Source organism: Amphiura filiformis, chromosome 8 (assembly GCF_039555335.1).
Source record: "Amphiura filiformis chromosome 8, Afil_fr2py, whole genome shotgun sequence".
NCBI classification, from domain to species: domain Eukaryota; kingdom Metazoa; phylum Echinodermata; class Ophiuroidea; order Amphilepidida; family Amphiuridae; genus Amphiura; species Amphiura filiformis.
In genome coordinates this window covers 57,935,941-58,046,829 of record NC_092635.1, presented here as the reverse complement: position 1 = coordinate 58,046,829, position 110,889 = coordinate 57,935,941, and the positions used below count along the sequence as shown (strand labels likewise).

At 35.8% G+C, this 110,889-nt stretch overlaps 6 protein-coding genes, 2 long non-coding RNA genes and 1 other non-coding gene across 12 annotated transcripts in view; 7 read left to right on the top strand and 2 right to left on the bottom strand.

The window, feature by feature from the left end:
• Positions 1 to 9,907, top strand: part of LOC140158402 (uncharacterized) — a 27,540-nt gene extending 17,633 nt beyond the window's left edge. The window contains exons 15-23 of the mRNA XM_072181493.1: positions 887 to 991; positions 2,875 to 3,156; positions 3,748 to 3,841; positions 4,184 to 4,392; positions 5,117 to 5,221; positions 6,268 to 6,507; positions 8,238 to 8,471; positions 9,127 to 9,231; positions 9,888 to 9,907. Coding sequence (XP_072037594.1) covers positions 887 to 991; positions 2,875 to 3,156; positions 3,748 to 3,841; positions 4,184 to 4,392; positions 5,117 to 5,221; positions 6,268 to 6,507; positions 8,238 to 8,471; positions 9,127 to 9,231; positions 9,888 to 9,907 — 1,394 coding nt within the window. The remainder of the gene's footprint in view (positions 1 to 886; positions 992 to 2,874; positions 3,157 to 3,747; positions 3,842 to 4,183; positions 4,393 to 5,116; positions 5,222 to 6,267; positions 6,508 to 8,237; positions 8,472 to 9,126; positions 9,232 to 9,887) is intronic.
• Positions 1 to 12,853, top strand: part of LOC140159280 (uncharacterized) — a 70,085-nt gene extending 57,232 nt beyond the window's left edge. Inside the window, exons 24-26 of one of the 2 annotated variants that reach the window (XM_072182697.1) lie at positions 10,014 to 10,265; positions 10,587 to 10,796; positions 12,597 to 12,853. In XM_072182697.1, coding sequence (XP_072038798.1) covers positions 10,014 to 10,265; positions 10,587 to 10,796; positions 12,597 to 12,613 — 479 coding nt within the window. In that variant the 3' untranslated portion in view covers positions 12,614 to 12,853. The remainder of the gene's footprint in view (positions 1 to 10,013; positions 10,266 to 10,586; positions 10,797 to 12,596) is intronic. The other variant, XM_072182696.1, reaches the window with a different exon arrangement.
• A 2,134-nt stretch (positions 12,854 to 14,987) lies between these two features.
• Positions 14,988 to 37,608, bottom strand: LOC140159283 (hematopoietic prostaglandin D synthase-like). 3 transcript variants are annotated; one of them, XM_072182702.1, is made up of 6 exons: positions 37,520 to 37,608; positions 25,347 to 25,524; positions 19,145 to 19,237; positions 18,805 to 18,920; positions 17,749 to 17,847; positions 14,988 to 17,076 (listed from the first exon to the last, which is right to left on the bottom strand). In XM_072182702.1, the coding sequence occupies exons 2-6, from the start codon at positions 25,483 to 25,485 to the stop codon at positions 16,912 to 16,914; spliced, it is 612 nt and encodes a 203-aa protein (XP_072038803.1). In that variant the 5' UTR covers positions 25,486 to 25,524; positions 37,520 to 37,608; the 3' UTR covers positions 14,988 to 16,911. The 3 variants fall into 3 exon arrangements, with proteins under 3 accessions (XP_072038803.1, XP_072038801.1, XP_072038800.1); XM_072182700.1 differs by lacking the exon at positions 37,520 to 37,608 and adding an exon at positions 26,087 to 26,137; XM_072182699.1 differs by lacking the exon at positions 37,520 to 37,608 and having other exon boundaries at positions 25,347 to 25,660.
• LOC140159286 (uncharacterized) lies at positions 26,899 to 29,903 on the top strand. The gene is made up of 3 exons (XR_011859867.1): positions 26,899 to 26,925; positions 28,255 to 28,357; positions 29,759 to 29,903. It is a non-coding gene; the product is annotated as an uncharacterized lncRNA (long non-coding RNA).
• A 4,454-nt stretch (positions 37,609 to 42,062) lies between the features above and the next one.
• On the top strand, positions 42,063 to 45,356 carry LOC140159285 (uncharacterized). The gene is made up of 3 exons (XR_011859866.1): positions 42,063 to 42,173; positions 42,446 to 42,575; positions 45,219 to 45,356. It is a non-coding gene; the product is annotated as an uncharacterized lncRNA (long non-coding RNA).
• A 792-nt stretch (positions 45,357 to 46,148) lies between these two features.
• LOC140159624 (lysosomal alpha-mannosidase-like) lies at positions 46,149 to 53,812 on the top strand. The gene is made up of 9 exons (XM_072183119.1): positions 46,149 to 46,325; positions 47,349 to 47,467; positions 48,546 to 48,647; positions 49,058 to 49,145; positions 50,514 to 50,597; positions 51,125 to 51,352; positions 52,203 to 52,355; positions 53,305 to 53,422; positions 53,601 to 53,812. Exons 1-9 carry the CDS (start codon positions 46,149 to 46,151, stop codon positions 53,702 to 53,704), a joined length of 1,173 nt encoding a protein of 390 aa, XP_072039220.1. The 3' UTR covers positions 53,705 to 53,812.
• A 1,647-nt stretch (positions 53,813 to 55,459) lies between these two features.
• Positions 55,460 to 85,986, top strand: LOC140159284 (lysosomal alpha-mannosidase-like). Its single transcript, XM_072182703.1, has 24 exons — positions 55,460 to 55,615; positions 56,408 to 56,510; positions 57,209 to 57,382; positions 58,081 to 58,274; positions 61,057 to 61,260; positions 61,390 to 61,461; positions 62,299 to 62,415; positions 64,701 to 64,901; positions 66,135 to 66,213; positions 66,406 to 66,445; positions 66,934 to 67,003; positions 71,872 to 71,994; positions 72,821 to 72,937; positions 73,478 to 73,616; positions 74,605 to 74,687; positions 74,817 to 75,038; positions 75,394 to 75,512; positions 76,239 to 76,340; positions 80,511 to 80,598; positions 81,649 to 81,732; positions 82,328 to 82,558; positions 84,371 to 84,523; positions 85,297 to 85,414; positions 85,877 to 85,986. The coding sequence occupies exons 1-24, from the start codon at positions 55,532 to 55,534 to the stop codon at positions 85,978 to 85,980; spliced, it is 3,021 nt and encodes a 1,006-aa protein (XP_072038804.1). The 5' UTR covers positions 55,460 to 55,531; the 3' UTR covers positions 85,981 to 85,986.
• Trnal-gag (transfer RNA leucine (anticodon GAG)) lies at positions 75,745 to 75,817 on the top strand. Its single transcript has one exon. It is a non-coding gene; the product is annotated as a tRNA-Leu (tRNA).
• Positions 85,987 to 93,942: 7,956 nt separating the features above from the next.
• On the bottom strand, positions 93,943 to 97,214 carry LOC140158319 (uncharacterized). Its single transcript, XM_072181415.1, has one exon. The coding sequence runs from the start codon at positions 96,949 to 96,951 to the stop codon at positions 94,285 to 94,287; it is 2,667 nt and encodes an 888-aa protein (XP_072037516.1). The 5' UTR covers positions 96,952 to 97,214; the 3' UTR covers positions 93,943 to 94,284.
• Positions 97,215 to 110,889: the final 13,675 nt, after the last annotated feature.

Here is a 110,889-nt window from a genome sequence, read left to right as displayed (position 1 = left end):
ACATTCGGTATTAAAAAAGGACTTCCGCGCTAGTGAGCATAGTCTCATGTTATCGGCGCTTTAAAGGGCATATATATTGCCGAATGAAGTTGAACTCTATTGAAAGAAAATAATTATTACATTACAAACTGACACCTGTTGCATTTTTTATTCGTTTTTTTCCTGACAAAAGACCAATTGTGTTGGTAAAATTCTGGCTCGTAAGGTCCTTTTTAGCGTTCGAAGCAAAACATTGATTTCCAATGCAACAGACCGATGACGTCATTATATGAACAGGAGTGGTTATATCGCGGCCCGTTAAAGAAAGTTGCTATGTATATATACACTCACACTGTCACAAAAACGGGGCTAAAGATGTAGGCCTAACTCCACAGTCCAATGAGTGAATGTTCTTAGTCCAGTAGTTTCAAACAGAGTTTTGGAATTAAATCTAATACTGGAACTTATTTTTTTTTCAACTATTGCGACGTTGCGTCTGGAACCACCATACTTCATCAGGCAACTGACCCGTTGGACCGTGCCATCGGGTCGATACCTAGCCGTCTATCACGTGACCAGTCCAACGGGTCAGTTGCCTGATGAAGTCTGGTGGTTCCAGACGCAACGTCGCAATAGTTGCAAAAAATAAGTTCCAGTATTAGATTTAATTCCAAAACTCTGTCCACAGTTCAATCACTAAAAAGACCTTGACAAGTCGACAAGCATCAAGCTCCAATAAATGAATAAATGTTTATGTGTACAGCTCAATAAATTTTGAAAGGCACGTAACAATCGGGGTAATTGAACAAGAAATGATATGATGCTGTCCGAGCAATATAATTATATGCCCTTTAATTTTGTTCTGAATATATTTGTCATGTAACTAAAATGTAATTTTGTCTACTAGGTGCATTTAACTTCGATAGACTGGTTTTTGATGCGAACGAGCAAGATGGAGTTGCAACTTTAATAGTCACACGAGATGGGAACCTGAATACGATTGCGACTGTTCGTAAGTATCCATATCAGACTTGTTCAGTTTAGTTCAGTTTAGTTCGGTTTTATTTCATCATAACACACATTGGTACAAGTAGAGAATAATGTGATTTAATACAGTGTAAATATTTTTGTACAAAATGCGTTATTATTAATTTACATATTATTATATTAAAAAATAGTACTGTGATAGTGTGGTGTGTGAGATGTTGATGCCACAGAAACGTAGAGCGTGTCGGAATTGTGGCACCCATTTAATAGTTACTGAAGTCTATAGCAGTAATAAAATATGCAAAAGTTATAAAGGTTACATGCTATATGATTATGAAAGTGTATTTGATAAAAAAGACATAAATATAAATGTTTCATGATAGGCCCATGCATAATTATAATAACCTTAGAATATCACACCATACATCCATCATTGAATCGCTAGTTATATGAAACACGCACACTAGCACGGATGTTATTGATATCCACAAATGATTGGGAAAAATGGCCTTAACGATTGTCCAAAATTTTGGATTCTTTAGGTCAAAATTTTTGAATGTTCACAATGTTGTCAACTTACTGCAAGACACGTGATCGATTCAAAGAAATGGTTTCCTAACAAGCAATGTCAAATATATATATATATATATATATATATCCTGGGCTTAAAAATGTTCACTAATTCACGTGATCGGCGGCACACAATTTCCAGAACACGTTAATTTAAGATACATTCTTAGTCAGTGGGAGTGGTCTAGTTCGTAGACACATTTTTGATTGGACAATCGCAAGATTTCGGGTGCCGTTTATCAGGCCGTAGACGACCCCACGTCATCATGCGTCTTGATAATGCCTTACACGCTTGTAGAGGTGCGCGTATGTATTGCGCTGTAATGCGTAGACTAGTGCGGAATACGCGACGCGCTAGTAGTACTCGCAACAGAATACGTGAAGTTGTAAACAAGTTTCGTTCATTTTATAATGAGGGAGTTTTTATGACGGTAACTTAGTTTTTGCTTTAAAAAATTGTTTACAGTTATTAAAATAATATTTAACTGACTAAGAATGAGAATAAACGATAGGAATTTTTATTTTGCCTATCCTCTACCTATGATAGACGACAGGCAGGTCCAATATTTTTATCGTAGTGGATACCGGCTGCGCCGGCATCCACTACTCAAAATATTGGACCTGCCTGTCGTCTATCATAGGTAGAGGATAGGCAAAATAAAAATTCCTATCGTTTATTCTCTAAGTATTATTATACAGAAATGAAAATGTTCACATAGTATTGTGGTGCTTTTCTGTACATACTTTTATAACAATAATTCATGTTGCCAGGCTATCACCAATTAAGTCTAATCAGCGTAGATTGATAATTTTTATCACACGAGGACACAAATACGAGCAACCAGACAAATATGGTGCCATGAAGGTCAGGTGATGTGTCAAAGGTTTTTATGACCTAATACTAGTATTTCATATGTCATACCTGTCACGTTTTTCCTTTCTATTATAGCCAGCAAGTCCTAATTACTATTGCAAAGAGTCATTCCCTTATTAAATTAGAAGACTTTTTTTTGAAAAACAAATCACTGTTGTTTGATGGGATTATAGTAGTGTGACCTATTTCCGGAAGGCGTGACCTTGATAGAGGGCGTTTTTACTCTCTTTAACAGGTACGATTTGCTAAACATACGCTGATACCTCCCATAATACAAAGGGCTGATGTGAGGGTTTGGTGTGAGTTTTTCATAAACCATGTAAACCAATCGATACCTTGCCTCACTTTGCACATCGCAAACCAACGGAGTTGCATAGATCTGCGTTGCTATATAAAAAATGTTTCACCCCCTAATTGAAGCTTCATAATATAATAACATGAATGATGCTTTATTTCACTTGTAGTTTTGAAACTTAGCAGGGAATGGAATTACGGCGGCGGCAAACGAAAGCGTCGCCAGGCGCTGGCCTCACCGGGCGTCGATTTTGACCGTACAACGATTCCCGTGACGTTTCAGATTGGAGAGTCAAGTCGTACTGTTGAAATCACTATCATCGACGATGATGAACCAGAACGTGACGAAGAAGTATACGTGCATCTTGCCATATCACTTGATGATGTTAACAACGAGATTGGGCAATACGGTCGGGCTACAATCATCATTCATGACGACGAACTGCCGTCAGGTATGTACAATATTGATCGATATTTTGTGCACAGCTGGCCCCAACCTGAGTTACATTACCGCAACTGCCTAGCGCTGAAAAATGGGTGACAATGTGATGCTCTATGAGCTATAACATGTATTAAACTTATTACGTATCTACTTTCATATATTTACTAATTACCTTTTAGATACAACATGTTTATAGTATGGCTTACCTTTTAAACATATCATATCACTCATTGATTATAACCTTTAGTTGACCCGCAGGATTCCGAGATTTCGCATGGTTATTGCCAGGACTGGTGCAGAGCGTTGTTATAATTATGTCAATGCCCGTGTGTCAATGGTTCCAAAATGTAATCCTTCGATGTAACTCCATATTTGCGCGTCCTGTGTAGCATGTACGGTACTACTGTTCGTCACGTATATAAACGTGATCCGGTGACAAAGAACCACAAACCACAAACCTTACCAGTGTTCAGTGTATGTAATTAAGTTACGTAGAATAGCGTTATTGCAAAATGTATCCGGGACTATTGTTGCTGCTACCACTTTTGTTGAATACTTCTTTTTACAACATTGACATAACTCCTACTTTTCTCAACATCAGATACCATCTCATTTTCGGATGATGTCATTACGGCATTTGAAGCTGAGCAGCAAGTTGTTATTCCAATCACCAGGTCCGGATCAAACGAAGAACCGTAATGTTCGTAAGTTATATGAAACTATCATGTAAAAATAAATGAAAAGGAAATAATCAAATCAAACGTGTCATGGAAAACATGCAATATCAATATGTAAATGGCGGCTTCAAAACCTCGACCACCGGTTGAAACCTCGACCGCCGGGTGATGGCAGCTGAACCGCGTTCCATTGCGTAGTAGAAACCGGCTGCAATCGGAGGTTGAGTTTTGAAGTCGTCCCTAACTATTATTTGGTTGTGTATTATTCAAACATCCTAATGCTAATCATTTACATTATTTTAAACCTCAAAAAGTTCTTTCAACTCGAGATGTTACCAACGGAGCAATTGCCACTCCAAGCAACGACTATGGTACTGCATTTAACGAACTTGTCGAGTTTCCATCAGGAGTAACCAATATTAACTGGGTTACACAAATTGTCGATGACAATGATGCGGAAGGCGTCGAGTCTTTTGAGGTATTCTTGAGTGATGCTTTTGGTTGTGACATTCAAGGAACAGGGACTACCAGAGTGGATATTTATGACAATGAGGCTACCGATGGGGACGGTTAGTGTGGAATGATGTGATTTTTGTGCTCAATAAAGTAAAAAATGTTAATAAGATGAGGGGCGTAGCAAAAGCCTCGGGCAAAAAAAACCCAAATTATGTAAATGTCCACTTTGTGAGGCAATTTGCGCAGCATTTGTCGATTTTGCCTCCTACCTGAAATTCACTTTGCCCCCATGCCCCCCAGAAAAAAAGTCCTGGTGCCGCCACTGTGCGAGGCCCTTTTAACATCTCCTTTGACAGCTCTTAAATCCCATTTTCGATTTTGCTCTTGGCCCCTGAACACTAGAGGCCCATTAGTCTTTTAAAAGAATGACAGACACAATAGGAGGGCGCTGTTAAGTTTGGGTAAAGCCTTTTGAATTACCCGGTAAATTCTAAGGCGTTACCTAAGCTGAACAGCGCCCTCTTATTGTGGCTACCATTTTTCAAAAAGGCTAATGGACTACGCCCCTGGATGCTATGAATTATATAATAACAATGGCCGACAGTCGTTTATCATGATTGATATCAACTATTGTACTGCTATTTTTATGACCATGTTGTGTTCCTTCCTACCCATCCTCCCTTAACATGTTGCCACTTCATAATCACTAAACTTTCCCGGTTGTCACTTCTAATAAACTAGTTGAGAAGGCCTGTCAGACTCACATGGACTGCTATTTTATGACCATGTTAATTCAACAGTGTATCATCAAGTAATGATTTGCTTTCATTGTTATAGCTGTATTCCGTCTGAGCCGCAGTCAGTACGAGGTAAACGAGGATAAAGGCAGCGTAAACGTGGACGTCATACGATATGGTGATGTGGATGACACTGGTTTAGTTTGTAAGTTTTTATTTAAATTATTGTTGTCACATATAGTATGATTAGTCTCTGCTACAGACCGTGTCCCATATATTATCCATAGGCAGAAAACTCAGAGAAACTAATGGGTACTGCACACTCTCGGAAACCAGAAAGGGTAAACGCATGGATTTAATGTGTAAAATTAAGATTCATAAATGCCATGAATACACTACATAGACTAAACAATCTAAGTTCTACTCATTTGGTGTTTAAAAACTGATTTCAAACAAGAGCTGGAATTAATTTGATAACACTTATGCAATACCTAATGTCCTTTTCACATACTGTTTATTTTCATTGTCTTAATATTTTGGGTAATTTGCCACCAAAGTAAAATGTATACATTTAATGTCGATGTTAAATTTACGAAAGATACATTCATTCCTCTCCCATCCTCGCATATATTACTTTAATGTCTCGGATTGTCTTACGCCTCGCCAGGGTGAAGCATAAGTCTCTTTTCTTCATTATATGTGATGCGATCAAGCAAAATCAGTCGGAACTCAGCAATATTGATTTTGAGATATAGCCAAACAAAGGAACTATTTCCTTTTGTTTCCTCTTGTTTTGGAAACTCTTTAATTACTTATATCTTTGGAACTGGTTGTTCAATTTCAATGGGATTTTCTGCAAAATTAAGTTTTGTAATTTTTTTCCTGTCCTATAAGAAACTGAAAATTAAATATTTTCGAGTCCCGACTGATTTTGCTTGATCGCGTCACATATAATATATAGTTGGCCGCTAAGACACAGTAAGAGTACATAAGTATACAATCACGACTAGGTGAGATTTCCCGTGTATCTATCTCTCAACCTGTAATCATGAGGTCTTGGGTTCACACCCCGCTCAGTCCTGATTTTTTTTCTGCTCTCTCAATTTAGTTTATGTAAATATCCCCGAGCTTCACAAAGTCATTTAAAAATGTATTCGAGTAGGCTTAGCAAAATATATCATATGATGTTTGTTTGATATGTTCACTTTTATAATTTTGTAATCATGAGATTGAAATTTATTTTATACCTAGATATACAAACTCGAAACATTGGCCAAGCTACACCAATCGCTGATTATACTCAGGTTTCACCAACGCGTATATACTTTGATCCTGGTCAACAAAAGCGTAGCATACCGTTCACTATATTTGACGATGGCATCCCTGAAGGTTCAGAATCCTTCCGAGTTGAACTGCTCAATCCTCAAGGTGGAAGACTTGATCAGAATTCAGCAGCAATAGTCTTTATCAATGATGACGACCTTGACGGCGGTAAGATAAAACAAACCTTGGTGATTTATAGTGCGGAATACGAAACCCACAATAATTGTATATAGATGAACAATGTGCCTGGGCCAATCATTCCACCAACCATTTTTAAACAACAAATTGCCGTTACGAAGAACACACCCTATATATACAAAAATAGACTAATTATACAGTCATGAAAAACCGAGTTTCGCAAGGGTTATAGGACAACAAAGCAAGTAATACGCGGATTTAGGGTTTCTCTACCGGAAGTCAATTTGTGCCGAAATTCCTTCGCACGGGTTATAACAGGACAATAAAGCAAGTAATTAAGATAATTTTAAGTAAACTAACGACAACAACCGGGGCTCGAATTTGTGTTCTCACGCACTTATCATTACTGAGTATATTACGCATTTACCAAATGTTAGCTTTTTTGGCTCACTTTGCCTCATGAATAATATAGAGTCAATAAATACAAACTTGCCGGTCTAACCTGTCTTTAATACTGTAAAAATTCGTTATTAAGTATATGTGCCTATTATCGAGTTGCTCGGATTTTTACGGTAGTTTGTTAAACTTTTTCATTTTTTTCTTTTAAAGGAAGGTGACCTCATATATTTGAAAAATCAAATTCTTTAAAACGTATAACATAAAATGTCATCCCTTTCAAGCACTCATGCAAAAAGAAATTGTAAATGTTTTTTGTAAATGTGACTAATGCCTAATGGAATTACCGACATTTATACAGTGTGATATTGGTAGTCTACAGTATTTTTATTAATGGTAATCATCATGATCATGTAATATATTGATTTCAAGTGAAAGGCTATTTTTCTCATAAACGTATTGAAATTAGAAGTTCCAACTCAGTGTATTTCCCAAGATATCATCAAAAAACTGCCGAACTAGTATACCATAGTTTTGACTAATTCGGCAGTTTGATGATTTCTTCGGAAATACACCGATTTGGAACGCCAAATTTCAATATGTTTATGAGAAAAATATGAGCTTTTTTCTGATACCAAAATCAGCATTTTGATGAGGTAAAGTGGGGGATGAGATTTTCAATCAGGTTACCCACCTTTAATATCTAAATGAAAAAACTATCCTAAAAATTCGTTCTTGTCAGAGCAACTCGGTAATATGCTTATTAACGAATTTTTACGGTATGCTAATTCAGTTGCACGAACACTCGAACAGAACGCTTACAATTTTCATTGATTGGTTTTCAGCGTTACCAATGTCAGTCTTTAACTTCAAGGATGCGAGTGTTGAAGTTCTAGAATCTGGTAGAGTGGTCAGAATTGAAATTGTAAGGGGAAACTACCTTTTACATACTTCCGCCATCAGTAAGTATATTATGATTATTATTATTATCATCATCATCATCATCATCATCATCATCATCATCGTCATCATCATCATCATCATCATCATCATCATCATCATCATCATCATCATCATCATCATCGTCATCGTCATCGTCATCATCATCATCACAGCAAGTAAAGAGTAAAATTATTAACAAATTAAATATAATAGGTCTGTTCCATTATCCAAGCCCAATCGCAATGTTTAGGAAACTCCGCAGAATCGAACTAAACCATGAAACATATTTTAATAGATACATGGCTTCAAATAAGTCTTTTTTATGTGTTCTTGGATTTGGGAGCACAACTTTGACCGTTATAAGAAGATTTGGAGCTTTTCATACAAAGAATGCTTAACTACTGTTCCGCATTTTCCCAAAGCTGTTTCATCAGAACCATCTACATATAACAGAGCTACCGATTCTGACTACGAGGAAGTGTCTTCCAGACGTATCGAATTCCCTCCCGGGATGAGAAGCTATACTTTGGAGATCCCAATTACAGATGATTCTATATATGAACCACGGGAAGCTTTCCGTTTGAAACTGTCTGAACCAGATCGAGGAGTCTTGGGCAATGTACCTCAGACTGAAGTATATATCATTGATGATGATTGTAAGTATGGAAAAATTCATTACATATTTTTGAGTCGACTAACCTGATAGTCGTGCGGAAGACTCATTTCATGCGCATTTATCTGTAAAATAGGGAAGTAACAAAAAGCAAGCCTCCGAATCTCAGTGTGAAAGCTATGGAGCATAATTTCAACTGTCTCATTTACATATCACGTCCTCTGTATCAGATTAGTCGACAGCTAGTTTGTCATGTAAATTCTGGTTACAATCATAAGGGTGCACACTATGTCATCGTATGTTCTTATCACGTCTTGTGATCTGTATATTATCAGTGTATGTTCTTATCCTGTATTGTGATCTGTATATCATCAGTGTATGTTCTTAACTTGTCTTGTAATCTGTATATTATCAGTGTATGTTCTTATCCCGTTTTGTGATCTGTGTATTATCAGTGTTATAACTTACATAACCGATAAATAATCTTCACGCGAGTGTCGACTGCAAACGAGCCGTTTCATTCTTTTAATTAAAAAGTATAAGAATTTTCATGATCATATTGCAGAATCACTACGAAAAATGTAGTAAAATGAGTACAAACAAACCTTATATTTGGTTCAGTGGTTCTTAAGAAAGCACTTGATATTATACACGTAGCATTAAGTTGTATTTATTTTAATTTTGGCATTATTTTACAGCCCTGTTTGCACTTGGGAATGTTGAATACGAGATTTATGAAGACGCTCTAACTAGCCCCATTTCGGTAGTTAGAACTGGGTATACTCATCGTCCAGCTTCAGTTCGTAAGTTGAAATTGACAATTGAATATATGAATACAAAACCCACCCAAGTCCATACTTTGGCGAAATTGAGTTAAGCATGGGAAATTGTTGCTATACATAGGCATGTCATATGTATGAAAGAACAACTCAAATTCATCCTCTGTGTCTATTGAGCATGTGAAAAAATAGCATGTATGAAAGAACCACCCAAGTCCATGATTTGAGTCTTGTAACAATTGATTGAACTCCAGTATGTATAAAAGTTCACTTGTAACACATTCATTGCTGGAGAGTGACTTTTGAAAAATAAAATGGGTTTAATCAAGGAAAGTGTGCGGCTTATATTACATGGCAGAATGCTTATCAACATTATACATAACTTTGAGCTTTATTTTGTATTATCTTACTAGTGGTAATCTCATTCTAACATTGTTGTCTTTGTATATGATTAAAAAACACACCCAAGTCCAGCATTTAAAATGAACCCCCACGAAGTCCCTGAAATACTAATCGTCAACCTAATACAGGTTAACCCACTCATTTGCACGTAAAACTTACCATATTGACCAGCTAAATATAACTGAAGGAATTAAAATGATACACATGTTTTTTTTCTCAAAATCACTTCCCATGGACTTAGGTGGGTTTTGTATTCATGTTTTCAATTTCTTTGAAAGAGTTCATATTTTTATACTGATGAAAATGAGTTACGTCAAAAGACACACTGATAATACGATAGTGATGGATTTAATTTCATTCACTAATATTGATATCATAATTTGTCTAATTTGCAACAATATTAGGTATTCAGAGTGCCTTCCTCGCCAATGGAGCAGAAGTAGACGATTTTGATGAAATCTACCAGACGTTAAATTTTCCTGCGGGACTTGCATATCTTTATGTTGATGTTCGCATTCGCAATGATGCAGATAGAGAAGCAGATGAAGCGTTTGAACTGTCTTTGCTACTTCCTGTCAATGGATCTCTTGGTGATCCCAGCATTGCGCAGGTGATCATCATTGACGACGATATACGTGGACCAAAGCCTGCAAAAGGTGTGTTATTTTAGAGTAAATAGTCTATTTTGTTCATCAACTACTTCATATGTTGACATTTTGTTCATTTGGAGATTTATCCTTCTACTCTAAATTGATAATAATGTCTTTTCACTGTGAGAGTACCTTGTATAAGAAAATAATAATAATAGTAATAATAATAATAATAATAATCATAATAATAATAATACACAGGTGTTTATAAAGCGCCATTAAAACAATAAACATTAAAAAACAACAACAATTACCAATTTTTCATTTGAAAACTGTGTTATAGAATAGTGGTATTGAACCATAAACCCCTACATTTTGCTGATACAGATTCTGGTTATACTACTGCAACCATTATTGGCATCGTGGGTGGTCTTGCAGGGGTCATTGTACTTATTGGTATCGTTGTGCTGGTAGTCTGCTGCTTCTGGTTTGTAGCAAGAAATGCCCGAAGACCAATCATAAAGCATCCCCCTGGCGTTGGACATGATGACTACGGACATCGTCATCGACATCCACCAATAAAATACAGCAACAGAGGTATATAATTATGTACAGCAGGCATAGGCTTAGGAACCGGGGGGGCTTGAGGGGCTCAGCCCCTCAATATTTTGGTGCGGGGCTGGAATACCTTTCAGCCCCCCCATAATCCTAGGTGAACTAAAAAAATTGTGATAAAATAGAGGGAAAAGGGGTCTTTGTGACCTATTCAGTTTCAGCCCCCCCCCCCATGTTAAAAATCTTCCTAAGTCTATGCCAGGCACAAAAAGAAACTCGTAAGTTCCCAGATAACATGCATATATTGGCCCAACGTTGGTTTTCGAATGCCAATCTTGGCATCGGCATTCTTTTGCTGCCCATATTGGGCCAATCTTGGTTACCATCGGTAATCTTCATATTGGCATCACAGTGGCGGCCTCAATTGGTCCAATATAGGCCCAATATTTGGCCCAAGCCAAATCTTGGACCAATCTTGGGCCCATGAGCAAATGATATTGGGCCATTATTGAACATAAATTGGGCCACCATCGGACCAATATCGCCATGTTATCTGGGTTATAGTCATCCTTGCTATTCAACAACCTGACAATTTTGGATTATTCTGAAACATACATTTTGTTAATTGGACTTTGTTTTCTCATTTGACACCCTGTTCGTGAAAATCGAGCAAGAATTAACCAAGATATTCGCCTCCAAACCTTCAAACCATAAGTTGCAATTTTAACGATTCAATTGTGCCTGTTACTATTGTGCGCTCCCATTGAAAATCTGTGATTTGTAATTTTTACACAGCCGTGACGTTAGTCACGGCTGTGTCTTTTTTCTTACAGGTTCTTCTTTCTTTCTTCTTCTTTCTGTCAACCATTACATTTGCTCTAGCACTCACATGCTTACATCGATTTTGACCCAACTTGGTCACAATGATCATTGACCGTGCCCCTACATGTCACATGAAACTCGTGGGGTCAAAGGTCATTAAGGGGTCATAGGGGTCAAAAACGTGATTTCAACTCAAAATGCATCTTCTCCTACAAATTACGTAGGACAGTGACGCCACTCGCACACATGCATTGTAATTACCCAGTGTCTATAGGGTGTACACAGATTTGGGGTCAAAGGTCATTAAGGGGTCACTTCCGGTATAAAACGGAATACCTTCAAATTTTTTTATTAGGTAAGGAAAACATAGGACAGTAACGGTATGTTCACATATGAGTTGCAGTTACTCAATGTATATGTGGTATTTTTTATTTGGGGTCAAAGGTCATTAAGAGGTCATTTCCGGTATAAAACGAAATACCCTTTAAAATGCATATTCTCCCACAAATTACGTAGGACAGTGACAGTTACATACATGCATTGTTATTACCCAGTGTCTATGGGGTGTACACAGATTTGGGGTCAAAGGTCATTAAGGGGTCACTTCCGGTTTAAGACAAAAAACCTTCAAAATGCCCCTTCTGCCACAAATAACATGGCAAAGTGATGCCACGTACACACATACATTGACATTAGCCAATGTCTATGAGGTTTCATATATTTTGGGTCAAAGGTCATTAAGGGATAACAACACGGCTGTGTTCGTGGTCTTAGACCACAGCTAAGTCTAGTTATTATTCGCATCTGACGATCAAAGAAACTACAGCAATGTGAAAAATCTCTGTGACTCCATTTTATTTATACATTTTGACTTTAATTTTATCCATTCATTAATTTCATTTAACTGTAATTTCTTTATTTTATTTCATTTCATTTCATTTCATTTCATTTCATTTCATTTCATTTCATTTCATTTCATTTCATTTCATTTTATGGTTGTTTTTTTTCATTTTCTTTCAGCATACGAAGGATACTAAAGGACACATACCTGAAACATTGATAGTCACCTTTGCAAGTTTGTCCCCGTTCTATTTCGGTCTAGTAACTTACAGGAGGATTTCGTGATCCTAGCATCCTCTTTTTATGACATTTATTTCAGTAGATATCCACGAAAAAAGCTTACTCCCAAAATTTCAGTTGATTCCGATTTTGCGTTTGCCAGTTATGCATGATTATGTGTATTACACTGCTCCATAGGCCACTGTTGTCATTTCGTTCTGGTATACCAGAACGAAATTCAAATTTGACGATATTTTTACCAAACGATTTAATCTGCAAGAAATTTTAGGTACATAAATTTTATGTAGCCATAGGTTTCCAGTGGTATAAAAATCTCAACCTTTTTTTTATTATAGAAAAGTGGGATATGAGGCTGTGGATCACGAAATGCCCTTTTAAAAGGGCATTTCGTGATCCACAGCATCATCCCCCCACTTAATAAAAAAAAAGTTAAGATTTTTATATCACTGGAAACCTCTGGCTACATAATGTCTATGTACAAACAATTTCTTGCAGATTAATTCGTTTAGCAAAGATATCGTGAAATTTGAATTTCGTTCTGGTATACCAGAACGAAATTACAACACATTGTCTATGGAGCAGTGTAATACATAATCATGCATAACTCGCAAACGCAAAATCGGAATCAACTGAAAATTTGGTAATAAGCTTTTTTTTGTGGATATCTACTGAAAAATGTCATAAAAAGAGATGATAGGATCACGAAATACTCCTTTAAGTAACTGGTATTGCAGTTTTACAAAATGTAAGGACAATTTATGAGCGTCTTCCGAACCAAGACATCCAGAGGAATCATAAACATTATAATTATCATGATTATTGGTATCTTTACAAATATTTTGTCACACAGAAATTTTACTTAATCCACAATTTTTGATGGCAATCAAGTGGGGTTGGTTGGTGTGTGTATAGGGTGTGTGCCGGACTGGGGTGTGTGTCTGTATGTAAACGAGATCATTCATCAAAAAATCATGCATTAAATGCAGAGGATGATTTAAGCACTTCCCAGCAAGTCTTGCGGTTAGCACAGCTGTGTGAGTGAACATGACACCACTGCCCGCCCACTGCATACACACGTGCATGGTTAAATTTGAATTTGGACAGATATATTTACAATAAAAACACCTTCTAAAAGTTGGTCGATTTCACATTTTATGTTATTTACAGAAGGTGTGAGTTATCCTTCATGCATACATCACTTTAGATCTGAAATCGACCAAGTAATAATGACACACGGGCAATTCTAAAACAACATCTTTTGCACAGAGTTCAATGGGATTTGAAAAGTAAAGTGGCAGTTGAAACTCTAGTGATTACACTTTTACAGTGCATGATGGGGCTTCCTTAAATCATCCTCTGCATTAAATGTGATGCGATCAAGCAAAATCAGTCGGAACTCGGAAATATTAAATTTTCAGTTTCATATAGGATAGAAAAAAGCATTTAAGCTAGATTTTGCAGAAAACACCATTGAAATTGAACAACCAGTTCCAATGATATGAGCAATTAAAGAGTTTCCAAAACAACAGGAAACAAAAGGAAATATGGCCTTTCTTTGGCTATATCTCAAAATCAATATTTCCGAGGTCCGACTGATTTTGCTTGATCGCATCACAAATAGAAAAGATGTTGGTCGTAATTCTTTAAGGAATGTTATTTGTACATATATCTTGATTACGGTTAATGGTCTATAATATTATGAGTGTTGATTTTATCACACGAGGTTAAGCTGTGGCAATTCATATTTATAATTATTCAGTACTATGTAATATGCAATTTATTTAATAGTTCTATTTTTGTAATAAATTTTTACCAGATTAACCAACAAACTCTGTTGCGAATTGGCTATTCCTGCCTAGCAAACAGAAAAACCTCTCAAACGTTTTAATAACATTTAAATGTCAGGTTATAACATTTTTTAAATGTTGTCAAAATGTCATTGTAAAATATTTTGGCAAATAGTTAAACAAATTGTTTTAGAGTTTTCAAAAATGTTTTTGGAATATTATTAAAACGCATTATAAACCAAAAGTAACCAGAAATTTAAAACGTTTGATGTTTGCTGGGGTATTCCTGAAGTGACACATTTATTTTGTTACTTTATTTTGCAATGATATTTTTTTTCTGCATAAAATGAATACATATTTACTCATAATAATATTTTTTTGCCTTTTTTTTAGTAGCAGCAATGGAAGTAGAAATAGTAGCAAAAATTGTAGTTTTGAACAAAATTTTGAATAAATAAAGTGAGAGGTATAATTTCCAAGCTTGATTTATTATTATACATGTCACAGTTTCTGCCTAATAGTTCTGACAGTAGAGATAACAATATTGCTTTTGCTCATGTCAAAGTATGATAAGCAGTTTAATCAAAAGTACATCGCCGTATTATTATGACATAAATGTTTATATCCATACTAAATGTCTTACATGCAAGAATGCAAGTATGCATCATGAAATTATATTATAAAGATGTCTTTCTTTTATCTTATGTGTGACTTAAATGTGTGACTTACATAAAGAATAGATTCCTATTTAAATGTTAGTTTTCACTGATCACATTGTCCCCTTTTAATTTACACGTTCGACTGATATTTCCATATTACTAATAAAACGACGGTATCCTGCGGTTTATTCAAAATCTCAGATTTCGACCAAACTACAGCACCTAAAGTCTTGATTTTTGCATGGTATGTTAGTTTACTAAAGTACACTACAATCAAGTAAAAACGGAATTTTGAAAAAAATAGGCAAATGTTGCAATATGGCTTTAAAGCACTTCAGGCTGGTATAGTAGAAATTCGAGAAAAATTGAGGGCGTTGCTGTTGAGGAAATCACACATTATGGCATATTTCTAAAATAAAATACATTCAAGAATCAGGTGTGATAAAATATCAGATATAAAAGTGTTTATTTCATATGGAATGTGTTAAAAACATTTAACACATCGTAGGGTTAAGTAACTTGTCATGACTCGTAACTTTACGATGTTTTTTTCTGTTATAAATCCTATTGCATTGTTAGTCATAAGTATTGCAACAGAAAAACTGTACGATGTTTTCTGTTATAAATCCTATTGTGGCGTGTGTCAATCTTTTAATCTCAGTAGTGAAATGGGAGTTACAATATACCGTATTGCTACTTACGATCGATTTTACAATACCGGTATATCGTATACTTACGATCGATTTTGAGAATTTTAAGAGACTTTTCATTTTAAGTGTTAAATGTTAGTGAAGGATACCCTGAAATATTACTGGTAAATTTGTTCCAAGAGAGTCACAATGTGGTCACTTTTAATTTCTTAAACCAGCTAACAGAGGCTGCAGAAGACAAGCCTGTATAGTTAATATGAAGATATTTGTGTTCAGCACCATTATATTCAATCTAGTCGATTTTACTAGATATCTACTCGATTTGACTAGCTATCTAGTCGATTTGACTAGATATATCTAGTTTATTTGACTCGATATTTAGTAGATTTGACTAGATATCTAGTCGATTTGACTAGATTTCTGGTGAAATAAGATCTCACTAAATATTCTGAGTCAAATGTGACCCAAAATGATGTCAAGAATCGGACCAAATTTGACTCGGAAAATCCTAGTGAAAAATTTGTGTCACTATAGAAACGTAGACAAATCGACTGTTAGTAGTGTAGATTTCGCCCCATTATTTCTTGGTGTGTTTTTTCTTCGACAAACTGCAGGAGTGCTTTTCTCAATTTTGCGTCCATACCAAAATGCAATCTTCTCGTGGGGATCATGATAAACCCCACACCTAGCTTAGGCCAAAAAAAAAAGTATTGTTGTCTTGCCCTCAACCGTCCTACCCTAAATCCTGAAAAATCAGGGTCGCATTTTTTTTTGAATGATGATTTTTACAGATTTGTTCAAAAACTCAATGTTTTTCACTTAAAATTAATATTTTATTGTAAGACTAGTCTTTAATTGTTGTCTAACAGGTATCCAGAAGTCAAAATTGACAAATGTCCCCTAATTGAACAAGCATTATTTAATATTTGAGGGCATTTTTAAAAATTGAAGGTTTAAAAAAAAAAAAAAAAAAAAGAAAAGAATCCTACCGTCCTACCCAAATTTCCCATTTTTCCACTTGAGGGCAACACAACAATATTTTTTTTTGGCCTTATGAAAATCTGTCCAATAAGCACTAGAGATCACTAGCAAACCTCATTCACTAAACATAATAAAAAACACTAAGAAAAACGCATTTGAAATGTTCAGCAGTAAGACGCTACCATGGTGTTTCTGGTCGTCGAGAAATCCAATCAGCAATTCGTTCACTATTGCCAACACACGTCCAAAGTGTTTTCAGACGAGGATGACTGTCAAGAGGATTCGTCAAAAGCGCTGTTGCCTTTTCTATTGTACGATAGAAAACTATGTCTGCGATTGTTATCTATAGACAAGAAAAAGATAAACGAAAAGGTAAGATACTATAAACCTACACACAAAAAACCAACCCCCACACACAAAACAACAACAATAACAGCAACAATAACAGTAGTCCTACAAGACATTAAAGGGAAAGAATAACAAAATAGGCCTAGGGACCTATACCAAGCAACAGAACATCAAGCAGCTCTAAACCAGAAAGGTTCCAATGAAATAACCTCCAGCAAGCTACTGATCAAGGGCTTTCCGTTTACAATTTCCAGAAACACATGTCTAGCAAGCTGCTATAACTCAGTGGAACTCGACCATGTTGCATAACAACATTTAGGTGTTTCTTACGAGGGCGGTCAGTATGTAATGAGAGTTGACTTGTAACCCCATAGATTATTTCCATGGCATTTCTCTATGATCACATAAAAACTGTACCTTTGTCTTTCAAACAACACATGTAAAAATTATATCGCACACTTGATTACGTAACAGCATTGTCATAAAATCGATGGTCTACAGTCACTGCTTAAAAATTAGTCGATTTTGTTAAAGTGAAAGATAAAAATTTCACAGGGTAATTGTGAAAAATATATGAGCTTTCCATTCTTCGGATGAAGGAAGAAGTGAGAAAAAGGCTGTTGATCCCACTATAATAAGATAACTGTTGTGGTTTAAGTCTACTTACCGAGCTCCCAACAAACGTTTTGGCGTCATTTTTCAACAGGTTATCCAATCTTTTCAGTACTGCTTCCGAGGTATTCACAAGCTTCTGCATTTGAAGTTTCTAAAATTAAAAACAGCGGATTTAAAAAAAGCGGCAAATTTCCGTATTTTTCTACTGCCGACGCAGCTAAAACAGCTTTTAAAACACACGAGTGCAGACTACAGGAACACTTATTTCTTATTTAAATTAGTTAGGCAATTCACATATTTTCTACTTCGCCGTAGAAGTGATGATGTAACAGGATTAACTAATAATACTAATAATAATATGCACAAACCATCCACCAGTCGTGCACCGTAAAACAAAATATTGCAAGGCAGTGCCGCACGGCAAGTGGGTGGTTATGGCAAAACGCACGAGAAAACAAAAGATAAGCCATCCATCCATCCACCCGCCGTGCGCCACTCAAAACAAAACATGCAAGTCAAGGGAACGGTGGACCGACGGTCCCTCCAATCCAAACTAGGAGAGAATAATTCCATCAGTCAACCGTTGCCCTTAAATATAATAAAAACAAGAATGGCAATACGGATCAATTAACAACAAAAGCAGCATAAACATGATACTACAATAGCAATAAGTTACAATAATTTTTTAATATATCGCCCTGCACTACAAACAAATTGCACTCATCACCTGTGCGTTTGCAATCATATATTGAATATAACACCGCTCTTTTCAAAGATACTAATCTTATAGGTGCGAGTGATCAGCAAGATATGAATATTCTATAGAATTACGACCCAGGTCTTCATCCCTGTTCTTTGACATCTATGGTTCAATGCAGAGGTACAGCATGAACGTACTAGTGCAGTGCGATATATTCAAAAAAACTTATTGCTATGGTAGTTAATCCTGTTACATCATTACTTCTACTGCGAATACTCACACTGCCAACAGCAATCAGGCAATCATATTACTATATAAACTCGTACGGGGACCAACATTGTTCATACCGGTACTACCGCATGACGAGTTCGTGCATGTTATAATAAGTTATTATATCAAAGTAATGACCTTTTGTTGCACATCTTCCTCGTGCCACATGGGGGTGAGACAAATTTCAATATCCTGTAAGACATCAATCACCACATCACATCGCAAGGATTCCTGGTTATCTTTGCCATACAAATCTACAGACAAATAAGGGCAAAATATTCGGAATTAAAAGTCAGAATGTAAAATAAGATGTGGAAATGAGAGTACAAACTGGCCAGTGCAGTAGATACCAGTTTACATGGCTCATGCATACAGTAGTAGCATTTGGATGCCTAGTAGAGTGACATGCAAGACTATCCATGCAGGATAAAAAAAAACACCCTAAAAGCAGCAATTTAAAACTATCTATTAAACTTACTAAACTCCCTGGCAAGGTAGCGTACCATTGCCAAGCTTTGAGGAATGACTTCACCATTGATCTCCAGAATGGGAAGCTGACCAGTTGGTGTACCTAATAAAACAAACAGCATATACAGTAAGTTTGGAGCATTTGTGGTGACATGAATAATAGGCTCTTAAGTCCTTCAGGGCAAATGGGAATCTCTCACATTCGAAAGATATGTTAAGTGACTTTTTAAAAGTCTTATACAGGGTGCCCCCGAAAAAAAAAAAAAAAAGAAGCCCCTCATTGCGCCCTCTTTTTCTCCTATTTCAAACAAGTTGATCAAGTATATGTTGGTGTGTAAAGAAGCCTTTACCCGTTAGCTTTAATAAACCGAAACAATTATTTCAATCGGCTCATAACTTTTGAAGATATGCCCTTTTAAAGAAATGTACCCGTTTTTCACTCTGTCCACAGATAAGGTTTGGCTACATCAAAGAATAAATGAAGAAAAAAAAATGTTAATGACATGGAAAGATAAGGCCTCGGAACACATTCACTGGTGTGATAAACGTAATTTAATTGGTATATTTAACATAATTACATTTTCACGAGTGGGTCGATCAGATTAATTGAGAATTGAAATTTAAAAATAAGAGATGTTGCAACGCAATTGATGCAATGAAGACTAGGGCTGAAACCTGTATTCGTCAAGGAGGCAACCAGGTAGAGGGCAGAGCAACACAGTAAACTCACTTCAAAAGAACCAAAGAAAAACTAAACAGCCCTTTTCAGGGCTACCTTTTATTCCAAAAAAAAGAAATGACTTATGTTGTCAATAAAAAGAAAGCAAGAAACAATAAAGTAAGAAAGTAAGAAACATAATAAAACAAAAAGGCATAAAATAACCGAGAAAAACATAAGTAATAATGCAAGTATAGCAAAAGAAGTTCCATCCCACATCAATTTCGCCCAAATGAATTCTTAACAAAATCCATAACCCATAAGCCCATTCCCTAAAATAAAGTTGTTATTTTGTAAAGTTATCATCGAGGAATGTTTTATATTCATGCATGATATATGCACTTTTCAATCTTTGAAGTAGCCAAACCTCCTCCGTGGACAGAGTGAAAAACGGATACATTTCTTTAAAAGGGCATATCTTCAAAAGTTATGAGCCGATTGAAATAATTGTTTCGGTTTATTAAAGCTAACGGGTAAAGGATTCTTTACATACCAAAATATAACTTTTCTGAAATAGGAGAAAAAAGAGGCCGCAATGAGGGGCCTCCTTTTGGGGGTGGGGGGTGGAGGGGGGGGGGGAGTACATGGCGTTCTGTAGTGATATTTGAGTTAGCATTTTGTCTTGCTACATTAGTGGAACCAATGTTTTTGGCATCCTGACACCTCAAATGATGAAACTGGAATTGGTTTCGGTTTGTTTTTTCAATGCCCCCTATCTATCAGTGTGTACTTTACCTCAAATTTTCCCTCGCATTGCTAGGAATAAAAATGTCAACTGTCATCTTGCGTAGTTCAGGAGTTATAGAGTAGACTTCGTCAAATATCTCATACACAGATGCCAAATTTTCAAATGCACCGATTCAATATTTCAAATTGCTCCTCTCGGCAAAAGAAATAGGACATTTTTTTGAGAAATGCATAACCTCTGAATCAGATGAAATCATGGGTCAAAGGTTATGTATCTACTTATCTTGCCTGCATTAACTCTTAAGCGGGACATGACAATACAAATTGCACCAAAATTGTGAATTAAGTATGTTTGAGAAATTGAGATTTCGTATGTTAAGGGGGTACTACACCCATTGCATTTTTGTTTTGCATTTTTTTGCATTTTGTGAAGAAATGAGAAAAAGAAATTGGACAAAGTGGTATGCAAAATGAAGGGCAAATCTTCTCGTTCAATTGGTGACATCAGTATCAATAACGCGTACATGCTTCTAATGGTATAAGCCAAAAAGTGGTACATCACTGATGTTTTAAATTCACTTCATTTTGGAAAGCTTACTATCAACAGATTTCGTTAAAATTTTGGATATGTGTTGCTAACACATCAGGGAAATAATGTTGATATGTAAAATGGGAATAAGTGGTCCCTGATTTCTTTTATGACTTCATGAACTTGGTGCTCCACAACTATCAAAAACGAACCGGTTAAAATGCTTCTATTTTCAATGTCGAGCTATATTTTGTATTTTGAACTTGCGACACTATGTCACTGAAACTTAATTAAGCCATAGGTAACAGGTTACCACAACCACACTACAGCAATGTTGAAAAAGATTGTATTTTTTGTCACCTATACCACCATATTAGGTAGTTTTCCGTAAGCTTCATTTTCTGATTTTGGTAACTATTTTATATTTATTTGCCCAATCCATCTCAACTAGGCAATCTAAAGTGTACTCACCATTTACATCCCAAGGTATTTTAGTATATCCACCTCACACATTTCCATTATATATCCAGTAACAGACAAAATATAAAATTGATGCCTCATTATGACATGTATGATATCACAGACTATCACATGTATTCAAAATTGATGCCTGAATTTGACCTGAACCAATTGACCTATAACGTGACCTTTGATGACCTTATAGCCTTTTTAATCTCTTTTCCTAACAACACATTATAGAAGATACATATTCATTCATATTCATATTCATTTATTTCCATAAAAAACTGACATTCACAAAAACAATCAAATTAAAAATTTGCAGAAAACAACACATTATGGAGGAAGAGGCTAGAAGGCCAATAAGGCCAGATATATCGCCTCCCCCTAGAAATTATAAAGTTACAAATAACATTTATACAAAAAAATCAATCAAACATCACATAAAAAAGGAATCACTAACCAAAAGACAAGACAAGGACGGTGCTCAAAGATAATATGTGCCTGGACACCTCGAATAAGCCGTAAAGTCCCCCTCTGGTCATTTTTACTTTTTTAACATATTTGCAAAGAGCATGTTTCAGGGATTAAAATGACACCTCAATGAACTTCATATAACAATCAGAAGCGAAGTTATGGCTTGTTATAGGTTGTCATGAATCAAAACGCGAAACCGAGAAAAACGCGTTCAAAGTTAGGGAAGCATAATGACCATTCATCAGATGGGCCTCAGAAAAGGTAGATTATTTCATATTTCCACTTATTTCTTTAAAATAAAACTTTGTATGTGTTTAGAAGAAAGCTTAAACATTTCAAATCTTCAAAAATCTCAACTTCGCCAAAATACGAGATTTGCATATATTTTCACATGTAGCTCGAAATGAAGTTTGCCGAGTTTACGGCTCATTCGCCGCGTCCAGCCACATATATTAAGTATATTTTGAGATTAACATTTCTTTTAATTGATAACGGAAATGTTTAATAGATCTGGAGTTTTTCACAAAAATGCCTAGTGAATTCCAAAGGATGGGGCCTTTAGTACGGATTGCGTGATCAGAAAAAACTTTTTTGTTTTTAGTCAAATTTAAGTCGTTTACATGTCTTGTCTTGTAGTTATGTACATCGGAGCGTTTCATGGTGTAGTATTAAATTGTCTATGTGGAAGAGATTAGGCCTATTTAATTTATTCAGTGTTATAATCAGTGAGTACATTTCTATAGATAGTATAACAAAGGATTTAATGTATTCTATTCATGTATTCTACTTGGACGTGTTCAATAGAATAAATTATGGTTTGTTATGAAACACACATCTCAGTTACCAGGATACAGTAAACAAAAAAATATATAGGGCTAAAATGATTTTCTAAAATGGTTTAAAACCACTTTGTATGTAGAGATATTTTATAAGTTCAGGACATGAGATGATGAACATATTTATATACTTCATAAATTTGCACAAAAAAAAAAAAGATGGGTACTGATGAAAATCAGGGTATTATATCGCCTTAAGGGGAGTAATTTGAGACCAGTTTCGATGAAATCGAACCATTTTTAAAATTTGACCTCTGTGTATGAAATTTTAGACACATCAAGCTCTGAACTAAGCACCGTACATGTAGAAAGTATGACAATTTCTTTATATTCCCAGCGATGACCCAGCTGTAATTTGAGATCTATTACAACATGATATGAACATTTTTGATTTTTTGGCCCCATTGTGACCTTCGAACCCTCGTGGAAATCATAGGGGGCATATAGAAAAATGGAACCAATTCTAGTTTTATTATTTGAGGTGCAAAGATGTCAAAACACTGGTTCCACTAATGTAGTGATATAATATCCCAAACACACATTGCCATGTACAAATATTGCCAAGGACCTGAAACTGGCACAATAGGAAATTGTTTATTTCCGATTAAGGGCTGGGGTATGAACGTTTGGACAGTATTTATTTTGGGACATTAGAGCACATCAGACATATCGAATTGCATTCTGAATATGAAGAATGTCATTCTGATATCAAATAATTTTGATTTTTGAAATTCGCAATTTAATACACATTTTATGGCAAATCATTAAAATTGATATTTTGATATTTAACAGTACTTGAAGTAAACTTTATAAATCTGATGATTTATACTTAAAGTGTATGTAGGTGGGATGAAAAGCCGACGATCAATTGAAAATTTTGACCTTTCATATTGAAGATATGGATTTTTTCCCCAAAACACCAAAAAAAATTAGGTCTTTTTGGGAAAAAAATCCATATCTTCAATATGAAAGGTCAAAATTTTCAATTGACCGTTGGCTTTTCCTCCCTGCTACATACACTTTAAGAATATAATCATTATATTTATATAATTTACTTCGAGGACTGTTATATATCAAAATTTGAAAAATATCAAATTTTTATAATTTGTCATAAAATTTGTATTATATTGTGATTTAAAAAAATTAAAATTATTTGATATCAGAAAGACATGCTTCGTATTCAGAATGCAATTCGATAGGTCTGAGGTGCTCTCATGTCCCACAAAAAATACTGTCGAAACGCCATAAACGCTCATTTTGGATCCCTTAAGCTTGCGAATAATACAAGTTTGCATGGTTTGTAAAAAGAATCTCAAATAAAAGCTGACTTTTTGTATTATTTGTGTAATTTTATAATACTCGTGTACTTAATTTGTTAATAATTATTTAAGCTTTAAATGTTTTTATGTACCCTGCAAAAATCATGTTCTCCTGTGCAGGTAACCATGGTTGAAACGCTTGTAAGTGAAGCAATAAGCACATGTAGGGTTAGTTTACCGGATGTCGATTTGTACCTAAATTCCTTCCCACAAGGTATTAGGCATATTGCATAACAATAGATCAATATATATGGATTAACCTCTGAAATGTATCTATTATTATGCAATATGCCTATTATCTTGTGGGAAGGAGTTTAGGTGCAAATCGACATCCGGTATAGGAACCCTAAAGGTACGTATTGAGCCCGGTATTGAGCTTTAAAAACAATAGTTTAGCGTATTTCCGCAATACATGTAATTTAATCGGCGGTAAATACTATTGAATAACACTGCGAAATAGAAAATAAATTTAATGATATGCAATACGCTCGTATTGTCGCAACAATGTTGACAGAACATTTGAATATATGAATACAAAAGCCACCTAAGTCCATACTTTGGCCAAATTGAGTTAAGCATGGGAAATTGTTGCTATACATAGGCCTGTCATATGCATGAAAGAACAACTCAAATTCATTCTCTGTGTCTATTGGGCATGTGAAAAATAGCATGTATGAAAGAATCACCCAACTCCATGATTTGAGTCTTGTAACACATTGATTGAAATCCAGTATGTATAAAAGTCCACTTGTAACACATTCATTGCTAGAGAATGACTTTTGAACAAAAAATGGGTTTAATAAAGGAAAGTGTGTGGTTTATATTACATGGCAGAATGCTTATCAACATTATACACACCTGTGTGCTTTATTTTGTATTATCTTACTAGTGGTAATCTCATTCTAACATTGTTGTCTTTGTATATGATTCAAAAACCACCTAAGTCCAAAATTTAAAATGAACCCCACGAAGTCCCTGAAATGCTAATCGTCATACCTAATACAGGTTAATCCACTCATTTGCACGTAAAACTTACCATATTGACCAGGTAAATCTAACTGAAGGAATTAAAATGATACACGGGGTTTTCTCTCAAAATAACTTCGCATGGACTTAGGTGGCTTTTGTATTCATGTATTCATTTGTATCAAGAGTTAACAGAATATAAAGCTATATAATATGCTTACTTGGTTTAAAACTGGGCCAATCATCATGTTCGTCAATCCTGTAATCTTCATATTTGACACCAGCCTGTGCAAATGTATACCTGACCACCTCAGCACACCCTCGCCCATTGAAGTATGTAAGCTTAAATTTCGTTGTCATCTTTTAAGATGATCTTGTAAATCCTTGTTTTAGTAAGTCCTAAAATACCGAAAAACACACACAGTGTCGAAAGCTTAGCCTCTTCAGTTGTTCCAGTATACTTGTTTATTAGTTATAACAAGTTGTCAATAGGCAATAGACCGTTCATTAATGACCGTATTGGAAAGTGGGAATGTTAAGGGACGGGAATCGGATTTTGTTTTTAATCTTGAAGGGGAAAGATCTGATTTTTTTTACTTGAACCATGAGTGGGGAATGTCAGGTTTTAAATGGAGGAAAAAGGGAAAACAAGGGGAATTCAAAAACTTTTGAGCGGACACTTGTCAAAACGCCCATCCCCTGGCGACGCGCGTAAATATTGAACGGTCCCTTAGTTGCCTATAAAATTATTTTGACATAGCGTAATAAACTTTGAACAGTTTAACCTGTCCGGATGAGTGGGTTTGACGGAAAGCTATCAAAACGCTTGGCAGTGACAGTAATAAAGACACACAAAAAATTCCTGAATTTCCCCATAGTTTCAGTAGCTTTGTATGCAATTACTAAAGCATATAGGTACAGTTTAGTATGCATTCGGTTAACTTAGTTTACAGGGACTGACCTTCGTTCCGCATTTGTAGTACGAGTATATTCGGGTCCGATGTTATGGCCCTTTTTAAATTTAGATTTTCCAGTAAATTGTGCTTTCTGAAAATTGGTCAAAACTATTGGTTAATTTGTTTCTAAAAGGGATAACGTCTAATCCACTTGTGTCCGAAAATAAAGAAATACATAGAAAATACTGTGAAACAAAGGAATGAAACCAAACCGGTTTTTAAGCTTCAACATATGGCATCTCAGTTTATATTTGCTGTAAATGAATTTATTTAAGGCATCGGATAGCAACGTTTGCAAAGTATTTTTTGTGGGACATGAGAGCACATCAGACACATCAAATTGCATTCTGAATAATGAGGAATGTCCCTCTGATATAATATTGAAATTCGCGATATAATACAAATTTTATCGCAAATTATTTAAAATTGATATTTTTGACATTATCAGTCCTCAAAGTAAACTTTATGAATCTAATGTACTTAAATTAAGTGTGTACCTGGGAGGAAAAGCCGTCCATCATTTACAAACAAAAAAACTGAAAAAAAAAGTTTCTTGAGTTGGTAACATTAAAGAGGGTAATGAGCATACGCAGATCGTAAAAATGAGTCATTTTGGCTGATAATTTCGTGACTTGGGAAGAAACGTATCTTTTTTTAAATCGTAACAGGTGGTGTGCTTAGCCTGAGTCGATCGGCATATCTTGAACAAAATCGCCATGCGTGGCTGCTGAAGAACTAGTGGATTCGCCCTAATATCATGGCAATTTCTGACACCAAGATAATATGAATGATGACGTTATGCTACGGCTATCATGGCATCATGGCTATTGTACCTTATAGACAGGTAGAAAGTAAACACCACGTAAAATTAATAACATAACAAAATACGGACCCTTTTCCAATAATGTAATAATTATAATAAATAACGTTCGCGAACTTCTTACCATGTAGACTGCATACTTTAGTCCACTAATTTACAGCAGTTTTAATCAACAAGATTCTTGTACCTTTAAAAACAAGTCAATTTATTTCTGTCATATTATCCTAACACAACACGTGTATTTACATTGTAAATAAAAACCTTGAGCAAAGGCCATGTGATTAATTAATTATAGTCGTACTAATTGTGTTTACCAACATGGCAGAATTTGGAATATATGGCTTGCTCCTTTTTCTTACCAGTTATTTTCACTTGTGTTCCGGTAGTTGTGGATATCAGGTAAAAGAAATATTAATTACCATAAAGATAAATTAGTACCATTGCAACTATTAAGGTAATACTACACCGCTTGATAAATTTGTTAATATTTTTGCATTTTCTCAAAAAATAATAACACACTGGTAATAAAAGTTATGTATATTATAGGGGCAAGGAATCCAGTTACTACACTGGAATTTCAGTGACTCCAGACAAGCAGTACGTTATTTATGATAAGAAAAGAGGTACCGCTAGAATGTACCTCATTTCTTAACATATATAATGACCCACTTGTCTTGAATCACTGAAGTAATTGAATTCCTTGCCCCTATAATATACATAACTTTTTTTACTAGTGTCTAGTTATTTTTGGAGAAAAATGCAAAATTAGTCACAAAATTTATCGGGGGGGGGGGTGTAGTACCACCTTAAATGTCTGATTGTGTTTGTATGATGATCACAGATCGTAAACATGTTTAAAAGAAAATTAAGCATTGATTTCCCTTTCTCTCACGAAAGAGCTATTTTCATCCACCTGTTTGGATTATACTAACAGGGGGGGCAAGGGAGGGCACGTGCCCCGGGCGTCGTCTTGAGGAAAGGAGCGCATACCATTTCAGTCCTCATAGATCGATTCTGCGCTCCCGAGAAGCGGTGAAAGTCACAATTTTCGCGCGCATTTGAGAGGATGTTTTAAGATAGAAATTCAACGTGATTATATTTACCAAACTAGTGGTGTTATTGTTGTTGTTAGTATCTCCTTGCTTCCATCCCGTCCTTACTTAACCCATGAAAACAAATCAGTCAATAGTAGTGTACTGGTTTGTAAATAGAAATGAAGGGGGTCAGCATGCACATACTTCTGAAGTCTCTGGCCCAGATCCAGAATTATGTGACATACTTATTCGTTTTAGTATAATTATTACTACATGTATTATTATTAGTATTGGTATTAATATCTTATGTTACATTTAGGCATGCCCAGAAACAAATCCTGACTTACTCAACGTTCACATAGTACCTCATACACACGATGACGTTGGATGGAAGAAAACAGTTGACCAGTACTACTTTGGAGGTACAGCCATATCAAAAGGATGCACTTTTGGCTGCTACGTGCGTCTCTTTTTAAATAATAACTAGGAATAAATACCAGACTCATCTCAAGTGGAGGTCACTTCAAATTATGCCCAAGTCATATGGTTTAGGAATACATAGAACATTCCTTACCCATGTGACTTTGGGCTGATTTGAAGTGACCTCCACAAATGTGGGTTTTATTCTAAACTATTATGTGAAATGAGACACATATAGCAGCCGACACGATCATCCTTTTCATGTGGATGGACACATTGTAAAGTCTTATTTACTAATTTGCCAAGCCAAAATACCAAAAATGCAGTCTTATTAATATCGGAACTAATTTTGGTATGAACGGCCTAAATAATGTGTTTAGAATTGAACTTAATTAATGAATGAAGTTTTGAAATTGCATTAAAATTAAAATTGTAAAGCAACATTTTCATGTAATCTCCATTCTCTGTTTTCTCGTCCGAACTTGAGCCAGGGATGTATTGCAAATTACATTTCAATGAAAAAGTGAAACATGAAAATCATGTTCTAACAATTTCGTCTTTCTAAAGATTCCGTTTTTTCTGTTGTTTATTTTCTTGGAATTCTTTTCTCTTTTCACAATAGTCGTAATTGTTTCAGTTTGCCCTAAACCACAATCCAAGATCCAACAAATATACTGCGCCAAAAAATATCCTTACACTTGAAAAATCCTAATTTTAAAAGTAAACCATATTTTGGGTAATTTATTTTTAGTAGCACATCCTGCACAATATGACACTCCATTGAATCCAATGTGACCTGAAGAAGTAAAGTTAAAAGCATTTGATCAGAAAAGGTCTACTTTTAAAAGTGACAAACTGGCCTATCGCCTGATCGGAAGCATGCGACGACGATGCACATTGCACAGCCTAGCCGTTATGTTCAATAACAGTGGCCACACAAGATATTGATTCAAAAGAACATAAACAAAAGGAACTAAACAAAACTGAATGAAACAAAAGAACTGAAAAATAAAATAAAAGTTGTGAAAAGAACAGAGAAGAAAAAAATGAAATAAAAACTTACTGTTTCAAATGTGTTGTCTCTTTGTTGCGTTTGTTGGAATCTTTTCGCCTTGTATAGGCCAGTTTGTCACTTTTGAAACTGGACCTTTGTCCAATCAAATGCTTGTAACTTTACTTCTTGAGGTCACATTGGATTCAATGGGGTGTCATTCAATGGGGTGCAAGATTAGATAGTGCATCTGTTAAAAAATTACCCAAATATGTTTAGTTTTAAAATTGGGATTTGTTTCCAAGTGTAGAGGTATGTTTTGGCGCAGTATATTATAAAGAATAAGGGGTAACAATATGTATCACAAAATGTTTGATATTTATGAGTTTTCTTTAAATTGCATTGATTTTAGGACGACAGAGTGATGCCCACCACACTGTTGTTAACATATTAGACTCCGTTATCCCCGAGCTTGTGAAGAACCCAGATAGACGCTTTATTTACGTGGAGATAGCTTTCTTCTGGAGATGGTGGAATGAACAAACTGACAAAATGAAAGCGACTGTTAAACAGTTAGTCAGTGAAGGTAAAATGCTGTGATGTTTGATCAGTTTCCAAACTAGGAAAAGGCGCTAAATATCATTAGTCAAAAATCAATTACTAGTCACTGAGCGACAGAGCTTTCTGAGTGTATTATTATGATGCTAATTTGGGAATTAGCCAAAGGAAAAAGAAGAGCAACCCAGCAAACACAAAACGTTTTCGACATCATTCGCAAAAGGTTATAAAAGGTTGTCAGAAAACGTTTAAATGTCGGGTTATATAAAGGGTATATTAAGAGTATAAACCGTTTGTATAACCTTAAAAAACATTTTTGATAATCTACTGCTCAGCAAACAAAAATGTTTTACAGATAACGTTTAAATGTCGGGTTATATAAAGGGTATAAAAATGTTTTAATAACATTCCAAAAACATTCTTGAAAACTTGATACAAAACATTCTAAGCAGAATGTTATTTTGGGGTTGAAAAAATATTTTGCGAAAAATGTTTGCCCAAAACATTTTCAAAAACGTTTTAAAAACGTTTTCATGACCTTTATATAACCCAACATTTAAATGTTATTAAAAGGTTTTGAAAAAACATTTTAAGAACATTTCTGTGTTTGCTGGGTTCAAATATTTTAACATAATGTTATTTAAGTATTGACACAATATTTGGCAAAAATGTTTGCAAAAATAGTTTACAATAACATTTTTGAAAACATTAAAAATATTGTTGTAGTGTGTTTTCATACAAAACGTTTTAAAACGTTATCATGACCTTTATATAACCCGACATTTTAATGTTATTAAAACGTATTTACCTAAACCAAAAACCAAAATATAACTTATTTAAAACGTTTTTAAAACGTTCTTGTGTTTGCTGGGAAGGTACCGGAATTGGGAGTCCCAAAGGATGAAGGATAATGAACGGGAAAGGGAATGACTAACACGAAATGAACCAGATGAAATAGAATTATGGTTAAGGGTCTTACCAGAGTCGCATTACAGCATAATATAGTATTATTGAATATAATTCACGTCCAAGACATTATAACAATACATTCGCCATCATGTAGACCAATCTAAACTAAACATCAGGAGACAGGCCTGGTAGCGTCTGTACCGATTGGTGATTCAACATGGAGTGAAGTTATGATCAAAGCACAAGCAAGACATCGCTCCACGGCGTTCAATTGACGCACGGATAATACGCCGTTCACTTGATGAACGGGTATCATGGCTTAAGGCACAATGATCCCTATTCAATTATGCAAATTAATTATCGTCATAACAGTATTCAGCTTTACTCAAGAATCGGTTCAAATTTTGATAGGTGAATACCCGAACCGCTGCTACTGAATCACTGCAAATTGTAACCATATAATTAATTTGGATCATAATTATTTCGATTGCATGTTTGTCTCTTCCAGGTCGACTTGAATTCATAAATGGTGGATGGTGCATGAATGATGAAGCCACCACACATTATAACTCGATTATTGATCAAATGACCGTTGGCCACAAATTTCTACTGGAGACGTTTGGAGACTGTGGACGGCCGCGAGCTGCATGGCACATTGATCCGTTTGGTCACTCGAGAGAACAAGCTTCACTCTTTGCACAGGTGCCGGGCTAAAAAGCCTGAATTTAACGATTTTTCACATAACAAAATACCAAGCCTTTTTATCATGCTTAATAGAAAATAATTAATGTCTTCTGTCCAAACGAATTATAAGTTATATTTTACGATCTTCTGAATCACTTTCACAAAACTTGTTTTGTTATAACATGAAATGGACTTATTATTCAAAATCGCGCACTGTGATTTGTTAAAACACATCACGTAAGAGCCCTTTATTCGTAACAATGGGTCGAGCGCCGTAACACATTCTACGCCTAGCATTAAATTTCGCGATACGCACTGTCACTTACGCGTGCGCACTCCACCTTGAAGTAAACGGCTTAAAATATTTGGGCACAAAAGAGGTATACTCTTTAAATCGCTGGAAATAGAGGTGTAATAAAATCATTATACGTTCTTACTGCCTCAGACATATTATTTGGGTGTAAAGAATACTGCATTACCCCTTATTTTTTTAAAAATAATTTGCTATCCACAGCGTTGACTGATCGCACGCGTATGCTATACCATTTTTCACTCTGATGCACACCGACATCGCCTGGCTAATAATTACTTGGTACAGCAGAGATACTAAAATAAATACCCGGGATCGATACACGTGAATGTGCTATGCACGATTTGATATTCAGACGATAAATCTTTGGATACCGGGGTAGAAAATGATGAATATCTCCCGTAATTGATTTAGTCTAAAGAATCCAGATTTGGTTCCTTGCACTTGAATATATATGTTCAACGGATATGATAGTCGTTAGCTAGCGTCTTGAGAGAGAAGCGTGCGTCTTGAACTCAAAACCTTTCAGAAGAAAATATTCTGATTTTATATGTGCCAACCTATAGCGCAGCGCGTAGGCTAGCTGCACTCACTCCCGTGGAGGCAGTATAAAAGTCGATGACCATTGACCTCAATGGCGTATACATGTTCACTCACACACAGAGAGGTCAATTACCTCAGTAGCCTTAGTCATGTCCCTCGGCTCATTATGCGTCTTAAAGGTCGGAACAAAATGGCCATGCGTGGCTGTGGATTCAACCTACCATGGCGATTTCTGCCATGAAGATATCGGGGCGATGACACTGTGTGATGTGGCAATGATGACGTCAACGCGTCCATGCAGCTGTTTAGCACGCGCGTCTATTATGTCTATGTGGAGTGCATGTGTACTCCAACGCTGTGAGCGAACGCTGGAGAATTGAAGCTGCGCCCAATGTTACAAAAATACAAAAATATTAACTGATGAATTTGTGTGCTCTGATCAAGAAAATCACTGATAATTGCTGTTTATTTTCAGATGTATTTTGACGCATTTTTCATCAACCGTATTGATACCGTTGATCGTATCGTACGTTGGGCTGGTAAAGATATGGATGGCGTTTGGCATGCTGATCCGAATCTAGGAAAATCAGCAGACATATTCTTTGACACTTTCTTTATAGATTACAGCCCTCCTTATGGATTTTGTAGCGACCAATCTTGCAATGGACCACCTGTACAGGTAATGAGTTCAAACTAGAAAATTTTCAAAAAAACTAGGAATCACTTATCTTTGAAAATCATCGATACACAATTTATTTCTTTATCTTACCGTATACAATTTAAAGTATACTAACATACATTACAATCATTTATATAGCGCATCTACATCAAGAACGATGCTCTTGGAAACACATGAAACAGCAGGAACATTGGAATTAATACATAAATAACCGAGTCTTGAGAAACTTCTTAAAAGTGGATATGGAATCAGAGTTTCTGACAGACTTTGGTAGAGCATTCCATGTTTTGGAGCAGTATATGAGAAGGTGCGATTTGAAGCAGTATGAAGATGGCGTCTGGTATTTGGTACACTTAGTCGAGTGGTATCTGATTGAAGTATTATTTTTCTGTCTTATATCCTCGATAACAGGATGATGCAGATCTATTTGATGAAAACATCAAAAATAGAGTGTGGAACTTCGTCTTTTGGGCAAAATTACAGGTAGGCATATGTGCATTTAAAATACTATCCTATCGTTATGAGTTTGGCAAAATGCCGAAAATCAATTCGACCTTACGCATGAATTCAAATAATAGGACAGCGATCAGACGGCGAATCGTTATTCGGCATTTGCCGAACTTATAACGATTGTCTCTCAGCTTCTTGGCGTATTATTTTAAGTTCAAGCAATAATTTATCCGCTATGAGCTGTGATAGGAGCTAAATGTGGTGAAACATGCTAGAAGAATACTAGTGAGGATCAACTTCGGGAACAATCAAGGGAACCGAGTAAATATGCAAAATATAACATATTTAACGGCTATTGTTCAGTCACTATACCATAACTGAACCAAATCGAACTAATTATTCATAATATATAGCTCAATAAGACGAGTTTAAAATGGAAAATAATAAAGACACTTTGTTTGTCGCAAGAACCATTTTAAATGTTTTTAAAATATTGAATATAATTGCATTTAATACATACGCCTAATTGTCGATTTGATTCTTCTTTTATTGCAGTCTAAAATGTACCTACCTAATCACATCTTGTTCACTTTCGGTGGCGATTTTGCATGGGAAGACGCTCACCAGTGGTATAAAAATCTGGATAAGGTCATTAACTATGTTAATGAACAGGTAATTCAGATACGTTTTAGCGTTACGTATGTGCGAAATCACTATGTACTGACAAATGTTGAAAATTGGCTACGTTCATATAGATCCATATGAACGTAGAAAATTGGCCACGTTCAAATGGATCTTCCGGGTCGTGCATTGCGTTTCTATGGGGGAGCTGTCGTTCTCGGCTACGATTTACAGCCCAAATGATAAGCTTTGTTCAGGGGTGTCGCTCGAGGGGTGGGAGGTGCTTTGATCGCCTTCACGATGTTGTCTGCAGTGGGAGAGGCTATGGCAAATGTCGGTCGCACTGGAAGACGCAGCGAAAAAATAAGCAATTACGGATGAGCAATTCATGTGGCCTTGAGCATCTTTAGTGACCATTATTATTATTCATTACATTTCATTGATATTCATATTTCAAATCCAGGAAAATAACACTGGTATCCACGCTCTCTACTCTACACCTTCATGCTACTTAAAGTCGTTGAATTCAGCCGATCAGATTTGGGGAAGTAAAACCGAAGATTTCTTCCCATATAGAGACCGGCCTCACGCGGTCTGGACAGGGTATTTTACAAGTAGACCGGCCCTAAAGAGATATGAACGTGTTTCAAATAACTTTCTACAGGTAGGTACACATTCATTCAACTATATACCGTACACTATTTTAATAGTTAAAACGTATACAGAATGCCTTCTGTTATATACATCTTTTGGATGTTTTAGCATAAGTAAGCTATAAAAGTATACTTCAACAATATCATGAATATGAGCGGGCATTTACCACCATGCACGCCCCAGTCCTATTGGTTAAATACTACTAATTCTCTCATAACACAGTTTCAATGGGAAAAATAGGCCATTTCAAACACGATTATTAAGGTTGAATCCCCAAATGACCAATATTTCAACATTATGATGACCTGAGACTTTTCTTATTTTAAACCACTCTATAAAGACCTCAATTGTACAGTGCGCCCTCATTTTTTGGGACCTGATAAGAACACATTGGTTGGTGGGGAAATCGATATCCAGCGGATGAATTTGAGGGAACGTTTCAACAAAACTGTTAAATAATTGTCAAAAACATGTCATTTCTGCATGTTCCTCTCACATGTGCACATAACCTCCTTTCATTGACTTTTAAGCACCTTTCAGTTCATTCTTTTTTTCTAGTACTGTTCAGCTCTAATTAGCGGTATGCAACCTATTGTTATTTTACAGATTTGTAAGCAAATGGAGGTTGTGAAATCAGTATCTTTAAAGCATGCAGATAATGACACATCATCTGACGTTCTTAGTAAGTAGAACGTTATATACCGTGGTAACGTTTATATTTCACCAAAAAAAATCAATCAAACGTTTATTTATTTTATTATTGATGTAAATGCTTTAAAAATCGCATAAAACATAGTAGGTTGGTGCAATTGTTATTAATACGGTATTATCTTCACTATTTAGGTTTCCAATACTTGTTTGTGAAACGCTATGAACTCGGTAAATTGCCGAATCCGTATTCCTCTTTCGGTAAATTCATGTTACGCGTGAATTATTTTTGAATTAACGACCAAGGGACCAACGTTTTAGTTGTAGAGGGCAGCATATCAATTTTTTAACAGTTACCATCGTCGACCGTACTGCGCTGCACCGTTAGCTAACCATGTATGCCGCCATGCCGCTTACCGTTCACGCTGATCATCGTTAAAAAATAATATACTGCCTATTATCTAAAGCTTAGGGGCCTCGCTCGCTAATGCAAAAATAATTCATGCGTAACATGAATTTACCAAGAGACGAATACAGATTCAGCTGCATATGGACAGGTTTCTATACAAAAACGATTCTCTTATAGACGAATCCAAATACACGCATTCCTACACCTGGCTAGCAGCCTTTATTTGGGTCCCCGTCGGCTACAATGCATCCAAAATGTGAAATGATTCGGCCTTGGAGGAAATTTTAAACTGCATTCCATCACCCGTTTTACACCTTCCGCGAAAAAACAGGTAGACAAAAGCCGCCTTACACCTAGAGAAGGTCGAGGAAGGCTAATAGAATAATACAATAGAGATAATTAATTCCGCAGGTAATCCCGTCGCATCTATTCATAGATGTACAAATGGATGAACAAAAGGATAGATGCGACAGGATTACCTCTATTGTATATATTATTCTATTAACCCTCCTCGTCTTTGCATCTTCTCTAGGTGTTAGGCGGCTTTTATTTGCACAATCGGGCGCTCAAAACCCCAGGTTGGTGCTAGCGGGAAACCAAAGATGGCCGACCAAATCCTGACCATGACTTGGCTCGTTGGATTCGTCTATAAACCATCATGCGCACAGTTTCCACCTCGATACACTTGAGCACACATTTTCGTCCCAAGAGCTTCCAAGCAGAGAACAACAATGTCTCCACCACATTCTTTGATTACACTACACGGTTGAGTGCATAGTAATGTAGGAGCTGTGAAGCTTTTAGCTAAAAAATGGGCCTTTTTGATTGGTTTTTGTCGAAACCTCAAGTGTTCCCTTCATCCAATCAGATTTTTTTTTATATCAAACAAAAGCTAACACTTCCCCCTAAAAACACTTTTCGTCACTAAGTCAACAGATAACGCAATTCAATGTTATAGCAAGGCGAATGTGGAAAATCTGTTGAAAACTACCTAATAGTATCCAAGCCCATTTTTGACCAAAATGTAGGTTTTAAAAGTCAAATATATTGTCCATATTCTAGAGTCAATAGAATGAGAAATAGTCAATTCTCTTTAAATTGCAAATCTTGTGCAAAAGGTTACTATTTTCGCGTGTTTTGTCATACGGTTGTAAATTCAATAAACTATGACTTTTAAAAAAGAGCGCTTACAAATTGATATGTCTGCCGAATTCATAACGATGCATTTATATCCGCATACAGATTACCTTTGTCATTTCGTTGTTGTTGTTTTCAGAAAGAGCGATGGGAGTGTTGCAACATCATGACGCAATCACGCAAGTACTGTTTTGTGTTTAGTGTATTTTTGTTTATAAACTCGTGTCTTCTTATTCTGCACAATGTGATCTAGACCATTTTATGCAGATAATTTGTTTTCATAACAAAATTAAGTTTTCATTGATGATCATTTCCTTTGAGTAATCCGTGACCTTGGTGCAGATAGACATCGCAATATAACAATCTAAACGGTCGTGAATAGTGAGTTTATTTCTTCAAGATAAATGAAAATAAAATAAATCAACGTAAACCATGACTATAATGTTATCTTTAGAAACCTGTGTCATACACATACAGACATACTTATAAAATCAAATTTGTTGGGCCTGGGTTAGTTTATTGTTCATAGTCCATTGTTCAGTATAGGAACAACGAAAGTTATATGACTTACCAATGTGCCTCTTCCAGATCGCCTTTACAATACTTGATAAAATGTCAAAATTATGCAGCAAATGATAAAACAAATGATAAACCACATATCAGTTGTGGAATACGGGTTTAAACAATAAGCGCAATCATCGTGGTTTATAATACATGTTGAGGAAGTGACGTTTGATCCCAAATCGGATGCATTAGACTGTCACACAGTCTCTGTTTTATCTCTGGGCAATGGAGCAATAGGCCTACATACTACACAACCTAAAGTAATGTGACTCCCGGTCAGTGTTCTCCAAAATCCGCTTCTAAATACTCAGAGCTAAAACCTTCGTCACCCCGCAAATAACACCCTCACAACACTGCATTGTACACACCTATTTGTTTTATTTAGGGACTAAGGGTATTGTTTTACACCAAAAAAACCCCAAACAATCGATGTCCCCCGTGTTATATGAGACGATAGATGCACGGGGCGAAATAGATTGGGTGTCCCTGACCAAGGGTGTGCATAATCGTGTATATAGGACAGTGGCGTAGCTAGGGGTTGTGCCGCCCCGTCCAGGGCTAAGGATACATAATGGCACCCCTCCCCAATCCTTGAAACAAGTGCGCGCGGAGTGAAAATTTGCACAAATATGGCCAATCAAGCATTAATTTTGGTCATAATGAAGTTGAATATCGGTCTTAAATTGATCTTTCAAATGATTTTGTGCTGAAATGCTCGCGAAGCGCTTAAAAAATTTGACTTTCATCGCTGGAGGGGCGCAGAATCGACACTAAATTGGTTATTTCGGCGCCCCTAAAGGTGGCGCCCAGGGCACGTTCCCCCCTTCTGCCCCCCCCCCGTCGCTACGCCACTGGTGTAGGACCTATTTTCTAATAGTTAATAATCTTTCTTGAGCGATCAGAGTCTTGAGTATATAGTTGCCAACTAAGAACAAAAACAGGTCGGGCCCTACTCGTTGGACTATCATGTGTGCATGATACAGAGCAGAGCTAATCAATTTTGGTATTGAAAGCCATTATAGACCTACTGTATAACTTACAAATAGTCTCTCAGATCAAATTTATTTCATGTTTCAATGAGCTTCATGTTAATAAAAAAAAAGTTTTCATCTTCTCCAATGTCTTTACTTTTGAGGATTCGTCACTAGCTATAGTGACGTAGCTATGGGTTGTGGCGCCCAGAGGAAAGAATACACAATACCAGTGCATGGTGTGGGCGCGCAAAAATGTGCATACAAACTTATACCATCAAGTTGAGTTTTGGTCTTTCAAATCTGAATTTATATGCAATGCGCGCGAAGCGCGCGAAAATTTTGTGTTGAAGGGGGCACCCAAATGAAAGTATAATTCTATGCATGGTGGGTTAAGGTTTCCACTTCTTTCCTATAACAAAGTATTATCGTGTCGAAAGGGTATCCAGGTCTGATAGGTGCCCCCTTAGCCCGTGTGCCCGGGGGCGCGGCCCCCAGAGCCCATAGGAGTTACGCCACTGCATCTGGGGAGCCTCATCTACAAACACTTTCAAGAAACTCTTAAAAACACACTTGTTCTGATTGTTTATATAAGCATTTTTGCTCCTGTTATTTTTGCAAAAGCATGCACAGTAGGTGTGTACATGTATAAGGTGTGTAGCCGTGGTGTGGGGTGGGTGTGTGTGGGTGTATGTATGTATATGTAAATCACATGGTACCCTTCTTGATATCGCCTTCATTATTTTCTAATACGTGATATCGATGTTCACCCCATCAACGGCAGGAAAGTGACAACTATAGGAATGGTCTATACAATGACAAATATGTTTCATTACAGAGGCACCGAAAGACAACACGTTGCCGATGATTATGCATTGAGGATAAATATGGGAACACTTCAATGCCAGGTTAGTTTGGCATAATCATACAAACATACAAACTGAACCATATTGAGGTAAATTTGTTTTTGTAATAGATGCACTATCTAATCGTGTACATTATGACACCACATCGAATCCAACGTGACCTCAAGAAGTAAAGTTACAAGCAATTGAATAGACGAAGGTCCCGTTTTAAAAGTGACAAACTGGCCTATACAAGACGCAAAAAGATTCCAACAAGCGCAAGAAAGAGTCTCTTCAATGAAGCTTTATTTTAAAGACCCATTCAGTGATCTCAGTGAATGTGTAAGAAAATTAAAATTGTTTACAAATTGCTTGAAAGTGAAAGATAAGTCATTTAAATTGTCATTTGGCATTTTTGAAATGAAAAATTTGGCATAAAACAAGGAAAACAGCAGTATTGACGAAGTTGAAGCCCCATTCAAATACATGTAGCTAATTTATATACTAGTATATATTCGTATAAATTCCTTATCTTTGTTTTTAAAATACATGGCTTTCGGCTGAACCACCAGCAGGCTATGTTAACACATTAATGGCAATGACATAGGTACCAAAATCGGAATTATGATGATTTTTACGATTGTTCGGATGAGCAAATCACTGAATGGACCTTCAAATCAGTATTCATTTCCGTTTTTACTTCTCTGTACTTTTCATAACTTGCATTTTATTTGTCAGCTCGTTTGATTCAGTTTTCTTTTGTTCCTTTTGTTTTAAATCAAAGGCACACACAAATTAGCCATTTACCACTCTCAAACCAGATGTCTAGTCCGTGGAGTTTTGAATAGGCCATGCAGTTTGTCACTTTTAAAACTGGACCTTCGTCTAATCAAATGCTTGTAACTTTGCTTCTTGAAGTTACATTGGATTAAGTGGGGTGTCATAATGAGCCCTACTTAAAAATAATTTACCCCAATATAGTTCAGTTTTGAAATTGTGATTATTTTTCCAAGTGTAATGATACTGGCTTTTTGGAGCAGTATACTTCAGAACAACAACAACAAAACCAACAAAACAAAAAAAAAAACCAAAAAACCAACCAACAACACCAAAACAAACAACGAATCGCTTATTAAAATCCAACTTCAACAATTATCCGTTAATAAAAAAAATTTGATACAAATACTGGAGTCTTAAAGAATTCTTTTTTCATAATACGACAAATCGATACACTATGATTTCACATAGAGTATTGTTAGTGACGTCATACGTGGGCTCGCAGTGAAACACCCTGATCAACTTCTACCAACGCAGACGTTCTGTACCAATCTCAATATCAGTATTTGCTCTGCGACAGAAAATGTCAAATCAGTAAGTAATTGCCATTCTTTCATACATTTTATTGAAACTAAAATCAAATTTTCATAAAACCGTTAGAAATTGTTTTGTTATTCAAATTTTTTTTCGCCCTTTGAAAAATTGTTAACTTACATGTAGTTCATGTGTGTAAAAGTAAAATTTCCACCGATCTTTTATAAAATCACCATGAACAATTTAGGGCTTACGATTTGAAATTAATTCGTACTCTAGTCCGGTAAACATGAGTAGATTTAATCTTTCCCGAGAGAAGTCCTTTTGCGAGGGTTGAGCTTTCGGAACTCTAGCGAATGCCATCTTCAGAGCAACTAAATAAACATCCCAGCAAACACAAAACGTTTTCGACATTATTCGCAAAAGGTCATAAAAGGTTGTCAGAAAACGTTTAAATGTCGGGTTATATAAAGGGTATATTAAGGGTATAAAACGTTTTCCTAACATTAAAAATCATTTTTTGATAATCTACTGCTCAGCAAACAAAAAATGTTTTAGAGAAATTGTGACGTTTGCAGAATTGATATGCCAAGATTCCATGAATTTCCTTTCTAACCACTCGGTGTTCATGTCCAAAATCTTGGTATTGTCCCAGTCAATGTCGTGTTCGTTTTGCCACACATGCTCCAATGTAAACTTGGTCACTAGATCCACAAGGTATAGAATAGATAGCTTGTGGCTGGAGATCTTTGGGAATAGGGTCCTTGGGGTGTACACTTTGACATGTCCTATTGACAGTTCCTCTAGTGTATATAATGCGCATCATGATGTTTATTTAGTTGTTCTGAAGATGACACTCGCTAGAGTTCCGAAAGCTGAGAACTCTTTAAAAGTTGCAGTAATTCCTATTGACTGGTCATGCTACTCAAAATTTATCATCAATGTACACAATACTGCAAAATAAATGAAATTGTGCTTGGTATCTTGCACCTGCGCCCCAGATGTCTAGCAGTCACGCAGCAGGAGGACATACTAGATATTGACTGACGTGTGAAGGGTAAAATATCGAGGAAGGAGTAAAAGAGTATTTGTATTCAATAAAACACATGAAGTAAAGTCAAACAGTCTTAGTCCGTCTCTTTTATTGTGTACCTTTATGAAGAATCTTGAGAAGCAGGAAAACCACATCAATAAGCTAAGAATTACTGCAACTTTAAAATCATGGGTATGTGCATATAAGAGATCTCTGTGTCATCAATTCTGCATCGATTAGGACAAATGAGGTATCAAGCTGTGCGAAAAAAAATTATCTGTAACATTACTTCTGGAAAGTATTGATTTAAGACCCCAACTTTGACTTATGAACCAAAATCAATCAGGATACTTTCTTTTGGGGATGGGTTTATATTTTTGTTAGATAGCTGTGACAGTCTACAACCCACTAGGTCGCAACACATCTTCTGTAATCAGAATTCCTGTAAATGGAGAGCACTACAAAGTGACTGGGTCGGACGGTTCACTTCAAATATCTCAGGTAACATTAAAATATGCTTTTGGATAGCATTCACAGTCTACAATAGACTAGGTCGCACTATTCTACACTCTTACACAAATCTAATCAAATTTGACTATACCAGTAAAATAACTTGATCAGAAATCATGTCAAATTTGCCACAGTTTGAATCATAATTGACATTATTTTAGTTTAAATTTGACTAGGGAGATCTTATTTTAATAGTTATCTACAGTCGACTAGACCTTAATAGGAGTGTATTGGCTATTTTGGTATTTTTGTGCACAATATAGTTACAAAACATAACGGCCGAAACTAAACGGATTAGAAGAAATCGTGGAAATGCTAACAAAACGTTATCGTTTATGGCTAAGACACCGGCACTGGGTTACAGTACATACTTTGTGAATATGCTACCCAGCGGTAAGTTCAATACAATTATTGTTTTATATTATGAATTCTCTATTATCTGTTTGCACAAAGTGGAGAAGTGAGCAATAAAGTGTAATTCCAGCATAATATATATATATAGGCCAAGCACCACTAATTAGAGCTGGTAGTGCTTGAAAAAAAGAGAGGGACTATTTTTTTGTATGGCATCTGAAAAAGGTGCTTAAAAATCACTGGAAAATACAAAGCTGTATAGTCAAAAATGTGCACATTTCAGAGTACCGTACAGAACTGACATGTTTTGAACCGTTATTTTACAGTTTTGATGAAAAGTTGCCCCAAATTCATCCGCTGCACATCGATTTTGCTGTCTAACCAGTGGGCTCTAGTCCAATCTGTTCCTCAATACTTTAAATAGGGATGACCAATGAACCATCAACTTGATTAGAACACTCCCAGAGGATGATTTAAGGAAGCCCCACCATGCACTGTAAAAGTGTTATCACTAGAGTTTCAACTGCCACTTAACTTTTCAAATCCCATTGAACTCTGTGCAAAAGATGTTGTTTTAGAATTGCCCGTGTGTCATTATTAGTTGGTCGATTTCAGATCTAAAGTGATGTATGCATGAAGGATAATCCACACCTTCTGTAGATAACATAAAATGTGAAATCGACCAACCTTTAGAAGGTGTTTTTATTGTAAATATATCTGTCCAAATTCAAATTTAACCATGCACGTGTGTATGCAGTGGGCGGGCAGTGGTGTGTGTTCACTCACACAGCTGTGCTAACCGCAAGACTTGCTGGGAAGTGCTTAAATCATCCTCTGGAACACTCCCATAGACATGCAGAGAGCTCAACTGTGCACTGCTTGCACAGACATTTCTAAATTGATCTCATTCTTTTATTTTTCAATATTTTTCTGTAAAAATTGAGGAAGTTAATGCCATTTATATTTTGTAACTATCTTGCAAATTACAGCAACATAACTTATTTCATTTTCCTGTAAGTGCGAGTCAAAATTGGTCCATCGCCACAGTGCGCTTAATTGCCAGTGGCTGAGTTCAGCACTGCTCAAGAATGGCACAAAATATTCATGTCAATAATTTCAGGTGAAAAACGTGGCCTACTGAGCTGAAATTTGGCAGAGTTGCCAGTAATACCTCTATCATACCCTCTGTAAAAAGGTTAAAATATTAAACAAGTAGATCTCGAGTTACAAATTAAATCACCAGCTTCCCTTTGGAATTTCCATACTCCTTTCGAATCATGCTAAGAAGACACCTTTCTGAACATAAATGTGAAGTTTCGTGCTCATTTGATGTATTTTTCACCTGAAATCAACCCTAAACGTTTTCTTATATTTAAGCCCATACCATCTACAACTTGCTGCTGGCTATACCTTGTTTAGAACTTTCAAAAGAAGTACCTGAATGTGCAACCATAACTGTTTCAAAATAGCCCGCGAAAGTCATGCAGGTAATTCCGAGGTCATCTATTGAATTGTTTTGTTTTGAATGAGGAATACTACGGGAACCAGCACCTTTTGTTAGAAGTTACACATGAGCATGATGAGTGAAGTGGATAACCTCTATTGTTGTGAATGAGTCAATGACCTTCAATGACACTTATGATTTAATTTGCATACACCTACTAATTGGTCATATTAAACCCAATAACATCGAAATTTTTGGTTGTGAAAAAAAGTTTACCTGGACTTTGTCTAGTGCAATTTTAATTTTGTGCCATATCGGCCATCTTGGATGATTTTTGGCAAATGTTCGCTAAATGCATGATTTCAATGCCTCGGTTTGAAATTTTTTTTTATGCCATTGACTAGTAAAGTGCCATTTCATAAGAAACCCCTTTGATACTTTCACAATATGCTTGTTTCATGTTTGCATATATGTTAAAATCAAGAAATATATAAAGGTAAATATATGCTTATGCCAATGTTGCTCCCAATTGATATTTTTGGACCTTGTCATTTTATTTCGTTCCAATGACCGGTCAGAATGGGAAACTTTGAAAATTCATAATTCGAAAAGTGTTTGGCCGAATTTGACCATTTAACCACCAAAATACTTCTATTGATGAGTTCTATCCAGAAAACAATCTTTTGTAGCAATAGGGCCAACATGAAATTTTGATGGTTATCCCTACTTTAAAACAAACAAGTCTCAGGTCATCACAATAATATGTGACCGTACAGCACGAATGAGCCGTAAATGTCCTCAATTGTATTCTGAGTTACAGTGTAAAATGGGCATGAAGGTCGTATTCATAGGTACCTCAATTTGGTGCTACGTGTACCTCATTTAATGAGATACACGTAGCACCAAATTGAAATACCTATGAATATGACCTTCATGCCCATTTTACACTGTAACTCAGAATACAATTGAGGACATTTACGGCTCATTCGTGCTGTACGGTCACATATATGTTGAAATTTTGTTATTGGGATTCACCCTTCTACTCTTTTAAGAGTAGAAGGTTGAATCCCCAGATGACAAAATTGTTAATAATCTCTTTTCACTGTGAGAGTTTTATCTATGAGAAGATCGTGCTTGAAATTACCAACTTTTCCTTTGAAACCTGTTTATAGAAAATAAGTGGTATTGAACATATAGAGCGTCCTTGAAAGCTGACATCTTTCTTTTCTTTACAACAGACAACGAGCCTGTTTCAACCCATGCTTTTGTAGGAAACCCTGACGCGGAAGATATTGTATTGGAAAACGGAGTAAGCTTCAAAATTATACCAAACCTGATTAGACATCACATTCCCCACTATATACACCCCGCTTACACAGACACACATAATGACAAAGTTTGAAACCTTTTCGCTATGCTATTTTTCTAACCTTAAATTACAGAACATTGGCCAAAATATTGCCATAAAAAATTGTTCTTAGATATTTGTCACAGCTGATATTAAAAAGTGCGCCAAGTTTGTACTCACAACAACAAACGATTATTTATGTGTTTTGTCAGCGTGTTTTTGGAATAGTATTAGACTATTAAAAAGTAAATGAATTTTTAAAAGTTTTATGAATTTTATACCAAAACTATGAACATCCAAATATTTTTAGGTCAACTGTTTTTCGGTCTTAGATTAATGTTTGTAATACATTTAAAATGATGTTGAAGTTTCACCTCGTTTTTAATAATATTTTTGAACGTCACATGATGATATATATACAAAATGTTGAACCTCATGCGAATCGTGAATCATACGTATACTGTTCTGGACTGGCTGTTTTTGTAATGATTCGTAAACACATTTTAAAATATAACTTTTGATAAGATAAACATATGAGTCAAATACCTCAACATAAAAACAAAAAATATGGTGGTTTAAATATAATTTACACATTGGTTCCAAATATATGTTCAGAAAATGTTCAATACATACACAGTACACTGAGTACAGTGTTTGTACACTTTAAGACTGTAATGAAACAATAGGATCTTCCTAAGAAAAGAGTCACATTTATACCAATACAACTTTCTCATCAATTTAAATAATTATTATTGTATTTTTCATTATTTTTAAGTTGGTAAAATTGACCTTCAATGGTAGCACAGGTCAACTTAAAAGTATGACGGATGTCAAGTCCGGCATGAGTACCAGTGTTAGGCAATCGTTCTACTACTATGTGAGTAGTGAAGGAGACAGTGACAGCTCCCAAGGATCGGGGGCATATATATTCCGACCAAACTCAACGGAACCAGTATCGTTGTGTGTCGATAAATTGATAAGTTTTGAAGTTCTTAAGGTATGTACTCTTTGATCAGCTCGTAATCAGCGGGCCGCATAACATCGCGGATTAATATCAAAATATTTTATATTGAGAATTTTCATGTGACATCCCGCCAGAAGCATAATGAATTATTAATTCAAGTCCCATATTTTGTCTACTTTTTTAGCACACAAAATAAAATAGCATCCAACGTTGATATAGAAATGGTACTACACTATGTTTAATAAATACGCATCTTAAATTATTAATGATGTTTTAAATAATTTCAATGAATATTTTTATTTACAGAAAGTTGAAAATAAATGATGACGATTTGAAGGCTACTTTAAAAAACATTTGATAAAGAAAATGCTTTTTGGAATTAGTATTTTATAATTAAGATAGCTTGTTTTAACTTCATAATTAAAACATATATGGTCATTTCCAGCCAAAGCGGGACAAAATTCTCTCTGGTCGCCATTTTAAAAATGTTTTCCTTTTCAATTTTAGACTTACCAAATAAGAAGATCATATCTAGTGAATCATCAGGTTGAAGTGCCATCGGATTGAAAAATAACTTTTCTTGCTAGACCAAATAAAGTGTTAAATGCGCATATGCATGTTAACCACGAATTTAAGCCTTTTTCACCTGTTGTACGCCATAAAATTTCACTTTATTTAATATCTTTCAATATTGTACGTGTGACCCATAATACACTAGAAATCGGTTAAGATTTTGAACGTAGAATATAATTTTATTACACATATCTACAAAGAAATATCTTGGTTATTACAAATTTTAAGAAAGAACCAGGTGTACGGGTAAGATTGTGTCAATTCTTTGAGCTCTTTCCAAAGTGGCTGTCATTTAACATTACTGCATTAGTTCGAAAGATTAGAATAAATGCTTTATAGAATTATAAGCACATTGGACGTGACATAATATGCTCCATCAATAACGTGATTTCCTTTATTAATGACATTTTAAAGTAGAAAGTTAACATAGAGAGAATTTTGTCCCGTTTTCGCTGGACTTGACCATATATCAATTCCTTTTAGGGTGATATTTCGCATGAAATACACCAGCAATGCACATCTTGGCTGAGTCAGGTAATCAGAGTATACAAAGATGAAAGAGCTGCAGAATTTGAATGGACAGTTGGTCCGATTCCGTACAAGTAAGTGTTTAGAGCATTCATATTTTATTTTGATAATTTGCAAAGCACAGTATCTTTACCTCCTGATTTTCATCGGAATGTTATTGCCGAATTGCACGCACCCAACTCTAAATCGTCCACGTCCGCATCTACAGAGGGCGGCATAACCGTCTTGGATAGGAATGATTTATAGTATTCTGTTATTGTTGGCAATGCAAACAACCATGCCGGTTTGTTTTTGGTGTATATTTGTTTGAAATGTTTTTAAAACGTTATAAATGTGCGTTTTGTCAACACCGTCATTATGTAAGAATGTTTTGCATACAGTTTTAAAAACGATTTTTAAATATTATTAAAACGTTGTCTGCTAACTTTTTGTGATTACATACATACATACATACATACATCGATTTATATTGCGCCTATACAATTTTAGCTCTAGGCGCATTACAATAAGAGAAAACAAAGAAAGAAATAGCAATTACAAGAAATGGATCAAATTGGAAAAAGATGGGTTTTTAAAAGCTTTTTGAAGCTGGCCAGTGTTTGGGCCTCCCTGATGTTGCATGGGAGGTTGTTCCAAATTCGAGGACCAAAGGAAGTGAAGGCGTTATCACCAGCTAATTTGATTGTGGGAGGAATGGAGAGCCGTGTAGTATCCATGGAAGAGCGTAAATGACGAGATGTGGTTACTGGGTGTGCAGTTAATATTGAGTGTATTTATTGTTTTATGTCAAACAAATCAAAGCATTAACAGCTGTTATCATTACGCTATTAAAAGCTGACGGGTTGGCGCCTAGATAGCTATTAACCTCCTTTTTAAGCTGGTCCGTTTCACAATACTAGAAATATGAGGCGGGAGTGCATTCCATGTGCGTGCTGTAGATAGAATGAAGCTCATGACTATGAACAAGGTTAGATCTTGGGAGTTGAACTGCGAGGACGTGAGATCTAACCATGCTAACTGAGCGGCGAAGACGAGGGTCAGTCTGGAGCTGGTCAGGACGTAGTTGGCATAGTAACAATTTAAAGAATTAATCATTTTCGGAATAAAATAGAGGGTAATTCATGTACATTGTGGTTCCGTTTTCCTCATTAGAGACAAAGTTGGCAAAGAAATCATCACACGATTCGATACAGACATAGCAAACAACGGGACATTCTACACCGATGCCAATGGAAGACAGATTTTAAAACGAATGTAAGTAAGAAATGACACCATACCCTTTCTGAGGTCACATTCATCTTGCTTTAAGGAAATCCTCATTTTCACTTAACTCATGTTTTATTTAACGCGAACGATATGATTTATAGAAGAATTATATACTAAGTGAAAAATATGATATTAAATTAAAATAATTAAAAAAAAACATACCGGTAATTAAAGCTAGTATAAAAGCAAAATGAAGCACATATTATATTAATTGACATTAGCCTGTCATTCTTCCCGAGTGTCCTTTTGCAAATTAACCCTAAATTGTCTAAGCTAAGTTTTACACCTCTTCCACTACACTATTTAACTGAAATATCATTCGAGCTTAAGGTTGTCGGTTTGATGTGACACACCAAGGGATCTAAATTCATATAACCTAATTGTTTCCCATTTTTCAGACGCAATCATAGAGACACGTGGATTTACCTGTCAGAAGACCCTATATCGGGGAATTATTATCCTGTCAACAGCAGAATATTCATCAATGTCAGTACATGATTATACGTCCAGTCGCTTACTTATTTCGCTGATATATAGCAAAACAATTAAAAAACTAATAGCAGTTTTGTTAAAAGAAACACCTCACCCTTGCACACATGACTGCAGTTTAAACAGTATTAAGCTATTTAGTTGCAGACAGTCTTGGCCATAAATGGAATTTCGCAAACAATTTAATCGGTATGCTTCGACTATATTTATAAATACGTATTTATAAATACGCACGTTACCACCGCCGCGCTACCATAACAGCAAACACAAAAACGTTTTAAAAACGTTTGAAATAAGTTATATTTTGGCTTTTGGTTTAGGTAAAAACATTTTAATAACATTAAAATGTCGGGTTATAAAGGTCATGATAACGTTTTAAAACGTTTTGTATGAAAACACACTGCAACAATATTTTTAAATGTTTTCAAAAAATGTTATTGTAAACTATTTTTGCAAACATTTTTGCAAAATATTGTGTCAATACTTAAATAACATTATGTTAAAATATTTGAACCCAGCAAACACAGAAATGTTCTCAAAATGTTTTTTTAAAACCTTTTAATAATGTCGGGTTATATAAAGGTTATGAAAACGTTTTTAAAACGTTATTGAAAATATTTTGGGCAAACATTTTTCGCAAAATATTTGTTCAACCCCAAAATAACATTTTGTTTAGAATGTTTTGTATCATGTTTTCAAGAATGTTTTTGGAATGTTATTAAAACGTTTTTATACCCTTTATATAACCCGACATTTAAACGTGTTCTGTAAAACATTTTGTTTGCTGAGCAGTAGATTACCAAAAATGTTTTTTAAGGTTATGCAAACGTTTTATACTCTTAATATACCCTTTATATAACCCAACATTTAAACGTTTTCTGACAACCTTTTATAACCTTTTGCGAATGATGTCGAAAACGTTTTGTGTTTGCTGGGATACCAGCTTGTAGATAGGTAGTCTGGAAGTAACCTCCTACACAGCGGGTGGTCTTCCTGTACATTTGAATGCAAAGGCGGTAAACAAAACCAGACTGTGCAGCAAAATGGTCTATTTTGTTTGACTTTGTGATATTATTGTAAACGTTTCCGTCGATAAATATTTTTTCCGTAATCAAATACTTTCAAAATGTTGTTTTTGATAACATAGATATGAATTCGGAATCCCCCATATGCAATTCAATTGATTCTTAACTATGATCATATTTATCTAAAGAGTTCCTCTCCATGTCAATGGCATGAGGATTTGGTCACGCTTGCTTGTCTTTGAATGTCGTGCCCATAGGTCACGTGCGTATTTATAAATACGTATTTATAAATATAGTCGAAGGTAGCTGTTAATGGATTTTCTGCATTTTGTTTTCAAAGGATACAACTGGACGACAATTAACAATACTTTCAGACCGATCTCAGGGCGGGTCGAGCATTACAGATGGTACACTGGAGCTTATGGTATATTTTATTGTTTTATATTAACATGGTTAACTTCATAAGTTGATAGTGTCATAGTGTAATTGACAAAATACTGAAAAATAAATAATGTGGCATTCGTGTAAATATATGTCTGAAAAAGGCATTCATAAAAGGCTTTTCTATATCAGGTATGTGAAGGTGTGACGAAATGGTCTGGGAATTATACACATTCTAACCGTTTAAACAGGTTCTTCGTGATCTATCGCTTCATTCACCAACTTACTCCAAAAAAGATGAGATTTTGATACCATCAGAAACCTGTGACTACATTATGATCGTATGCAGCTTTTTGTATATTCGGTTGTATGATTCAGACATATGTAGTCATACATTTTCTGGCTGCCTGAAATTAAGACAATGGAGCAATGTTATATATGTAATGCATAACTTGCAAATGAAAGTTTGGAAATAAGCTTTTGTCGTGGATATCAATTGTACCATACCCCAAAAGAGGATGCTAAATTTACGAAATACCCATTTTAAATGACAAATTTATACCTATGTAGATCCACCGCAGGATATTTGGAAATGACGATCGAGGTGCGGATCCCTTGAATGAAACTGGACAATTTGGAGACGGGCTGTTGATTAGAGGATCACATTACGTAATGTTAACAATGGTGTCTGAAGCAGCTAAAGAGCATAGGAGTCTAGCGGAACGCCTATACATGGCAACCACACCCATGTTTACCGAAAACAATGTAAAGGATTGGCACGAATTATATAAAACATCTGTAAGGGGTCTATTTTATTTGTTTTAGCATTATTTTGAAATGGCATCGATAATGATTGTAAAGGAATAGGAATGCAGGACAAAGATAAGATGGGATGTAATGAAGAACAACAACAATTGAGTGGACGCGGTGAATCAGCCGTAAACTCGGCAAATTGTATTCTGAGTTAAAGTGTAAAACGTATGTGAAGGTCGTATTCATAGGTGTATCAATTCGTTGCGACAAGTATCTTATCAAACGCTGTTTAAATCAATCAATAATAATACTGCTGAAGAGGATAATAAGCTTCTACCTATTTCTATAGAATAGTTGTTGTCTTTGTTTGCTTTGGCTAAATCCTGTTCAAGTGGTAGATAACAAAGCATTGTATTTTGTCTAGGTATGTATAATCAACAATGAACAATGAGAGGATATTTCTGAACCTCGTTGACTTGGGGATGATTTGAAGTGACCGCCAATTATGACTGTTGGATATTTATTACCAGAAATGTAGAAAAAGAGACACATGTAGAACCGATAAAAAATACAATTTTGGTATTATGGTATATATTTTCTAAACACGAAATAAAACAAAATTGACCGTTGTTGTTGTTGTTGTAAATGTTGTTATTGACGACGACGATGATGAAGATGATAATGATGATGATGATGATGATGATGATGATGATGATGATGATGATGATGATGATGATGATGATGATGATGAAACTTACAAAGACAACGAGAAAAAGAATAATGTGTATTTCTAAAATGATTATCAATCCGTTCTTAAATGAATATCTATTACAACTTGTGTCCCATAATTATTAATTGGTTTATAATATGATGTGGGCCATTTATTTTATTATAGCAATCGTTTATGACTCGTGAATTACCGGCTAATATTCATCTGCTTACGTTGGAAGTATGGAACGAAACCAACCTTGTTCTTCTTAGACTTGAACATCAGTATGAAATAGGCGAAGACATTGAATTATCAAAAGCTGCAACGGTCTCGCTGAAGGTAATAGCTATGTTGTCAATAATTATTGCTTTCAGTCTGGTTACTATCACTAGTTTACACCTAAGGCATGATATATTTTTAAACGATCTTTGGTCAACTTAACTCTTTGTCACTTGAGCCAGCCACATTACTTTAGTACACTACAGGTACACACTAAATGTACTTGGCTGGTACTGTGCAGTACCAGGGGAGTACCAGTGTAGTACCAGTGCAGTGCCAGCATTGGTACTGTGTAGGTACTCTGTGTGTACCAGTTAGGTATACCTTGGCGACGGTGTACCTGTGCAGGTGGCACCAATAGGAATATTGTAGTGTATGTGTTTACATGTACACTTGATGCTTCATCACAGCACAGACCCTCTGTGATCAAGACATCATTGTTGAAATCAAATGCGCTAGAACAGTATAAGGCACTGCCCTGTGCATTAATCTGCACTTCAATATTTCCACAAATTAAAGTCATGAGACAGAATGATTTCAGTCACGACCGCTCAGAACCGAGCCATCTTTGATTTTTTATTCCACAAGTAGGCTACCATTTGAACAAAATGGATAACTGGGTAGAATAAAACGTACAATTTTCTTTCTTTTTTAGCAATGCAAAATTCGTACAAATATTTGAATGTTCGGAATATATTTTGTTTGAACTTAAAATGTCTGCACTTACTTGATTAGAGCGTACAATATTGCAAATTCGTCTCTAGAATAGTATAAAATCGTTTTGATTTTGCAGAATGCGGTATAGCGATTCGTATGTTTACATGATATCAGACATTCAAGTTAGCAAACGAAGGAGGCACATATACGGCAACAACAGATCCTTGTTGTATATTTCAACAGAATTGATCCGTAACATAAATTTACGGACGAACTGATATTCGGCATTCTGCAAAACTCATAACGAATTATGTTATATACACCTCTTGTCATCCTTGATTCTTTTCCGTAGGATTTGTTTACCATTTTTGATGTTAAGTCTGCAACAGAAATGACTCTTAGTGTAAACCAAGTTAAAAACGATGCCAAACGTTTGCAATGGAGAAGCTTAAAACATCCAGAATTCGAAGGTAAGATAGTTACATAGGACGCAAGTTATCTACCCCTATAGTAGTATGCAGAAAAAGTAACATATGAAATTTTTAAAATACCTCATGCAATGTATGGATAATGTGTAATTTGCGTGTCTATTCGTATTTCTGATATTTTCACATGTTAACGGTAATGTTTGTTTTTCATTACACACAGATCTGGTGGATAATTCGGTGGACGCAGAATCTATCGACATCAATAACATAACTTTAACACCGTTTCAGATTAGAACCTTTCTGTTAATTGTTCAAAAACGCTAAATTATTATGACCATGAAGTAGTTTCTGAAATCCGTGAAACAGTCTAATGGTCAATGAAAAATGACAATTACTTTGTAAACAAATTGTTTGCCTCGTAAATAAACCCATATCGCCTTTGACAATGGATTTTTGCATTCTTGTATTGCGTTTAAGTATAATTGTTAAAAATAAATTTGATATATATATTTAAAACCTTGGCAGGATGTCGCCCTGAACGACGCGGATGTTTTCAACACCAATATCAGTCTCCTCGGTAGCCATCTTCATCAAATAGTCGATGAGAACAATGAATAGGAATGGAACTAGAACATACCCCTGCAATACGCCAGTAGACACTAGGGATCCGAGATATTGCAATCTACCATTACGGCGCTTTGTGAATTGGTATAAAGTACAGGTATTGCCTTTGCAATTCTCTCTGTGATACTATAGTGCCGCAAAACGGAAAACTTCATCTTCATGTTGATTGAATCAATGGCTTTCTTGAAGTCAGTGAATGTTACAGTTTGTGGAAGTTGGAACGACTTCAAGGTTTTGAACGACTTAATAGATTCGCTGACGATTGTGCCTTGCTTGAATCCTCCATTCCGCGGGCACAGGTACAGCTGACCAGAACAGCGGCTACAGCAGAAAGCCTGGGTCTCATCATCTAAAACATTACCATCAATTGCAATCCACAGCCATCACGCCAAATATATGGAAAACCCATCAAAGCATGTCACCGATGATTCCATGATGGGCTCTAGCGCCATCGACCTCTCCCGACGGAAGGCGCTTGCATGGTATGCATTTTGGAAATGGGAGAAGTAGGTCCACAATCGCAATTGCAACAGAAGTCAAGCTTTTTCACATCACTTATGTTACAGTATTGCTCTATGGCTGTGAGTCCTGGGTGATATCTACTGATATGGAAAATCAGATCAACGCTTTTGGTACATCATGTTACAGAATGCCGAATATCAAGCGCACATCCCTTGGCATAAATAGTCTTGGTAAATGATGTTTTATTGCCATCATAGGAGTTTTCCAGAAAAGTCATTATAAACATTATAAACCATGATTATAAGGGAGCTTCCCCTAGTTCATGATATAGGATTCGGTAGACACTGGTGGCCAGGGTAAAAAATCTTTTTTCTTGATAGTCTTTTAGTATAATATTATTGATTTCAGACTGAAATTACTGAAACACCCTTCTAGCTTCCCGATGATCTTTAAATGAGTAATTGCAGTTGAAATCTATACACCCCCTGTGGAATTCGTGACCTTAATCTCCCACAAAGGGGGTGTAGATTTCAAATGGAGTCACCCATTAATAAACCTCACTTTGAAATTCATGCGCCTTGTGTGGAAGATTAAGGTCATGTCTGTCAAAGGTAGTGTGTGGATTGCAACTTGGATAGCCAAATACGGGAACGGATACATTGCAGTAACAATTATAAGAATGATTAAGCAATTATCTGTTTCACATTATAAAAAAAGCTAACATATGGGAAGCTTCGGCGCGGCGGAAATCAATACTAAAGCTGGATAAGTTTGTCTACTTTGATGATAATACTTCACGGTTAACAAGAAATTAAAATTACTTTGTAAACAAAACGTTTGCTTCGTAAACAAACCAATATCGCCTCCTAGTTTCAAAGGCCATGTGTTTAGTATCTATCTATATTTATCTATATATCTATCTAAAGCATGTGATTTGTATATACTCTGGACCTCGTCGATACCCGATACAGGATTGTTTCCTGCGGACTCGGTTTCGGTGTCATACGGCTCATTCATTAGCAATTAGTGAAAAATATGCTACATAGATAAAGTTTTAATTTAAAGATGGCTGCACCGGGAACCTTGTGTCTGCTTGTGCTGGTATTTATTGCCTTATTTCAGTTGTCGCTCAGTACCTGCGGATATCAGGTAAGTTTGCCTAAAAACAATTCCCTATGACCTTATTGTATTGTACTTATAGCATGTACAATCTGTATCTGTACAATCATTTTCTCCACACAAATATTGTGCCTCACAAATCAGGTGTTTATGGAGTGATTTGAGCCACAGTGGTCCGCGACAGTCAGTATGCATAGGCCTTGTATACTGGGTTTTACCAAGGCAGTTAAGTTTGTGCCCCGTGTCATTACCGCTCCTGTTTTCAGACACTTCTGAACCACACACGATCAGAAAAAATATGGGAACCACAGATAAAAAAATAAAAAAATGGTCGCCACCGGTGGCAAGAATTTTCGCACTTTCATACGTCTAAGTTCATTTTCAAAGTGCGAACTGTAGTCAGTGAACATAAAATGACGAAATATCGACAAGAATAGTCACCTTTTGACCTTAAATGCAGCTTATTTAGCCAATGTCAACATAGTGTCATCAGGTAAAATATTTTCCTAACCTATTTCATTAACATTATGGTACTTCAATATAACAGCAATGGAAACAAAGGCGCAAAATTATATTCGTCATATTACTGCACAAATAATTTTGACAAAAAATGACGTCACGGACGTAAACATTAGTCTCATAATTTGCATATAGTCGCCATTGATCCAGCTAGTTCATCAAGATCCTTGGTTCGTTATTGGTCTAGGTAGTTATACGCGATGTCTGTGGGTTTGGCATAGTACACTTTAAACATATTAAATTGCACATTTATTCTCCCTCCTCATTTTTGTTTTTGTATTTCATTTTTGTTTGTTCTTGCAGGCATGTCCGGAAGTAAAACCCGGTGTAATCAATGTTCATGTTGTACCACATACACACGATGATGTAGGCTGGCTCAAAACAGTCGACCAATATTATTATGGAGGTTTGTATGTATGCTTATATTTATGAATTTACAAGCAATACTTTCTCTTTTCTAATAACATATTCTTTGATAAAGCGGGTTTCTTCGGTGTCCGTGAAATTACCAAAAATGTCACATCACGTTTCACTACCTGGAGAGAATTGATCAAAAATTGAATTCCCTCCTGATTTTCGTCTCTGTCAATAAGTTGATCAGATCACAAGGATGTCATTATAGCTAGAGGCAGTAAACACAAATGGGTCAATGAGTTACATAAAAATGACCTTGTGTGGTATTTAGTTCACAGGAAGTGATTTTTGCCTGAGGCAATTTGTGGTTAAATGTTGATCTCTCACTACAAGAGTTATTTACCGTCGATTTGGTTGAAGAAGGAGGTGAGACATGATCAAATCTCTCTAGGTAACAAAACGTAATGAAAAATGGCGACGTTGTTGTTGCAGTTTGGTGGTTTTTGGTCTATTTCTCTCTGTAGACTCCTGTATGTTCACCATCACGTTCTTCTTCATATCAATATTTTTCTTCTCTCTCAATTTTCCCCTTCTTTGTCACTGTTTTATAAAGCATAAAACATTTATGTAATCTTTGTTTATGTTTTTAATAATTCTCGATTGCTCTTTATAGTGACATTCCCGTTGCTCTTCATTCATCGGAAATTTTTTAATCTAAGTATGTGGGTATCTTTACTCTACTAATTACAGGTAGAAATAACTTTGCTAATAAGAAAGTCCAATACATCTTGGATTCTGTTATCACCGCGTTATCGAAAAACCCGGAGAGGCGCTTCATTTACGTAGAGATGGCATTTTTTTGGCGATGGTGGATACAACAGCCAGAGGAAACAAAGATGCTGGTCAAACAACTGGTCAATGAAGGTGGGCTAAGCTTAACGACTGTAGAAGTGACGTTATACGTAATCGGATCAACAACCATAGCAATATTTGACTATATCGCCCTGCGCTACAAGCAAGTTGCACTCATCACCTGTGTATGTCTGGAATCAATCTCTTTGCAAAGATACTAATCTTACAGGTGCGAGTGATAAGCATGATATGGTTCAATGCATAGGTACCGCGTGAACGTTGTAGTGCAGGGCGATGTAGTCAATAATTGTATTAATCTATTGCTATGGTAGTCTTGCGTCACTTCTACATCGAATTGAATGTTCTTGTGCTACATATTATGCGTTTTAAATATTAATCACGTAATATTTATCACATTGTCGCACACTCTTGTCATACAAAAACTACAGTTCATATAATTGGTTTATTGCCACGATAGTATGGTCTAATGCCATTTCGTCTATTCATTACATGGACTAATAACATAATTTGGTCTATTACCAGGAAGGCTAATAACCGCTTAGTGTAATAACCATTACTCTAATTTGGTATAATATCACCAACATCATACAACATTATTTGAAAACAGATGTGTTTTTAAGACTTTCTTGAAGATGGCTAGAGAATGGGCCTCTTGAAGGAGAAGAGTCGGATCATGGGAAGAGTGGAGTTGTTCCAAACTTTACCTAACCATGCTGATGTAGCAATGTTGGTCCATAATTTTCTATTAGGTCGATTAGAATTCATCAACGGTGGTTGGTGTATGAATGACGAGGCCTCAACCCACTATAACTCTATTATTGATCAAATGACGGTTGGCCACAAATTTCTAGAGGAGACCTTTGGAGACTGTGCCAGACCCCGGGCTGCGTGGCACATTGATCCATTTGGTCACTCCAGAGAACAAGCTTCACTTTTTGCACAGGTAAGTTGGTGCGTGTCTGCCTAATACGAGTAAGTAAAGTCTGCACAAAAAGTAACGCAGCTGTTATAAATACGCCTATAGCTTCAGAACTAATAATAGTATTTACAATATTTCAGCATAGCAAAAAGGGCGATTATTTACGCGCATTTTGATACCCCATTTGTCAAATGTCGTTCAAAATTAACAACACAGTAGGGCTTTTAAAGTAAAATACCCGAATTTAAAAGTTGCAGTTTACAGCGATCAGTGGTCATTACGCAAGTATTATGGCCCGTAAAGCTCTCCATTATCTTCGCGCTGACTTCAAATCAATACAAATAGCTGCAACTTTTAAATTCGGGTATTTTTCATTCAAAACAATGCTGTGTTGTTAATATTGAACAAAATTAGACAAATAGGGTGTCAAAATGCGCGTAAATAAATCATCCTTCCTATTATGTTAAAATACTGTGAAAACAATTATTAGTGCTGAAGCTATAGGCGTATTTATACCAGCTGCGTTACTTTTTGTGGAGACTGTACTTCTGGTGTTTGTGATAACGGGTTGTGAAATATTATGTTTTTATATGTGATGATCTAATGTTGATTGTATATGTTAAAAACTGTTCGAGAGCTCTAAAATAACATGTGCAACACTCTAAATGATAGTCATATAAAAATGAAGTACTAGTAAGGGATCAAATCAAAACTCGACCGCCGGTTGCCCGCCGGTTCCGGGCGGTTCCGTCCGGTTGGCAGAGGTCATTGGTATATGAATATTCAAGAATGCATGAGTAGCAACCGCCGGTTGGTTTAAGCACATAACCGGAGAGATTAACAAAATGTCGATATGTTTATTTCGCGATGACAATAGCGCATACTTGAAATTTCACGGTCACAATAGCCATGATAGCCCATACTTTAAAGTACTGCACGATGATCGATCTTTCTTAGTCGCGTGTCTATTGACTTGTCACCAAAGCAAATTAATTTTGGAAATGATTTCTTGTTTATGGTTAAAATTGCTTGAATATATCACTACTGTTTTAATCAGTTAATTTAAGTTCAGAACAGTGTTTCAATGATTTCTATAGGTTAAGTAATTTAGAAGTTGTGAATTTATTATTTTGTGAATCACATAGGCCTGTATTGGTGATGGACAATTATACGAAAGGTCATTAGTTCAAAACTGCCTCCAGAAGATATGATGCGTGCATAAATCACAAAAGAAAATCCCCAGTTGAAGTGATATTGATTGACTAATTTGCTTTGTACTTCATAACTGGGGATTTCTTTTGTGATTTATGCAAAAAAATGTAACTTCAATACTAAAATGAACAAAATTGAGGACAACTTGCCAAAGGAAGATGCATAGGCCTTTTACAACTATTGGTTTTATTTTAGTCCCGGTAGGCTTATTTTGATCCACCTAAAGAGTATTATATCAGAGGAGCTGATCTAACACTCCCGACACACCCCTAAACAGGCAAAAATTGTATTGAAATCAGTCTTTTTGAAGGAAACAAACACACTATCTGTGGTCATCTTATGACTCCCTACATTTTGGTCATCAAAGTTTTTATGACCCCCCCACCCCATTTTTCTTTCCAAACATTTATGACCCCTCCCCCTCTCGTATATTTGGGACACCTCTCCCCCTTCCGAAGAAAATGATAGCCCAAAATGGTACAAAATGGGGTTGATTTTGGGTCTAAAATAGACCAAAAGGAAGATTTTGTAACAACATTTCTGACGACTGAGCAGGAGAGGGGAATGACTTGCCACCCTGCCCCATGGCTAATCTCCATTGGTGCTGATGACGGGCGCGGTGCCGAGGGGTGATGGGATTCGCATATATTTTGTCGATCTTGCAATATCATTAGTTCTTCTTGCACATCACCTCAACGAGCCTGGCCAACATCATTGTAGGCCCAATATACCAGCCTAATGGCCTAGGCCTATATTACGAACTTAGTGTAGTTTTTATCCCCCTCTCTCTCATGTGATTTGAGAGACACGTCTCATACTCTCACCCCTTTTCCACCTCTTGCCATCCTCCATCTCCCTGTTCCTCTCCCCTCTCTCTTCCCCTTCTTTCTCCCTTTCTGTCTTGTTTTTTCTCTCTTTTCCCTTTCTTAGTGTGTTACCCTTGCGTTTTAAAACATGCAGAATTTCGTGATCGCGATTATCCCCTCGGAAATGAAACCTGTCAAGATGTAAAATAATCAGAAATAAATAGACCAGGTCTCTGTTTATATTTTATCAAAATAAAAAGCTAAAAGTAGCTATATTGATTGAGATGAACTCCGAGAAGGAAAATCGATTATTCCTATTGTACTAAATTTGAAAAGAAACCACTTGAAATCACTCCACTCATTCACTCGATGATACCAACCGGCCATATGAGCCAGAGTGTGACGACTGACCTCATTACTGTGTATAATTTAGAACCGGACGGAACCGCCCGGAACCGGCGGGCAACCGGCGGTCGAGTTTTGATTTGATCCCTAAATAAAGACACTATAATGCTTTTAAATTCAGATGTATTTTGACGGATTTTTCCTCGGTCGCGCGGACACCGTTGACCGGATTATTCGGTGGACTGAAAAAGGAATGGAAGGGGTTTGGCACGGAGATCCAAATCTAGGCAATGCAGCTGATATCTTTTATGGTATTTTCTTCATTGCATACAGCGCCCCCTTTGGTTTGTCAAATGACGACGGAGGCTGGTCTCCACCTGTCCAGGTACGTTATTAAAATACAAACCTAGATCATTTGCATAAATATTCTGGTCATATTTCAGATGTACTTTGACGGCTGGTTCTTTGGTCGTATTGATGAAACTGATCGAATTCTGCGATGGATTCGGAAAGATATGGAAGAGGTTTGGCATGGCGACCCCAATTTGGGGAGTGCTTCTGACCTATTCTATGGTGTCCTGTTTCAAGGCTATGGTGCTCCGTCTGGCACATGCAATGATGAAGGGTGCTCAGATCCTCCAATTCAGGTATCACCGACAACTTTAAGATATAATTTCAGTACATTCGACTCGATTCATGAATAATTTTGTTGGTTTTTATATTGATTTTATATGACCTTTGTGTTTTCTGTCTTCCTTGCAATTTTCGTTTTTTAGGACGATCCTAACCTCTTTGACAATAACGTGGACAACAGAGTATTAAATTTTAACTTTTGGGCAAAGCTACAGGTATGTTTATTTTATTTATTTTTTTATTTTTGAAATTTCTTCTTTTTCTTCTTCTCCTCCTTTATGTTCTTTGCTATCTAGGAGCACGTGTGGCCGAGTGGATAAGGCGCCCGACTCATAATCCATAGGTCGCGAGTTCGAGCCCCGCTCGTGCCAACGTGTTGTGTCCTTGGGCAAGGCACTTTATCCTCATTGCCTACGGGGGATGGGGTGGGTTGGATGTTTGTACAGTTGTTTGTTTCAATGTTGCAATATTGGCGCTGATTAAGCTGCTGCCTGCAAATTGCATTGTGTCTGTTCAAGTGTGTTTAATGTAAATTCTAGCAATTTGACCTGCGGGTCACCATTACAGTTTGAAATAAAAAAAACACCTTCCTTTTTTATCTTCGTCTTTTTTCTGTATCTTTTTTATTTGTTTGTTTCAATACAAGCTTCGTATTCTCGTGGCCTTCTTTTCTTTCGCCTTCGTGTTCTTCATTTTTTTCTTTCGCTCTATGTTTGTCTTTATTTTCTTTCATTTCTTCTTCTTCCTCTTCTTTTTTATTGTTTACAGCACTCTATTATATTCATGGACTTGATCATAATCTAAGTTTGATATAAAATTGGATCGATTCAGCCCATTTATTGGTCGAGCTATGAGTTTAAAAATATTGGACGAGACGTAGTCGAGTCCAATTATTTAAAACTCATAGCGAGACCAATAAATATTGGGCGTAAAGCATCCAATGTTATCTGTTTTATTATGTTTGGGATCCAATATTTTTACACACTTGGATTCAACAAAACATAATAATGATTCATCTTGTTTTCTGAATTGCAAAATATTTCTTTTCGCAGGCACAATTTTATGCAACCAATCACATAATGTTTACAATGGGTGGTGATTTTAACTGGGAGAATGCGCACGAATGGTTCAAAAACTTGGACAAGCTCATTAAATATGTGAATGATAAGGTGAGATAGGCAAAACATTGATATGGAATTAAAGGAATTAAAAAAAATACAAGCTTGCTATTGATGAATTGTTCCTGCACTGTGTTGCCAACGTTGGTTCAAATACAGTCTGAATTATTATTTGAAATGTATTACCAATTGTTACCTATTACTTTGGATTTTTAATATATACACCAACGTTTGCCCAAAGTTTTGCAGCATAGCCTACAACTAACCTATGAAAAGCCTTAAGGGCTGGGGTATGAGCGACCTTGAAGTTCCGGTATCTGGAGAGGGGAAGCAATGAGTTACCCCAAATCACAGCGGCAGGTAGTGACTGGGCCGCCGAGTGCTAATATATATTTATTTTGGAAGGTTCGTGTTTGTTTTAAATTTTGGGGCGTTTTTCCAAAATGTGATATTTTTGGTCATATTTCAAAAAAGCGACATGCCAAAGACAACTATTTGGGCACAAAGTTTGTTATTGTTATTGCAGTTCTTTTCCACATACCTACGTTAACATTCGATTGGGTGATTTACTAATATTATATATTTTATGACTGCAATTTGGCGTTTTCAATGCGTTTTACACGTATCATGAAATTAACGCAAATATCTAGTCACGCTGCTTTTAGAAATTTTACCTGATCGTCGGCTTTTGCAGGCAACAGAATGCAGATTGGCTCACGATAGATGTCGTATTCCTCTATGTGGTTCACTCATTGATAAAATGAGTTTGCATTCCTTGTAACAACACACACATTGCCGTCTGGAAACCGGGTCTGGTACTGATTTTGGGACAGCCAATAGACTTCAGCGCCGTATCAAATCTCATAAAACCACACGACTGACGACTACGTGTTTATGTTTCCCGCACGAAAGCTTGTGTCTACATCTATTACTATACTTCTTTGGAAACGTTGACCTTTGACCATTCTTTGTATAACGCCCTGATATGACCTTGATATGTTCGCTTGATTGGGTACGTTATAGCATCCATTTCATTGAGGTGTTAGGACTTGGTCAGTACTATACTTGCAGGGATACAATAGTTTAACATGGTGTGTGAGCATGGTGAAAGACTCATTATTGATTAGGCGCGGACATATTAAAGGCACAGGTCCTTTGCGTGTATAGCAGAAAATTATAATAGAATGTGTGAATAGAATGTTTGGAATTTTGCAACTAAAATACTAACTGCATTCTGCATTATGTATTTATTTATTTATTTAGGCCTATGCCTATTTATTTATTTACTGACTTATTTATTTATTTTATTTATTTGGTATATTAGTTAGTAGGCCTAGTTAGTAATATTCCATGATAGGCCTACGTCGGTTTATTATTGATTGTTGATAACTTGACAACTTGATTGATTGATTGATCGATTGATAGTCATTTCACATTATATTCCTAGTTTATAGGCCAATTTGAATAACATCGTACATTAGATAAATATACCTATCAGTATTGATTTATTCTATTCAGCAATATCAAGGATTACTATCAAACTTCTCATAGCTGATTGTAAGTTGGCTCAGTGGTAACGCAGTAGGTTTTACAACACCGAGGTCCCGGGTTCGATTCCCACCTCTGCCTATTTTTTGCAAGGCTGAGAAAAAATGAAATTTCTGGACTGCAAACTTATTTGGCGCGATCTGAGCTGGTCCTTTTCTGGTGGCTGTGTCTGTTACAGGCACACTCCCTCTGCATCCAAACCAGGTTCACGCTCATTATACCTCCCTTAAGGTTAGCAACTATTTTAAACTGTTAAGATTTGGTAGTTCACAGCATCTTGCGAATGGTAGTGAGCTTTGGCATGTTTGGTTAAAATTGCATTGATCATTTCATAGCATGTGTGTAGAAGAATTCAAACATCACAGATATACTTTTGTAGGTCCTGTGGTTCTTGAGTTATGTTGTAAAGAGGGCTGAAACAACAACACTTTTGTAAAACGTACATAACTCATTAACAACAATAAATTAAGCAAGTTTTCAAAGTATATGATTTGTAAAATGAACTTTTGAAAAAGTGTTATTTTTCAATAATTATGTTGATTTAAACAATGAAAATCGATTTTATTTTGGCTGCTTCGACTAATAATACCGCATCTACCCGTAAGCCAGTAGCGACCAAAGCCACAAATTAGGCAGAAAGGCTCTTCACTACAAAAAACATCGATAACACCGACCCTTTATCGTCAAAATAATACAACGAGATGCGGAAACGGAAGAGTTAAAGTTATCTGTTATTCGTCAATACACACACACAGATTAAGATCAATTTTAATCTTCACAAATTACAGGAAAACAGCACCGGTGTGCATGCCTTATATTCTACACCAACATGTTACCTGAAATCTCTAAGCACGGCAAACAAAGCCTGGGAAAGCAAACGTGAGGATTTCTTTCCTTACAGAGACACCGCGCATGCGTTCTGGACAGGATATTTTACCAGTCGACCAGCCCTCAAGAGATACGAAAGAATCACAAATAATTTCTTGCAGGTCAGTATTTTCACTCTCAACGCTGTTAAGCACCGCAGTCATATTTTCTTGATCTTGTGACTAATTGTCGATGTTGCTTCGATGCTTGTCATTAATGAAATGTAAACTAACTATTTTTAATCAAAATTACCGGTAAATTTCTATTGGTCAATACATTACATTTATACATACAGGTTAAATGTTTTCACAATTAACAAAAGTCAATTAATTGATATTTTATACTAAGGACCGTCCAATTTAGGCTCCATTGCCTTCTTGGTATAATACATTTCTATAATTTGTACCACGCAAAGTGACGTTTAGACAACTTAAAAAGGGTTTATCACTAAAAATACTTCCACTTTTTCTGCATTAAATCACCACTCATGATTTAACTTTGTTTCTAGTTGTGTAATGACCTATGTGCGTATTTCTTAGAAATCTTAGAATTATTGTGTTGGGACACGTGGTCAATTTTACTCCTTGTTTCCATCCCCAGTCACGTAAATTTTGATGGACGTTTTTCAAATAATGTTCTATGTGTAACTTCAACTCTCCTGTAAGCTATATCCCTCCCCTTCCCCACCAATCAATGTTGTAGAGTCCAACACGGAGCCTGAAGATAAGACCCCGATCAACATTGTTACGGGGGGAAGGGGGATCGATTTTAGTTCATGGTCCTAAACTGTCCCAAGACTAAATTCTATGATTGTAGTTTTGTAGTGTGAGGGGGAACTCTTTACTATTTTACGTCATTAATAGAGGTTGCGATTTGCATATTCGACACAAATTCTCACGTGTCGCACGCATGACGTTAAAACACGTACGTTTTGTACTGGCTCGCGCGGTTTATTTTTAAGTGCAATTTTGATAATAATGTCATTAAATGTGCACGTAGTAGTCCTTTTATACAGCAATAAACATTGGGGAATTACTTAAATACAATTGATTTTAAGCGACATGTTAGTCCTGGTTAGTCAAATTCAAAAACATTCTGAATTGAAGAAGGTGTAGCCCATGGCATAGGCCTTTATGTGACCATATTTTGTACAATGCCTTTGTACGTTTGTTCAGAGTACGGGCTCATGCGGTATGAACGTACGGATCAGGCTGACGGATGTCCGTAATAACGAACGACAATAAGACGCAAGGCGTATGGAAAATCGCAACCTCCCTATTTTATAAGGCATGATATAGGGTATCTAAACACATTTATCATTGGTAATTTGTTTCATTCATCGTTTTGTTTCACAGGTTTGCAAACAAATGGAAGCTATGGAAGAACCGGAAATCAGACCTAGTCCAGGAAATGATACCGAGTCTTCATTTCTAAGTTAGTAGTTACATTATTATTATGTTGTTATGAAGTTTTTGTTTGAACATTTGTTTGAACACATACATGTATATCATGCAACTCCCTACTGTATATTCGAGATAACATTCATTGTGTCACGTAATAATCAGTATAACGTAATAGTTAGTACTTAATATCCATAATTTTTGTTATATTCGTTATTTCCTCAAGAACGTGCCATGGCAGTAGCTCAACATCATGATGCCGTTTCGTAAGTATCTCGTCTTTGTTAGGTTCTTTAAATATCACATAGTTTGTACATTATGCTTACTCTTTGATTACCGTACGTAAAAACTCGATAGTTAGCATATGTGCTTACTATTGAGCGCTTTTAAAACATGCAAACATGAAGAGCCCCATCCACAAAAGTGTAAAGGGTTTTGAGCAAATCATCGATACACATAGTTATATACGAACACCCAAACCTGAAAATGTGTGTCTCAACCCCATTAGCTCAGTTGGTAAAGCGCCGAACTTTGATACAATTTCGTGTTTTAAAAAGCGCTCGATAGTAAGCACATATGCTAACTATCAAGTTTTTATGGTATTTCAAAAATAAATGTGTTTACTCGAATATATGGGATATGAAGATATGAAGGATTTTCTTTTCATTGGCATATTCCTTTTTTGTGTTGACTTGTTTGTTGTGGTTTGAAATTTATCGGCTATCTGAACCTTCTTTTTCCATGGTTACATCAGGGGTACAGAGAGACAACATGTAGCGGACGACTACGCTTTAAGGCTGTATTTAGGGACCAAACAGTGTCAGGTAATGTAATATAACATGATACCAAAACAGAAGAATAAAATAACAAAGTTAATTTCTTCAATCAGGAAAATAGCTTTTGTTTTATTGATGTATACATCATTCATTGTAATTTGTTTATAGCGCCGAATAAGAGATTGCTATAAACAGTCATTATCAGAAAAGTACCTTACGCCTTTCACTGAGCATGAGTAAAGGCTAAAACGGATATTCACTGTAAATAAATCGGTAACATCGCCCCATGTAGATAGAATAATAGACAGGCACACGGTTTATAAATATATGCTATTTGACAATCTTATTGCTTTATCACAACAATGATCTAAGGTGTCAATATTAACTAGACATGTACATAACTGTGGTCTAAGACCACGAACACAGCCGTTGTGTGACCCTTAATGACCTTTGACCCAAATTAATCAAGCAAGTGCTATCTACTGAAGATAGCAACATTAAGATATGATAATCAGGCAGGGTCTAAGTTTTTGCTTCTCAACCTTTCAGATGTTTTAAATTTAGTCATAGGACACATGTAGGCCTAGTTGAAATTACTAATGAAACCCAACATCCCTTTTTAAAGACTTTTCTTGTTTGGTGTTTTCTTGATTAATCTTTCTTGTAAATAGTCAAAAATGCTTGAGTTGAGGGATGCCTTCTTTTACTCCATCCATGATACCATGATGGTCACACAATTGAAAAAACACAGAATTGAAATCAGACATTACTGCAACTGCCAGGCCTAACCGAACTAAAGGCCCATCAACTTTAATATATGCTTTAAGGTTACTGCCTCTTTTGAGGTTTTGAGCAAAAACATGGGATGATTTTGCCACATTAAGTATCAAATTTGGCCCAGAAATAATCATCGGAAAAATAAAAGTTATACCTCATCTTAAAGGTAAAGGTTTATATATTATTATTTTTCCATTGCTATTTTAATTTTCAGACTCTGATTGGGACTGGGAGTGAATGAACTGGGTCATTGATTATAGCACTCGCTACTTTTTTTTTGACCAGTCATTTCATCAATTTTCCTCATTCCGATTTCTAAACCAAATTGTAGTCATCTATAAAACATCCCATGGTAACATTCTTGCTATTCAGTTTTGATATCTCTACTTCAGAAATAAAATTACAAGTTGTAGAAAATCTAAATTTACGACTGAAATTTGTATTTTTCAAAAATGTCTTAATGAGTCTAGCTTTCATAGCTTGTTTAATTATTTTCAAAAAAATTAACTTTGCAAGATATGGTGCATATCTTCGCTACATGTTCATACTCGAATTTTGGGATTACGATCAGCCAATTTCGAAATATCAATTTCTTTAGACAGTATGGTCAACACTTTTTAAGCTTTTACACGATTCAGAGATACGGTCAATCGCGTAACATTTCTTTCAATTCTATGTTACTTATTTGACAAAGTGTCAAACGAAATTCGCCCTCATAAGCCACGACAAGGCCCGGTTGCTTGTGTACTTTGCTACTCACAATCAAATGACTGCAACTGGTTAAATTCCTGATTTTCCTGGCAAGAAGACACGGAGAAATGTATATTTCACGCCCGGCCATGTGTTTACGTTTCATGAGGTCATGGGTCAATCCGGCAAATCGAGATGTACACACTTGGAGAAGACTGCCGCGGTTGTATATCCCGTTTGGAACATGATTGACCAACGATGTTATGAATGTTAGAAGCTGTGGTCTGAACAGGGCCAGTGTTTCATATTTCTAGTCAGAACAAACCAAGGGCAAAATTAACAATTTTAGAACAAGAATGGATATCGTCAGCCTACTACGATAATTGCCTTACTTTTTTTTTGTAATTTTGAGAACAAAAGTACAAAATAGGCCTATGGTTTAACGATGCATTTGTAAATCATATGATTCACCAATCTTTGCTCAAGAACAAAATAATGATTAGGCCTGGCGGGGGGGGGGGCGCTATCATTTTCTTCGGAAGGGGGTCCCAAATATACAGAAGGGTTCAAAAATTTTAAGGATAAAAAATATGGGGGGGGGGTCATAACATATTCGATGACCAAAATGTAGGGAGTCACAAGATGACAGATAGTGTGGTTATTTCATTCGAAAAGACTGATTTCAATGATTTCAATACAATTTTAGCCTGTTTATGGGTAGGCCTAAGGGGCTGTGCAATTTACCCCCGGGGGGTAAAACTTCCAAATGACAAAAATCGCTTCCCCCCTCTCGGCCCGCCAAAAATCGCTTCCGCCCCCCCCGTTGGCCCGCCAAAAATTCTTTGCCCCCTCAGCGCTCCGAGCAGGAAAATTTAAGCGTTTCCGTACTGTTTTCCCAAGCCATTTTAGAGTGTTTTATTAAAAAGGCGCCCCATGAATGCGTACCAAAAATCGCTTGGGGGGAATTGCTTGCCCCATTTTCGGCTCGCCAAATATTTCTTGCCCCCCCCCCGCCAATTTTACCCTCCCCCAGGGGTCATAATTATTGCACAGCCCCTAAGGTGTAGGCCAATCAACGGAGGGGGTCATAATTTTTTGTTGCCGAAAAAAGGGGGGTCGTAATTTCATTGCCGCCGACTTTTTAAAAATTTCGGACCACCCTCCTTCCAAAATCAGTAAAAACCTTTGTGTTGGATCTAATACAAAATTTGTATTTTATGAACCGACATATTGTCATGGGAAGTTACCGGTATTTTGTGTTTTTGTTATTTTGTATTTTAATCAGAAGGCCTATTGGACTATTTTCGAAGTTTAGATTTTCGGATCCCTTTTGTAGGCGTAGATCCTGGTGGGATGGAGGATAAATCCCACTAATATTTTGCCAGGGTAGATGTTCCATACAATCACCCTCCCAATGTTGACGCCTGTATGTGGGTTTCTGCCAGGGGTTTCTGACCAAATTAACCTCATTGGCCATTTTAGCTAGCCCCCAAAGTGTAAATTTTTGCACGCTCAACGCGAATTTATTCCACTTTTGCATCTAGTAGGCGCCTATGTCACAAGTTATCTTTTAGTATTTTTTTGCTTATAATGCTGTCGCCAAAAGGTGCTGGATTCACCGTATAGGCCTACTTAAAAAAAAAAAAAAAGAAATCTACACCACTGCGCGCTATCCCTTTGCCGCCTCTGCTGCCCTTCTTTTTTGCCACCCAAAAGCCCCTCCCCCCCGTAGGCCTACGCGTATGACGGGTATGGTCGTTAGGCCTAGGCATGCGGGGGGACAAGTTGATATTTTTAGACGGGGTGGAGGCTCCAGACTTGAAACCCGTAGGCCTACCCATTGCCATTTGACCGTGGACAGGTAGGGAGGGGCCTACCCATTTCTAAGGATTTTCTCAAAAATATAGACCCATGTCTAAAGTTTTCTTTCCTATAGGCCTAGACCCATTTTCCCCGAAAAGATCGAGATTCACGGTACGGAGGTTTAACGGACCCATAAGGATTTTCAGCAAAAATAGGGACCCATGTCTGTAAGGATTGTTTGCAAAAGCGCAATCCCCGTATGCATTTGGCAGTATGGGATTACCCTCCCCCCTCCCCCTTGCCGGAGGCAATATAGGCATGTCCATTGTCATTGAATAATGATCAATAGACCTCTAAGATCTGGAAAAAGGCGCTTTATAAATCCAAAATTTATTTATTTATTTATTCAACAATATTTGGTTGATCATTTATAATAATCATTTTTGTGAGCCCCGGGTTTCAGTAAATCTAATATAGGCCCATATCTTCCATATAAATATGTTTTCACAGCACTTCTTGCATGCCCGGGCTGTAGTGCAAAACAAAACACTACTGCAAGTTACCGGGCGCGGGCCCTGCTGGACGCACGGTTTCAGCACAGCGATATCCCGATTCCCGTTCGTACATCCCGTTTTGATATTATATGCCCAATTTGACGAGTTTGCCGGACTGACGTTCTAATCGGAAACGCTTCAACTTGAGAGTTAGTCTCCTTCACAATCGGTTTATGCAGTGGTTTACGTCGTTCTAAACACACGTCGTTCGTCCTTACAATATGCAGTCTGGACTCGAAACTAAGAGAGTAATTGGTGCATTATCGTGCATACCATGGAGCTTTTAATAAATGGACCTCACGCAATACAATCGGAGTTTAATAATAAAAAATTACCACGCATACACTGGGTAATCACAATTCATGTATAAACATACCGTTACAATGCTATTGATTTTCTTGGTTAATAAAATGTTTGAAGGTATTTCATTTTATACCGTAAGTGACCCCTTAATGACCTTTGACCAAAAATGTGCGAGGACCCCATAGACACTGGGTATTAACAATGCATGTGTGCAAGTGGCATTAGTCTCCTATGTAATTTGTGGGAGAAGAAGCATTTTAAAGGTATTTCGTTTTATTCCGAAAGTGACCCCTTAATGACCTTTGACCCCAATTAAAAAAATGCCATATATACATTGGATAACCACAATTCATTTATGAACATAAATGTCCTATTTTTTTCTTAGCAAATACAAATTTTTGAAGGTTTTTCGTTTTATACCGGAAGTGACCCCTTAATGACCTTTGACCCAAAATCTGTGAGGACCTCATAGACACTGGGTAATAGCAATGCATGTGTGGGGTCACCGTCATACATTATCTGTAGGAGAAGCATTTTGAGTTGAAATCACGTTTTTGACCCCAGCGTGACCTTTGACCTCACGAGTTTCATCTAACGTCGCGGCTGTGTAAAGAAAGAAAGAAAGAAGAAGATCCTGTAAGAAAAAAGACACAGCCGTAGTCAACGGCTGTGTAAATAGCTTGTGATGAAATCGTTCCAATATATATAACATGTCAACAAATTGAATGTTGTATGTTAATGACCTCTTAATTTTCATTATTGACAATTGGTTAATACATATTTTTACAGAGTCTTGTTGGTAGAGTCTTACGTACGCTGTCTGCTAAAAAGGCAAGCGAAATGCCACCTACGCCGCAATTCTGTACGTATCTGAATATTAGTATATGTCCTACTACAGAAAATACGCAATCGGTAAGTTCCTAAATCCTTTACCATAAATTTTTGAATGAGGTCACCCGATAGCTATTATAATAATGAAATACCAAATATTTAATGGAACACTATGAAAACTTATACAAATGTAGGCCCTATATTGTCTTCTTACTTTTGTGGGTGAGACATTAATCTTTTCAATGACTGCTGCCCCTGTACACCACCGCCAAGGTGTAGACGAGACAGGATCCAATTGAATTGATAGCATTTAAAAATAAGGACCAAACTTATAACCCCATTTTTGAAGAATTTGTTTTTGAGACGTTTAGGTCTAAATTTCCCTGCCCACACCAACTTTTAACATTGACCGGCTAGGAACTACAAATATTGGCCTATTCCAGAAATTAACTGCACCCCCTAAAGGAGGCATGTTAGTTTTTTATTTTAAAACTCGGGAAATCCCAGACCAGAATTTTATTTGGAAAAATGGGAATTTGCAGTTTGGGGAAAATTCCATTGAAAAATTGAGATTTCCCAGAAAAAAGGGGTAACATTTCACAGAAATTTTTGAGAAATCACATGTCTTCTTTCGTCTTTTGAAGTGAACATGGTGCATTATTGGGAATTCCCACTACTAAATGATAGTTTTTTATTGGAAATTCCCATGGTGAATACAGGCGCTATTATTGTTGGGAATCCCGTGCCTTCTTTAAAGGGGGTGCAATTAATTTATTGAATAACCCATTTCATTGACCAAATGCACACAGTATAAAGCAATAATCCTCACAAGAATAATAAGTATTATACTTTAAAACATTATACATGTACTTATGTTAATGAGAAGTTTGCTTGTATATTCCAACAGATAGCAGTAACGGTATACAATCCACTAGGTCGCAACACATCTGATAAAGTAAGAATTCCAGTTAATGGTGATAACTACGAAGTTACTGATCCGAATGGCTCCAAACAGTTATCTCAGGTAAATATTGTCGTCACACTTCTATTTAATTTAAGACAACATATTTTAGACAAGTATGATTTGTTAACCAAGCATTTCAATATTGACAATGCAAAAAAGATAATATCTCCATTTGGGGCCCCCAAAATTTGAAAGCCCTCGGCCCGGGCCCATCTGACCCAATGGTAAATCAGGCCCTGCCATAACCCTAATGACATAAACCTTTATACCCTAACAATAACATCTACCCAAACTTTCAGACAAGCGGACCCTTTTTATGTGTTGGACTAGCAAACCTTTTTGTCGGATTAGCGAACCTTAACACTGGCGAACCCTATTTTGGGACTAGCAAACTTAATCATCACAGTCATAATGAAAGTATATAATATGTATTTCCAAAAAGAACTGATACAACACCGGTGAGACAAGAGGAGACGTTGTCAAGAAAATCGTGACAATGTTTTTGTAAAAATATTTTTTAGATATCTCCTGCCAATTTCTGTTTTCAATTGGCTCAAATGTCAAAAATTGCTCTGGTGAATTTGTGTATCTACATTACAGCTTGATGATGTAACAGCTGAAACTAAACGAATCCGTGGTAACCGAGGAACTGCCAGTAAGACACTAGCCTTTGTAGCTAAGGTTCCTGCATTAGGCTACAGTACGTACTTTGTCAAACATCTTCAAAATTCACCGACAGGTAAGAAAGAGCATAATAATTAGAAGTATAATCGTCGCGGTGACCGCATAGTGACGAATAATCGACCGCAACCACAGGCCTTTCTATTATATGACTACAGAGGGCAATGTTACCGACTTATTCACGTGCATGCAAAGCCATTATTTCTGCCGTGTTTGCTACGCGCGCTCGGCGAATCGCGCATGTTCTTAGGTTTTGATTATAAAACTGTTTATAAAACTGTACCGCTGGGTATTATTATCCAAAAGACAAAGGACAATGGTGTGTAATTAAGTAGTCTTGATGATGGCTAGTTTTAATTTTCAAGAGATTTTGAATTTTTATTGAACCCCGACAGAGGAATTATACACTGATGAAAGTGCAGAATACGTTGCTTATCGAAAAAAACCACAATAATTTATTCTAAAGGCCTAGGATTCACGCTTCACCTTTTGACCAACTTGTCCGATAGATTATAGCAGTAGAATAAACATTTTAAAATGTTTAGTAGTTCAGTTTAATGGATGGCTTCAGGTGATATTTTCATACGCCGCCTAGCGCCCTTATTTGCCATGTTTGCAACTGGAGATCCATTTATTTGCCATGTTTGCAACTGGAGATCCAGGAAAGTAACAGCTGTGCTTGTATGCATGTTTAAACATGGGAATTATCTTTTTGTCTCGTGGATAGTTGGTTCGCGCCTGTAAAATCCCTTCTATGAAAACGACCCACTGGAATAAAGTATATCTTGGGAACTTCAAACATCCTTAATTAAGAGCATTGTTATTCTGTTTTGTTCCAATCTCGCTATCCTTATTTCTTATTATATATTGGGTGGTCAAAACATGTATAAGTGATGCTTAGGCCTGAATGTGATACATTTTAGAGTTCTATATCATTGTTACATCGTGACAAGTAATTTCTTACAAAGTAGCCTTAACATACGCTCTTCTATAAACTGTAACATGCTTTATTATTATTATTATTATTATTATTGTTGTTGTTGCAGAACTCAACATACCAGCACCTAAACAAATTCTTGAAAGGGGTGAATTACGGAAAGATGATGCAGATATCATTCTACAAAATGGGGTGAGTTAAAATCTGTATAATCTAAACTTCAGCTATGACTTCATCAATCGCATTATTGCCCACGTCTTGCGACGATTGCCATTTTTCTCCTGCCTCAAAATACCAAGCTAAGTTCCTTATTTTTTTCAGATGGTAAAACTAACTTTTGACGGAAACACAGGGCAACTAAAAACTATTACCGATGTCAAGTCCAACAAAACCACCAGTGTTACACAGTCGTTCTATTACTATGAGAGTAGCGAAGGCGACAACATTGTATCGCAAGCATCAGGGGCATATATCTTCAGACCAAAAACAGACGAACCGACTCCTCTGTGCAATGACAACCTAATGCATTTTGAAGTTGTAAAGGTAAAGTTTGTTTTTCGTTTTGATCTAAAAATTAGAACCATTACAGCCGAAGTGAATCACTTTGATCTAAATTATATTATGTCATAGAATGACATATACATTTTTTAAATATCTATTTAATGAAAGTATCCAGCCGGATGAGGCAAATGAGAGTGATGCAACACAAATAAGTTCCACAGTGAAAGCATTTACATTGTCAATGAACATAGCATAATGAACACATCTTGTTACTGTTAACTACCAAAATGATATATCATTCCAAAAAGTTTCTGACAATAATAGATATCTTCTGCGATAACAAAAACTTCATCTGTAGTGGTGTATTTTATTCATCATAACATTTTATTTTATGCAGGGAGATATTTTTCAAGAAATTCATCAGCAATGTACGCCATGGTTGAGTCAAGTCATACGAGTTTACAAAGATGAGAGAGCTGCAGAATTTGAATGGACCATCGGTCCCATTCCATATAAGTAAGCACATCATGTTGATTAGTTTAAGGTAAAAGGTAGTTTTCACACTGCATGAGCCAAATGACTGTGAACTCATTGCCAAGTATGTGAGTACGCAACCATGCATTTATGCAAGGGAAAGAAGACCCCACGCATCGCACAATTTAACTGAAATTTAATACGCTGGTGTGTTGTTTGTGCTGTTTACCCTGACTGATCATATTCATAAGTACCCGACTTGAGCCCCGGGACAGTCTGTGTAGCTCAGTGGTTAAAGCGTTCACCCGAGAAGCGAAAGGTCTGGGGTTCAAGTCCCTGCACAGGCAGGTATTTCCAGAGTTTCCAGTGTAATTTCATATTAAACTGTGATAGCAATATTAAAATGTTTTTATGTTCCAGTATATGATGCATTATAGGGCTCTTCCCTTGTTTGTAAATTAGTAGGCAAAGTTGCATTTAGCAGAATTCAATGTTATTTTACTTTTTCACAAAAAGTACGTCCATTAAAACATCCATTGTTGTAGTTTATATATTTGTACTTACTTTATATTACTTAAGGGTAATAGTAAACACGATCTGCAAAATTTACGCTTTGAGTAAATATATTAATTTAAAGTGGCAAAAAGATTGAGCTTTTTTGTCAAAATGTTGTAGTGGTGCCATATAACAATATAATTACAACGGTTTGTTTTCAGCACATTGTCAAGCTGTTTTTTTTTCAAACGATGTTATTTTTATGCTTTACAGGGATAAGATAGGTAAAGAAGTGATCACAAGGTTCAACACTGATATTAAAAACGATGCCATATTCTACACGGATGCTAATGGAAGACAGATGCTACGACGAGTGTAAGTTTGCATTTGTTGTAGTATTATGCAGTATCCAAATCACTACACGTACACTGCAAATAATAATTACTCAACTGAGTAATTGAGTAAAATGGGAACAGAGGAACAAAATGAGTGAATTGAACTCAATATTGTACACAATACTCCAGTTAAGTGCACACTTGACTATTGGTTTATTCCTAATGCTATTGAGCACACAGTGAGAAAAATTGATATCATATCTGCACCTAGATCAGACCATTTAGCTGTATTTTTAACTATTTGTCACAATGATATTGTGAAAGGTAATGGTTATTGGAAACTGAACAATACATGGTTACAAAATTCTGATTACGACCATGGCATTAACAAACTTATTGATGAATGTGTTGTTGATTATGGTGATGTATTGTCCCTAAACATTTCTGGGACTTATGTAAAACTAAAATCCGGTGTTTTACAATTGATTTTGCAAAAGGCTCACAAAAGCAGAGGATGAGTGCGCTAAAGCAAATTGAATGTAAACTACAAAAGCTTTATGAAAATTGCATCAATCAGACGGATGATGAGAACCTGAAATTGCAGTATAATGCTTGTAAACTGGAATATGAAGTTATGTACAGTCATTATATGAAAGGGTTACAAATAAGATCTAAAGAGAAATGGATTGAAGAAGGTGAGAAATGTACTAAATATTTTCTGAATTTGGAGAAAAAATGCTTCTAAGAAGTCAATCAACAAACTTCAGTGTAGTAATGGTGTGATGACAACTGATCAATCTGTTATTTTAAATGAAGAGGTTGTCTATTTTTCTGATTTGTTTAAAAGCAAAGTTGATGTGTCTGAAATAGAATTGGATGAGTTTTTTCGAGATACAATTTTTCCTACTCTGACTAATGAACAGAGTGAAAGCTGTGAGGGTATCTTGACAGCAGAAGAATGTGTAGGCGCGCTCAATTCTATGGCAAAAAATAAAAGCCCTGGCTATGATGGTCTCACGGTAGAGTTCTATCAGCACTTTTGGCCAAAGATTGGTCCCATTGTTGTTACGGCGCTTAATGATGCGTATCTTTCTGGGTCACTTACCACCTGTCAGAATCGTGGCATAATCTCCCTCATTCATAAAGGTAAAGGTCTTCCCCGGGATTCCCTTAATAACTGGCGTCCAATTGCTTTGTTGAATATTGATTATAAGATAGCCACTAAAGCATTGGCTGCTCGTGTTAAAAACATTCTTCAGTCTGTTGTGAATACTGATCAGAATGGTTTTGTTAAGGGTAGAAGTATACACGAAAATATCCGCCTTATTGAAGATGTTTTAAGATATGTTGATAATAATAATTTACCTGGTGTTATGATGTGTATTGATTTTAAAAAAGCATTCGACAGTATAGAACGTGACTTTATAATTTATGCGCTCAGAAAATTGAATTTTGGTTCAATGTTCAGAAAATGGATTTCAGTTATTTTTTCCAATACCACTAATTGTATTATTAATAATGGTCACATCTCAAGTTCCTTTGATGTAAATTGTGGCGTACGTCAGGGTTGTCCGATTTCGCCTTTGATCTTCGTCCTTAGTGTGGAGTTGCTCGCTTGTAAAATTCGTCAATCCAAGCAAATCCAGGGTATTACTTTACCATTTGAGAACTATGAGCGTAAAGAAATTCGCATCTCTACTTTTGCAGATGATACTACCATTTTTGTAAAAGAACCTGAATGTGTTAAAACGGTTATGGATGTATTTGATAACTTTTCAAGATTATCTGGTCTTTCAGTAAATCATGCCAAAAGTGATGCCGTATGGATTGGGTCCTTGAAAAATAATAATTTCGGCATCGGAAATGTTAACTGGAAATTAGCGCCAAATAACACTGTTAAAATCCTTGGTGTGTATTTCTCCCCAAGTATCTCAATAAATCATTTGTCTTGTAATTGGGAGGATAAAATGAATAAGATCGAGTGTTCAATCCGTGCATGGAAGATGCGAGGCCTATCAATGGTTGGTAGAAACTTGATCGTGAAAACATTGTTGGCTTCACAACTTTCATACATTGCGCCAGTTGTAGACCTTCCTGAGAAAGTTGTAAAGAAATTAAACACTATGTTTTTTAAAATTTATTTGGAATAGAGTGGAAGCGGTGAAGCGGAACACCATTATTGCAGATTATGAAAGAGGTGGTATAAACATATTTCAGGTTGAGATGTTTTTCAATGCTTTAAAGATGTCTTGGATCAAAAACTAAACAATTCTAGTCCTGCTTGCTGGAAGAACATTCCACTTTACTATGTCAACAAGTTTGGTTTGGGTATGAATGTGTTTAATTGTAATTGTAGCTTCAACCAAATCAACACTGTATGCAAGAATGTTATTGACACCTTTCCTGTTTTTATATTTACATGTTTAAAGTCTGGTTCAATACTAAATGTACTTCAAATAAAGCTGACATATCTGATTACTACAATCAAATCATTTGGAACAATGATGCTGTAACTGTTAACAAGAAAACACTTTTCTATAGAGACTGGATTGAAGCTGGCTTTATTTTTATAAAAGATCTTTTTGATGATGATGGTTCAATCTACTCACTTGAGTATTTTAGGCACCGCATTCCACGCACTGGCAACATTCTTTTTCAGTACTTCGCTCTTTGCAATGCTCTGCCGAATGATTGGAAGAATGCACCAATTCTAGACCAAATTAGGACTAAATCAATTGTCTTTAATGCAGTCCCTATAGAAGCCTGTTCTTCAAAGTTTTTTAGACATGCCATGGTTGATAAGATTTATGTTCCACCAATTTGTATGAACTATTGGTATAGAAGATTCCCCAATTATAATTTTGATTGGGAAAAGATTTGGGGTTCAATACCATGTTGTACCAGTGAGGCCAGACTTATTTCTTTTTTCATTGTAATAAGACCACTCCTATTTGGGAATTTGCTAACAGGGTTATTACACAAAGGCTTGGTAAAAACTTTAGGCTTTCTGTTGAAAATGTTTTATTTAATTATCATAATGACATTACAAGTGATCGGTCAAAATATATCAATTATGTTATATGTGTTGGCAAAATGTGCATTGGCAAATACAGATACGGGGATCACCCTTGTCTTCTGTTCCTCTTTAGGCAGGAACTTCATATGAGAGGTTTGGTCTGCGATGACTTTAGCTAGTTGATCGCAGATGAACAGTTACTTGGATGACTTCCGTGTCTGTTCTTGGCTCTGCCATTTTGCTTAAATTATTTCTTTGATTTTCTTATTATATACATGTATGTAAATTTGTTTTATAACATCTACTATTATATATGGATTATGTGCAGTGCAATAACTTTTGTTGTTATAATATTTATAGTGTATTTAATGTGAATAAAAGGCATTTTGCCTGACATACTATGTCAAAAGAAAAAAAAAATATTGTACACAAAGTGAGTAAAATTTTTATCAATATTGAGTTCCATTTAAATTATTTGGTAGCTCTGTTGCCTTTTTACGCAACATTGGGAAGTTTTTACTATTATCATTTAGAGTGTATACAAAGACGGGGCTTCAAAGGTGTTAAGGATACTTTCTATGTCAAACATATTGAACCATCACTAAACTAAGACTAGGGGTTAAAACATCCAGGAGTTTACGAGTTTGTGATCAAGTCAAAGGTCGTAACTTGATGCAGATCACAGACTGATTCTCGCTGACGAAAGATGGAAAGTACCATGTAAATATTCTGATGCAGACATATAGTTGTTGTGTGTGGATCAACAATCTTCAATTGAAGACCTGAGCGCAAGAAGACCGTAAGTCCACTAGGCACCTCAACATGTATACATTAAAGTTGCGTATAGTTTCGTATAGTTTTATACATGTTCAGGGGCTAAAACAAATCTTTTTTTACAACCTTTCATGATGTTTTCACCCTGGAACATGTATTAAACAGTATAAAACCCTAAGAAACTATACGTAACTTTAGTGTATACATGTTGAGGGGCCAAGTGGACTTACGGTGTTCTTGCACTCAGGTCTTCAATTATTAAAAACGATCTTCATTAATCAATTCGAACTGAAGCACATATAAATTTAAATAAAGGGTAAAATGTATTATTATATAAATCTCGGAGTAGAGTAAAAATGCAGGTTTATATTGGCAGATCCACTCGTTCAAGTAAACAACATCTTTGTTTTATTGTTACAGACGTAATCAACGGGAAACATGGATATACCTGACAGACGACCCTGTATCAGGGAATTACTATCCTGTCAACAGCAGAATATTCATTAATGTAGGTATAGGTTATATACAATTATGTTTTTCATAAATTATATCCTGTTTGAACTTGTGCCATCATAGTGCTCTAAAAGGAGGGTATACATTGTCGCAGTGATTTTTATCGAAAATCGAATACAATTTAACGTTAGCTTTGGAAATTTAATTATTTTATTGATTTTTCACCCGGGTAAGTACATGTAGGGTGAAAAATAAAATAATGAAATATCCGAAACTAACGCTAAATAGGGCGCCTCCGCCTAATGAACTGTTTACTATAAACTAACCCTATAAACCCGTGAAATGTTTTAAGCAAATCGTAAATAGCGACCGCGCTAAAATCAGCTATGCACCGTTAAGGGATCTGGAATGAGCGTTTTGAGCGTTTCGACAGTATTTTTTGTGGGACATGAGAGCACATCAGACATATCGAATTGCATTCTGAATACGGAGGATGTCTTTCTGATATCAAATAATTTTCATTTTTTGAAATTCACGATATAATACAAATTTTATGACAAATTATTAACATTTGATATTTTTCACATTTTTGATATATAACAGTCCTCGAAGTAAATTTTATAAATCTAATGATATATTCTTAAATTGTATGTAGCTGGGAGGAAAAGCCGACGATTTTGACCTTTCATATTGAAGATATGGATTTATTTCCCAAAAAGCCCTATTTTTTCTGGTGTTTTGGGAAAAAAATCCATATCTTCAATACGAAAGGTCAAAATTTTCAATTGATCGTCAGCTTTCATTCCACCTACATACACTTTAAGTATAAATCATCAGATTTATAAAGTTTACTTCGAGTACTGTTAAATATCAAACATATCAATTTTTAATCATTTGCCATAAAATGTGTATACATTGCGAATTTCAAAAATCAAAATTATTTGATATCAGAAGGACATTCTTCGTATTCAGAATGCAATTCGATATGTCTGATGTGCTCCAATGTCCCACAATAAATACTGTCCAAACGTTCATACCCCATCCCTTAAAATAATCGGTAAATATATGAATGAACTACTAATTCTTTTGTTAATTTAATGCATAGGATACAACAGGCCGACAACTGACTGTATTGACAGATAGATCACAGGGTGGGTCAAGCGTTAAGGACGGTACTCTGGAACTAATGGTAATTTTTCTATTGACTATAATTATTGAAGCATATCAAATTATACTTTTAGATACATCATGACATTCGGTAGTCTTCAATAAAGTTATATATTACCAAATACACATCAGTAGATGTTTATGTCTGATTGGTGACGACAATGTGTTTTGTCCTTATACCGTAAAAACTCGATAGTTGGCATATGTGCTTACTATCGAGCGCTTTTGAAAACATGAAATTGTACCAAAGTCCGTCGCTTTACCAACTGAGCTAATGGGGTTGAGACAAACATTTGCAGGGTTACTTGTTCGTATATAACTATGTGCATCGATGATTTGCTCAAACCCTTTACACCTTTGTGGATGGGGCTCTTCATGTTTGCATGTTTTAAAAGCGCTCGATAGTAAGCACATATGCTAACTATCGAGTTTTTACGGTAAACATACAATATTGTATGGATTCTCACACATGTGTGTGTATATAACGCACAAGATACTGTAGCCATCAGATTAGCAGATTTAGTTATTTGTTTTACAACTATCTGCCGTACCTAATTCAGAAAATTCTTTAAAATTTCAAAATTAATACATACTCAATAATATTTATTTACTTCCAGATTCACCGCCGAATATTCCACGATGACGGTCGTGGTGTTAGCGAACCTTTAAATGAAACCGGTCAATTTGGTGATGGTCTCATTATCCGAGGGTCTCATTACGTACTTTTCACGCCAGTGTCCGAAGCAGCTAAAGAACACCGAACCCTTGCTGAACGTGTTTATATGGACACCACCTATATGTTTACTGAAAATAATATTAGCAACTGGCCCAGCACTTACAAAGTTTCAGTAAGCTTTGAACATTTTCTTTCATACCTTTACGTTAATTTGGTGGAAACAGACAGTCCAAATAAAGAGTTTGGAAGGCCAAAAGTTGGGTAAAACCCTGGCCACAAGATTATTTTACGATGTACAGGGTGTATCAAAATTAAGTATACAGTTTGAAAAATGCCGCTAGATTAAAAAGTATGAGGTCTGTGCTCACAATTTTCTAGTTAATAACTTAATCAACATCTTGTCCTCCTATAGCTGAAATATCACTGGCGTGTGACCAATAATAAGGATTTGGTGGCTACTTTTGTGAACCGAGTACAAAAAGCAGTTGCGCGAAGTCAATTAAAATCAAAACAACATACAAATCACAAAAAAGTCTCACCACTTTCTTTAATGTTTACAGTTATTGACAGTTTCAGTCTTAGTCTTCCACATGCCCACAATTCTTCTGTATGCAGATTTCGGCTCTTCTCAACATGGCGTTCACACCACGTCTAATGAGAGGTATGTCCTTCCTGATAATGTCAACTTGTGCAATTATGCGTCTCTGAAGTTCATCAAGATCTGCAGGAGGACTTGTGAAATCATTCAATGCCAACTCTGCTTCATCGCCAATGATGAAATCTTCCAGAAAACGTAGAGGACGGGCAAGAAGTCACTGACAGAACACAATGCGACGTTGGTGATCTACTTGCTGAAGTTGATGTCTCCTTATCGTCTGATAGGGATGAGATCGCAAGTCATAAACGAGTTATTCTGTTAAAGGTTGCAGATGGTATTCCAAGTCCATTTCGATGGCAGCTAATTTGACCTCCTGCTTGGCCTGCCTGCAGAGTGTTACGGACTGCTAGGATATTAGCAGCAGAATCTTCCAGTTCGGGGGCGACCACAATTGTTCTCTGTTCAGATTACGACTCGTTCCAGTTATCTGATACTTCGCAACATGTTTGTAAATAGCGCCACGTGAAATGGGACGTGCATTTGGGTACTGCTGACGGAATCTTCAAAGCAGTTCTGCTAGACTCTGGGCCGTGCGATGGTACGTTACTGCAACAAGGAAGCCCCTTTGCTCTGGCGTGTACTGTGGAGTATCCATTTTAATGTTGCTACCGTATTATCCTTGTCAAGTAAAACCTAGCATAAGTAAGAAGATAGTTGCCCAGATTTACCAAAGGTCACGTGTTATAACTCACACATGCACAGGATTGGAACCCTATGAGGACAAATGATCTGTACACCTGCATGTTTCAATAACAAGCACTGGGCATTTAAACCCAATTGACTTCGCGCAACTGCTTTTTGTACTCGGCTCACAAAAGTAGCCACCAAATCCTTATTATTGGTCACACACCAGTGATTTTTCAGCTGTAGGAGGACAAGATGTTGATTAAGTAAACTAGTGAGACATTTGACAAAAGACCTCATACTTTTTAATCTAGCGGCATTTTTCAAACTGTATACTTAATTTTGATACACCCTGTACATATTAAGCTCGTGATCAATCTTTATAAGCCCAATCGATATTGTAACTTTTTTTGAGAGCAGTTTTGGGACACTTTGACCTCTGACCTTGGACATATCGGGGAAATTGTTGTAATTATTATTCATTCATTTATTATTGTAATAGTGTTATCATTAACACTATATTAAAAAAATTTAATGAAATAATCATGTTTTTTTAAACATTTGTTATTCTAGTAAGACATTTTAAATAATATTTTGTACGCACAAAAAACAATTTACCTGATAGGTCAGAGGGTAAAGTGTCCAAAAACTGTCCCACAATGCATTGCAAATTTCAATGCCGATTTGGCTTATTTGAAACAGGAATCTCTCCTTACTCGAGAACTACCCGCTAACGTTCATCTGTTGACGTTGGAAGCATGGAATTCAACAGACACAATTCTATTACGACTTGAGCACCAGTTTGAAATTGGAGAAGATACAGACTTATCTCGGAATGCAACTGTGTCCTTTCAGGTATTCACTTTTATTTTCTTTAATATTGATAAATATAAGATTTTACCTAAAATTTGTTATTCGAAATGAAATTCACATTTCTTTCGTGGAAGATTTAGCTAAAGTCTTCCACAGATGGAACATTGGTTTCAAATAGAATAGAAAATTTGGCAAATTCCATTTTAAATACTCACTCCAGAATAGGTAAAGCCATATGTGGAACACTTTTCATAAATCTTCCATAGGAGTATGGTAGATTTCAACGGACTAGTCTAATGAAGATAGTTCTGACATAGTTTGATAAATAACATGTTTGTATACCAGCCTGAGCAAACCAACATGACCAAAAAATAGTTTACACAGGCAAGAAAACACATAACAAGAAAGTTCTTAAAGAATCGGATAGCAAAGTTTGCACGTTATTTAGTGGGAGAGCACTTCATGTACACCAAATTGCATTCTGAATACTAGAAATTCGCAATATAATATTAATTTTATGGCAAACTAAATTGATATTTTTAAACATTAACAGTCTTCAAAGTAGACTTTATAAATCTAATGATATGTACTTACAGTGTATGTAACTGGTAGGAAAAGCCGACCATCATTTTAAAATGTTAGGTCTTTTGGTGGAAAATGTATTATATCTTCAATACGAAAGATCAAATTTTTCAAATGATGGTCGGCTATTTGATTTTCCTTGAATACAAAAATTCGATTGAAGAATTGTTTTCGATTATATCCTATATTAAATGTCCTTGTCTTCTATTTCATTCGTCCATTTTCTTCCACAGGGATTGTTCACTAAGTTTGACGTTCTGTCAGCAGTAGAAATGACTCTCACTGCAAACCAAATAAAGGCCAATGCCCATCGTATACAATGGAGAAGTTTGATGCATTCAAATCATGTCGGTAAGTTGATTAAACAGATATCGTCACTGGGCGGGAAAAACCTCATTATGTACTTTTTGCCCTTGAACATGGATGAAGCAAACCATTCAATATTAAGTCAGTCTACACCTACAAGGATTTATCCATTTTCATGGGCCAAAAGTAGATATGAGGTGTTCCCTGCATGTACTTTTGGCCCTTGAACATGGATGAAGCAACCTCTTCAATATAAAGTCTACACCTACAAGGCTTTATCCATGTTCAAGGGCCAAAAGTACGTATGAGGTTTTTTCCCGCTCAGTGACGATATAATTCTCCTGTACATGAATTTGTAATGTCCGTTTCGGTATCCGTCAACAATAATCAAACTTATACGAGTATAATAAGACGTCTTTCATTTCTGCAATAATTATAGCCAGGATTCACTCTTAGATGGTTATAAAATATTTTTTTCCTTTTTGTTTTGTCTATACTTTGTCACAGATATGGAATCAGCCTCACCACCTCTAAGTATTACTGACATCACTTTGACTCCATTTCAGATTCGAACATTTATATTAACCGTTCGACGCCATGCCCCAGTGTAGCTTGTCAATATTTATTTTGTCGCCATGGTGGCTATATTCAACCCATAAGGTATATTGCTGATCCACAAAAGTCAGGTCGCGGTATGCATGCTGGGATACTAAAAGTAGCAACGCTTTCGAATTTTGGCGTGACAGACGAATTCGACAGATTTTCTACTTTTCCCAACCCAACATGAATAGCACGTGTCGACTGATCAGCAATACTTTCATACACTCTTATAGATAGCGAGAATTAGAACCAATCAGAGTAAAAGAAAAATGCTAGGAAAAGGAGTGTATTAACTGTACTACAGTCAGTCTACTCTGAAGTACAAAGTACCGACGCGGACGCACACATTGTGCCGACTTTGAAGGCACGCATACCTGCAGCAGACACGCAGCACTGCGCACTGTTTACGCGCTGTATACGCGCGCGTTGTCACTTTGTACTTCAGAGTGGACAAACTGTACGCGCAGTGCTTTTGGACGCGTTAATTTTTTTGCAAATATCACAGTATTTTTTTCTCGGGTATGAAATAGGTTAATAAATGCATATTGCTTGTTGGTAAAGAAAATTTACAACAAAAACTACACATGACATGTTGATGCGTCTAATTATGCACTGCCCCTGCGGGGCTCGTACATTAGACGCATCAACATTTGAGTGCGCGTGCAATATCTAGTACAATTTCACTCCCAACAAGTGATAGGCATTCATTTACCTATAATTATCAAATTTGATTAATTCACTTCAAATCACCATTACTTCAATAATCTAAAATAAACTAAATACATCTAAAATACATTATTAGCGGCGTGCGCCAAAGGGGTGAGACAGTAAAACTCTGAGGTAGATTTAAGGAAATGAAACCGATCAGCAAACATGGCAAATCCTCAATACTAAAGGATTGATGGAAGATTACAAAAAATTGCCTTTTGTCCGTGGCTGCTGTTTTCGATGCATATTATTGCAAGAGTGGTATTGTTAATATTGCATAATAGACTCTAAAATGTTATAATATTCTGATATGTTTCGTTACGTTTTAAAACCAATAATTATATAGTTTACCTAATTTTGACTTTTTTAGAAGTCCAATGTGATGTTGTCAAATAAATTATAATTACACCAGCATCAACCTGAATTAGGAAGCCCTATATTGTTATATCATTGTTATGATGGAATGAAATGATCTGCATTAAATGAGTTGCAATTACTTGTAAATGTTATATTCTGTATCAATAAACTAATGTGCTTAATGCATATTTTGTTTGTAATGATTTTTGATACTTATTCATTAATGCAAAGGCTCATGGAAACCTAAATCAATTTTTTTAGCATTTATCAGCACAGATGATTGCAAATTACTTTACAATTAGCTCATCTGGTTGCACAAATGCAAACATTTAAGAAACAATAACTTGAAATTATTGGGAGTTTGGTACAAGTGAGGCGGGTGAAAGGCTGCCACCAGAGGTGATAGCAATTGAACCGGAGTAGCTTTTGGTGGGAAAAGGGTCATCAAATTCTGCACACAATCAAATTTTAAACTTGCTCAAATTTGTCCATGAAATATATTTCTAAATAACTTGTCCCTGAAAGAACTGTCGTTGGAAACTGAATTGTTTGGGTATTTTAACGCATAAACCAAACTTAACTAAATAATCGACGTGCTTGAGAAATATATCAGCTATCGCATACTTTTTAAAGTTTGACAATTGACCGCTCAATTTTTGAAATAAAAGAATTTTACGAAACTACCTCATTTTCAGCCCATTGCACGGAGTCAAATATTTACAATGACAATAGACGCCTCATGCGCTGATGATACCCAGTGATTTACACTCCGACTAGATGATCATCGATAGATTTTGCATCCGTGGAAAGGTTTGAAAATGAGGGAGTTTCGTAAAATTCTTATATTTCACGAACGGTGTGGTCAATTGTCAAAATTCAAAAAATATGTGATAGCTGATTTATTTCGCCACCACACCATTTATTTAGTTATGTTTAGTTTTGGCGATACAATACCCAAACAATTAAAAAACAAAAATGAAAAAAAGCGCAGTGATTTATAGTGCGCTACGCACAGGCACAGCGCCTAGACGTTGATCCACGAGCCTCAGCACACTTAAGTTTGCGACGTATAATTCTTTCAAGAACACCTTGTATTTGGACACAGACCAAAATCATCAGCCGCAAATAATATGTCTCAATTACACAAGTGTCCCTTGAATATACTAGTCAGTCTGACGACAAAACAGGCTATTCTATTTGAAATCCACACTACCCCTCCGAAAGATTTTGGAAACTTGTTCCACAAAGGGAGTATGAATTTTTGTAATATAATTAGCACATTATTCAGCTCCATTTGAAACTCACACTCCCTTTGTAAAAGATTCAGATTGAATCCTTTTTAGAGTGTGTATGAAATGAAAATGGACCTGCATAATGTGCTAATTCCATTTACAATTCATACTCCCTTTGTGGAACATGTTTCCAAAACCTTCCACAGGGGTAGTGTGTATTTCAAATGGGATATCACAATGTCAATTACGTAAAGTAAAAATTACTCGGTTTAAGGCAACCTCAATTTCATAAAAGGGTCAAAATAAAACAAGATTTCTTCAGAGCTCATACCAATTATCTTAAATTGAGGTTATGGGTCACGTCAATCTCTAAGTCACTATTCTGCGGATTAAATATTGAAGCCATGTGGCTAAAATTAAATTAAAGTTGTTCAAAATGAAAGAAATATAACTAAAAGTCAATTCAGACATACTAAAAAGAAAATAGTCTTTAGTAGTTTTAAAAACATAGTATGATTCTGTTTCTTTGCTCCGATGGGTTTTGGTTTAAATACTTTTAAGATTTAGAAACATTAAAATCCAAGTTTGTTATAATTGAAGACCGAATTAAAAATACTAGTTTGCCTGTCTGTTAACCAGTCTAAAATGCTCTACTGCGCAAGTCAGCAACCAATCACGTTTAGCCTTTGCCCTGACGTCAGACGCAAACTAGTCTTTTTAATTCGGTCTTGAATTATAATTGTTGTTATATTTCATCACAATCACTAGGATTCCACAACATGCTCATCTATCAAGGCACAGTTCTTTAACCCCGATACATTTGCACATTCATAGAATGACCTTTGAAATTTAGGTACTCTGAAACTTGAGGTCAAATTGTGCACTCTGATTGTTTAATTGAGGTTATGGATCTATGCCATTGGGATGAGGCCATTAATTGTGGTCCATAGTGAAGATGTATCAAATGGAGTTCTGCCTTATCTCTGATCAAGTTCAACGTGCTACAAACGTCCTACACATGTATAGGTTTTCTGGTGTCCTGCAAATGACCGCCGAGACGTATAATAATTAAGCGCGCGTGGACACTCTCTACCAGAGTTGGATTAAAGTATCTAGTTTTGACAATATCCATCAAAGATATGATCCGTTTATGTCACTATGAAAACATTCCATGATTGTGTTTCATCACTACATCCATTGAAGGAGTAATTAAGATCCTTAAAAATACGTATAGACTGACAGGTTTGTTAAGAGAATGAGAACAACTAGCACAACACACACCATCCTAAATACTGATACACTATAGTTTTTAGAGGATAAGGATTTATCTCTCAAAGTAGCACCAAGGTGTGACTGCTCAACCAACCCGTATTAATCTTTGAGTGTAAGAAGCAATCGCGATCTTATACGAATACTCAGTATGCGAAATGAATAATTATGACAACGGTGTCAAAAAATTTTACCTTGCTTGTTATACATTATGTGGTAGAGCAAATTTAAAATCATAATACAAAGTTAATAAATATGTAGGCCTAAAGTTAAAAATGCCTAAACCGCCATAGAACAGGTGTTTGACGACATGGATGCAAGATATCAATGGATATCGATGAATATGCCACAGGCTTAACAACCTGTGATTGAGACACAGAGCAAAAGACAGTGCAATATACCTTTTCCGGATGCCGGATGCCCACATGATGCAGTCATGTCTACAGTAGAATTCATCTCGACCTTTGCAGGACTTAAACCCCATTAAAAGCTATTAAACCAAGATAACAATCATTGAAACAGCTCAACTGATTAAATCGGATCTTCTCTGGTTGTGCACATGTGTCTGTTTTACATGTGCGATATCGCAATAAATGAGACAATGGCCTGCTTTTTGTTAACCAGTATTCTTGAAAATGAGCAACATAATGATTGTTGACTTAACACGGTTTGGAAATAATTTCTTCATATTTTTGGTGTTATCTGTCGTTTACATATCCTTCCTAAAACACAAAAGTGCGACCCTCTCCAAACACCTAAATTGGCTAAAAATTTAGGACATGTTACAAAACTATATTTTCTAGAATTTCATAGAATAGTTTAAATGTAGCTTGTACCGTTTTTTTGTGGCATCCTTCAGAACGGAGCGGTCCGTGACCAATATAGCTCAATATTTTCGGTCAAATCTCCATTCAATTAACACGGGGAGTTGGCTAGCTATGAGCTAGCTATGCTTTGCCCTCACTCATATTCTACGAAAGTGCGACCCCTTCTGAACATCTAACCTAGCTGTAATTTTAGGTCATGTTAGAGAAATATATTTGCTAGAAGTTTGGAGAATAGTTTAAATATTGGCCGGTTATTTTTCACACAGTGATGTTAACTAGGCAATGCCCATATACCTATAACATACACTGTAGAGGTCACGCGTCAATGGTGAGAGCACTGTGTATTGTGTATAGGAAAACGGACAGTAACTGCAGTATGACTCTTGGAGGTGTAAATGAAGACAGGGCCGTAGCTAGGGGGTATAGGTTGAGACACACCATAGATGTTGGAAAAAAAATGATTATACTGTACTGCTTCTATACGAGGAAGGCATACGGACTATAATAGTGATGGATCTGGATAAAGGACCTACTAAAGAACAGTCAATATAACACGGGCTCAGCAATGTTTCCATGCAGCAATGGTGTTACATAGTTCGAGTCACGAAAGAGTTCACGAACTTAAATGAGTTAATTAAGCGAAAATGTAGGGTATTATGCAATTGCCATTAACAAAAATAAAACACCCATAACCCAATATTTGTTGTGGATGTACTGCTCGTCAATGTAATTTTCCCTGCACATGCTTACGTTTTAAAAATATCCTTTTATTTGTAGAAATTTGCATCATAGTATCATTCAAGTTCGGTCTTTTCAATTTTCTTATATCTAAAACTTAGTCTTACAGGTAAAGCAACAACAATATTGGAAAAGTGCAAACAGCACATACGGTATTGATAAATGACATTGGACTAAGGAAATCATGATGTAGGAGTATTCCATTATGGTAGATCAGACAACCTTATATAAACAGAATATTCACCACCGTAACATTATACAAACAGTACAAGGGGTTTTGCAAACTTTGAAGACCCTATATAAACAGAATATTCACCACCGTAACATTATAAACAAGACAAGGGATTTTGCAAACTTTGACCAAACCCTATATCAACAGAATAATCACAAACGTAACATTATAAACAAGACAAGGGATTTTGCAAACTTTGACAAACCTATATCAACAGAATATTCACCACCGTAACATTATAAACAAGACAAGGGGTTTGGTTTTGCAAACTTCAATTGCACTTTTTTCTTTTCCATATGTTTTTTCAAAGAACAAACAACGAAGTGAACAAGCTGTATTTACATTTTACAAGTAAAACTGTACTACAAAAAAGCAACCATTCTCGTTACAGCCCGAAAAACAATGATGAATACCATACATCACAGATATTCTCACCACCTAACTACCAACCCACCATAGCTAAAAACCCAACATTCGCAACTTTACCACTCGAAAGATAAATCAGCAGAACCAACATACAAAAAAGCAACACCCACAATAAAAAAAATAACGAAAAATAAATAAAATAAAAGCAAATGATACATGTACCACGAATTGTAATTGTCAGTAGCAGTTCCTGTAGATGTGTAACGACGCATGTGCGATAAACATCACTCTAAATTTCGGCCCTGATTTGGTAAAATGATCTAACTTGAAATTAAAATCGCTCTTTCGAGAAAAAGAGCTTTAAAGTTTGAACACTTGACGTTTTTCTTTTTGAATAGAATAAATTATTAAACAGATCTAATGTCTTAGAAAATATAAAAATCTCATTATTTGGTGGCATGGTGGTGATTTTAGTATGTCACCAATGGAAAGAGCGCACTCACATTACCCATGATAAGGATTTATCTCAAAATGTCCCAATTTCAAGTTAGATCGTTTTACCAAATCAGGGCCGTAATGTCGTCGATGAATTGTATGTTTACATAATTTATGAAACATGGAATAAATGTCTTATGATCAGATGATTTGTCTGGTAATTAAGAGAAATGGATTGCTCTGTACACCCTTTTATTTGAGCGCTCCTCCCTTGCCCAGCTTTTCCATTATGTCTATAGTTTGTCAAAACAAATGTCTGCATTAAAAGTAATGCGCCCACGACTACACCATTGTTGTTTTTAATTAACATGTTTTTTTAATTACTTTTGACATCCGTCCGGCTGTAGAAATCGGCTAAACCAAAATGCAAATGTAGTTGGGAAATGAATCTGTAAAATATTGCTGGAGTAAACGTTAATGTCTCTGGCAATAACCGTTTGATACTTGGTCAATGCAATATGTCGTACATTTTTGCACAAGAAGAAACGAATCCTCTAATTGTTCTGCGATCCGATAGCTCATCGCTTACGACCAAACTATAAATTTTGCTTTACAAGGTGTAAAGGCCAAGGGCGTCGAGGAATACTGTTCATTAACCATTTCTTAATTCCTGTGCCTATCTACAATGTCACGTAATCTATTTCATAGGTTGTTACTATTATCCTAGTTTCAGTCGACCAGACGGCGCCAAAATAGCTCTTAGCAAAATTGACAAACTTTATGATCGTATGTTTATGATATTACTTTAGAAAAGACAATCACCAAACGATACCGTATCGTACATGTTGCGCAATTATTTTCAATTATTTCATTTGTACCTGTTCAGTTATATCATTCTTTCCTCCCGTCCTTCCTTCCTTCCTTCCTTCCTTCCTTCCTTCCTTCCTTCTTTCCTTCTTCCTTCCTACCTTCCTTCCTTCCTTCCTTTCTTTCTTTCTTCCTTTCTTTCTTTCTTTCTTTCTTCCTTCCTTCCTTCCTACCTTCTTTCCTTCGTTCCTTCCTTCGTTCCTTCCGTTATTGTTTTATTTTTGATTCTCCTTCATTGAGTCCTTGACCTTTTAATATAATCATTAATGTCATTACCATGAATTCAAGCTTGATACGCCTTTAATTTGTGTCAAATATAATAACATAACATTGACATTTTATAAGCTATTTTATATGTTTACATTTATCTTTAGCAACGGAGTGGTTAGTGCCATCACAGATACGCGTGATATTACAGTGAGATATTTACTTGAACTAACTGGCAAATCCGAATGTTCATTTTAACCGTACGGAGACATGTTTTTCTGTGTATGTACGCATACATTGCATGTAGTTTCGCAAAATATATACTCTACACATTTTGTAGATTTCTTCTCTTCCTATTTCATTTATTTATCACTCGGGATCAATCAATATCAATAAAATAGAACATTATTTATCGTGTACTTTCAATCGTTAATAAAATGTACTACACTATAATAAATTAGAAATGATTTTCTTGTATCAGCCACATAATGTAGCATCAACATTATATTTCCCACTAGTGGTATTATTAAAACTGTCAGCGATATTAAATTTGCTGATCATTTAAACGTGGTTGAAACACGTAATTAAGAGAACGGTGTGGTTTATGAGCATAATGAAAGTTTTTCAGCAAGGTGGTTCAAGGGGTGTGCACTGTGCAGGCTTTTACTTGACAAAAACAGTTTTTGCCAGCAAAAATGGCGAAAAATAAAAAAGTTAAAATGTAAGGTAAAATAATTTCCTGAGTGTAACAAATTCAGATATTGTAATCATAAGTAACATAGAATGGGTTTCCATTTTAAGGACTTGATGAGACAAAAATATGTTGAATGATTCATTTTTTGCCCCTTTGACGTCCAAAAGATGTTTTTCCCAGCACAAAACTACCCCGAACAATGAACCGAAAGTACAATTATATGGTGTGGGCATTCACCATCGTAGAACGCATTTGTTTACTTCAATCAATCAATCAATCAATCAATCAATCAATCAATCAATCAATCAATCAGTTACTTTTATGTTATAGCGCCAAATTCATTTCAAAATGTAATCCATTCCCCATCATTTATCGGTACCCATTTATATATCTGGTTTGGAAAAAGTCAAAAGAGGTGAAGGGCCTGAAATGTTCAACACCGTGGTACCATCGGGGTTCGAACCCGCAACCTTTTGGTTAATTAATGATATAGCAATGAGGTCTCCAGTGCTACTTGTTTGTATGCGTGTCATTCCCTTGTTTTTGTCTCTCTCAGCTTTCCCACCATTTCTTTTATTCCAAAGATCTGTAACTGCTGTAGCCAGCGTGTACAAAAATGGATTGACTGATGAATTAATTGGCAGTATAAACGTAACAGTCCATGCATAAACAACAGGTGATATTTCTATTATACCACTTTGGACAAGAATTCCTATTACAATTATAGGCATCCAGCAACAAAAATCAGTTAACACTATCAACGCCATTTTAGCAGCCATTCTGACTTCTTTATCCCTTTCCATTCGTCGCCCGCTCTCTCGTGTTGTTTTCTTGGCAAATATGAATATCTGTATATAGCAAACTCCAACAATCAAGCAACATAAGAGGTTAAGTCCTAGAAATAGAGCGATAGAATAATACATTGTTGGTTTACTTCCAATAGTTTCTGATACTTCAATTTCCATTGTGTCTTCCCAAAAAGTATGTACGGACACCTCAACGTAGTGCGTTTCGGTAACTTCCTTTCTTGCTAGAGGAAGACCTATGCAGACTTCAGAAACATCATACAAATCTGTATTTAACTTTGTTAGAGCGATAGGAATGCCACTGACAATAATTGCACATATCCACGCAAATGTAACAGCTACTTTGACTGATTGTGTAGACAGTCTATATGGATTGAAAGGGTGTTTAACTCCTAGGTAGCGATCAACGCTTATAAGTGTTACAAAAAACATAGAAGCTTCGCTAGAAAGGATTGACAAAAATCCGGCTATTGTACATGGAAATGATTTCCTCCATTTGTCGGCGTGTGATGGAAAGTATTCGATGAAGTATAAATCAGCAGAAGTCAAAAGTATCATGTATAAACCCATCAGAAGGTCACAAAAAGCTACATTGCTGATGAGCAGTGATTGGACGTGAAATCTATCTTTTTGTTTGCACCGCCATACCATAACAGCAACATTTCCTACTAGAGCAGCAAGCCCAAGAAGCCACATAGAAATTCGTAAAACTTTGTTGTGCAGTAATCGTTCGCAGGTCAAAAAAGATGGTCGTGGATTCCAGGCCAGACATGTTGATGTTATGAAACAGCAAGTAGCATGCATATCTACTACAATATCAGTCAGATTTGATAGTACTTCAAATGTTTCTACATGAACCCACATTAAAGGGTTTCCTCTCAGAGTCAACGTACTTAAACTGCTGAGCTGACCAAATGTTCCATCTTCCAAACTGTTAAGGTTATTATTCTCCAGTAATAAGAATTTCAATGACCGTAGATCTCTAAACGTATCGGCGTGTATCACCTTAAGACTATTATTGTACAGGTGCAAAATTTCCAGATTGGGTAAATCATAAAACACATCTGCGGTTAATTGACTTAGATAATTATCATTCAAATATAGCTTAGTCAATCTATTAAGTCCGTTGAAAACACCTGAACTCAAATCTGTAAGGTCATTGTGATCGAGATGAAGCTCCACTATATTGTGCAGATCATTAAAAATTCCGATAGGAATGTATCGAAGCTCGTTCCTATCAATAAAGAGCTCTTCTAAGTTGATTAGGCCACTAAAAAGGTTCGGATGAAGCTCGGTTAGTTTGTTCCATCCCAAATCTAAACGCGATAAACTTTTCAATGGATTAAAAACACCAGGAAGAAGATTCTGTATGTTATTATATTGTAAATATAATTCCGAAAGTATAGGAAAATTAGCAAAAGCATCACTTGCTAAATCTGTCAAATCATTACAGGCAAGGTAGAGGCGGGAAAATGAATCTGGGAAAATAATTGGAATATTCTCCGCTCGAAAATGTATGGCATCAATAGGGCAAACTTGATGGAGAACCCCACTGCGTAGTTGGCAAGTGCAGTTGAAAGGACAGTTCAACGTACATGTTACAATTTCATCAAATTTCCAAAACCTATCGGAAAAATTACTAACGATTTGGCATGTTATCACTCGATCGGCAACTTGTACTTTAGAGCAATTGATTGACTCGTCAATTTCGGCGTAACATCCGGACGTTTCTTTGAATTTCTTTTCCCATAGTTTGCCCACACAGCATACTAGATGCATTTCGATGTTCAACAAATTCCATTTCGATCCTATTAATCTCAAATCGAGATGATCTGTGATATATCCAATGCTACAAGATGATGAAACGTGTCGAAAATATGATGGCAACCCTGTTCTGCACAGCAATACATTTGAATTTCCTACAAAAAGATACGGACATTCAACACATGATGTGTTTGTTGATTCAATTTCAAATACGTGAAGAACAACACCACATTGTGAAGGTACTTCCAATTCCAAGAAACATGCGTTTGACAGGTTATTCCTCCTCAGTCTGTTTTCTCCTATTGTGATTTGTAACACGTTGCTGATATCATTGCTATCCGAAGCTACATGTACTTCACAATCGCTATCCATATTCAAAGCACCCCGATTCGTAGAATTAACGAAACACGAACTTGATGAACCTCTTGTAAAGTGCGATATATAAAATACCAATAGCGAAGGTAAAACCAATGAAAACATTGCTTAACAAATTTGTTGCACTCACTCAACAGAAGATGAGAGTCGTAATGCAAAACGATTGTCGCATGTAGCTTAAAGTCAGCTCCCAAACAGAACAGAGGATGCCAAAACCACGTTGTCCGTTGTTATATGGTAATTGAGTACTGATTGAAACTGTACAAATGAAATTACGAGCCTTCTTGGGTAGAATAATGCAATTGCCATATACACATGCATAAAACAGTCTAATTATTTCTCTTGTGACGTATATACAGAAAAGTACGCGACTTGACACCGAACCAGCATCAAATAGAAATGAAATCGATGTTTCAATTTGTACACCAACACTTTACAATTCATTATCATCCGTATAGTCGTATAGTACGTAAGAAATATTTGACAAGCATAATTCCATCGGTATGTTGAGGAGAGTGGATGCAAATGCTAATGGATATAGGCAGATTGCATCCGTAAAAGGTTGATCACCAAATACACGCTGGAGAAATGGTAAGGCTTATCTATTCATTTCCTTTTGAACGTGCTCCCGTATCATATTTCCTTGTTAACTTTTACAAAATGATTTGATAACAGGTTCGCTTCCAATACTGTCCGTAATACAGTGCAGACCTCTTCGTGACATAAAGTAGTGTGGTTTACCGTTTTCTTTTCTTTTTGACGAAATATCCGAGATGCAAACCAATTAGGTTAAATTTAATTTAAAAGAGACAATAAGGGTCAGGTAACAATAGCTTGTATAATACTTTAGCCTGTCGTGTCTGTTTCTTCAAAGTGACAAGGTCATTTTCATAAATATGTTCTGCCTTTCCACACAATTTCCTGGCATCAAAATAGTAAATTGTTTCGTATTTTACCACTGCAATCACACTGCAATCATCTATCATAAAGACTCGTTCCTTCAAAAGTACACACAGTCACGGATACTCACGATCGTATTTCAATCAAATTTGAAGTTTGTATAAGCACGTGTGTATCAATCAGTTCACAAACTGTTAATGTTTTGTACAATTGCCTGCACATGTTCCCCAGACGTACACATGTGTGAATATCACCACTGAACATTGCAACAACTTTCATATAAATTAGGTTGTCAGAATTTCTTCGGCGTAATTCGTAGTCATGTTGCACAAGTATATTACTATGGTATCTTAATAAGCCACCTTCCAGTCATGTAAATAATTAAATAGATCGATCAATCTGAACTTGTTTTTGAAGCAATTTGTAGATACGAGTACATTAAGAAAAGTACATTTCTTTGTCATGGATACACAATGCATGTTATTAGACTTCCCAAATATCAATCACGGTATGTCGTGTTACTATGGCTTATATATCCATTACCGCGTTAAATCCATTCCAATTTTAAAACCGTAGTAGTAATGCAATGCTTTAGTGGAATTATATGAGTCGTGAATTGGAGTAATACACATATACAGTTTGTGAGCGAGCATTCAAAACTCGTGCGTTTGTCCAAGTTTCTGAACGGCAGAGAAATGAATCGCACATTTACGTGACACATTCGGTAGAGGTGATAAGACGCAAGTGCAGTAGTAGACTAGTAGTCTCACTGGTACAAAGCACCAAAGGTTAAGTACCCATAACGTCTCTCATAACTAACTATTTGATACCACAAACCTACGTTGTTCATTTATAAAATACGAATATTTCAGGACACCGCAGATAAATCCAGCCTCGCACACTTACGCAATATATCATCTCAGTGAAGTTCTTCACACTGTCCTTAAAAATAGTTCTACCCAAACCAGAAAAACTTGCCTTCCCGTCATGCCTGTCGCCAGTATCTCCATGCACCAGTGTATAAGACGTAATTTTGAAAACCAAGACAATAATGCTTCGACTTAAGTTTAAGATAACGGTTGCATCATGTGTACATTTGATTTTGTTGATGGGCTATAAAATGATCATCCTATTTAGCAAAGTATAGCCAGTGGAATGTGTGATTTAGCACAATTACAGCAATACATCATGGGACGACCCAGTTTTCTGCTATGATTCTACCCTAGATAAGAGATTATCGTTTGGGCAGCTGATCTTTAATTTAGTTGATGCATGATAAAATTGGTAAGCCAAGAGAAGTGTCAACCCTAACACCAATGTAACATGGTAGATGACTGCATTATAAGGTGACATCACGTTCACGGTTAAATCATATCATTCATTTGTGCATTCATCTTCATTACAGGGTGTCGAAAAGAATTAATACCGATTTCGCTGACACATCTTGCTTATTCCGTTTTAAATATGATTTAGATGATCTCCATAATATTATTTTGAACATTGGTTTTTGTGTTCACTTTATAATACAACAAGAGGTCAATATTAAACAAACAAACATTGATAACAAAATTACGATGAAACCCGTGTGACAACGTGCTTATTGCGCACAAAAGGTTCATTTTAAGATATCCCGTGAATTTATACACTCTTAGACCACATGTCCAATCTGAGTGAAAAGTGTTAGAAAAATATAAGTGCTTTTAAGAATTAAAAATATTGTATAATTGCGTTCGCACGTAATTTCACGTACTACGCGCTGCGTTCCCATGTTGCGAGATTGATTTTTTAAGGTTGTCAAATTTTCCAACAGTTAGTAGTTCGTTTCTTATAAAAAAAGAGCACTATTGCAGAAATTATTTGTCGTGAATGAAACATGTTAATAAATGCAAATCCCTAGTTACTGGACAGACGACTGATTGAACACAACTATGCACTTGCGCTTAATGTTGATGCGTCCAATGCACTCCCCTGGTGGTGCTGGTGCATTGGACATATCATAATCTCGATTGAGTGAATATAAGTTTTGGACGACTTCATATGGGTCATGTGTAGCACAATACTTATAACATTAATAAGAAAATGGAGTTCTCTTGAGATTGGGTCTAAGCGAACGTGTCATTGGAGCAGCGTGGCACATTGGTTAATGTCTTTGCCTTTGGTGCAAAAGGAGCCGGGTTCAAGTCCCCGCAGGACCAATAAAACATCCTATCCGCTCTCCCCGTGGCTCATCTGGTAAAGGCGGGGCAGGTGATCTATGATAAAAGACCTCGTTTCAGTCGGTTACGATCAGGGTAACAAGCCCGATTCTTGGCTACATGTCCTGTAAAAATTGCTCGACCAGCTATTTACGGCGACTCCCTTCGTTCACCAGGTAACTTGTGCCTGGCAGGAGATTCGCCAGCGTTATCTCCTAGATTTCAGCTGTTAATGCCTAGATATGCTCGACACCCTGTATCAGGTCCACGCTATAGTTTTTAATAAAGTTCGTCCCAATTCCCTATAAATAACCAATCAACGATATTATGATACTGACACTATTTATTACCAGCAAGAAATAGTAACGTGAATATCATTTCAATAATGACTGTTTACGCCGCGCAAGATAGTTAATTGACATGTTTAATTTGTAAATTTTTTTATTTTCTTCGCATGACAAATGTAATTATTATCCATTATAGAAATAGAAATTGTGTTGTTAAAAACATTTTTTACGCAAATGCAATAATTATAATCATTAACGCAAAATGGCATTGATTTTAAAGATTTATTATTTATATGTTTGATGTAGAAACTCATGAGAAATACTACTGTTAATAAATATTACTATTAGCTAGTCACACTACAATAAAAATATTGCTACCACAAAATATTTACTGAAATTGTGCTCAGCACATTTATATGTCTCAAAAACTAATGTTTTTGTTTTAGGTTTTTTTCCTTGCCATTGTTAAAGCTCGAAGTTTGGACTCAGCCATTGTTAAGTTTTCATGCTCGTCTGCGAACTTTGACACTCCGTGTAACGTAACCGCGAGTACTCATGCTCGTCTGTGAACTTTGACACTCCGTGTAACGTAACCGCGAGTACTCATGCTCGTCTGTGAACTTTGACACTCCGTGTAACATAGCCGCGAGTACTCATGCTCGAACTTTGACACTCCTTTTACATATCATTTCGCGAACCTTTCACAGAAAAAAAGAAGCAAGTAATTTTTTGCTCTTCGACAATTAATGCCCCTTTTTTGGTTAAAACGCAAAATGATATTTCAAAGATATCCTTTTTTGACAGAAACGCGTACTACAAATTCGGAAACTGTGTATGGTTTGTGTATTTTTTTTATGAATAGAACAATATGCAATAATAATATTTTACTTGATTTATAGATGAAGAAAACTCTTTTTCCTATAATTTCGTGCGAATGTTTTTTTTTTGTGGCAAATTATCCCCTTTCTTGTGTGTTTCGCGAATCTTCAGTGGAAATCACCCCATATTTCGCGAAATTTCCGACGAGAGTGAATACCCACGGATACAAGGAGTGCGGGGCCCATGCGTCCCACGCATTATAGTAAGGCGATTCATTCGGATGCAGATCCGTAAAACAGTAAGATATATATCTCGTCATTAGGGACATCTGTGTAATAAATATAAAGTCAACTTAGTCATGCCACTAGTTATAGTAATTTCATGCACAAAATGTCCTTCTCGCAATTTTTGTGGGGACAGAAAAATTGCGTGTAGTAGGAGTGACAGCTGCAGTGGCAGTGTCTGAGATGTCGGTGCTTGTTAAGCATGGTTCATGTGTTTCGTCTCAGTATGTTGAGAAAGGAGTTGACACACGGAGAAAGGGTGAAACATTATTTTGTTAAGCTGACTTACAGCATTCCCCCTTTAAAACAAGACACGTGGCGACTTCATACCAAATCGGATTATTTTTCAAATGAAATATTTTAATACCGATATCGAGTGTGCAGCATTATGGATACGCTAAACATTATTTAAAGGTGCAAGTAGGTGGTCCGATATTTTCATGATTTCCACCGTACATGGAGGTCTATGACCAAAATAACACTCTAATATGGAGAGGTTTCTATACAAAAACAATTCTCTTATAAACCATCATGCGCACAGTTTCCACCTCGATACACCTGAGCACACATTTTCGTTCAAGAGCTCTCAAGCAAGCAGTGATTGTCTCCGCACAGTCTTTGATTACACTACATGTTTGAGTGCATAGCAATGTAAGAGCTGTGGAGCTTCTAGCTGAAAAAATGGGCCTCTTTGATTGGTTTCTGTCGAAATCTCAAGAGTTCCCTTCATCCAATCAGATTTTTTTGTATCAAACGAAAGCTAACACTTCCCCCTAAAAACACCTTTCGTCACTAGGTCAACAGATAACGCAGTACAATGTTGAAATAACAAATATCCCAGCAAACACCAAACGTTTTCGACATCTTTCGCAAAAGGTTATAAAAGGTTGTCTGAAAACGTTTAAATGTCGGGTTATATAAAGGGTATATTAAGAGTATAGAACGTTTTCATAACCTTCAAAAACATTTTTTGCTAATCTGCTGCTCAGCAAACAAAAAAAAAAAAAAAAACGTTTAAATGTCGGGTTATATAAAGGGTATAAAAACGTTTTAATAACATTCCAAAAACATTCCTGAAAACTAGATACAAAACATTCTAAACGGAATGTTATTTTGGGGTTGAAAAAATATTTTGCGAAAAATGTTTGCCCAAAATATTTTCAATAACGTTTTAAAAACGTTGTCATGATGTTTATAACCCGACATTTAAATGTTATTAAAAGGTTTTGAAAAAAACATTTTAAGAACATTTCTGTGTTTGCTGGGTTCAAATATTTTAACAATATTTGGCAAAAATGTTTGCACAAATAGTTTACAAATAACATTTTTTGAAAACATTTAAAAATATTGTTGTAGTGTGTTTTCATACAAAACCTTTTAAAACGTTTTCATGACCTTTATATAACCCGACATTTTATTGTTTTTACCTAAACCAAAAGCCAAAATATAACTTATTTAAAACGTTTTTAAAACGTTTTTTGTGTTTGCTGGGATGTTGAAAACTACTTATCCAAGCACATTTTTTTTTTTTTTTTTAGGTTTTTAAAGTCAAAACCTCAAGTGTTCCTTACAATATTTTTCAAATTTTATGTCATAAAATGAAAAAGCACACTTATATTATTCATATACTAGCGTCACTAGAACGAGCCATGGCCAATTCTCTTTAAATTGCAAATCTTGTGCAAAAAGGTACTATTTTCGCCTGTTTTGTCATTTGGATGTAAATTCAATGAACTATGACTTTGCTATAGAGCGCTTACAAATTGATATGCTGTCAATCGGGTCACCCACCTTTAACAAGGGAATCAGAAGTAATTCATTAGAAGTGGGAAATCTAAATACATACCAGAACCTATATGTGCATATTAGAATGATTTCTAAATGTTTTTAGTATCTCAATATCTTACGGTACGATTCATCATAAGGACGTCGTTATAAGAGTTAATCTTCTCCGTCTGTAAAATTCTTGAGCATTAACCATCAAGTATGTATTGCATTATGAACTATACGTACATTATGAATAATTTAACACATAAATTGCATATGTACATTATTAAACGCGCATGCATTTAATATCAATTTCGTTTGAAGCGAATCAATTTATTTAATGCCTGATGTCCCCGTGAGCTGTAAGGTTAGTTTCATTTGTATTATTTCAAGTTCAACGTTAATGAAGTTGCTTATACCCAAAGTGCATTAACAAGATGTTTCGCTAACATGAATAAAATAATATTATCTAGTATTGTAGCCAACCTCATCATCCAAAGCGTTCACGGATGCAGAAATACTATTTTGATGTACAAAAGAGGTACAATTTTAAAAAGTTCTTTAAAGAACATGGCACTAAATTTTAATTCTAATATTTGGTTGATGACTGGAAGTAAGTATCAAGACAACTATTATATTTACGACTCAAGTATAATACAGCAAATTCACAAAACATGGACATTGCTATAAATTACTGACACCACTCTTTCATATTTCTTAATTTCGCTTTATGGTTGCAATGAAGATCCTTATTTAAAAAGATGACAAGATGACTTCAAGACTGTCTTTCTTCTTTTTGTCCATTTTAGTATCTGTCGATGAGATAAAAATAGAATAAGCCTGAGCCTGTTACGATAATGTGACTCTACATTAAAAAGTGAAAAGAAGAATCCCGTTGTAAAATTCAATAATGCAATAGACGTCGTCTAATTATTGCAATATTTTTGGCATGATTTTAATTCAGTACAATTGTCGGAGGTAACGATATGCATTTCTTTTCCAATTAATTAATTAATTAATTAATTAATTAATTAATTAATTAATTAATTAATTAATTAATTAATTAATTAATTAATTAATTAATTAATTAATTTATTTATTTATTTATTAAATATATCAAATTCATTAAATAGAGTGTGCATGATACGAAGCATTGCAACATTTTACATCTAAAAGGGATTCAACATAATCCGATCGGATTACAACATACATTTTGTAATGTTTGTTTTTGGTAATCATATTTATGGAAAAGATAAACATTTTAGGGGGGTGTTACGATGCAATTTATTTGATAGTCGGAAAGCAATCTATTTGCATATATAGTGTGCAGTGTGTGTCTGTGTACATTTACATTTCCTATAAATCTAAATAGCAAACCCCTTGTAGCGCAAACTGTAAAAGCTAAAGAATTGAACATGTACCAACTAACATTTTGCGCCTAGGAAAGGGGATCCAAGGCGATAGTTTCTCAAACATTGTGATATTTTTTAGTCATATAGTTAGCAAATTTGGATATATGGTGGAGAGAGTCCCCCTGGGTACGGGCCTGCGTGTCACTATACCAACCATTAGCAATGTTATCTGAGCGAGCCTTCCAATTTAGACGTTGAGATTTGGATAGTTCCTGATTAGCTGTGAGTGTCATTTCCTTTGCTGCTGTTATCTCGAAGTCAGCGAAAATATTCTGGAAAAAATATTACAAGAAAATATTGCCATTTAACAAGACACAAAGTAATTGGATTAACACGGGTCTGATAAATATCATGCCGTTAGGAGCTTTATCTCATTTCTTAGCCTACGCACCGTAATATGAAAAAGTATTACAGCTTGCTGTGCTTTATTTATAACCACGATAACGGGAAGCACATACGTGATTGAATTTACAATCAAACTTATACTGATGTAACAAGGAAACATCAATGGCTATTGAAATCTGCCATACCACTTTGGAAGATTTTGGAAGAAGTCTTCCACAGAGGGAGTACTATGGTTTTCTGAACTGCTAACGTATTTGGGTTAGTCCTTTCCTGATGGACGTGCCTCTTACAGGCACCCTCCCCCTGGAATCCAAACCTCGTTTCCGCCGCCCTCTTAAGGCCTCGGATAGCGACGTTTACACGTATTTTTTGTGGGATCTGAAAGCACATCAGACATACTGATTATGTACATTGGCAAATTTGTTTTTAAACATCATTGCTGAAATATTTTGGTTGTTTTTAGATTACTTTTAAGGTGTAGTTTTTAATATCCAGTGTCATCAATCTTGTAATTTTAATCTGTTGTCTGTATGGGTAAATTTTATATTGTATATTTCATGTATGTGCATTTTCCTTTTTTAGTTGTAAAGCGCAATGGGGCATCTGCAATGGAAATTGCGCTGTAGAAATATTGGTTTGTTATTATTATATCAAATTGCATTCTGAATACGAGGAATGTCCTTCTCATATCAAATAATTTTGACCTTTCATATTGAACATGTTAAGATATATATATTTTCCCAAAAAGACCTACATGTTTTTGGTAAAAAAAAAAAAAAATCTATATCTTCAATATTTCAATTTACTTCGAAGACTGTTTAATTTCAAAAATATCAATTGTCAATCCTTTGCCATAAATTGTGTATTATATCGCAAATTAAAAAAAAAATCAAAATTATTGATATCAGAATGACCGCATTCCTCGTATTCAAAACACAATTCGAGATGTCTGATGTGCTCTCTGGTCCCACAAATACGTGAAAACGTCGCTATCCAAGCCCTCAACACCCCTTAATGCAGAATTATGAATTTCTACATGGAAGACGCTGAATTAAGCATAACTATTTCAGTTGCTAATGAGTGAACGTTCTAACTTCTTAGGCTTTGGAGAGAATTGGAAATAAATCTAATACTGAAACTTACTTTTTGCAACTTTGCTACGTTGCATCTGGAACCACCAGACTTCATCTGGCAACTGACCCGCTGGACTGGTCACTTGATAGACGCTTTAACTTATCTCATGCATGGGACCAGGCCATCAACACGATACCTACCTGCTAGCCGTTTATTTTCTGAATTTTTTGCCCTTCAACAAAGCCCTTTTTTTTGTGGTTAAAACGCGTACTACTAGTCCGGAAACTGAGAAAGGTTTGTGTATTTTTATTTCTCAAAATAAGAATTTCGAGCAATAATATGAGCATGAAATAAATAGTATAATTTGCCCATAATAATAGATGAAGAACACTTTTTTTTTTACAATTTCGCAAATATGTTATGAAATATTTTAATACGGATACCGTGTGTGCAGTATCATACATTATTTAAAGGTACATGTAGGTGATCCGAATCCGATATTTTCATGATTGTTTCTAACTGGAGGTCTAAACCAAAATAATTCTAAATGTTGCGTACAACATTTAGTAATTATTTTATTTGCATGATTCCAAGTTTTGAGCGTTGTTGCGGTCTCAAAATTAGAGCCATTATTATTAAAAGGATTATTGCAATGGCCATTACAACAGTATTGGTGGTACATTACAATAGGGTATGAGGCTACAACGTGTTCACACACTCAAAATTAAGATACATATTTCAGGCCTAAAATCTTACTGGAATTATGAAAAAATATGGCTATTCTTCAAACGCCAAAATTTTGGCGAGGCTGTCAATGGGTTTTGCCATCTGAAATCCACATTACCGCTACGCTGTGAAAGATCTTGGAAATATCTTCCACGTGGGAGTATATTTTTCAGACTATGTAATTGCACAGTTAATAATTTTGAAACTCATACTCCCCCTGTATTACATGTATTACGGCTTTACCTATACCTTTTACAACTGGAGTGAGCATTTTAAAAAGAAGTTACCATTTGTCTATTCTACTTGAAACTTATACCCCCAGTGTGGGATACTTTAGCTAAATATTCCACAGTGGTAGTGTGGATTTCAACTGGAATAACCCAATCGGGTCACCCACCATTAATTTAAATCGGTCGCAAACGTAAAATGAAAACAAAAATCATAGTGTGTGAAAAATGGAAACAATCATCAGAATGGGAAGATAAAAATTCATTCTATGCTATTCCATTTAGAGAAATTAAAATGCATACCAAAACCTCTAGGTAAGTGTTTTAGTATCACAATATTTTACGGTACGGTTCATCACAAGGACGTCGGTAAGAGTTTATGTTCCTGTTCCGGCTATAAAATTCTTAAGCATCAACCATCGAGTATGCAATGCAATATGCAATATAATTATGTACACTACGAATAATTTAACACATAAATTGCATATGTACATTATTAAACGCGCATGCATTGAATATCCATTTCGTTTGAAGCGAATCAATTTATTTAATGCCTGATGTCCCCGTGGGCTGTAAGGTTCAGTTTTTTTTACTATTTCAAGTTCAATAATAATGAAGTTGCTTGTACCCAAAGTGCATTAATAACATGTTTCGGTAACATGAATAAAATAATATTATGTATTGTAGCCATCCTCAACATCCAATACATTATGGTATTCACGAATGCAGAAATACTATTCTGATGTACAAAAGAGGTACAATTTTAAAAAGTTCTTTAAAGAACATGAAACTAAATTTTAATTCTAATATTTGGTTGATGACTGGAAGTAAGTATCAAGACAACTATTATATTTACGACTTAAGTATAATACAGCAAATTCACAAAACATGGACATTGCTATAAATTACTGACACCACTCTTTCATATTTCTTAATTTCGCTTTATGGTTGCAATGAAGATCCTTATTTAAAAAGATGACAAGATGACTTCAAGACTGTCTTTCTTCTTTTTGTCCAGTTTAGTATCTGTCGATGAGATAAAAATAGAATAAGCCTGAGCCTGTTACGATAATGTGACTCTACATTAAAAAGTGAAAAGAAGAATCCCGTTGTAAAATTCAATAATGCAATAGACGTCGTCTAATTATTGCAATATTTTTGGCATGATTTTAATTCAGTACAATTGTCGGAGGTAACGATATGCATTTCTTTTCCAATTTATTTATATATTTATTTATTTATTTATTTATTTATTTATTTATTTATTTATTTATTTATTTATTTATTTATTTATTTATTTATTGAATATATCAAATTCATTAAATAGAGTGTGCATGATACGAAGCATTGCAACATTTTACATCTAAAAGGGATTCAACATAATCCGATCGGATTACAACATACATTTGTAATGTTTGTTTTTGGTAATCATATTTATGGAAAAGATAAACATTTTAGGGGGGTGTTACGATGCAATTTATTTGATAGTCGGAAAGCAATCTATTTGAATATATAGTGTGCAGTGTGTGTCTGTGTACATTTACATTTCCTATAAATCTAAATAGCAAACCCCTTGTAGCGCAAACTGTAAAAGCTAAAGAATTGAAAATGTACCAACTAACATTTTGCGCCTAGGAAAGGGGATCCAAGGCGATAGTTTCTCAAACATTGTGATATTTTTTAGTCATATAGTTAGCAAATTTGGATATATGGTGGAGAGAGTCCCCCTGTGTACGGGCCTGCATGTCACTATACCAACCATTAGCAATATTATCTGAGCGAAGTCTTCCAATTTAGACGTTGAGATTTGTATAGTTCCTGATTAGCTGTGAGTGTCATTTCCTTTGCTGCTGTTATCTCGAAGTCAGCGAATATATTCTGGAAGAAAAATATTACAAGAAAATATTGCCATTTAACAAGACACAAAGTAATTGGATTAACACGAGTCTGATAAATATCATGCCTTTAGGAGCTTTATCTCATTTCTTAGCCTACGCACCGTAATATGAAAAAGTATTACAGCTTGCTGTGCTTTATTTATAACCACGATAACGGGAAGCACATACGTGATTGAATTTACAACCAAACTTATACTGATGTAACAAGGAAACAGCAATGGCTATTGAAATCTGCCATACCACTTTGGAAGAAGTCTTCCACAGAGGGAGTATGGTTTTCTGAACTGCTAACTTATTTGGGTTAGTCCTTTCCTGATGGATGTGCCTCTTACAGGCACCCTCCCCTGGAATCCAAACCTCGTTTCCGCCGCCCTCTTAAGGGCTCGGATAGCGACGTTTACACGTATTTTTTGTGGGATCTGAAAGCACATCAGACATACTGATTATGTGCATTGGCAAATTTGTTTTTAAACATCATTGCTGCAATATTTTGGTTGTTTTTAGATTACTTTTAAGGTGTAGTTTTTAATATCCAGTGTCATCAATCTTGGAATTTTAATCTGCTGTCTGTATGGGTAAATTTTACATTGTATATTTCATGTATGTGCATTTTCCTTTTTTAGTTGTAAAGCGCAATGGGGCATCTGCAATGGAAATTGCGCTGTAGAAATATTGGTTTGTTATTATTATATCAAATTGCATTCTGAATACGAGGAATGTCCTTCTCATATCAAATAATTTTGACCTTTCATATTGCACATGTTAAGATATATATATTTTCCCCAAAAGACCTACATGTTGGTGTTTGGGGGGGAAATCTATATCTTCAATATTTCAATTTACTTCGAGGACAGTTTAATTTCAAAAATATCAATTTTTAATCCTTTGCCATAAATTGCGTATTATAATTATCGTAAATTTAAAAAAAAATCAAAATTATTGATATCAGAATGACCGCATTCCTCGTATTCAAAACACAATTCGAGATGTCTGATGTGCTCTCTGGTCCCACAAATACGTGAAAACGTCGCTATCCAAGCCCTTAACACCCCTTAATACAGAATTATGAATTTCTACATGGAAGACGCTGAATTAAGCATAACTATTTCAGTTGCTAATGAGTGAACGTTCTAACTTCTTAGGCTTTGGACAGATTTGGAAATAAATCTAATACTGAAACTTACTTTTTGCAACTTTGCTACGTTGCATCTGGAACCACCAGACTTCATCTGGCAACTGACCCGCTGGACTGGTCACGTGATAGACGCTTTAACTTATCTCATGCATCAAGACGATACCTACCTGCTAGCCGTTTATTTTCTGAATTTTTTGCCCTTCAACAAAGCCCTTTTTTTTGGTTAAAACGCGAAGATACCCTTTTTTGACAGAAACGCGTACTACTAGTCCGGAAACTGAGAAAGATTTGTGTATTTTTATTTCTCAAAATAAGAATTTCGAGCAATAATATGAGCATGAAATGAATAGTATAATTTGCCCATAATAATATTTTTACTTAGATGAAGAACACTTTTTTTTTACAATTTCGCAAATATGTTATGAAATATTTTAATACGGATACCGTGTGTGCAGTATCATACATTATTTAAAGGTACATGTAGGTGATCCGAATCCGATATTTTCATGATTGTTTCTAACTGGAGGTCTAAACCAAAATAATTCTAAATGTTGAGTACCACATTGAGTAATTATTTTATTTGCATGATTCCAAGTTTTGAGCGTTGTTGCGGTCTCAAAATTAGAGCCATTATTATTAAAAGGATTATTGCAATGGCCATTACAACAGTATTGGTGGTACATTACAATAGGGTATGAGGCTACAACGTGTTCACACACTCAAAATTAAGATACATATTTCAGGCCTAAAATCTTACTGGAATTATGAAAAAATAGGGCTATTCTTCAAACGACAAAATTTTGGCGAGGCTGTCAATGTGTTTTGCCATCTGAAATCCACATTACCGCTACGCTGTGAAAGATCTTGGAAATATCTTCCACGTGGGAGTATATTTTTCAGACTATGTAATTGCACAGTTAATAATTTTGAAACTCATACTTCCCCTGTATTACATGTATTACGGCTTTACCTAT

Bases quoted from the DNA above. Each gene is read 5' to 3' on its own strand.
- LOC140158319 (XM_072181415.1), bottom strand. From the start codon at position 96,951: ATGTTTTCATTGGTTTTACCTTCGCTATTGGTATTTTATATATCGCAC.
- LOC140159284 (XM_072182703.1), top strand. From the start codon at position 55,532: ATGGCTGCACCGGGAACCTTGTGTCTGCTTGTGCTGGTATTTATTGCC. The intron at 64,902-66,134 runs GTCAGTATTTTC...TTTGTTTCACAG, and splicing joins TCACAAATAATTTCTTGCAG to GTTTGCAAACAAATGGAAGC. The intron at 81,733-82,327 runs GTAATTTTTCTA...ATTTACTTCCAG, and splicing joins ACGGTACTCTGGAACTAATG to ATTCACCGCCGAATATTCCA.
- LOC140159283 (XM_072182702.1), bottom strand. From the start codon at position 25,485: ATGACAACGAAATTTAAGCTTACATACTTCAATGGGCGAGGGTGTGCT. The intron at 19,238-25,346 runs GTAAGCATATTA...TTGTTTTATTAG, and splicing joins TTGGCCCAGTTTTAAACCAA to GTACACCAACTGGTCAGCTT. The intron at 18,921-19,144 runs GTAAGTTTAATA...ATTTGTCTGTAG, and splicing joins CTACCTTGCCAGGGAGTTTA to ATTTGTATGGCAAAGATAAC.
- LOC140159624 (XM_072183119.1), top strand. From the start codon at position 46,149: ATGACGGATGTCAAGTCCGGCATGAGTACCAGTGTTAGGCAATCGTTC. The intron at 47,468-48,545 runs GTAAGTGTTTAG...TTTCCTCATTAG, and splicing joins GTTGGTCCGATTCCGTACAA to AGACAAAGTTGGCAAAGAAA. The intron at 51,353-52,202 runs GTAAGGGGTCTA...ATTTTATTATAG, and splicing joins ACGAATTATATAAAACATCT to CAATCGTTTATGACTCGTGA.